Genomic DNA, 144,179 nt, shown 5'->3' with positions numbered 1-144,179 from the left:
CATTCTTAGTTATGACCAACCTAGATAGCATATTCAAAAGCAGAGACATTAATTTGCCAACAAAGGTTCGTCTAGTCAAGGCTATGGTTTTTCCTGTAGTCATGTATGGATGTGAGAGTTGGACTGTGAAGAAGGCTGAGTGCCGAAGAATTGATGCTTTTGAACTGTGGTGTTGGAGAAGACTCTTGAGAGTCCCTTGGACTGCAAGGAGATCCAACCAGTTCATTCTGAAGGAGATCAGCCCTGGGATTTCTTTGGAAGGAATGATGCTAAAGCTGAAACTCCAGTACTTTGGCCACCTCATGCGAAGAGTTGACGCACTGGAAAAGACTCTGATGGTGGGAGGGATTGGGGGCAGGAGGAGAAGGGGACGACAGAGGATGAGATGGCTGGATGGCATCACTGACTCAATGGACCTGAGTCTGAGTGAACTCCAGGAGTTGGTGATGGACAGGGAGGCCTGGCGTGCTGCGATTCATGGGGTCGCAAAGAGTCGGACATGACTGAGGACTGATCTGATCTGATCATTCCTTCCACATTGATCAGCTGCATTTTTACTATAGGGAAGACCTTTTCTTCTTTCTCATTTTTAAAAATTCTTTTCTTTATATCAGTGTGAACTCCCAGATTCCTATTTGATAATCCATTACTATTAATGTTTATTTTCATGCTCACGTTACCCCCATTCGACCAGTGGAAGCCACACCAAGTTAGTTCTCGTGTGTTATAGATTTTAATTGCACGCTATTTGGTGCATAAAAATGAACCACTATATCTTTTCAAAAAGTGAAAGAAAATAAAAAGTCACAAGGGCCTAAGAGAAGACAATGGCAAGTACAAAAGAAATTTAGAAATATATAGGGGGCAAAAATGTGATGATTAGGTATGGGAGGTAAGGGAAAAGTTTAGGATAGGTTCCTTTGCTGGATTTGTCTGAGTGACAGAAGAACCACCATTAATATTCAGTGAGAAGGGGAATACAGAACTTTGGGTTTCTTCTATCCATATGGGTATATAAAATATTATACTAGCTACTTCATTCAATACTTTCTGATCTTAATGCCACCTTAGAAAGATCTCTGACCACTGAATCTAAAGGAGCCCCTGTCACTCTCCATCTCTTACCCTGATCTACTTCTGTTAATAGCACTTACCACTATCTGACATTCTATTTAGTTTTGGTGATTTTTTTTTTTCACCCGTGGCTTGTGGGATCTTAGTTCCCCGACCAGGGATCAAATCCAAGTACTTAGCAGTGACAGAGCGGACTCAACCACTGGACCACCAGGGAATTCCCAATCTTTTGGTGTATGGCCTCTCCAATAAATCAAGTTCCATAAGGACTCAGATTTTGTCTGTTTTGACCAATGTTATATCTGTGCCACAAAGGAGACATTCAATGTCAATTCATAAATAAATAAACGTGTATGTGTGTGTGTATGGAGGGAGAGAGGGATGGGGGAATAGAAAGAGGGAGAGAGATGGGACCATAATTAACATTGTTTAGTGAGACATTATCTTTTTTTCTTAACAGTGTAACTGGATATCACTTCTGCTGCTGCTAAGTCGCTTCAGTCATGTCTGACTCTGTGCAACCCCATGGACGGCAGCCCACCAGGCTCCCCCGTCCCTGGGATTCTCCAGGCAAGAACACTGGAGTGGGTTGTCATTTCCTTCTCCAATGCATGCAAGTGAAAAGTGAAAGTGAAGTCGCTCAGTCGTGTCCAACCCTCAGCGACCCCATGGACTGCAGCCTTCCAGGCTCCTCCGTCCATGGGATTTTCCAGGCAATAAAGGGTACTGGAGTGGGGTGCCATTGCCTTCTCTGCACTTTATATTATTAGTACTTAATTCTTTTCAATGGTTACATAGGTGAGGAATGACATCCTAAGCTTAGAGACTTTAAGCTAAATTACAAAGAAAATTATGAGGATGGAATCAAAATAAATATAAGCTATGTAATAACACATTTCTGCTACAAATTTGAATCAAAAGGACTAGTAAACTTCATAAGAAATCAGTATGAAAACCTAACCAATAGATATGCAAAGTATGTCCCATTTATAGAAAAAAAAGGACTTAGCATTAAACATATATGAAGAGCTGTTAAATGGAAACAATGCAAACCATAAATTGGCAAATATTTTTAAATGAAACATCCAATTTTCGAAAAAAAGATACCTTCTACATTTTTGTCGCAAGTAAATATTAATTCATCCTTCTAAAAAAAGAAATTTAGCAAGACATACCAAAAGCTTTCAGATATCTATACTTTTTGGGCCAATAATTCTACTTCTGGGTATTTATTCCTCCTAAGACATGCACCAAGAAATTCACTGTGATATTATTTATTACCATTTAAAAACTGGAGGCATCGTAAATATCCGATAATAGTGAATGGTTAACTATGACACATATCCTTGACACATATCCATCAAAAGCTATAGATTTAAATATTTAAGAATATATTTTATGTTATATATTTATATTTGAGTATGAAATCAAACATGTTTATGAATCAATCTTAGGTTAAAAAATATAGTTGATACTTTGGTTGTTTTTGTTTTGTTTTGTTTTTTTAGGTAAGAAATGGATTTATTCCGATTCAGAGAGAAGCGCAGTCCACAGCCGGAGCGTGGGCCATTGCGGAGGGCAAGCACGGCCAGTTTTGGGTTTTTGTTTGTTTTTTTTTACTAAAAAAGGAAAAGAGATCCAATCACCATCAGCAGGTGAATTTTTTAGAAGAGTAAAATTATTAGAATTATATTAACTGATGCTGGTTTTTATTATAGACTCCAGCATAAAATACTTCACTGACATTATACTTTATAAAGTTTTTTCCTTTACACCCTCTCATTTCAGTCTTATTGGTCTTTGAAGATCAAACAATTCCATTACCACAATTTTGCTGATGAAGTGGGTGTTTAAGAGATGACTTTACAAGCATGTTTAAGGACCACACACTTATTCTATATAAGTAAGATAGGACCCAAAATTATGAAGACTAGGCATCAGAAGGGAATCAAGTCCAAATCCTTAAAGGATTCTCATTTTTCTTAGTGTCTTTACTCATCACAATTTTAACCTTTCAAGATTTACATAACATTTAACCTTTTGAGACATACATAACAAATGTCTTGGACCTGCTACCAATTCAGTTAGTAAGGAAGAATTAGACTGCCAGCAGTATAGTCTGGGCTCTGTAGCCAGGCTGCCTGGATTTGCATCCCAGCTTCATCTCATTGCTTGCTAAATGTATGACCTGAGTATATTTCCTCTATATGACCTTGGACAGGATGCTTAACTTTTCTGTGCTTCAGTGTTTCTCATCTGTAAAATGGGCCATAAATATCTACCTTATGGTCTTCCCTCGTGGCTCAGTGGTAAAGAATCCACCTGCCAATGCAGGAGACACAGGTTCAATCCCTGGGTCAGGAAGACCCCCTGGTGAAGGAAATGGCACCCCACTCCAGTATTTTTGCCTGAAAAATCCCATGGACATGGAAGCCTGGCAGGCTACAGTCCATGGGGTCACAAAAGAGTCAGACGTGACTTAGCGACTAAACAACAGCAATGGTATCGACCTTATTACAACATTATAAAGATTAGATCTGTTAATAAAAGCCAAACACTTATACCATGCCTGGCACATGGTAAATGCTCAATAAACATCAGCACTTCATGTCTGGCTCATGAAAAAGTAAATGCACCAATTGCTTTCAGCTGATTTCTTTTTCACTGCTCACTGCTTTGCTCTGAAGGAACAACTTAAGAGTTGTATATAGCATTTTATGGTTTTCAAAACACTTTCAAAACATTACCTCATTGCAGTTTCACAAGCAATTCACAAAGCAGGCAAGCTGCACAAGGCTAAAAGTGGCCAATTTAGAAAAAGACCCCAGAGTCCCCCATGGCTAATTTAGTGCCACTAAATGATAAACCCCCTTAGCCTTGGATCAAGCCTTCCTAATTGAAAACCGGTTTCTCAAGAATTTCAGGACTCTCTTGGTGCAGCCGGCTCCTTTACAAAGCTTTTTGATGCAAAGAGAAACCTACTTTGGTGAGTAGGATAAACCTCATTCCTTTTAAGGAAGAAGAGGGAAAAGACTATTATGGCCTGAAGAACAAAATGTTCATTTCTCCTGAAATCTTTCCATCCATTATCTTTGTGAGACTGGGACAGGCTAGGACTGAAGAGATGTTCTTCCTCTCCATTCAGGCATTGTATGTCAAAGTGTCACACATCCATAAAGTGCATAAAAAACTTGTGCAGCCTGCCCATTTGTTGTTCAGTATAAAATGTAAATAAATGACTGCTACAGATGGTGGATTTTCAGCCATGTAGCTGGTTTTGATCACTAAAGTCTTCAAGTAGAGGAGATTCTAAAAGCTACCAAGCTTGACAGAATAAAGGTTGCAAACCCTTGAGATAACTTCCTCAGAATTTAGAGGCAATAATCTCATCATAAATCAACACCTAAAGAAATAGGCTTGGGATTACAAAAGTAAGCCACCCTGAATAATGGTTTGTAAATTCTAATGAATTCTATCCAATGCTCAGAAAGTCATGATGACAGCTAAAATCGCCTCAGGCTAAGTGATCTAAGCGATACAATAATACTAACAACTAAAGATAATATAAATAAAAGAAGAGTCATCTGCCCTGAGTTGCCTGGAGTCCAGAAAATGATGACTTTGGAAAGAAGCTTCATCAGTGTTTATCTTGCACTGTTCAGGGTAGACTATATTTGGCAGACATTTAGCCATCTCAGGGCTACAGGCTGTGTTTAATTCTTCAGGACTTTGGCTCAGACAGTAAAGAATCTGCCTGCAATATAGGAGACCTGGGTTCGATCCCTGTGTTGCGAAGATCCCCTGAAGAAGGGAATGGCTTCCCACTCCAATATTCTTGCCTGGAGAATTCCATGGACAGAGGAGCCTGCTGCTGCTGCATCACTTTAGTCATGTCCGACTCTGTGCGACCCCATAGACGGCAGCCCACCAGGCTTCCCATCCCTGGGATTCTCCAGGCAAGAACACTGGAGTGGGTTGCCATTTCCTTCTCCAGTGCATGAAAGTGAAAAGTGAAAGTGATGTCGCTCAGTCATGTCCGACTCTAGTGACCCCATGGACTGCAGCCTACCAGGCTCCTCTGTCCATAGGATTTTCTAGGCAAAAGTACTGGAGTGGGGTGCCATTGCCTTCTCCCAGAGGAGCCTAGTGGGCTACAATCTGTGGGGTTGCAAAGTGTCAGACACAACTGAGCAACTAACACTACAGTCTGGATATGAGATGCCTTGAAGGTATCCAGGCTTTCCTTGTGGTTCAGCTGGTAAAGAATCTGCCTGCAATGCGGGAGACCTGGGTTCGATCCCTGGGTTGGGAAGATCCCCTGGTGAAGGGAAAGGCTACCCACTCCAGTATTCTGGCCTGGAGAATTCCATGGACTGTATAGTTCATGGGGTTGCAAAGAATTGAACACGACTGAGCAACTTTCACTTTCACTTTTTTCTTTTGAGGTTATCTACGCCTCACTAAGCACTCCGACCCAGAGGAGGGTCCCTGGTCAGTGGATATTCTGTTTACTGGAAAGGCATATCTGCTTCTTTGAAAAGGCATTCTGGGGTCATTAATCAGTCTTCAACGGTTTGAGTGTCAACTCCTATCCCTGAGCCAGATTTCCTCATGGAGGAATGAGGGGCAGAGAGAGGTTGTACCATGAGAAGCCAGAGCTGAGGACCAAATCCTCCCCTTAAATACAGAAGGATGAAACCCATGGGATCAAATCCCTTTTTCTTCACTGACTAGTTTTGTTGACACTGGTCAAGTTAGTTTATTTCTTTGACCTTTAGTTTCCTCATGGATACATAGCCAACTTTAGGGGACTTCCCTGGTGGTCCAGGGGTCAAGACTCCGTGCTTCCACTGCTGGAAGCATGGGTTCAATCCTGGTCAGGGAACTATGGTGCTGAATGTCACACAGCATGGCCAAAGAAAAGAGCCAACTTTAGGGTTGTTGGGAGGATTATTTATAGTGTTTAGCACAGTGTCTGGCATGGTAGGTATAAGAGTCTGATTCCTGTTATAAAACTGAGGCAGATCTTCAACAACAAGGGACCCCAACACAGCACTTCACAAAGTTAGAAACAGACACTAGCCCAGGACCACCCTCCCTCCTTCCAATCTTCATTCTCCTCTTGGGTCAAATACTTGGTTTGACAGAGCAAAGAAACCACGGTAAAAGACTTCGTCTTAAGTAGACAAATTCAGGAGGAGGAAACGGATACCATACCTTTGAAAGCAATTTATTCAACTAGTCTCTTTCAACAACCAGGCTACAGAATTATTCAGGGCAGTAAAAAGCCAACTGTATGCAAAATAAAATGCATTCATCAGCAGACAGAAAACTTAAAAAGTGGTAGAGCTGGTGTGAAACTTCTTCTCGTTGGAAAAAGGTCATCATAAAAAATCAGGTAGCTGATACACAGTGAAAGTATTTTGGCTTTCTTCTGCCTTAGCCAATTGAGCGCAAAATACAGCCAATTCCTCATGCAAAGTGTCAGCATCAGCCCTTAATTTCACCCACACATTTCCAGGTATGACCACTTCCTTGTGGGTTCTTGGCTCGCTGAACTCTTGGCTTCCGGCAGAAGAACATGCCTCTGAGCTTTACCTCAGCAGGAAGCATATAAGAGGTTTATGATTAAGGCAAGAATCTTCCTCACAATCAAAGATCTGTCCTACCGTTCTGGCCAGACCATCAGCCTGACTTATATATACAGATATATATCTACCCTCCTCCTTCCAGGTTGCAGCTCTGACATCTGACTTGTTAACTTGCACTCTCTGGGTGAGCCCTGGCCGTGGAAATACATTTCCAAGGTCCTGGCAGCTGGCTCAAAACTGACAGAAGCTCTCAGTGACATTCTCGTATATAGCTGGGCTTCAGAGATCCCAGGCCTGATCCCTAATTCCAGAGCCAGGACCCCAGATTACTCAAGTTCTGGTGATGACCTGAAAAGGGAATGGCAACTTAAAAGTTATTGACCAAAGGACTTCTATGCACACGAAAGCAGACCCAGATAAAGTGTGTTCATAAGAGCAATAATGTTGGAAACAGTTTTTCCCTAAGCCACCAAGAGTTGTAGAAAACCCAAGGAACTTTCAGCCTTTTAAATGTCAACAAAAAAGTAATAAGAGAGTTTGGAGGCTTCTCTATAAGCAGAGTTGGGAAAAAATAAAAAAGCACTAAGAAAGACTGTTTCAGATTAAGTAAATGTGACTTCCTTAAATGCTGCTCGTAAACCAGAAGTTTTTAATCTAAGTCTCAGCACATTTTGAGGGGTGGAGATAGAGGATGTTTAGGAAACCATGATTTTGTACATATGCGTGCATGCATCTTTTTTGCCCGGAAGGTCCACATTGCATTGCCTTCTAAAATATATCTAACCTAAAAGGTTAAGAACTAATGATCTAAACCACATTCTTCTTCAGTGTGTATCATGGTAATAATGAGTTGTTTATTTAAAAGAAGGCTTTACAATATAAAGAAGCTATTCTCATTCAAAAGCCATATTTAACTAAAAGTCTATGCTAATCAGTGACTTTAGTTTACCACATGAAGGGATGCTAAACTACTTCCTGGTTTTGATGTTGACTACAGTGATACAGGATGTCAAATTGGGGGAGATGGGGCGACGGTTGCACAGGACCTCCCCACATTAATCTATCCTTATTTTATTGCAAAATCAAACAGTTAAAAATTTTAAAACATAAGTTCTGGAATCTGGTGGAGTTTTGTTCTTAAACCCAGCTCTGCGTTTATAACTTGCATGATGCTGGAAAAGTTATTAAGTTATCTGAATCTGTAAAAAGGCACAATTGCAATTCCTATCTCATAGACCTGCTGGTACAGATATAAACTATTATGATTACTGTTAGGGCAAATGCTCATAGCCTGGATATCAGCCTTCACTGGGTGACAGGTACATGGTTTTCATATATGGTTGTTAAAGTGGAAATTGTTTCCTTTGGGGTAATCCTGGAAACAAAAATCCTTAAAGTGGCAGTAAACAGCATAAACAAAGAACTACTTTTCAGAAATCAGAAGAAAGAAAATCTAGTTTAACAAAGACCATAGTGAAAAGTGAAAGTATTAGTCACTCAGTCGTCGTGTCCAACTCTTGAGACCCTGCCAGGCTCCCCTGTCCATGGAATTCTCCAGGCAAGGATACTGTAGTGGGTAGCCATTCCCTTCTCTAGGGGATCTTCCCAACCCAAGGATTGAACCTGATTCTCCTGCACTGCAGACAGATTCTGTACCATCTGAGCCACCAGGGAAGCCTCAACAGTGACCATAAGGGGTTAGTAAAGGAAGGAACACACAAAAGCAGATGAGGCAATTTTTCACAATGTGTACACCAGTCCATATTTGCTCAGCATCATGGTGTGCTTAAGGACTTAGAATCTTCATCTAGATCATTTCTGTTTAATAGCAGACAAAATAATAATGATACTGTGCATTGCACAAAGGCACATGTTTTCCATTAAGGATTTAACTAAACCTAAAGCTTGGAAATTGGTCAATATTATGGTTTTTAAAAGAAAAATAAAAGGACAGTTATATAAGTCATCATTTTTATTAATAGTTTGCTTTCAAGGAGTGTCTATACTAAGGTTTAAGACGGAGGTTTGCTCAGGGTGTGGTGAGAACAAACAGAAGGGTCAATGACATCAACCTGAGGCTCAGAATTCCTGGAGATGACACCCGAGCTGAATCTTGACATAAGAATGAGCCATGCTTCCCAGGTAGCTCAGTGGTAAAGAATCAGCCTGCAACAGAGATGTGGGTTTGATCCCTGGGTCAGAAGACCCCCTGGAGAAGGAAATGGCTACCCAATCCAGTATTCTTGCCTGGGAAACACCACGGACAGAGGAGCCCGGAAGGCTACAGTCCATATGGTCACAAAGAGTCAGACAAAACTTAGCAACTAAACAACAACAACAAAAGAATGAGCCAGGGAAGAAAGTGCAATGGTTGACAACAGCTGTCCCAGGCAGAAGGAAGAGCAAGTACAAAGCTGGAGCAATGGTGACATGTATTGGCAAGAATAGGTAGTTTGGTGTTACTACAACATCAGCTTCAAGGCTGAACACAATATCTCAAAAAGGAGGGGGGCAGGGTAAATAGCATTTAAAGAAATTTTACCTTTAAGCTTTTCCACTGTATATAGATCCCAGAAAAAGTATTTGCACAAACACTTTCATCCCAGAACCTACTTCTATGACAGGCAAAGATGACAACACAGAGGTCTAAGAAAAGCTGGGCTTAATTTCCATGAAAAAACTCCGCATTTCTTCCCTATTTTTCTGCACAAACTGAGAAAATATAGAGATTTTAAATATTTAAAAGCAGTTCTGTTTCTTTCTCTTGGACTAGGAAGGGGTCTGATGACCTTTGCTATAAAATGTGGGGTCTTAAAAAGGAATCACAGAGGAAGCTAGAATGACATTTAGTCAAAGAAACCCATAGAAGTGACTGGTTTCTGCCAGTTGGCTTAGGGATACATATTTCATATCATTTTTGGAGATTTCTGGTCTGAGGGCTAAACATCATTGCTCATTTTATGGGTACCGGAAAGCATTATCTAGTGAAGGAAGCATATTCATTGGTTACCTGGGTGTTCTTTGGGAGGAATGATGCTAAAGCTGAAACTCCAGTACTTTGGCCACCTCATGCGAAGAGTTGACGCACTGGAAAAGACTCCGATGATGGGAGGGATTGGGGGCAGGAGGAGAAGGGGACGACAGAGGATGAGATGGCTGGATGGCATCACCGACTCGATGGACATGAGTTTGAGTGAACTCCGGGAGTTGGTGATGGACAGGGAGGCCTGGCGTGCTGCAATTCATGGGGTCGCAAAGAGTCGGACACGACTGAGCGACTGAACTGAACCGATGTCTGTTGCATGTATTTAAACGTTGCAGAGCCTTCATTTTTAATACTTCTGTTCTGGTTGGCCTCAAACCAAGACACTGACCTCACGCCCCAGTTGCTCTGTGATATCTTGGCAAACAGAGCACAGCCCAAGATGCACATCCCCCACCCCTGCTTTCAGAGCCTCCCTAAGAGAACTAAAGAGCCTCTGGATGAGGGTGAAAGAAAAGAGTGAAAATGCTGGCTTGAAACTCAACATTCAAAAAACTTAAGGGCTTCTCTGGTGGCTCAGGGGTAAAGTATCTGCCTGCCAATGCAGGAGGCACGGGTTCAGCCCCTAATCTAGAAAGATCCCACATGCCACGGAGGAACGAAGCCCGTGTGCCACAGTTATTGAGCCTGTGCTCTAGAGCCTGGGAACCACAACTACAGAAGCCTGCATGCGCTAGAGCCTGGACTCCACAGCAAGAGAAGCCACTGCAATGAGAAGCTGCTGCTGCTGCTGCTGCTACGTCACTTCAGTCGTGTCCAACTCTGTGTGACCCATAGATGGCAGCCCACCAGACTCCCCCGTCCCTGGAATTCTCCAGGCAAGAACACTGGAGTGGGGTGCCATTTCCTTCTCCAGCAATGAGAAGCTGGCGCACCACAACTGGAGAGTAGTCCCTACTTGCTGCAACTAGAGAAAAGCCTGCACAGCAATGAAGAACTGGCACAGCCAAAAAAAAACCAACTTAAGATCATGGCACCTGGTCCTATCACTTCACAGCAAATAGAAGCAGAAAAAGTGGAAGCAGTGACAGATTTTATTTTCTTGAGCTCCAAAATCACTGCGGACAGTGACTGCAACCATGAAATTTAAAGACACTTGCTCCTTGGAAGGAAAGTTATGACAAACCTAGACAGTGTAGATATCACTTTGCCAGCAAAGGTCCATATAGTCAAAGCTATGGTTTTTCCAGTTGTCATGTATGGATTTGAGAGTTGGACCATAAAGAAGGTTGAGCACCCAAGGACTGAGGCTTTCAAATTATGGTTCTGGAGAAGATTCTTGAGGAGTCCCTCAGACAGCAAAGAGATCAAACCAGTCAATCCTCAAGGAAATCAACCCTGAATATTCACTGGAAGGACTGATGCAGAAGCTCAAGCTCCAAGGAACAGAAAATCTAAACTCTCGCCCTGCATTTTATTAGCTGTATGCTATGAATAAGCTATCTGATTTCTCTAAACTGCAGTATGACTTTGAGACATACCTAGGACAGAATAGGTTAGTTGCCCTTCCTTTTATCTTTCCCTTCAAAAACTAGAGAATCCTGTTTTATTTTTAAAAGCTGTTGTCTTGGAACTATTATCAAGCTTCATTCCAATCTTCTGTGTCCTGTGTCTAGGACTTGCTCAGACTCCTTCGCCCAAGTCACTGAACCCCTTGTCCCCTGGCTCCCTGTTCCCTGGACATGTAGATTGGGAATGTGATCCCTGCCTTGGATGACCTCCCAGGATTTGCTGTCTAGACCACCTGTCAACCCACTGCTGATTCTGGATTTTCCTGTTTGCTGCTGAAAAGCCAACCATGCCACAAAGCAGACTTGGGAGTTTGACCTTCGAGATCAGGTAGGAGTTAGGATTTGGATCAATGGAGAGAATGGGGTTGGGCAGTCCAGCTAGTGAGACATGAAGAACAAAAGGAAGAGCCAGGAAAACACAAGGTATCAGGGAACGAGGAGGGGCTTGGAGGGGATTTCTGGAAAGTAAAAGGGCAAACTAGGAACCCACAGGCCAGATCCAGCTCACAGTTGTTCCGCTTAGTGTCACAGGGTTCAAAAGATTTTTAATTGGTTGCTAATTTTATTATTATTATTTTTTTTTTGGCTGCGTGGCATACAGGATCTTAGTTCCCTGACCAGGGATGGAACCTGTACCTCCTGCAGTGGAAGTGTGGGGGCCTAACTGAAACAGATGCCCAAATTCTCTTGAAAAAGATAACAATTTGACAACATTGAACCCACAGTCCACATGGAAACAATGGAGAGAGCAGTAGATGCTGTCTGTTCCCTTGGGATGGGGCTCCTCCCTCCAGTCTCTGTAACCCCCACTGCCACCGGCTTCGTGTCTTCATTTACTGACCTGCCTCTCTAGGTAATCGATAATTATTTAGTCAATTAGAATGGGAGGTAGAGAAGAAGAGAAGGAGGAAGAAGAAAGAGAACTCCCCTATTAATAATACTAAAGTGTTATATCAGTGGGATGGGGTGGGAGGTGGGGGAGAGGTTCAAGAGAGAGTGGACATATATTTACCTATGGCTGATTCGGGTTGATGTATCGCAGAAACCAACATAATACTGTAAAACAATTATCGTTTAAATAAAAAGCAAGAAATTAAAAAAAAATAATGCTAATGAGTTATATCAAATCCTCACACTGTACAAAACTACAAAATGTTGTATGTCAACCGTATCTCAATAAGATATCTCAATAAACTGTGTCTCAACGAAAAAAAAAAAAAAAAGAATGAAAAAAATACTAGAGTGTGTTCTTGGAAGACCTCCAATAGCACACCAGTAAGTGTGGACTGTGGCCTGGGGTGAGAGGTAACTACAGGCATTTTCCCACGTAGTAACATGATAAGATGAGTGCTTGAAAATATTTTAGGTACAACTTGAATAAATAAGCACATATATCAAGAGTGCTTCCTTAACTTTATGGGACACTGGCAAAGCCAGGCCCTCCAACCTTTCATATGCTGTGCAGTTGGGAATAAACAACAAAAAATAATGCTAAGAAAATTAGTAATTATAAAAAAAGAAAATCTATATTAAAGGTAAGTATATCTTCATACCTCACCAAGTTCCATGAAGAATTTAAGATGACACTAGAAGGTAGGATGAGCTGAAGTATGAAGTACCGCATCCAGAAATAACAGGGGGAGGGATTTTCAGAAAGTATGAGCATGAAGTAAGTGAAGCAATGGAGGCAGTTGGGATAGCAGGACACAAAAGAAGGCCAGACTTTGAGAAGGGCTAGCAGGCAAGACTTAGGAACAGCCAGAGTAGCCCTTTGGCTTAAGGCCCAGTGCCCGGGAGGCTCGGCCCATGAGGGGTGGGACATAGCACTCGTGCGGTTGGGAAAACACAAAACAAGATTTGATTGGGAAGGGACATGGTAACACTCATCAGCACTTTCAGTTCAGTTTCAGTTCAGTCGCTCAGTTGAGTCCAAGTCTTTGTGACCCCATGAAATGCAGCACGCCAGGCCTCCCTGTCCATCACCAACTCCCGGAGTTCACTCCGACTCACGTCCATTGAGTCGGTGATCTTATCCTCTGTCGTCCCCTTCTCCTCCTGCTCCCAATCCCTCCCAGTATCAGAGTCTTTTCCAATGAGTCAACTCTTCACATGAGATGGCCAAAGTACTGGAGTTTCAGCTTCAGCATCATTCCTTCCAAAGAAATCCCAGGGCTGATCTCCTTTAGGATGGACTGGTTGGATCTCTTTGCAGTCCAAGGGACTCTCAAGAGTCCTCTCCAACACCACAGCTCAAAATCATCAATTCTTCAGCACTCAGCTTTCTTCACAGTCCAACTTTCACATCCATACATGACCACTGGAAAAACCATAGCCTTGACTAGATGGACCTTTGTTGGCAAAGTAATATCTCTGCTTTTGAATATGCTATCTAGGTTGGTCATAACTTTCCTTCCAAGGAGTAAGCGTCTTTTAATTTCATGGCTGCAGTCATCATCTGCAGTGATTTGGAGCCCCAAAAAATTAAGTCTGACACTGTTTCCACTGTTTCCCCAACTATTTCCCATGAAGTGATGGGACCGGATGCCATGATCTTCGTTTTCTGAATGTTGAGCTTTAAGCCAACTTTTTCATTCTCCTCTTTCACTTTCATCAAGAGGCTTTTTAGTTCCTCTTCACTTTCTGCCATAAGGGTGGTGTCATCTGCATATCTGAGGTTATTGATATTTCTCCCAGGAATCTTGACTTCAGCTTGTGCTTCTTCCAGCCCAGCGTTTCTCATGATGTTCTGTGCATATAAGTTAAATTAGCAGGGTGACAATATACAGCCTTGATGTACTCTTTTTCCTATTTGGAACCAGTCTGTTGTTCCATGTCCAGTTCAAACTGTTGCTTCCTGACCTGCATATAGCACTTTCAAGGCCTCAGCAAAACAGGCTTCAGACCTAGAGGGAAAGTGAAATTCTTGGAAGAAAAGACAAGCAGTATTCTGGTGCCCAGGAGGAAAGGTGGTATAACTGTAGCCCTTACCAGGTACCACAGGCTCAATTCAGGCCTACCCAGGTTATAGCAGTAAGACTCAATTCTAAGATCTGTCAATTTGTGATCCTTCTCGGTTGCTACCATGATCATGTCCTAAACAAGTTGAGTCCAAGCCTGAAGGTGTTGGGTGCTAGTGTCCAAGGCCTCAAGTTTGTTTTTGGCTCTTTTTTTTGGCTGTGCCATACGACATGCAGGATCTTAGTTCCCCAACCAGGAATTGAACCTGGGCCCCCTGCAGCAGAAGTGAGGAGTCTTAAACCACTGAACCACCAGGGAAGTCCCCAGGTCCTTAAGTTGAAGGCAGGAGTTAAGCTAAGAAGTCCAAGGTGAGCCAAATCAACCTGGATATCCCCAGAAATTAGCCAGAAACATGGGTCAGGAGCTCAGGAAATAAGTTGAGCTTGAAAGAGAGATTTGGGAGCCAAAGAATTGAAGCTAAGGAGTGAGCTGTAAGACAGAAGCACAGGTAACTCTCACAGCCTAAAGTGGAGCTGCAATTAAGGCATGAAGGGAGAGGAAGCAGCTACCACAGTAGTCAAAGGCTCACATGAAACATGGGTAGAACAGAATCACTTAGCATCGCAGAGGATAAAAGGACAAGAAGTTCAAACAAAGGGCCTCTTACTAGTCACCTACCAAAGAAAGGACATACAGCAGAGACTGAAATGATGTCCAGAATCCAGCTGGTAACCTTCGAAAGAATTTTCACAAAACCAGATCTCAAGGAGTTAAGAGTAGGATGTTAGAGGCTGCCAAACAAATCGGTTGGTATTTATGGTAGTAAAGTTTGAGCTGTGTTTGTTTTGGCTGTGGAGTTGCTAGGCTATGACAAGCACGCACTGAACTCCTGCCCCACTACCCACCTTTTACGTCAGGAACTCTAAGATATCACCTGGATTACTCAGTCTTCAGTCCAGTTCAGTTCAGTCGCTCAGTCGTGTCCGACTCTTTGCGACCCCATGAACTGCAGCACGCCAGGCCTCCCTGTCCATCACCAACTCCTGGAGTTCACCCAAACTCATGTCCATATCTGGTCCTGATTAATAACTGTATTGGTTGCATTTCTTCTTTTTTGACGTGGAAGTTAATGGCTCTCTAATTCCAACTCTGGTTGCCAACAATCCATCATGGAATGGGCTGTGTTAAACAAAGGACCTTGGGGCTCATGCCTTTGAGAACAGAAAGAGGGTTGCCAAGCAGCAGACTGTGAAGAAAGGGATACGGTCTTCCCCTCCGTTTCGTATTTGTTTTTACTTACCAGTGCCCAGAGGCCTTGGCATAAAACACTGAAAAGTGTAAATAATGCAGGCATGGCCGCCAATTGCCAGCCTTCTAGCAGTTGTCCCCAGTCATCAGTGTCATCATGGAAAGAGGACTAAATCAGGAATGCGGACACCAATGGGCAGGCTGCTGATTTTATAATTGTAATCCTTTTACACAGTTCCCTCTTCACATGCATGCAAAGGGTAACATGAAGTTGAATTCACAGCATTTTCCACATGGCAGGTGCTCAAATAGATGTGTTTAAGTAGTCAGAAAATGGTCACTTCTAAAAAAACGTTAAGAAAAAAGAAACATGACTCCCTTAAAAGGTAAAAAACTTACATTCGGACTTTATTTTCATCCTCTTTAAAAAGACAAGTAGATTGGGCTTTTTCATAGGCAGCACCAAAACCAGAAACCTTAGTGAAAATAACTTAAGAAAATTAATATCATAAAGTTCATGTATTTTGCTGAAAGATTTATGGACAAAATGAAATGATATCTGGTATTGAATATAACAAATAACATAGGGGAAGTAGGTAAGAATACAAATAAAATAAGGTTAGCTTTGAATTGATCATTATTTAAGCTTGGTGATAAATATGTGGAGATTTAATATAATAACCTCTCTACTTTTATTTGTTTGACATTTTCCATAAGATAAACTTTGGAAAAGTAATACTTTTATAAGTAGGATAATATTTTGTAAACAAAGTTGAAAAGCAAGCAATGAACTAGGGGGAAATGATGCAAGATGCTGCACTGTCAGGGTTTATATCCTTAAGGGAGAAAGACTTCTTACAAATGAATGATAAAGACTAACAGCTAATAGAAAAAAAATGTCAGGAATGGGTAACTCACAAAAGAAGAAATACAAAAAGCTAATAATCATATGAAAACATATTCAATTTCACTAATGATGGGAGACAGAATAATGGCCCCCTGAAGGATGTCTGAGTCCTAATCCACAGACATGTGAATATGTTATTTTACATGGCAAAAAAGGGATTCACCAGATGTCACTGATTAAGCATTTGGGAATGGGGAGGCAGTCCAGAATTATCTGGGTGGGCCCAAAGTAATCCCAAGGGTCCCCTAGAGAGGGAAGCAAGAGGGCCTCTGTTAGAGAGGAAGGACAAAGGAAGCAGAGTCAGGACGGAACTTCAACAATGCTATGTGGCAGGTTTTGAAGATGGAGGAAGGGACCCATGAGCCAAGAAGAGCAAGTAGCTTCTAGAAACTGGCACAGGCAAAAAAATTGATTCTCCCCTGGAGCCTCTGGAAGGAAGCAGTCCTGCTGACACCTTGACATTAGCCCAGTTCCAGTGCTGGAGGAAAACACAACGCTGGCTGATCTCACTTTCAATTTCAGCCCACTGACTTCCAGCAGGCCCTTAGGGACCCTACCACCACAGGCACTGCAATCATGCAACATTTCCTATCAATTCACTCTCCTAAAAGACTATATCACAGCTTCTCTGTCATCCTCAAGGTGCCAGCTTCCCCCACTTCCCCCCCAACACATGCTCTTTGGTGGTGCTGTCTGCTAGAGAGACTTAATTCCACAACAGTCAAGAGTGACGAAGTCACTTGCACACTCTCCCAGCTGTCAGCATCTGCACCCACCCACTCTTCTGTCCCACCTGCTGCTTTGCCTACACTGCGCTCCCACCTAAGGCCAATAGGAGTACCCTTCTCAGGAACTCAAGAGCATCACTCCTGCAGTTCTCCAACATCACCAGTCTTTCTCTCCACTGAATCATTCCCATCAGCACATGCTGCTCTGCTCAGTTGATTCACTCGTGTCTGACTCTTTTCGACCCCATGGACCATAGCCCACCAGGCTCCTCTGTCTATGGGATTTTCCCAGCAAGAATTCTAGAGTGGGTTCCCATGTCCTCCTCCAAAAATCTTCCAAAAACCCAGGGATCACACCTGCGTTTCCTGCGTCTCCTGTATTGCAGGTGGATTCTTTACTGCTGAGCCACCAGGGAAGCCCCAATAAATGGACTTTAAAGCAATAACAAACTTTCCTACCACATTCCCCTCTAGCTACCATTCCATTTCTCTGCTTCTCCTTAGAGTAAAATTCCTCAAAAAAGAGTTTTCTATACTTGGCTGTCTCTAATTCCTCCTCTTCTCTTTTTGAGCCCATTCCCATTGGTGCCATTCTCAGCACAGAGCTGCGTGGTAGGAATCATTTCCATTTACAGAAGAGAGAACTTGTTCAAAACCACACATCAGTTCACAGCTGACTCTCAAGGCTGGGCTGTTCCTATCCACTGCTTCAGCTTGGCCCTCCCACTGTCCTTTCTTACTTTCTCCTACAAATTGGACCACTCGGCCAGCCTCCTGTAACACTAGGCCTATGTGCATGTCTTATAAAGTGTTTATAAGATTTGATTCTAATTAGTTTATGAGCCACAGCATACTATATTGATTTTGAAACTATTATATTTCAGATTTTATCTGCCTGTTCTCTTGTAGCTCTTGCTTTTAGGGAAGATCTCATGAATATTCCCCCATATCACCAATTCATTTATTCATTATTATCATTGTCAGTAATACATACTCAATGCAAAAATGTAGAAAATGGGAAACAAGACTACATCGGCCATAATTATGCCATTGAATACAAATAATGTTAGCACTTTTATTTCCTTCCATTTAAATATGTATGCTTTTTCTAGTTATAAGCATAGCAAATATGGAAAAGTAAACCTGTATTATCCATTAAGATATGCAAAGAAATCAACATAAACAAAAAGAGGAGTACTTAAGGACATGAATGGATGTTTTAAACATATGAATGTTTAATTCAGCATGAAAAAAATAAATATCCATCAATAAAAGGTTAACATAATTTATTTCCTCTTCTGTAAATTCAAAATACTAGTACTTTATGATATTGTTATAAGAACTAAATCAAAAAATGTTTAGAAAGCATATATTAAACACAACTGATCAGAAAGCATATTATTTGTATAACGGCTTATCTCCTCAACCCTATATTTTCTAATAAGCCCTTTCCAGCTCAGGTCGAACTTCTTTAACTTGGCATCACTATTCTAGAAAGCCTCATTACTCTTTGGATTTCTAGGTTCCAAAGAGATGAGGTCCCAACCGATAAAGGATATTTCTTCTTCTGTGTCCGTCCTACTTCCCAAAAAGATAAGGTCTGCTACATTATTTTGTAGGTATTGGATCTTTTCTCCAGCTTTAGCCATAATTTACCAATTCTAACCTTTCAAGAGTTGACTGCTCAGCCTGCGCTTTTCCCTTTCTCTTTTGGTGGCTCCTTCCTCAGTTTTTATTCACTTCTTCTCCCTTGGGGTAGCAAGCTCTGGTCTTTTTAATCCTGTATTTAGTTTCCATGTCCGTCTTTGGCATATCACAAAAATCAAGCTAAAATAAAACTCCCAGCAAGTAGGAGAATGCTTGCACAATAAATATTTCTTGAATGACCAAGATTATTTTTTACTATCATAAAAAGCAAAAAGGGTGCTGAAAATATACTATTAGAGTTTATTAGAAAGTGAAGTGAAATCGCTCAGTCCTGTCTGACTCTTTGTGACCCCATGGACTGTAGCCTATCAGGTTCCTCCGTCCATGAGATTTTCCAGGCAAGAGTGCTGGAGTGGATTGCCATTTCCTTCTCCAGGGGATCTTTCCGACCCAGGAATCGAACCCAGGTCTCCTGCATTGCAGGCAGACGCTTTACCGTCTGAGCCACCAGGGAAGTTTATTAATTCCACACTTAAAACCAGGGAAAGATTAACTAGAATTAGACTAATCATTTTAAACCATTTGGTTTGAATCAAATTGTTTTCTTACTCCTCTTAATTTGCTAAAAGGAATCTTGTTGAGTAAACAATATTTTACGCTTGGAACAACAGTGTCATCTGGATCCAGTAAATATCCTGGTCACTATATTTGTTTTTATTTGTTTTATATTCTAGTCACTTGTTTGAAGGTTTCTGGGCTCAAATACAAATACTGATATAATTTGGGAGAAGAATTTCATCCAATTATCTTCTACCCACTGGAATATTCAAGAGTAAAAAAGAAAGGTCCCGAATATGTCACTGTAGCATAACTCTTATTTTGAGCAGAAGGCATTTGAGTTCTTGAAATCTCTTATCTGTATAAGAGCAGAGCCTCCCCAAAGAACTCAAAGAAACCAACTGTCAGACGTCAACCAAAGAACATTCTTATCACCAGAGATCATGAGAAGTCACCACACCACACCTACACAGACATTGTCACAAAAACTACCATATCTCCCATGTTACCTGTCTCCTGCCAAACCTATATGCAGGTCAAAAAGCAACAGAACTGGACATGCAACAACTGACTGGTTCAAAATTGGGAAAGGAGTACAACAATGCTGTACATTGTCACCCTGTTTATTTCACTTCATTTGAAATGCTGGGCTGGATGAAGCACAAGCTGGAATCAAGATTGCCAGGATAAATATGAACAACTTCAAATAAGGAGATGATACCACTTTAATGGCAGAAAGTGAAGAGGAATTAAAGAGCCTTTTGATGAGGGTGGAGAGAAGAGTGGAAAAGCTGGCTTTAAATTCAACATTCAGAAAACTAAGATCATGGCATCCGATCTCATGACTTCCTGGCAAATAGAAGGGAAAATGGAGAAGGAAATGGCAACCCATTCCAGTATTCTTGCCTGGAGAATCCCAGAGACAGGGGAGCCTGGTGGGTTGCCCTCTATGGGGTTGCACAGAGTCGGACACGACGGAAGCGACTTAGCAGCAGCAGAAGCAGCAGCAGCAGCAGCAGAAGGGGAAAAAGTGGAAGCAGTAACAGATTTTATTTTCTTAAGCTCCAAAATCACTGCTGACAGTGACTGCAGCCATAAAATTCAAAGATGCTTCCTCCTTAGAAGGAAAGCTATGACAAACCTAGACAACATATTTAAAAACAGAGGCATCACTTTGCTGACAAAGGTCCGTATAGTCAAAGCTATGGTCTTTCCAATAGTCATGTATGGATGTAAGAGTTGGACCATTAAGAAGGCTGAGCGCCCAAGAATTGCTTGCTAACTGTGGTGTTGGAGAAGATTCTTGAGTGTCCCTTGGACTACAAGGAGATCACATCAGTCAATCCTAAAGGAAATCAGTCCTGAATATTCACTGGAAGGACTGATGCTGAAGCTCAAGCTGCATCCAATACTTTGGCCACCTGATGCAAAGAGCCCTCTCACTGGAAAAGACCTTGATGCTGGGTAACAGTGAAGGCAAAAAGAGAAGGGGGCGGCAGAGGATGAGATGGTTAGATGGGATCACTGACTCAATGGACATGAATGTGAGCAAACTCTGGGACATAGTGGAGGACAGAGGAGCCTGGAGTGCTACAGTCCATGGGGTCGCAGAGTCGGACACCACCACCAACTCCCGTGATACTTCTCAGGGCCCATTTACCTTTCCAAAAACTCGTCTCTTTTCCAATATAGGCCCTTTCTCCCTCTCCCTTCTCTTAACAAGTCTCTTGTTTTCCAGCAAATGCCCTTCTCCCCTTCCCTTTCCTCCATTAAGATGGTATATAATCCCCAAATCCTAACTTCCCCCAGAGTCACAGTCTCTGTGAACTCCTACACATACATTAATAAAAACGAATGATTGAATTGTGTTTTTTTCCTTAACTGTCCTTTGTCAGTTGAATTCAAAGGCACCCCAACAACTGAACCTAAGAGTATAGAGCAATTCTTTCTCCTTGACAACCTGATAATCCAATATTTTACTGCAAATACTCAGTTGTAAATCTCTAATAGGCCCTGCTATAAGTATAAGCATTATTTATCGTTGTATCAGCAGAAGTATGGGCTTCTCTGGTAGCTCAGATGGTAACGAATCCACCTGCGATGCGGGAGACCTGGGTTGGGAAGATCCCCTGGAGAGGGGTATGGCAACCCACTCCAGTATTTGTCCTTGGAGAATCCCATGGACGGAGGAACCTGGCAGGCTACAGTTCATAGGGTCGTAAAGAGTTGGACACAAATGAGTGACTAAGCACAGCACAGCACGGCAGAAGTATATTCGGAAGCTACAAGCAAGGTGATTACTGCCCTGGACATCCCTGCCCACCAGGCCCATGCTGGAGTTTGGAAATGAGATTGGCATGAGAAACAGCAGAGATGTGTCAATGGTCCAGAAGAGACTTCTAAGTGCTTCCATGAGGTAAATGTGGACCTAACTGGACTGAAGACCCTTCTCACTGACAGAGAAGGGCAGTTGGTCAACATTGAAAGGATAAAAGAAAGGCACCCAGGGCCCAGTCTGGGGGTGATTCCTGTAGCCCAGGGCTACCGCCACTCCACCCACTCCACTTCCACAACACAAAGAGCAGTCTCCTAACTTCCTCTGCTGAAGGACTGTCCTTAAAATCACTCAGAAGCTTCTGTTCCAACGGAGCAGGCACTTAACAAGTAAATGCTTACAGAAGGAAGGAAGGAAGGAAGAAGGCTCCCACAAGCAAGCTTCTGAGTGTAATCTGGCTTCCTTGTAACTTCCTGTGGGAAGAAAAAGTGCTGACAAGTAGTCTCTTCCTCCCAACAGTTACTACATCTTCTTACACATTAACAAATGAACAGACTTCAGGCTGGTGCAAGGTTCAGTTAGCAGAAGCCAGTTTCTCTGGGTTTCAAGCAATTTATGGACCAGTTGTGAGGACTAGACACTCAGAGATCTGACACAGTATGAGGGAGCAGTCCCTAGTCCACAAAACTCCACCTGTCCATCCCCCCATCCAGGACACTTGCCAATTAGGCAACTTCCACTGATAGCCTCTCCCCCTGGCCCTTTCATTCAACAGCTATTTACTAAGTGTCTACAAGAGTCTTCCCTGATAGCTCAGTTGGTAAAGAATCTTCCTGCAATGCAGGAGACCCCGGTTCGATTCCTGGGTCGGGAAGATCCGCTGGAGAAGAGACAGGCTACCCACTCCAGTATTCTGGCCCGGAGAGTTCCATGGGCTCACAAAGAGTCGGACACGACTAAGCAAGTTTCACACACGAGTCAAACACTAACCTGAATGAAGGCCTGTGAAACAGACAAAGCTGGGTTCATGGCCTTCTGTAGACCGAGGTCTGCTGAACTATACAACAGTGAAGTTTAACACAGCTGGATAAAATCTGTGCGAGAGGCAGATTCTGGGGGGTGGGGCACTGAAAAGGAAAGAGAATAGCCAACTTTGTGGATGGGAAGTGGCCTAGGCAGAGGGTAAGCAGGGGCGAATTCCTGAAAGTAAGAACAGTTAGGAACTGAAAGTTATTTACTGAAGCTGGAGTTTAGGAAGTCGGGGTCATGAGAGGGCAAATTTGAAGCCTCAAGGACTTTTATAAATCAAACATTTTAAATTTTATCTGAAGGCAATGGGGAAGTACTGACTTATGTTAGCCAAGAGAGAAACCAGAAATAGTTTCCTTCTTAAAAATATCACACAGGGTCCAGTAAGAACAAAGGAAGGAGCAGGAGAAAGACAGAAGGCAAGGTGTGCCTTTAATATCTTAGGCAGCTGGCCTAATATCTTACATTGCATTCATAATTCCTTCCCCACTTTCACTCTTCATTTGACTTATTAAATGTTTTCAAGGTCATTTCATTTTTTTTATTATGAGGTGGATTAGAAGATCTATTTTGACCTAAATATAATTTCATTTTATGGCAATATCTCTTGTCTAATCACAGAGGAAATGCTTCTCTTGATAAATATACTTTGGTTCTTAGGCTAAATGCCCTCTGTAATTTTTCTAAGAATTTTTATTTTTTATTTATTTATTTTTAATCTCTAGCCCTGCCCTGAGATTTCCTAAACTCAGTGCCCAATTTAGGGAGGATATGCCCAGAAGGGATAATCCCCATGGAGGGGAGGGTACATTTAACTCCCTGAGGTCCCCACCTGTAGTTCCTTAAAGATGCAAATTGCCCATCTGAGGAAACAGAACACCCACACCAGCCTGAGCTGCACCTTCAGGCTACCTAAGAGGTAAAAGCCCACCAAGAGAAAACAAGATCTGTTTTATTCTCAAAAGCAAAAGCACAGAGGCAGAACCTGAAGGAGGCTCTAGTTTACCATTTCAATGGAAGTCAAGATTATGGACTACAGCCAAATTAAGTCACTTTTGTAATTTCTTATAGATTTTCCTAGGCTTGTTTCCAGTCAGTTCCCTAGCAGGGATTAGCTGTAAAGCTTATTTAGAAAACAAAAGGCTTGTGCTGAGCAGGACTGCCTGAGAGCACTTCCACCCACACTGGGCCTGGGGAGAGGGGTCTCCCAAGAAAGAGTGAAAGTGGGGGCAGCCAGGCCAGGAATGAAGGCGGGGGGCGGGGGGGTGGGGAGGCACATGTGGAGCAGGTCCCAAGGGACGCTGGAAATGTTTTTCTACAGTCACCTATGACGGTTCAGATCTGAGCACTGCCAGTGTCCTTTAGAGCTGGTAGAGGGTGAATAAGGACCTGTAATATAGCAGAGAACAGTATTCGACAACTTGTAATAATCTATAATGACAAGAATCTGAAAAAGAATATATATATATAACTGAATCATTTTGCTGTACCTCTGAAACACAACATTGTAAATTAACTATACTTCAATAATAATAATAATAAAAACATAAAGAGCTTCCCTGGTGACTCAGTGGTTAAAGAATCTGCCTGCCAATGTAAGAGACACAGGTTCAATCCCTAGTCCAGGAAGATTTCATATGCCTTCAGTTCAGTTCAGTTGCTCAGTCATGTCCGACTCTTTGGGACCCCATGGTCTGTAGCATGCCAGGCTTCCCTGGCCATCACCAACTCCCGGAGCTTGCTCAAACTCATGTCCATTAAGTTGGTGATGCCATCCAACCATCTCACCTTGCCGTGCCCTTCTCCTTCTGCCTTCAATCTTTCCCAGCATCAGGGTCTTTTCCCATGAGTCAGTTCTCTTCATCAGGTGGCCAAAGAAGTGAAACTTCAGCTTCAGCATCAGTCCTTCTGATAAATATTCAGGACTGATTTCCTTTAGGATTGACTGGTTGGATCTCCTTGCAGTCCAAGGGACTCAAGAGTCTCCTCCAACACCATAGTTCAAAAGCATCAATTCTTCAGTGCTCAGCTTTCTTTATAGTCCAACTCTTACACGACTACTGGAAAAACCATAGCTTTGACTAGACAGACCTTCATTGGCAAAGTAATGTCTTTGCTTTTTAATATCCTATCTAGGTTGGTCATAGCTTTTCTTCCAAGGAGCAAGCATCTTTTAATTTCATGGCTGTAGTCACCACCTGCAGTGATTTTGGAGCCCCCCAAAATAGTTTCTCACTGTTTCCATAGTTTCCCCATCTATTTGCCATGAAGTGACCAGATGCCATGATCTTAGTTTTCTAAGATTATGCCTTGGAGCAACTAAATCCCTGAGCCACAACTACTGAGCCCATGTGCTGCAACTACTGGAGCCCGGGTGTCCCACAGCCCGCTCTGCAACAAGGGAAGCCACCGTAATAAGAAGCCAGTGCACGGCAACTGTGAGTAGCCCCCGCTTGCCACAACTAGAGAAAGCCCCCACAGCAGCGAAGATCCAGCACAGCCAAAACTAAATAAATAAAATAATTAAAAAGAAAACAAAGTGTTGGTAGAGGGTAAAGGTGCTGTGGGAAAGGGCTATGAAGGAGGAATGAGTGTAAGGGCTTCTCAGTACCTAGACCATTGGATATCAGAAAGCCTTACTAGCCTTGAAACCAGTAGATTATTGTAAGAACAGCTATAACTTATTGAGCACAGGAAGAGTGCTTAGCATAATGAGTGCTTGCTATATGCCGGGTCCTGTTTAAGATTCTTCACATGTGCACGTGTACATATTGATATATAACATAACACACACATCTTACTCATTTAATCCTCAAGTAGTCATATCAGGTTGGCTCTATTATTCTATTTTATAGTTGAGGAAATAGTCTCAACTATAAAAAACTATAAAAAAAAACTATAAAAAAAAAAAAGACGTAGCAAGATATCATTCACAGGTGAGTCCTTTGGAAACTCTACTAAGATTCTACTAACTCTTGGATTTCAGCTAGTCTAATACACCTGAATATTGAGGCAGTATTGAGTATTCTTGCATAGTGTCATAGACTCTGTAGCCCCAGTGGATTTGAATCCCAAGTTGTGCTTCTTTCTGGCTGTGTGACTTTGGCCAAACAACCACAAAGTGGCATGATAACAGTAGGTACGCTACTAACCATCTAAGAGTAGTTATGAGGATTGTTTTAGCTAATACCTGCAAACCCCACTCCAGTACTCTTGCCTGGAAAATCCCATGGACGGAGGAGCCTGGTAGGCTGCAGTCCATGGGGTCGCGACTGAGCGACTTAACTGTCACTTTTCACTTTCATGCATTGGAGAAGGAAATGGCAACCCACTCCAGTGTTCTTGCCTGGAGAATCCCAGGGACGGCGGAGCCTGGTGGGCTGCCATCTATGGGGTCGCACAGAGTCGGACGCGACTGAAGCGACTTAGCAGCAGCAGCAGCAAAGTCCTTAGAACAATGCCTGGAACACAGTACATGTTCAATAAAAGTTAGCCCCTACTAAGGGTCCACGTTAGATCACAAATAGCAAAGCAGAGTGCAAAGGACTATCCTGATAGCAGAGAGAAATGAAAGCTAACAACCTTAATAACAAAAGGAAAATGTAAAAGCATAAATAACCAACTATAAACATGGAAACGTGTTTGATGGGAGAAGAGCATAATAAAAAAATATGTGGGCATGACACATGGTCCTTCAGTCCTATACATTCATAACCAGGTGAGGGAGAAGGAATGAACTTGAAATAATATCTATAAAATTTCAAATAATCATCAAATTGATGAATACCATTCATATTTCTTCTATTGGTTAGCTTTATTAGAATCCTGAAGAAAAAGTAAAAGTGTCAGTTACTCAGTCATTTCCAGCTCTGCAACCCCATGGACCGTAGCCCACCAGGCTCCTCTGTCCACGGAATTCTTCAGGCAAGAACAGTGGAGTGTGTTGCTCTTCCCTTCTCCAGGCAACTTCCACACCCAGGGATCAAACTCAGCTCTTCTGCATTGCAGATAGATTCTTTACCTACCATTTGAGCCACCTATTGGATAGCTTTATTAGAATCCTAGAATTTAACACATCAATGCAGAAAAATGTTGATTGACCTCAGTCTTGCCAAATGTAAATTTTATAAAATTAAAATAAATTTGTATCATTCAAATTTTATAACATTTATTCAGAGCAGAATTGGATTTAATAAAAGTAGAATCTATTATTCAACCTGTGGCGGATACATTTCGATATATGGCAAAACCAATACAATATTGTAAAGTTAAAAAATAAAATTAAATTAAAAAAAAAAAGATTGAATCTTGAGAATAAAGATGTAAACATAATCCCATCCCAATGGAATGAATTAGCTAATTTGATTTTCTTAGTTGTTATTCTTAATATCTGCTTTTTGGCCAATTTATATAGATATTTATTTCATAGTAAATTCAAATGCATATGCAACAAACAGACCCTCTATGATAGACTATGTGGGGTGGGAATTTACAAAATGAGTTAAGACAATGCTGAGTGCTGGAGTGGTTACTCCCTGCTGGGGACAGGTGTTGTCTGAAAGGAAGCAGCCTCAATGCCAAACCAGGCACTGTGAGGGTGGTTCTAAGGAAGACTGGCAGGCCTCTCCCTTGCCATGTCTCTTACTCTGATAAGAGATCTTGCATTTTGTTCTGCCAGACCCCAAGCACCAAGTCTGGTAAATGATTCTTCAATGCTGGGAGTAAAAAGGCTCAATCTGCATCAATAGTTCAAGAGCTAGAAGACAGGATCAATACACTCTCCTCATAAACCAGATTATAAAGATTGGCATCACTCTCACTCTGAGAGTTTATTTTCCTGTGGTTAGCTCTTAGCAGATAGAACCCAGCTTGAGTCAGGCTCAGCTGTAGATCTGATTCATAGCCAGCGATGGGTCCACAGCCACGGAAGGGAAACGGTGCCTCCTAGAGGCCACCATGTTGGTGGCAGAAGTAATTTGTGAGAGACCTAAAGAGGTACTCTTGCCTGGAAAATCCCATGGATGGAGGAGCCTGGTAGGCTGCAGTCCATGGGGTCGCAAAGAGTTGGACACGACTGAGCAACTTCACTTTCACTTTTCACTTTCATGCATTGGAGAAGGAAATAGCAACCCACTCCATTGTTCTTGCCTGGAGAATCCCAAAGACGGGGGAGCCTGGTGGGCTGCCGTCTATGGGGTCTCACAGAGTCAAACACGACTGAAGCGACTTAGCAGCAGCAGCAAAGAGGTACATCGTGGGGACACAATGATGACATTATGGTCCTGCTGGCCTCTCTCCACTGGGATCTTCTTCAAGTATAAAATCTGAAAGTTTGCGGCTAATTTTTACTTCAAAAGTGTACTTTTCCCCCCCCCACAAAATCATCTATCAGAAACATTGGTAACCGGTTAATCATGATTCCTTTCCATTCCATCAACTCACCTTCAACTGCAACTTGGTGCTAAAGTCAGAATATTTGTGTCCCCCTAACAAATAGGGCCTTTGAGAAGTGATTAGATCATAGTGCCCTCAAGTTGGAGGCCTAAGAAACCTCCCTTGTCACTTCTGCCTTGTGAGGACACAGCAAAAAGACAAAAGTTTATGAACCAGGAAGTGGATCCTCACCAGACATGAAATATGCCAGTGCCTTGGTCTTGGGCTCCAGTCTTCAGAACTGGGAGAAATAAATTTCTCCAGTCTATGGTATTCTATTACAGTGGCTCAAATGGAGTAAGACCCTTGTAATAACAAACCAGCTCTAATGATGCTTGGCTTCAATTTTATTAGAGGATATAAGATAAAGTTGGCTACTTCAGTGTAATGTGGGAAAAAAGCTTACCTAACACACCACCACCAGAGAAGGCAATGGCACCCCACTCCAGTACTCTTGCCTGGAAAATCCCATGAACGGAGGAGCCTGGTAGGTGGCAGTCCATGGGGTCACACAGAGTCGGACACGACTGAGCGACTTCACTTTCACTTTTCACTTTCATGCATTGGAGACGGAAATGGCAACCCACTCCAGTGTTCTTGCCTGGAGAATCCCAGGGACAGGGAAGCCTGGTGGGCTGCTGTCTATAAGGTCGCACAGAGTCAGACATGACTGAAGTAACTTAGCAGTAGCAACATACCACCACATAGCAAGCAGGTACTAATAAGCACTAAACTATTATTGAACATTAACGATAATTTATAACTTATATAAAAGCCAAAGTGTAGGCTGTTTGGACTATTTCTTAAGTTGGTAGATGACTCAATATCAGAAACCAAGAGAGCAGCCTCTTCTTGCCTACATAAGGTCTGGCAAGATCACAGCTTTGTTTCAGACTGGAAACTGGGAAACACTGTTAGAGGGTGGTCCTCTGTAACCCACTGGTGAGAGTTCCCCTTCTCACAAAGCATCTAATTCTCCAAAGAGAGAAAGCTTACTTACGGGAAGTCGCCTGGTTAAGCTATGGCAGTGGTCAGGAGCAGTCAGTGACACGCCCAGGGAGAGATGTGGAAAACCAGCGAAGGGCACAACCTCTGCCTTCTGAAAAATCTCACGTCAAATCCCAGTAGTTGAGGTCTGTGACCACTGCAAGTTACTTAACCTCTCTCCTTCAACAGTTAGTTTCCTTTTGCATAAAGGAGATGAAAGTAAGGAGGTTGAGACCTTTAGGAGACAATATATGTAAATTGCTTAGCATAAGAACTTGCTGGTAGTAACTACTGGAACCACTGGAGTGTGGTAGCCTATCCCTTCTCCAGGGATCTTTCCGACCCAGAAATCGAACTGGGGTCTCCTGCATTGCAGGCAGATTCTTTACCAAATGAGCTATCAGGGAAGCCCAGTAACTGCTGTTGTTAGGAACTAATACCAACTCCCACTACACTCAGGTAAAACCTGACAGCCTAAAGGGTCTTCACAACAAGACGCAGCAAATCGTCTGTCTTCCCACCCCCTGCCCGCTCCCACTATGCTATAAGCCAGGATACAAGAGAACATAGGCAATGATAATGAGGGAGTTGAGTTGTGCGGTGACACTGAATATGGGCTGGGGTCCAGGCAGTCACCAAAGCCACTTGCAAGCTTGGCAGCCGACAGGCAGTGAGTCGGCAGAGAAAGCAGGAGAATGGAACAGACTCACTGAAAAAAAGCACAGGCGAGACTATGAGACTATAAAGCCTGACACAGATAGAAACACATACATCTCCACCACACACACACTACCTGCCTGTCGACTCTTCAGTTCTCATGAGGCCAGCCTGGACTTTCTAAAGATTTCTTTGAAGATTCCCCTCTATCCTTACAAGAGACCCTTCTTGAGCTGAGTTCCTTTGCAAGATTCAGAATGGACTCGACTCTCAGGGAACTTCTTCACAACCTTAAGTGATGCAATCTCAATATAACAGGAATAGAAGCACCATCATGGCTGAGGAGAAAAGTGAACCAGAGAGGGGATGGAGGATTTGGAGACAGAGATGTACGTATGAACCTCAGTATCTACAGGTTTTAAATTTTGTAATTTTCAGAGACCCAGAGGTCTCTGACAGTTAATGAACTGTCATTTAAAAATGTTGAGGCAAAAAGGAACGCATTTGAGTCAGTTCTAATGAGGTGGGTGAACCCAGAGTCTATTATACAGAGTGAAGTAAGTCAGAAAGAGAAAAATAAATATCGTATACTAACGCATATATATGGAACCTAGAAAGATGGTACCAATGAATCTATTTGCAGGGCAGCAATGGAGAAAGAGACATACAGAACAGATTTATGGACACGGGGGAGAGGGGAGGAGAGGGTGAGATATATGGAGAGAGTAACATGGAAACTTACCTCACCAGATGTAAAATAGATAGCCAGTGGGAATTTGCTGTATGACTCAGGGAACTCAAACAGGGGCTCTGTATCAACCTAGAGGGGTGAGATGGGGAGGGAGGTTCAAGAGGGAGGGGACATACGTATACCTATGGCTGATTCATGCTGATGTTTGACAGAAAATGACAATATTCTGTAAAGCAATTATCCTTCAGTTAAAAAATAAATAAATTTTTAAAAAATGTTGAGGAAGAGGCAAGCTACTGAATGAGTAGAGGACCTCCATTTCACCCCGGTGGGACTGTTACTGATTCTTACTCCTTCTCAGAAAAGGTATTCATTCATTCTTTTATTCATATCTTAACCATTTCATGAGAGAGATTACACATTCTAGGAGTATTTGACAATGTGAGGATTTAAGAAGGTCACAGGTATATACCTCAGAAATGTCCTGATCCTAAGACACTCTTTAATTGGCTAGGGAGGGAAGGAAGAAGGGCGAGCTATCTAAACCTGGGAAGACTTCCGCATCTTTCCCCAAGATAAACTCATGTATGTTAAGAATGAAATTTATTCCTGGAATTCTACTATTGTTCTCTAAGACCGTTCTCTTTTTATCCCCGCATTGTCCTTTTTTCCTCTGTCTTGCCCTTCTGAAATTGCCTCTTGATACAGGACCCTCCTCCTGCATACTCTGAAACCCACTTAGGTCTCCCCTTCTCAGATAGTACCTAATGGTCCTCTCTTCAATTAAAATGTTCATTCTTACAAAGCATGGCTTTCATTTAGCTCCTGAGGTATATGACAGAATTAATTCATACTAAGGTACGAAAGGCAGTTAAGCGTGATGATGACGTACTTTTTTCACCAATATTTGCATTTTAAAAGAAGATGTTTGTGGATCCATAGTCCTTCATGGTGTACTTTTATGCATTATAAACAATTGTTGGGAAGATTTTTTTTTTCATCCAAGGGTCTTTCCAGGACCTTTTAAATCACACTGTCTACCCCCACTAGAACATGTTTCACAAAGATGAACATTTTTATCTGTTTTAATCATTGCTGAACCTCTGACGCCTACAGCAGGACATGGCATACTCATTGCTCAATTAATGTTTGTGGAATGAATGCCAGGATTTAAATCTAAGTCTGTCTGACTTCGAACTGTAATGTTCTTTCTACTGTATGAAGCTCTCTTTCTTATAATTAATCTCTTCACCTGCATGCTAAGGCGCTTCAGTTGTGTCTGACTTGTTGTGACCCCATGGACCCCACTAGGCTCTTCTGTCCATGGGATCCTCCAAGCAAGAATACTGGAGTGGGCTGCCATTTCCTTCTTCAATCTCTTCACCTACCTTACAGTAAAAGAGAAAAGTAAAGAAAGAATAGAAGAGAGGGAGGAAAAGCGATGGTACCAAGATGGATAAAATGAAATTAGGCTCAGGCATCAGCTGTAAATTGCGACCCGTTGGGTCTTTCCTCCAAAGCAAACTAACAGTTTTGTCTGGGGCTCCTGATGTTTCCCTTCTGAAAATGTTTCTACTTAATATCTTTTCTAATCTTGCTATATATTTGTGATTATTTGGGGGGCGGGGAAGGCATATTTGTTTAAAGAAAAATGTATCCAGTAGAAATTGCAGAGCAGTTGAAAGAAAAACCCATGACCCATATCCTTCCACCAAAATACAGACAATCTGAATTCACATCCTACATTTCTTTTTAGGTTTCTTCCTATGCATACATTTTAAATATTTACTCAATTTTATTTGCTTATCTTTTTTTTTTTTTGGCCATGTCATACAGCTTGCAGGATCAGCTTGCTGAATCTTAATTCCCTGACCAGGGATTAAACCTGTGCCCCATGAAATGCAAGTGTAGAATCCTAACTACTGGGCCACAAGGGAATTCCCCATATATTTTAAACTTAGCTGTTAGTTTCCCTGGTAGCTCAGAGGGTAAAGAATCGGCCTGTAATGAGGGAGACCCAAGTTTGATCCCTGGGTTGGGAAGATCCCCTGGAGAAGGAAATGGCAACACACTCCAGTATTCTTGCATGGAAAATTCCATGGACAGAGGAGCCTGGTGGGCTAGAGTCCAAGCAGTCACAAAGAGTTGGACACAACTGAGCGACTAACACTCTCAGTTTTCATATACAATTTTGGGCATCCTGATTTATTTTTCTACCATCATACTTTATTTCTGTCATGTACTGATATTATTCTCCTCCATGATATTCAGTGTAAAATTCTGAGTTAAATGAAGTGAGGTTTTCTGCTGCCAGTTGGTATTAAAATTTCATGTTCTTTCATACTGATTCTGTGACAAGGGAATTTTAAAATTCCAATTCTTATTGTTGGCAGGAGACAAAAGAGTTTTACAATTCTCTCTTTCTGTTAAATATTTTAAAAACTACAAAGAATCAATAAAACATGTGGTTGTATTTATTTATAATGCTGAGCAAACACACTTATTCTCTAACCATTTTTCCCTCCCAAGTTTTTCCAGATTATGATTCCTGGAAGAATAAATAGCCATTGCCGCAAAAGAGAACAATTGCCTGGGACTACACAAAAAGGAACATGCCCAAATATAAAGAAATTAAGTCAGGTTTTTATTTACTTAACATACACATAATGTTATCTTCATCTAGTGAATAGAACCATTCCATAAGAGTTGTAGAGATTAATATAGAGTTTTGTATATTAAAATACTATAGAGGTAGTTTTAGTCATATAGCTGAGAAGATTTAAGAGACTACGGAGTGTTTAAAACCAGCAAAAGGAAACTATGGTGTAGGAACCAGACTAGGGTTTGTAGACCTGTTCTGTTATTTACTAGCTATGTGACCACAAGTGATCAAAACAACAAACAAATTTCTGTTTCCATAGGTTGGGGAGGAATATTTTAAAGTATCAACCATGTTACAGGTTCCTTGGTAGATGTTTTACAAAGACCATTTAATTGAATCCTTATGACTCTGTGCTTCCAATGCAGGGGGCTCTGGTTTGATCTCTGGCCAGGGAACTAAAAACTAAGATTCTACATGCCCCACAGTGCTGCCAAAATTTAAAAACAAAAAAGAAAAGTTAATTCTTATAAATGATGCTATTGGGTTGGCAAGTTGTAGTAAGCTTTTATTCTCCTCTCTTTACTAAGAGAACCCCAATTTTCCTGGGGAAACCAATATGCTTATACAAAAAAATAATAATAATAATATAATAATACATTTCCCAGGCTCTCTTGGGATCCAATTAAGGTTGGATGCAGTTCTTAAGGGGCTTCCCTGGTGGTGCTAGTGGTAAAGAACCCATCTGCCAATTCAGGAGAAGCAAAAGACATATGTTTGATCCCTGGCTTGGGAAGATCCCCTGGAGAAGGGCACGACAACCCACTCCAGTATTCTTGCCTGGGAAATCCAATGGACAGAGAGGCCTAGTGGGCTATAGTCTGCTGCTGCTGCTAAGTCACTTCAGTTGTATCTGGCTCTGTGCGACCCTATAGACAGCAGCCCACCAGGCTCCCCCGTCCCTGGGATTCTCTAGGCAAGAACACTGGAGTGGGCTGTCATTTCCTTCTCCAAAACATGAAAGTGAAAAGTGAAAGTGAAGTCGCTCAGTCGTATCGACTCTTAGTGACCCCATGGACTGCAGCCTACCAGGCTTCTAGGCAAGAGTACTGGAGTGGGGTGCCATTGCCTTTTCCGGGGCTACAGTCTATAGCGTCGCAAAGAGTTAGACAAGACTGAACCAACTTCGCATGCACAAGGACGCGGTTCTTAGCAAAATAGGTAGAGGCTGAAAGATGGAGCTTCCAGGAAAGGTTTTATGCAAACAGCAGACTGTGTGTGCTCAGTCGTCTGACTCATTTCCACCTCCAGGGGATCTTCCCAACCCAGGGATCAAACCCATATCTCCTGCATCTCCTGCATTGGCAGGAGGATTCTTTACCATTAGTGCCATCTGGGAAGCCCCTAAACAACAGACTGGCAACTACTATTGCTTCAGGTAACAATTATCAATGGATCCTAAAACCGAAGGGTGAAAGTTTGAGGAGAAATAGGATATTTAGCAATATTAAAGCACATTCCTCAAATGATACACATTACTATCAAATGGAAAAATAGTTAAATGTACAGTAGAGAAGCAGAAAACACCTTAAACAGAGGATCAAAATTAATACCACTAATAGTGGGGCAAGTATATGTTATGTATCTCCTGAGACGATGCACTGTGAGAAGAAGAGCATGTCTGGGATATTCCTAGCAAAGATGCCAAAGATGCACCATTTGAACTTAATCAGGAAGATCTGACAAACTCCAGTTGAGCAGCATGGTGCAAAGTAACTGATCTAACCTGTATTCTTCCAAATATCAAATCACAAAAGACAAAGACAGAGAACCATTCCAGATTAAAGGTGACTATAGACATATAGTCATGGTGGAGAGGTCTGACAGAATGTGGTCCACTGGAGAAGGGAAAGGCAAACCACTTCAGCATTCTTGCCTTGAGAACCCCATGAACGTATGAAAAGGCAAAATGATAGGATACTGAAAGAGGAACTCCCCAGGTCGGTAGGTGCCCAATATGCTACTGGAGATCAGTGGAGAAATAACTCCAGAAAGAATGAAGGGATGGAGTCAAAGCAAAAACAATACCCAGCTGTGGATGTGACTGGTGACAGAAGCAAGGTCCGATGCTGTAAAGAGCAATATTGCATAGGAACTTGGAATGTCAGGTCCGTGAATCAAGGCAAATTGGAAGTGGTCAAGCAAGACATGGCAAGAGTGAACATCGACATTCTAGGAATCAGTGAACTAAAATGGACGAGAATGGGTGAATTTAACTCCGATGACCATTATATCTACTACTGTGGGCAGGAATCCCTCAGAAGAAATGGAGTAGCCATCATGGTCAACAAAAGAGTTCGAAATGCAGTACTTGGTTGCAATCTCAAAAACGCAGAATGATCTCTGTTCGTTTCCAAGGCAAACCATTCAATATCACAGTAATCCAAGTCTATGCCCCAACCAGTAACACTGAAGAAGCTGAAGTTGAATGGTTCCATGAAGACCTACAAGACCTTTTAGAACCAACACCCAAAAAAGGTGTCCTTTTCATTATAGGGGACTGGAATGCAAAAGTAGGAAGTCAAGAAACACCTGGAGTAACAGGCAAATTTGGCCTTGGAATACGGAATGAAGCAGGGCAAAGACTAATAGAGTTTTGCCAAGAAAATGCACTGGTCATAGCAAACACCCTCTTCCAACAACACAAGAGAAGACTCTACACATGGACATCACCAGATGGTCAACAATGAAATCAGATTGATTATATTCTTTGTAGTCAAAGATGGAGAAGCTCTATACAGTCAGCAAAAACAAGACTGGGAGCTGACTGTGGCTCAGATCATGAACTCCTTATTGCCAAATTCAGACTGAAACTGAAGAAAGTAGGGAAAACCACTAGACCATTCAGGTATGACCTAAATCAAATCCCTTATGATTATACAGTGGAAGTGAGAAATAGATTTAAGGGACTAGAACTGATAGAGTGCCTGATGAACGATGGAATGAGGTTCGTGACATTGTACAGGACACAGGGATCAAGACCATCCCCGTGGAAAAGAAATGCAAAAAAGCAAAATGGCTGTCTGGGGAGGCCTTACAAATAGCCGTGAAAAGAAGAGAAGTGAAAAGCAAAGGAGAAGAGGAAAGATATGAGCATCTGAATGAAGAGTTCCAAAGAATATCAAGAAGAGATAAGAAAGCCTTCCTCAGCAATCAATGCAAAGAAATAGAGGAAAACAACAGAATGGGAAACATTAGAGATCTCTTCATGAAAATTAGAGATACCAAGGGAACATTTCATGCAAAGATGGGCTCGATAAAGGACAGAAAGGGTATGGACCTAACAGAAGCAGAAGATATTAAGAAGAGGTGGCAAGAATACACAGAAGAACTGTACAAAATAGATCTTCATGATCCAGATAGTCACAACGGTGTGATCACTCACCTAGAGCCAGATATCCTGGAATGTGAAGTCAAGTGGGCCTTAGAAAGCATCACTACGAACAAAGCTAGTGGAGGTGATGGAATTCCAGTGGAGCTATTTCAAATCCTGAAAGATGATGCTGTGAAAGTGCTGTACTCAATATGCCAGCAAATTTGGAAAACTCAGCAGTGGCCACAGGACTGGAAAAGGTCAGTTTTCATTCCAATCCCAAAGAAAGGCAATGCCAAAGAATGTTCAAACTACTGCACAACTGCACTCATCTCACACGCTAGTGAAGTAATGCTCAAAATTCTCCAAGCCAGGCTTCAGCAATACGTGAACCGTGAACTTCCAGGTGTTCAAGCTGGTTTTAGAAAAGGCACAGGAACCAGAGACCAAATTGCCAACATCCTCTGAATCATCGAAAAAGCAAGAGAGTTCCAGAAAAACATCTATTTCTGATTCTTTGACTATGCCAAAGCCTTTGACTGTGTGGATCACAATAAACTGTGGAAAATTCTGAAAGAGATGGGAATACCAGACCACCTGACCTGCCTCTTGAGAAATCTGTATGCAGGTCAGGAAGCAACAGTTAGAACTGGACATGGAACAACAGACTGGTTCCAAATAGGAAAGGGAGTACGTCAAGGCTGTATATTGTCACCCTGCTAATTTAACTTATATGTAGAGTACATCATGAGAAACGCTGGACTGGAAGAAGTACAAGCTGGAATCAAGATTGCCAGGAGAAATATCAATAATCTCAGATATGCAGATGACACCACCCTTATGGCAGAAAGTGAAGAGGAACTAAAAAGCCTCTTGATGAAGGTAAAAGAGGAGAGTGAAAAAGTTGGCTTAAAACTCAACATTCAGAAAACGAAGATCATGGCATCTGGTCCCATCACTTCATGGGAAACAGATGGGGAAACAGTGGAAACAGTGTCAGACTTTATTTTTCTGGGCTCCAAAATCACTGCAGATGGTGACTGCAGCCATGAAATTAAAAGACGCTTACTCCTTGGAAGAAAAGTTATGACCAACCTAGCTAGCACATTAAAAAGCAGAGACATTACTTTGCCAACAAAGGTCTGTCTAGTCAAGGCTATGGTTTTCCCAGTGGTCATGTATGGATGTGAGAGTTGGACTGTGAAGAAAGCTGAGCGCCAAAGAATTGATGCTTTTGATCTGTGGTGTTGGAGAAGACTTTTCAGAGTCCCTTGGACTGCAAGGAGATCCAACCAGTCCATTCTGAAGGAGATCAGCCCTGGGATTTCTTTGGAAGGAATGATGCTGAAGCTGAAACTCCAGTACTTTGGCCACCTCATGCGAAGAGTTGACTCATTGGAAAAGACTCTGATGCTGGGAGGGATTGGGGCCAGGAGGAGAAGGGGATGACAGAGGACGAGATGGCTGGATGGCATCACTGACTCGATGGACGTGAGTCTGAGTGAACTCCGGGAGTTGATGATGGACAGGGAGGCCTGGCGTGCTGCGATTCATGGGGTTGCAAAGAGTTGGACACAACTGAGCGACTGAACTGAACTGAACTGAACTGATAGACACATAACATCTGAATGCAATGTGTGATCCTGGTTTGGATATTGGGCCAGAAAGGAAAATAATTAGGACTCCTGGCAATATTTGAATAAGGTCTGTAGATTAGATAATTGCATTGATATCAGTGTTAATTTCCTGGATTTGATCACTGCACTGTGTTGTTTAAGAAAACATTTTTGTTGTTATGAATCGGGTACTAAAATAAAGGGACATCATGCTTAAAAATTCTTTCCCGATGGTTAAGGGGGAAATGCATAATTTAGACAGAAAAAAATGATAAAGTAATTGTGATAAAAATGTTAACATTCAAGGAATCTGGGTGAAAATATTTAGGAATTCTTTGTACAATTTTTGCAACCTTTCTCAATTCTAAAATTAATTCAGCATAAAAGTTACATGAGTAAAAAAGTAGAGGATGGATAGATAACTTGTCCATAGGTAACATTTGATCTTGACCTTTCTCCTTTTTTCTTCCCAGATAAGGTTACAACCACAATCAGCTTTTAACAAAAAAGACAATGCTTTGAGCCAAGCATGGCTTACCAGAAAAGTACCAGCTTAGATCCCAGACAATTCGTTTTAAGGCATTCTTTGGTTTTCTTTTGCAAGGCAGTAGGTAATCAAAACCAAGACAGGAAAGTTAAGTCTAATTTGCCTAAGACTACACAATTCCAAAGAGGTAGGACCTAATTCTGTTTAGGTTTGCAAACAAAACATTCCTTTTTACTCTATACCATGCTGAAGCCCAGGCTTCACTCTCTGTGAAAATACAAATAAGAATTTCAGCACTCCAGAAGGAACCTATAGTGGGAAAGAAGCTATTGCAGGGCCTGGCAGAGAGGACAGACACTCAAATGTTTGCTGAATCAGTAGCTCAGGAAACCAAGCACATCTGTTTTCAGTATTCTGCTATACTGAGCTATTTTTAAGTACTGAAGAAAAAAAAACACTGTATTTATGTGGGCGTAATACTCTAGCTGCAGATATTAGTCAGCAGTTTCATTCAGTTTCTTGGATCTCTTTCTGTACTGTCTCCCCTTTCTCGTCTGTGACTGTTCTCTGCTTCACAGAAGCCCCACTAACGTCCTCTGAGCCCCTTCCTTATCAATCAGCTCTTGCAATTCCATCTCCCACCTCACCCCTCCCTCAAAAAGGGAGGAGCTGAGTATGAATTAGAGGAGAAAAGTTCTACAAATAAAGAGGCTCATTCTGCCAGGGAGGTCAGGAGTTAACACGCAAGAAGGACCATCCTTCCTAAATTTGGCAAGGAAAAATAAAAAACAAGGAGCCCGAGTCTCTGGCCAGAGCCGAGTAGCCACCTACAGACCAAGATTCCAAAAGCCCCAAGCAGAAAAGTGAAAGGTATGGAAAGGTGCTGAATTCAGGCCTAACCAGCCCATCAGGTATGCAAGATACAGCAGAACTTAGAGTCACTCATTCTGTTAAAATGAAATGGGTTAAATTTGTAGTTTCATTGATATGTTTTCAATGGTTATGAATTTTGTTTTTTAAAAAACAAAGATCTTGGTATTTACTACACCATGAAATAAGTACCCAAATACAAGTATAGTCATTTTGCTTCCCAGGTGCCAGTAAAGAACCCACCTGCCAATGCAGGAGATATAAGAGACTGCAGTTCGATCCTTGAGTTGAGAAGATCCCCCCTGGAGGAGGGTAACCCACTCCAGTATTCTTGCCTGGAGAATCCCATGGACAGAGGAGCCTGGCAGGCTATAGTCCATAAGGTCACAAAGAGTTGGACACAGCTGAAGCTACCTAGCATGCACACACATAGAAACCTGAACCACATCTAGACAGCAGCACCTGCACAAGAAAACTGGTTGCTATTTAGGACTCATCATGCATATACCTGGGAGAGAGGGAGCAGTTTAAGGACTTGGGTCTAGGTCATCTTGGGTCTCACCAACTGTGGCCCTGCCCTGGAAAGGCCATGTGAGTAATGGGGTATTAGAGGTAGGGAGAGGGTTCATGCGTGCATGCATGCTAAGTCAACTATTTTCAACCCTATGAACTGTAGCCCGCCAGGCCCCTCTGCCCATGGGATTCTCCAAGAAGAATACTGGAGTGGGTTGCCATGCCCTCCTCCAGCAGATCTTCCCAACCCAGGGATTGAACCCGCATCTCTTACATCTCCTGCATTGGCACGTGGGTTCTTTACCACTAGCGCCTCCTGGAAAGCCCAAGGAGAAGGTAGTGGGAGAATAAGCTGGAGCTCTTCTATTTCTTTATATTACCCATGACTAGTGTGGTATTTGAGATCCTGGGCAAGGCAGCATCAGGAACAGTCGAGCCAGAGAGAAGGCTTCTGTCCTCAGCCTCTCTTTGCTCATAATCTTCTATCTTCTATTCCTCTGCCCATTGACTCTTGAGCTGCTGGCAGACAATTACGTCCACAGCCAACTCCCTCTTCTTTCCTCAAACTGTATGCCAGTTCTGGACCCTCCATCTAATATCTGCAACTTACTGCTGCTGCTGCTAAGTCACTTCAGTCGTGTCCGACTCTGTGTGACCCCATAGACGGCAGCCCACCAGGCTTCCCCATCCCTGGGATTCTCCAGGCAAGAACACTGGAGTGGGTTGCCATTTCCTTCTCCAATGCATGAAAGTGAAAAGTGAAAGTGAAGTCGCTCAGTTGTGTCCAACTCTTAGCGACCCCACGGATTGCAGCCTACCAGGCTCCTCCATCCATGGGATTTTCCAGGCAAGAGTACTGGAGTGGGGTGCCATTGCCTTCTCCGGCAACTTACTGAGCTTACCCCAAATTCATGTAGTGTGTTGGTTGCTTATAGTCAACATCATTAAAGAACTGGAACTGGGGAGAGAGGAGACCTTGGAGATCTGGGCTGGCTTTGAAATGCTCTGGTCCAAGTCAGTTACCACCCACCCTACTGGCCCTGGAGGCCCAATCTATACTGACAAGTCCCCCTGCTCTTGTACTGACCACAGACTTAGGCAGATGAGACAGTCAGGTGCAACTGCCTGGTCATGGATTGCTAATGAACATGGCAATGACTTCACGAGAAGTTACCTTAAACTTCCAGGAAGTCTTAGCATCACCCAGTAATTCGAACTTCAAAAGACTTAGTTTAGCTGTGGAATGGGGCAGTAAAATCTTCAACCCCATTCTGGCTATTCAGGACTTGCCTGTTTAGCTAGCTGCAGGGAGTAGGGGAACACAGTGGGTGTGAAGAGATGACAGTCAAATTCTCTACAGGAGATAAGAGTGCCTGGGCCTGGAGCTGATAAATTTATCCCTCAATAAACACTCTTATAGGACTTCCCCGGTGATCCGGCGGTTACAAATCCCCCTGCCAAGGCAAGGGACATGGGTTTGATCCCTGGTCCAGGAAGATCCCACATGCTGTGGAACAACAAGGCCTGCGTGACACAACTACCCAGCTCACATACTTAGAGCCCAAGAGCCACAAGTACTGAGCCTGCGTTCTAGAGCCTGTGCTCCAAAACAAGAGGAGCCACCGCAATGAGAAGCCCACACACCACAACTACAGGAGCTCTCCACTTGCAGCAGTGAAGACACAGCACAGCCAAAAATAAATTAACTTAAAAATTTCAGTCTTACAAAAAGTCCTTTGGAACTGAAAATGGGATTTCCTAATTTAAGTGCTTTATTAAGTAAGCACTTCTCTTATATTTTCCGAAGAATGGAAGCACACCTGGACTGTACTCTTGTAAAAAGTGGGTATAGATATAGCTTTGCTTGCAGTCATAAATACAAAGCAATGTAAAATTACTTTTATTAAGTAATGCAACATGATCTTTTGAACATTTTGTAGAGCAACAGTACTTATGCTAGCTAGTGCTAGTGACATGCAGGAAAAAATATTAAAAAAAAAAACTGGCAAGCAGTCAAGTCCATCAGGGATGTAGCAAGCATCTATTGTTTTTCCTATCCTGATAAACTTTCTGCTGGCCCAGTAGTCCAAAGAAAGTCCCTGTTTCCTTGTTCTTATGCCATATGCCCATTGCTTGTTTTAGAGATGGGCATGTAAACCAAGGCCAGTCAGAGCATCTCACACACTGGACTATAGCAATTCACCCAATACAAAGGTGCATGCCCCAGTAAGGTCCAGTGAGTAATAAGAGGGCTTTTGCTGGGATTCTAAGGAGAGAGGTAAGGAGTCTTCCTCTATAAACTTGGTCCTGGGAGGTTACAGGACTGCAGGAACTGACAGCTAACTTGCCCTTGCACAGAGTCAGAGAAAGAAACCAACAGAAAGAGCAGAGTCCAGATAAAATAATTAAAGTCCAGATCCTTGAGAGATTATCTGGATGTTCCCCAGAGCAAGTCATGTCTGAAGTAACGGACTTTTCTGTAACATGAGCCAACAGTTTGAAGTGAGTACTGTTATAGGGTAGTATCTTTAAATGTTCAGTTGTTAAGAAATTGATGATATGCACCAAAGATACCTAGGTCTCCACTCTGACCTTTACTGAGTATTTACTCTGTTTCATGCACTGAAGTACGAAGCACGTTAAAGCTATTATGTAATAAAATTCTAACAACAACCACATGAGGAGGATATTATTATCCTTCTCAAAACAGGTAGAGCAGGAATTTGCATCCTGGACTCTACAGCATGTGAAACTACTTGACTATTCAGGTCCTTGCCTCGGTCACGTTTCACATCTCTTAAGAGAGGTGGCTATCCAACATTTTAGCCTCTTTTTTTCCAAATGACACAGGAAGTATGAACAAATGAAATCCAAATGGAGCAGGATGGGGCCCCAGAACCCTCTGTCTTGCACCCCCCTCTTCCAAGGAATTCCTAGGGCTTCAAAAAATATTTTAAAAGCATTTCACAGAACACAGTAAGAAAGGATAAAGAATACTTCTTGTATGGAACAATTTCCAAGAATTATTAAATAGGAAAATGTAAGGTGCAGAACAGTTTATACAATGTGCTACATTGATTTGTGTTAACATATACATGTATGTGTATCTGGAAGGATAAATAAGAATTCTTTATATTTGCCTGGGTGGCCAAGGAATAGTAGGGAAACTTTTTGCTAAGTACACTTTTATCACTTATATTTTAACCACATGAATGTATTACCTGTCTTAAAGAAGGAGAAGGAGACAACCATGATGACAATAATTGCATTCGTGTAATGAATTTCAAGCCAGAGTGAGCTTGCCCCTGGGAGGTTGAAATGGTTCTCCCAACGGGCTGCTATCTGATCCCCAAAATTTAACTCCTTTCTTTGACATTTATCTTTACATATGACTAAGTGTTAATTACAAATTGATTGCTGAAAGCAAACAAAATATTCATAAACTAAATTTAATCAAATTTTCTGAGGAAAATTTTCTCAGACTCTGTTGAGGAAGTGCAGGCACCATGCAACATCGCAGCGCTGCAGAATTTCTGCTTCCATGCATACAAGCTGAAGCTGGGAACTTCCTCATTTGAGCTCATTCATCCCTTAAAGAGCTACCAAGTGCTGACCATGTGTCCTATAATGTGCTTAAGCACTGAACACAGAACCTGAAAGTGTTAGTCGCTCAGTCGTGTCTTGACTCTTTGTGACCCCATGGATGTACCCTGCCAGGTTCCTCTGTCCCTGGAATTCTCCAGGCAAGAATACTGGAGTGGGTTGTCATTCCCTTCTCCAGGGGATCTTCCCAACCCAAGGATCAAACCCGGGTCTCTTACACTGCAGACGGATTCCTTACCATCTGAGTCACCAGGGAGAGCTATAGAAGAGAGAACAATTTACAAAAGGGCACATTTAAAATCCCTACCTTTATGGGTTTACAGTCAAGTGATAGTGGAGAAATATACTATAAACAAAATAAAGATGTAAAATAAATACTATATTCCATTAATCCTATGATGAACATTTCTTCACATTTTATGAAACCTAAAATTGGGTTGCATTTTTTGATAGGTGGCATCTTACAGTCAAAGCTATGGTTTTTTTTTTCCAATAGTCAGGTATGGATGTGAGAGTTGGTCCATAAAGAAGGCTGAGCACCAAAGAACTGATGCTTTTGAACTGTGGTGCTGGAGAAGATATTCTCCTTGGACTGCAAGGAGATCAAAACAGTCAATCCTAAAGGAAATCAACCTTGAATATTCATTGGAAGGACTGTAGCTGAAGCTGAAGCTCCTGATGTGAAGAGCTGACTCATTGGAAAAGACCTTGATGCTGGGAAAGATTGAAGGCAAAGTAGAAGGACGTAGGATGAGATGGTTAGATAGCATCACTGACTCGATGGACATGAATTTGGGCAAACTCTGGGAGACAGTGGAGGACAGAGGAGCTTGGCATGCCACAGGCCATGAGGTCAAAAAGAATTGGATGTGACTTAGCAAATGAATAACAATAACAATCTTTTTTCTCTTTCTCTGAGGTACACTTGATGGCATCTTAGATCTGATGAAATACAGAAAAATTATATACATATATATAAGAATAAAGTAAGACGGATAAGGACTACAGAGGACCATAAGCAGTGCAGAGGAAGAAGGAGTATGGGGAGATGGCAACTTAAGAACAGTCAGGAGAGACCCAAGTAACATTTACATGTGCATCCATGCACAGTTGTGTCTGACTCTATGCGATCCCATAGACTTAGTCCGCCAGGCTCCTCTGTCCATGGAATTCTCCAGGCAAGAATAATGGAGGGGGTGCCGTTCCCTTCTCCAGGGGATCTTCCCTACCCAGGAATAGACCCCAGGTCTCCTGCATTACAGGTAGAGTCTTTACCGTCTGAGCCACCAGGGAAGCCCAAGTAACATCTGAGCAGACTTAAGTAAGGTGAAGGCAGTGAGGCATTTCTCTATGTGGGTAGAGGAGCAGGCATCCAAAACACAGCAAAGATAAGCACAAAGGCCATGAGGGGAGATCAAGTTTCAGAAACCTAAGGAAGCCAGTGTTGCTGGAGTGGAGGGACTAAAGCAGGAAGTGAGTGAGGTCAGGGAGACAACAGAGAGGCCAGATTACACAGGGACTTGTAGACCACCTCTCTATTTAGTGCATGATCATTGTCTTGAGTCTAGAGAGGTCAGACAGGGTAGTACATAAGAGCACAGGCTTTGGAGTCAGATTACCGATTTATGTTCCAGCTCTGCCACTTTCTACCTATATGACATCAAGCAAGTTACTCTCTGTCCCTGTTTTGTCACGGGAAAAATAGGGCTAATAACATTATTCAGTTCATAAGGTTGTTGGGAGAATTAAGCAATTTATTTCTTGTAAAGTCCTTTGAATAGTCTAGCAAAGAAAGAGCACAAGTGTATTTGATACTGTTGTTATTGATTGGTTCTGAATGTCAATTACTGCTTCATCATTATCAATTTATTTTGCTGTGTGTTATTTGGTTAATGAATAAAATTTAATGCAAAATTTTATCAACAATATTTTTGAACCCTGACTTTTCCAGTAACTAGTCTTTAAAAACCTGTATGTGACTGATACATTTTAAACACAAATTATCACCTCCACTCATCCTCCAAACCAGGTATGGACAAAACTCCACCGCATTACCACCACCCTCAACCAATCTTGTGTAATGATATTTCATTGTTATTGTTGAGTTTGCTATAGAAAATAAGAAAGGATGAGGAAAGTGGGCCACTGAAGACAGCCACTGAGCTAGGGGATTGGAAGCAAGCAAATCTAAAAATGAATTTCAAATCAATGAGTTTTGTTAATTGTTCTGTTCTCAGAAAAATCACTTTTATTTACCCAAGTTAACATTTTGAAAACTGAAAGTTACTCAGTTGCGTCTGACTCTGCAACCACACGGACTATACAGTCCATGGAATTCTCCATGCCAGAGCACTGGAGTGGGTAGCCTTTCCGTTCTCCAGGGAATCTTTCCAATCCAGGGATCAAACCCAGGTCTCCTCTGCATTGCAGGCAGATTCTTTACCAGTTGAGCCATGAATTATATGTATTTTAATGATTTGTGGCACTCTTCCATTGAATATTTAGATTTATAAAAGTGAGAAGTATAATGGCAAAAGTCGGGCAGTCACAATTTTTTCATGTTTTCTTTTCCTTTATTTAAGAAATGGTTCTTGAGCATCTGCTATACTCACTGAAATTTAAAACAAAGCAGGGCATTTTGGAAAGGTTGGTGCCTTAAAACGATTCTGCTAAAATGTGAAGGCACTGCTTTTTATTACCAAATAAAACATGTAATAGACATCCATGAGCCCCACTCCATCTCAGAGCTTTACCCCTAGAGTGAGGAGAGGCTCAGGGAGGGGCGAGACTTAAGGACTAGATGAGGTTCTTTGCAGATATTACTTGGTAATAAAAATGCTGAGCATTTATTGGTTACTTTTTTTAGGCTGCAAGGAAATGCCCTGGTGGAAAATGTCTAAAGCAAACTGTCAAGTATCCAGTTTTAAAACAGAGGACAATGCTTAGTGTACAATTTTTTTGGCAGTATGATCCCCACTGTTCTCCAACTCACAGAAGCTTAAAACCTTGGCACGAAACTGCACCATAGGCTTTGTGATATGTGTTATCTGCAAACCCACCTTACAAATGAAAAAAAGGACCTTCCTCCTCATCATTATATTCATATATCCTTTAATGCTTTCTTCATGTATCTATCAATATCACCTTTTATGGGACAATGCTAAGCCACAGAGATATAAAAATGAATAACACATTCTGCCATTAACAGTCTGGCTCAGGAGGCATTTACTGAGAGCTTCCCACATTATCAACAACTGCAAAGGAATAGCATATACACATGTATCTAGATTTCAGGGAGAGCTTTCTGAAGATACCAAAGTTAAATTTTAAGGAACTAGCAGGAGTTTCCTTGATGAAGTGGAGGGAGGGGAAGGACATATCCAGGCATATATCCAGAGTATGTGGGGGAGGCAGGAGCTGAAAAAACAGGCAAGAGCCAGAACATAACAGGCCTATACATCAAGCTAAGGAGTTTGGATTTTATTTTGGGGTGAATGGGCAACAACCAGAGGATTTTCAGACGAGGACTAACGTGGACAGATGTTTTGTCATTGTCAGGCTCACCCAAGAGTGGACTTGGGTGACTGGAAGAAACCCAAGGCTTAAATGCTGACAAACTAGTTAGGAAGCTATTGCCCGTAATCTTGGTGAAAAATGATAAGAACATAAACCATGTCAGGCAGAGAGCATGGAGAGCAGAGACCTACTTGAGAAACAGTCTATAAATAGGCATGACAGGATTTGACTACTGGACATGTGGGGGTGAAATCCAGAGTTTCAGATTCCTCCCAGCTTCCTCCTTCCAGCTCAGGCAATTATTTGGCTAGTGGTACTAATGAACGTGGCAGGGCACATGAAAGAAGCATACTGATTTTTTTTTTAAGGAAGGATGGGGAGTCTGAGACCTGTGGGGCATCCAAGGGGAGTGGTGTATGAATCAGTTATAACTAGACTCTGCGCTTTTACGTTCAAGACATTGACAAGACTACTCCATAAGCATGTGTATCTGGCACTCTCATTTCGAAAGAAACAAGGCATACCGATTTGAAAAACGAATATTTTTCTTGCTAACCGCCCCCCCACACACACACACACACGCTGAAAACGTAGGAGTTTAGCGTTAATAACAAAACATCATGTTCCCTGCTGCCAAACTGACACTGCAGATCAAAGTATTTTCTCTAGTAAGCCAAAAGCAGGGTTGGATTGGTTTCTTACTCACACCCCTAGAAAATAGCGGTGTACCTGGTGTTTAGATCCAGGAATTCCTTTTAGCAGGTTGGAAGAGCAAAAGCTGAGAAATGCGCCCTCCCGTGGCAATGGAATGAGGGGGCTCAAGTACCCTTTTTTTCACCAAACAAAGCCCTGTAAAGAAATGCAATTTGCGGGGATGAGAAGGCCACAAAGCTCGTACTGCTATACCGCAAAACCAAATGAACCCTCCCAGAGGCCGGGACCCCTTACCTGTCACGTCGGCCGAAGGAAAATTTCACTTTCGACTCAACAAAATACAACCCCAGACTTGACAGCTTGCAGTAAGTCCCGCCCGGCAACAATTAAACACCTTGCAAGCCAAAATGCGTACAAAATCCGTAAGGTCCCCTGCCGGCAGGGCCGGGCTCGGACCACGTGGGTGGTTGAGGCCAGCAGGAGGCACCAGCCGAAGGCGGGAGTGGGAGGTGTGTTCTTACGGGGGAGGGTGGAGCCTGCGCAGTGGGCGGGGCTTGGGAGGACCCGGGCTACCAGCCTCCTCTCGCCTACTTTCCCCCTTTGCCTTCGCCCTTCGAGCCGCCACGTAACGCCACGTCGCCGCGCATGCGCATCTCAACTGGTGGCGGACGCTGTTTCCGGGCTTAGGGGGCTAGAGCGGCCGCCGAGTAGGCTGTGGCGGTGGCGGCCGGGGAGTGCAAAGTGCAGGCTTGGGGGTCAGACCTTGCGGAGGACAGGGGAAGTTATCTCTTCTTTCCCGAAAAGGCCGGTAGAGCCCGCGGCTGAGCGGCAAGATGAATTTCCTCCGCGGGGTTATGGGGGGTCAGAGTGCCGGACCCCAGCACACAGAAGCCGAGACGGTGAGAGGAGCGGCGGGTCCGGGACTTGGGAAGGGTCCGGGCAGAAACCGGGACGGAGGACATAGGGGCCCGGAGGTCATCCCCTGCGCGTCACCGTGGGCCGGGAGTCTACATGCCGCCTCCCCTTTTGCCCCCGTGCCTCTCTTCCTCTCCTGAAACCCGCAAGTTATTCCCTCACACCCGCAGCGCAACCCGCAGCGCAACCCGCAGCGCGGCGGCTTGGCCCTGATGACAGCAACCGCGCCCGGGAGCTCCGCAGGCCGCTTAGTGGTGGTCCGCGGTGGTACCGCCGGGAAAGGCATCCGTCCTGGGCAGAAGTGGCCCGACCTGCCTCCCACGCCCTGGGGCCACGGGCCTGTCCCTCCCGTTTCGCCAGTGTCTTCACTGGCGGTGATTAACTAAAGTCCACCTCCCTCGCAGTCTGGAATGGGGCTTTGAGGAAGACTGCAGGAAGGTTTAAAACCCAGCAGTTGACCAAAGCAAGTGGCTAAGAAAAATACGATAGTTTGGGTCACAAAGCCACCTGCCCCCTGCCCCTTCAACTGGAGGCAGGTCGTTCTTCCAGGTATCATTAGTTCGGACCCCGTTTTTCAGCCTCACCTACTATTTGGGAAATACTCGCTTGGACGTTGTGGGGATCTTTCGCGCTGAAAATGCTTTGGGAACACGCGTCCCTTCCATTCTCCCCATTCAGAAGTCTGAACTCGTGGTAACAGGATTTGCAGCGTCACTTTAAAAAAATTGTTAGCTACTCAACACAGTTTTTGATAAGTTGGTTCGATTTTAGGTTTAGGATAAATCTCGAAGTTTGGTTAGTGTCTGTTAGGAATAAGTGTATGACCTTTTTTTTTTTTTTAACTATTGGTTTGAGGGTAATTTTAGGTCTACAAAAAAGTGACAAAGTATGACATTGTAAAAGTAAACTGTGGTTAGTATTCGTAGACACTACTGGATTGTCTATGAACGTTGATCCTATGTTCTGTGTTACTAGCATCCTGAAGGTTCAGTAATGGCTTTCATTTGTCAGGCTCTTACCTTATGCTGGGTACTGTGTTCTTTGTAGTTTACATTTTCATTCTCCTTAGATCCCCAACCACCTTGCAGGATAGGTGATAGTATCCTCACTTTACAAATGAAAACTTGAGGCTTAGAGAAGTGAAGTCACTTGACCTAAGTCACACTGCTAGTAATGGAGCTAGGATTCAACCAAAGCTTGCCTTACATCAAAGCCTAGACTTTATTGCTGATGTCTGCATTTTAATACATATCTGGGAATTTTGGAAATTTATGTAATTATTAAAATTCATGTCATCTGAGTTAGAGCTGTTTAAAGCAGAAGCTGAAAGCTGGTGAATCTGCTTTCCTTCATTTGAAAATCAGGAGATTTCACACACGGTCACGTGCACACACACATACGTGCACACATACACATGCTCTAATCAGATTACCATAGTCAGCCCACCTCTTCAGCTTTTGTTCAGGTATTTTATATTTTTGTTTGAGGCACCAGGTTTTAAAGTGTGGTTTATTAGAACTTGATTTTAATCCTTGCCTTCCACCTCTCATTAGATTGAACAGGCAAGAGATGACTAATACCCTATGAGTAAAATCAGAAAAATGCCTACTCTGATGGGTGTATTGAGGATTAAGTGAAATAAAAAATGGAAAGAAACTAGCACTTAGTATGTGTTCAATAAAAGCTAAGTTTTTATTACTTCTTTTTTTTTTTTTTTTCTTTTTTGGCTGTGCCATGCAACATGTGTGATCTTAGTACCCAGGCCAGAGACTAAACCTGTACCCCCTGCCTTGGGAGCTTGGGGTCTTAACCCCTGAACTGCCAGGGAGGTCCCTTATTACATGTTTTCAGGGAAAGAATACTTTCTTTCTTTTTTTTTTTTTTTTTGTTATAGTCAGTCTTGTCACAATGTCCTCTCCAGAAAAGATGGTGTACAACTAATTGAATATAGGATTTTAAAGCTGAAAGGCCCTTTGCACATCATCCAGGTGGAACCCCATCATTTTACAAGTTAGGAGACTGACGCACAAAGCACTGAAGCCACTTGCACAGTAATGCAGAGCTGAGACTAGAGCACTTTGATCTTGCCATAGTGAATGGAACAACATAGCTTTTATATCATGATTTCAAAGTGAAACTGGAATCACTTGTGTATCATGTATATATAAACTGAAAGGGAAGTGGGGGGCCCTTGTTCTTGCCTAACCTTGAACGTGTATATCAAAATTGGAAAACCAATGTCTTCTGATGAGAATTAATAGTTTACTCTGAGTTACTATTTTATTTCACCATCTCATTCCATCAGGAAGAGTAATTGGTATACAGGGTCATAAGTCACTAATTTAGGAGTATTTATAGAGCATTGGTAGACTGTTGGTATAATATTAGATCTTTTAATTGCTGATTTGATGTGACCTGGATATTCTAGTTGCCAGAGCTTAGAATTTCTAACTTCTGCTTTATCAGTATTTTGTAGTTTTGTCCATTTCTGCAAAATTATATTATTTCCATTGTGGTTTCCCTTCTTTCTTGCTTTTCTGATCTTTTCCAGTGGAAAGCCTCTTTTCATTGTCTTAAGTTCTACCTCTCCTTCAAAAATCCATCATGGATCCCTTCCCTAATTTGCACCCCTTATTTTTCCATCCACTAAACTGCAGATAATATTTCTCCTCTGATTAATCTTCAGATTAACTAGATTGTGCATTTCTTAGACTTTCTACCCTTTATATCTGCCCCATCTCTTCTAGACTCTTAAGCATCTTTGGTACAGTGTTCATATATATTTTAATCTGTTTTTCCATAGTAGTACTCAATATTTGTTAAATCATTTTTTACGGTATTATGAAAGAAATCACAGGTCTATAATCATAGCAACTGCAAATTACTAGGTGTTAAAACAATACTTTTTAAAGACTGTAGGAATCAAAGTTCTGAAATGATTGAAATTCATTATGTCAAACTTTTTACTTCAGGGATTTTTCAGATTTGCTGTGCTTTGACTGCTTTCCTGCTTTTCCTTAACTCATATTTCTTCTAAATGTTTGAGTTGTATCATTGATTGTATGGTACCTAGCTTTTCATACTCAGGTAACAGTAACTTTGGACTGGTATTAAGATGTTCTCTAGAAACAAAGTAGTAAATATTTATGTTTATATCATATGATAGTCAATAATTCTATAAAGTTTGAAATATTTTAAGTCTGGAGTTTCATTCACATTAAACCTTTCATATTTCATAGAGTCAAATAGTTTTTAATTTGATTTCTCTTTTTTACTTCAGTAGAGAAAGGCAGTAACTGATTTCTGATGATTAAAGCCTCCTTAGCCTTGGCATACTTTGCTAGGTCCAGATAAACACTGATTATAGTAAATATCCTACTCATTTGTTTGAGTGCTTGTGCTAAGTGCTGTGTCACCTCAGTCCTGTCCAACTCTTTGTGACCCAATGGACTGGTAACCCACCAGGCTTTTCTGTCCATGGGATTCTCCAGGCAAGAATACCAGAGTGGGTTGCAGTGCCCTCCTCCAGGGGATCTTCCTGACCCAGGAATTGAACCTTCATCTCTTAAGTCTCCTGCATTGGTAGACAGGTTCTTTACTACTAGTTCAAACTGGGAAGCCCTTTTGAGAGCTCAGACATGCTTAATTTTCCATCTACCTTCCAACTAATGTCTTCTTCTTTTTTTTTTTTTTGAAGATGAGTTTCTTGCAAATTCCAAGAAAAATGTTAACTATTTGTGATGATAAATCATAGGGGTGGGGTTCTCTTCTCAAATTGTGTCCCAAAACATGAAAGCTGCAAAAGTACAGAAAAGATATGTAGAATTACTGTACTGCTAAAGTATCTTTTTTTAGATCAGACTTTGGTCAGCTGACTTGAAAAGCAAAAGGGCTATATGGACACAGCTGTAGTTTCTTTTAATAAAAATTGTTATTAAGGAATGTGCACTTAAATTTAGACATAGTTTTGGTTTAGTCGAGCACATTATATACCACGTTACTATAAAATGTGTAGCCTGAAACTCCTATATCTGGATTCATGGTTCATATTCTGTATTAATAACCCAGTCAGTGTTGGAACTGGTATGTGTTTTCTCTCTTAGCTCTCTTACAATAACAGTATCAGAGAAAGCCATAATAATGATTTGTGTTTTGATCACTATACCCAACCAAAGATGTCTCATATTCTTTAAAAGTAGTGCCTACTGAAAACTATATGGCTTTCTTGAAGGTTAATTATGTAGAGTATTTGTATCGTTTAAAATTTACATATCAAAAGGTGTCCCAAAGAATGTGAGTAGCTGTAGTTGAAAGGATTTTGTTACTAAAGACATATCCTGTGTGATGGTCAAAAACAAACAAAAAACCTGATATTTGTACAAGGTTTATTAAATAGACAGTATGTTACACTTTCAAATATGTTCAAGATAGAGTTAGAAAGTAAGTTGTGTTTGCCAAATCTAATTGATCATATCCTTTTTCTCCCTCCAGGAAACCATGTAGGTCTAGTGTTTTGAGAACATATATTGGATAAAATGTTCCAGGATAAATTTTTTAAAGGAATGCTGCATTTAAAATAGAAGCCCTTCGTTATCATCAACTTTATAGAGTTCATGAACTCTTGCCCTTTGGGTAACCTAAAAGACTAAATAATTCTTGATGTTTTATGATTTATAATTGTAATCACTTGAATTATCTTTTAGAAGAGAATATAAGAATTTCTTATGTAAATTTGTCTTTTTGTACATGTTCCTCGTATTATTTATACTGCTTTGTCTGGATTTTCTGTTGTAGATATCCTAGAAAAGGCATGCTTATTTATATTTTTATACCTCAGGCAGAAATGCCATAAACTCTGTATAAAAAGTCACAAATTTTTATAATTTATAAAATTTATAATTAAAGTTTATAATTTTAGTTTATAATTTGGAAACTTATATACTGTTAGACTTTGAAATGCTAGCATTTGTGATAGGTTATTTGTTAGACAAGTTTCAGTATGATGCCTTGCTTAAAAGCGTGTGCTTTTGGAAAACAGGTAATTTCTTAGAGAAAGCATGGAGAATACATGAAGCAGTATATTATGTTGGCTAACTTATTAGTAATTGTAATGGAAATAGATTGTGTTAGGTTTATGGATTGATCTGAAAAGAGACTATTGTTTGACTTTGTAATCCCCCCCCACCCACTTTAAGATTGAAACAGTTCAGATCATCTGAAGATAAGTCTGGCTCTTGCTTTTTTTTTTTGTAAAATCTTCTCAGTGATAGAATTTGTTTTAAAACAAATTTCTGGCTCTTTCTGTAATCAAAACCAGTAACTTTTTATTTCATTAAAACAAATCGAATTGATGGTTGATTAGCATGAATTAAATTGAAGAAAGTAGGGAAAACCACTAGACCATTCAGGTATGACCTAAATCAAATCGCTTATGATTATACAGTGGAAGTGAGAAATAGATTTAAGGGCCTAGATCTTATAGATAGAGTGCCTGATAAGCTATGGAATGAGGTTTGTGACATTGTACAGGAGACAGGGATCAAGACCATCTCCATGGAAAAGAAATGCAAAAAAGCAAAATGTCTGTCTGGGGAGGCCTTACAAATAGCTGTGAAAAGAAGAGAAGCGAAAAGCAAAGGAGAAAAGGAAAGATATAAACATCTGAATGCAGAGTTCCAAAGAATAGCAAGAAGAGATAAGAAAGCCTTCTTCAGCGATCAATGCAAAGAAATAGAGGAAGACAACAGAATGGGAAAGACTAGAGATCTCTTCAAGAAAATCAGAGATACCAAAGGAACATTTCATGCAAAGATGGGCTCGATAAAGGACAGAAATGGTATGGACCTAACAGAAGCAGAAGATGTTAGGAAGAGATGGCAAGAATACACAGAAGAACTGTACAAAAAAGATCTTCATGACCCAGATAATCACGATGGTGTGATCACTGACCTAGAGCCAGACATCTTGGAATGTGAAGTCAGGTGTGCCTTAGAAAGCATCACTACGAACAAAGCTAGTGGAGGTCATAGAATCCCAGTTGAGCTATTCTAAATCCTGAAAGATGATGCTGTGAAAGTGCCGCACTCAATATACCAGCAAATTTGGAAAACTCAGCAGTGGCCACAGGACTGGAAAAGGTCCGTTTTCATTCCAATCCCAAAGAAAGGCAATGCCAAAGAATGCTCAAACTACCGCACAATTGCACTCATCTCACACGCTAGTAAAGTAATGCTTAAAATTCTCCAAGCCAGGCTTCAGCAATATGCGAACCGTGAACTTCCTAATGTTCAAGCTGGTTTTAGAAAAGGCAGAGGAACCAGAGATCAAATTGCCAACATCCGCTGGATCATGGAAAAAGCAAGAGAGTTCCAGAAGAACATCTGTTTCTGCTTTATTGACTATGCCAAAGCCTTTGACTGTGTGGATCACAATAAACTGTGGAAAATTCTTCAAGAAATGGGAATACCAGACCACCTGATCTGCCTCTTGAGAAATTTGTATGCAGGTCAGGAAGCAACAGTTAGAACTGGACATGGAACAACAGACTGGTTCCAAATAGGAAAAGGAGTTCGTCAAGGCTGTATATAGTCACCCTGCTTATTTAACTTACATGCAGAGTACATCATGAGAAATGCTGGACTGGAAGAAACACAAGCTGAAATCAAGATTGCCAGGAGAAATATCAATAACCTCAGATATGCAGATGACACCACCCTTATGGCAGAAAGTGAAGAGGATCTAAAAAGCCTCTTGATGAAGGTGAAAATGGAGAGTGAAAAAGTTGGCTTAAAGCTCAACATTCAGAAAACGAAGATCATGGCATCTGGTCCCATCACTTCATGGGAAACAGATGGGGAAACAGTGGAAACAGTGTCAGACTTTATTTTTCTGGGCTCCAAAATCACTACAGATGGTGACTGCAGCCATGAAATTAAAAGATGCTTACTCCTTGGAAGGAAAGTTATGACCAACCTAGATAGCATATTGAAAAGCAGAGACATTACTTTGCCAACAAAGGTCCATCTAGTCAAGGCTATGGTTTTTCCTGTGGTCATGTATGGATGTGAGAGTTGGACTGTGAAGAAGGCTGAGCGCTGAAGAATTGATGCTTTTGAACTGTGGTGTTGGAGAAGACTCTTGAGAGTCCCTTGGACTGCAAGGAGAGCCAACCAGTCCATTCTGAAGGAGATCAGCCCTGGCATTTCTTTGGAAGGAATGATGCTAAAGCTGAAACTCCAGTACTTTGGCCACCTCATGCAAAGAGTTGACTCATTGGAAAAGACTCTGATGCTGGGAGGGATTGGGGGCAAGAGGAGAAGGGGACAACAGAGGATGAGATGTCTGGATGGCATCACTGACTCAATGGACATGAGTCTGAGTGAACTTCGGGAGTTGGTGATGGACGGGGAGGCCTGGCATGCTGCGATTCATGGGGTCGCAAAGAGTCGGACATGACTGAGCGACTGATCTGATCTGATCTGATCTAGCATGAATTATTTTAGTCCTGTAGTTGTAGTTAGGGAAGTTCTCTCCAAAGAAGTTATAACTGTGTTTTAAACCTCATGAAGGCAAAGTTATATCAAATAAGTTGGGGGATTTCCCTGGCAGTCTCATAGTTAAGACTCTGTGCTTCCAGTGCAGGGGGTACAGGTTCCATCCCTGGTTGGGGAATTAAGATCCTATATGCATAGCAGCCAAAAAAATTTTTTTAAAAAGGAAGGAAAGAAAAGAAAAAAGTTGGTATTAGGTGCTTGATAAGTATCTGTTGAATAAATGATTGAATGGTTGAATTTTATTTTTTTGAATTGACATTACTGACTTTCATTTTCACGTGTCAGTTAAATAGTTACTGAATACTAGAAAATATGAATTTCTATTAGGAATTGTGAAAAAATATTGCAAACTGCTTTATGTCAGAGTCCTTTAAACGTACCTCAGCATCCTAGTTTTATGGTATCTTCTCTTTTTCCTGTCTTAATTCTCAGTGATTTCTTATTTTCATATTCCTCATCTCAAATTTTTTTTCCCTATTCATTCCTTTTCCTTTTGCTTCTTTTTTGGTCTCTTTTGTGTATCACTGAGTAAAAATAAACTATTAGTAAACAAATTTTCACTATTAGTAAACAACAAGCAAACAAATTCAGATTATGCTGTGCTTTCGTGCTGTGTCCAACTCTTACGATCCCATGGACTGTAGCCCACTAGGATCCTCTGTCCATGGAATTTTCCAGGCAAGAATATTGAAGTGGGTTGCTATTTGCTTCTCTAGGGTATTTTCCTGATCCAAGGATTGAACCCCCATCTCCTGCATTGGCAGGCAGATTCTTTACCACTGTGCCATAGGTTATGAGGTTGTAATTCTGTGACTATGCCCACTTTACCAGTTATTAATGGAATTTTTTGTCCTTTTCATATTTTTCTTGACAAATGAACTTGTGAATCTCACATGACAATCTCATCAGGCAAGAGTCCTGATACATAATCACCTCCATGAGCTACACGATGTTATACATATTATTTTACTAATTAGCCTTTTAATTTTATTATACAAAATGGCAAACAATACTAGTAAAGTTTAAGTCCTCTTTGACTACCATCTCCAATTTCAGTTCTGCTTCCTGAAATAACTACTATTCTTATTTTGGTATAAATCCTTCCACACGCTTATCATGCAGTATGGAATTATATATTTATATGAGCATGTTTATCTCTATTTCATAAATGATACACTGTTTATAGTGTTCTGGAGCTATCTTTTTCATTGGTATGTCTTGGAGATATAAAAACATGTTAAAACATAAAGCTACTTTATTATAAATTACTTAAGACACCGGATTTTTAGTTTTCTTAACTACGTACCCTCTTCTAAGAGACTATATCTTGATAACAAGAGTGAGTGGTCAATTGTTCAATTTTGTCTGACTCTTTTTCAATCCATGTCTAATTCATCACTGTAGTTATCTCTGAGAAAATCTAGTACCTAGTTAGCATAGTATGAATTCGTTGAAATACTGCTGTCTCTGAAGTTTTTCCTTCTTATTACTCCCTTCAATCCTTTTAAATAAAACTGTGGATTAAATTTTACTTATATGTATGTTTTCTTGTTAGAACTGGGTTTTTTGTTGTTGTTAATACATAGTACTCTGTTTAATGCAAGAATCACAATATCAAATCCCAACAGTGTCAGGTGGGCAATATCATTATTCAGTGAAGCAGGTCAGGTTAGAAAAGAGCAGAGAGGCCTGGGATGGAACTGAGCCTGCATATCCTGCCTTGAGAGTGTAACTAGTGTTCAGCTTCACCTAGTTGCTGCAGAGCTTAATGGTTTTAAATCCCATCTCCGTACTGTAAACACGTGTCTTTCTCACAACCTGTTTAGTGTCATGTGTTTTGCATTTTTGTGCTTTTTGTTGATTTCACAGTTAAAACTGGCCCCAAGTATAGTGCTGAGCTCTTACCTAGTGTTCCAAAGGATAAGGAAGTTGTGATGTGCTGAGAAAATATGTTTGTTAGATTAGCTTCCCTCAGGCATGAGTAATAGCACTTTTAGCTGTGAGTCCAGTGTTAATGAATCAAGATGTATATTGAGCAAGATGTCTTTAAACAGAAGCACACATTAAACAAGGTTATGTATTTGATCCAATGATGAAAATGTTACCAGAGGCTCATAAGATCCTAGGCCTGTATTTCCCTTAGGTACAGTGGTTCTGCTGTTGCTGCTGCTAAGTCACTTCAGTCGTGTCCAACTCTGTGTGACCCCATAGACGGCAGCCCACCAGGCTCCGCCGTCCCTGGGATTCTCCAGGCAGGAACACTGGAGTGGGTTGCCATTTCCTTCTCCAGTGCATGAAAATGAAAAGTGAAAGTGAAGTCGCTCAGTCGTGTCCGACTCTTTGCGACCCCATGGACTGCAGCATACCAGGCTCCTCTGTCCTTGGGATTTTCCAGGCAAGAGTACTGGAGTGGGGTGCCATTGCCTTCTCCGGTACAGTGGCTCAGTATCTGCCAGTTCAGTGTCCATGATAACTGTAGAGCATAACTATCAGGAATCACAAGCACCAGTTGTGTCAGAAAGTAGATGAACAGTGAGTCAGTCAGGTGATCTGTTAAAGCAGGTACTAGAATAAGAGCAAAGGCTGATATATTCTGGAAGTGTCTTTAAATGTTTCTGTTATTGAAGCACTAGTTGAAAACATGCTTATTAGAAATAATCCAAATCAATATATAGGCTCAAATGCCCCTTTCTTCTTCTCTCCACAATCTTATTTCCTGTTTCCAGGAGTAATCTCAGAGGAAGTTTTGTGTACATCCTTCCAGAGTGTTTGCTTTGCATTTACCAATGTTTATCACATAAATGAGTTTATTTATAAACTAAGATATTTATATTCACAGATATTTGATTTTTTTTTTTAATTTTAGCAGTAGGTGTTAGAATATTTCTATTTACTAATTAATGAACATAGTTGGGTCCCCACAGCAAGAGTTTGTTTTTTTTTTAATTAAAAGTTTCTTTGTTTCAAGTAAATAGGCTGAAATGTCTTTTTTGGTTGTTACCAGTATTCTGTGATATAACCTTACATGTATTGACTGTGCATTGACTTTTGAACAACACCAACCTTCTGCTCAGTGGAAAATCCTCCTGTAATTTATAGTTGTCTCTGTGTGTCCTTTGTTCCTCCATATCCTCAGATTTAATTGATTGAGAATCTATAGTATTTGCTGTTGAAAAAAATCCAAATATAAATGGACCTGCACAGCTCAGATCTGTTGTTCAAGGGTCAACCACATTTACATCTCTGTTGATTCAGGCAGTAAAATTCTGGGAAGGTCACTTGTTTCAAGTCCACAGAATGGTCATCTAAAATGTTGTGCCTTGGTAGTATGCTGTGATGAGTACTTTGCTAAAAGGCTTAGGGAAATATTTGACTTTTTACAAAAGTAGACCGGATTCATATTTTCTGTATTGTAACTCATTCTTTTGATCAATAATGGCAGCAAAATGTTACCTGAAAAGGAGCAAGGTAGCATTAAAATTTGTGGGATTTAAACTTGTAATTCCTTTGTAGGTAAGAGTATCAACTAGGATAACAGCCTTTGACTAGTAAATTCATGCATTTTTCTTTAAATTACTAAGTGGCCTCATTGGTCAGTTTCTGAGAGAGTGAGTGAGTTGCTGGCAACGAAGTCCCTCACCTCAGGATCCCATTTGGGACACTGAATAAACATATTCTTCAGTTCTAAAATACTGTCCTTTTTTCTTCTGATGGTAAGGGCCTCTTTCACTCTGCTTCCCTGCTTTTCTGCTTGTTGTATTCTTGTTACCCGTAACCCACACGTCCACCAAATCCAAATCACTGCTTAACTTGAGGCCTTCTGACCGGCTGTGCTATCCAAAGCAGTATTGTCCTTCCAGTCTCTGTCTCATTTCTGTATAATCATTTCCTTCATCATACTAACTTTTCTATATATTTCTTACTTGTTTTTAATTTAGTCTGTTGTCTCCTTGCTTTTATAGTCTCATTTGAGTAGGTACCTTCTAAAGTGATCCACTGCTGTTTTCCCAAAATAGAATTTTGCAGGCCCCAGCAAAATATTAAGCAATTTAGCAGTATTTCTCAAACTGACTGTGGTGAAGGACCAGTGGATTGGTTTCCCCATGCCCCCTGATTTCCAATTCATCACAGACCAATACTTTTGTAAAACATAGTAAAAATGGATTGCTAGGAAAAATGAAATGACAACACAAACGCTCATACTCATGAACATATAATATACAAGCCTAGTTTTTTAAAATTAAACAACCATAAATGTAACCTGTTGTTACAGAAGTTGCTAATTTATAGTCTTAGTTTCTTTCTTTTTTATTGAAGTATACTTGATTTATAATATGTTTCAGGTGTACGATGTAGTGGTTTGATATTTTTGTACATTACAAAATGTCTAGTTACCATCTGTCACTATACAAAGCTACTGCAATATTATTGACTATATTCCCTCTGCTGTACATTATATCTCTGTGACTTATTTTATAACTGCACCTCATCTCCCTCACTGTTTTACTCATCCGTCATGCCTTCGCTTAGTCCAGTTTCTGAATTTACCTTGTCACAAACACAACTCTGTGGTTGCACTGACCATGGCTCCCATGAGGGTAGCAGCACTCTACAACAGTTTTTGAATGAATAAATGAATCACCAACTTCAAAATTATGGCACCGAGTTCTTCAGACTCTGTCATTCCCAATCCTTTAACCTTACCGAAGCTAGAATATTCTGAGATATTGAAGAGTGATTGCTGATTCATGTCAAACTTCAGCTAGCTTATTCACTGATGTTTTTTGATTCTCTGAATCTTTTCTTTTTCCTAATAAGAGAGACATTTGAATACATACTTGTTGAAGGAAAAGCTGTAGACGTATGTAAAGTGAAAAATGAAAGTCCTCCAGGAATGGGCATTGAAGGTACTTCTGTCTTGTTCCTTTTCTATTACGGTGCTGGAGTGGTTGTTCTCGTAATTATGAATGCACATGTGCATGTATTGCCCAAGGACGAAATGCTAGAAGTTGAATTCTAAACAGTAGCTGTTTCAGACATTTTATTCTTTCTTCTCAAGCCTCTTGGCCTCTTAAATTCAGTTTTTTCAAGTATCCTTTTGCCTTATCTATCTCTACAGCTCTTTGCCCATTGTCTGCACCCAAATGTCTTTTTTTAAAAAACTTTACTTCATGTTTGTTATAATGAACTGACATATTTTCTGTAACCTCCTTCTGTTCCAGTTCATCTTTATTATCTCAGCCAGATTCTTTAAAAGTGAGTGTATTAATTTCTGAAGTACTTATATATGGTGCTGCCTTTTTCTTAAATACCTTACAGCTTCTGATTATAGCTTTTCCAACATAAAGCTTCAACTCCCTTGGAACAAGGGGCTATTCCATCTGTATGCTGGCTGGGCAGTTAAGGCCAAGGCTAATCAGGGTTGTTGGTGGGGTGTAGTGCTAGTGGAAGCATTTCACAGAAACTGCATTACCATGTTACCCTGTTCCAAGGAAGAAATCTTGCAATGCCTGTAGTTTGCAGCAGGTGCTCAGGCTCACATTTCCCTGCACAGTGTAAGATAAGTGTAAGGCAGTGTAAGAATAGTAGAAACAGCATGGGCTTTGGAGTGAGACCTCTATGGCTCAGTTAGAATCTGGACCATACCACCGAACTAGCAGTGTACTTTAGGGTGCATTTCTTCATCCCTGAACCTTAGTTTCCACTCCTGTAAAATGTCTTACAAGTTTAGGTATTGGATCAGCTACTATAAGAGAGGTCTAACCAGGACAAGAGTTTGTGTCTTTCTCCAATAAAAGTCCCATTAGAAGGTGATCCCTTAAGTAGGTTAGTTATGCTCCTCAGGGTGGTCCAGGGGCCCAGCTGCTGCTTTTTATCTTGTTCTGCCATCCCCTACGATAGTGTCTTGTTGAAGATGCTTCACTAGCATCAGGTTCAAGTCCCAGGCTGAGGGAAGGAGAAAGAGAAATGAGCATATAGCTTCCTTTTAGGGACATGACTTGGAAGGTGCAGCTCACTGACCAGAAGGTCACTTTCTATGCTTTGGTGTAAGGAGAGCTTGGAAGGTCGTCTAGGTGGGCAGCCTTTGTGCCCAGCTAAAACACAGAGGGTTCTAATAACTCAAAGAAAAAAAGAATATAATGAACACAATTATACTGCATTTAGTTGGTGTTTCAAGTCAGGAATAAATAGAATAATGGCCTTTGAAATATTAAATGGTCTTTGAAGTATTTGAAATACTCTGAATAGGAGTTAAGTATATTTGTGCTACAGATTTTTTTCTTGGTAAATGCCAAAGCCTTTGACTGTGTGGATCACAATAAACTGTGGAAAATTCTGAAAGAGATAGGAATACCAGACCACCTGACCTGCCTCTTGAGAAACCCGTATGCAGGTCAGAAAGCAGCAGTTAGAACTGGACATGGAACAACAGACTGGTTCCAAATAGGAAAAGAAATACATCAAGGCTGTATATTGTCACCCTGCTTATTTAACTTCTATGCAGAGTACATCATGAGAAACGCTGGGCTGGAAGAAGCACAAGCTGGATTCAAGATTGCCGGGAGGAATATCAATAACCTCAGATATGCAGATGACACCACCCTTACGGCAGAAAGTAAAAAAGAATTAAAGAGCCATTGATGAAAGTGAAAGAGGAGACTGAAAAAGTTGGCTTAAAACTCAACATTCAGAAAACTGAGATCATGGCATCCAGTCCCATCACTTCATGGCAAATAGATGGGGAAACAGTGGCTGACTTTACTTTTGAGGGCTCCAAAAATCACTGCAGATGGTGATTGCAGCCATGAAATTAAAAGACACTTACTCCTTGGAAGGAAAGTTATGACCAACTTAGCATATTAAAAAGCAGAGACATTACTTTGTCAACAAAGGTTCATCTAGTCAAGGCTATGGTTTTTCCAGTGGTCGTGTATGGATGTGAGAGTTGGACTATAAAGAAAGCTGAGCGCTGAAGAATTGATGCTTTTGAACTGTGGTGTTGGAGAAGACTCTTGAGAGTCCCTTGGACTGCAAGGAGATCCAACCAGTCCATCGTAAAGGAAGAAGATCAGTCCTGGGTGTTCATTGGAAGGACTGATGTTGAAGCTGAAACTCCAATACTTTGGCCACCTGATGCGAAGAGCTGACTCATTGGAAAAGACCCTGATGCTGGGAAAGATTGAGGGCAGGAGGAGAAGGGGATGATAGAGGATAAGATGGTTGGATGGCACCACTGACTCGATGCATATGGGTTTGGGTGAACTCTGGGAGTTGGTGATGGACAGGGAGGCCTGGCGTGCTGCAGTTCATGGGGTCACAAAGAGTCGGACATGACTGAGTGACTGAACTGAAATGTCACCTAAAAAAAACAGACCTGTGTTTGACCTAAAATATGGCTAAGTCTTTGTAAGGTTTGAAACATATATAATAATTTCCTTTCATTTGGTTTCCACTATCTGTGAAAACTAGGAGCATAACACTTCATCTTGGAGAGATCACTTACTCAGAAACTTCAACTCTGTAAAATATTATTACAAGGTAATAAGGCTTTCTCACAGCAAAAGTAGAAGTTGCAAAGTCCATGTACTCAGTCTTGAGTTGAAGCCTGAATAATTTGGAGTTATAGAAATATTACTATCTAGCTTAATTATCAGATTTCTCACTGAAAATCTGCAAAATTTGAATGATCTGTTAGAAACATACATGATGTCAATGATGGTCAAAAGCCTAATAGGATAGAAAAAAAATACAAAGGAATCATAGAAGTTTAGTAATAATGAAGTTTGTTAACATTTATTGAGCATTTATAGTGCCAGGTACTGTTGAAAGATTTTTATATTAATTTCTTCATTTACCACGTAAAACATCCCTGTATCTGATATTGGAAAGGACTTAGGTTTAAATGCCAAGAAAGCTTACAATTATGTTCTTTAAGAAGCCAGAGAAGGTTGTAATTAGTTTTAGATTGCTATCAGAAATCAATAAAATGAAAAGGCCGTTTTGGTCGCTGACAGAAAGTATCTGAAATAGCTTAAGTATGGCTCTGGATAAATAAGTTGTTCTTACATTCATTTTTGACTTATTGATTTTGCAGTGTGGTGATTTAATTGTCTTAAGGCACTAGAGAGAAAGTTCAGATTAAAATCACCAGTTGAGAAGAATATGTGCTTGCCACTAAAACCCAAGTTTAATAGATAAAAGGCATGTTTATAGTCTTTTTTTTCTTTTCCTTTTGTTTGGCTGCATCACGTGGCTTGCAAAATCTCAGTTCTCCAACCAAGGATTGAACTTGTCTATAGCAGTGAAAGCCTGGAGTCTCAACCACTAGACCATCAGGGAACTCCCAGCATGTTTGTTGTCTTAAAAATAGTCTTGAGACATATTTACCCAAACTCAGGAATTTTTATATATACATAGTACACTTTAAAATAGTGATTAGTTTTTAAGTTACATTTCACAACTTTCTGAAAAAACTACTGATTTTATGTATTAATCAAAGTTAATTGAAGATATATAATTTGAACTCATTAGAAAAGAAATCTATCTTTAGCTAACAGTTTTATCTTACAGTTATACACAGGAAAACTCTTTAGCTTTAGGAATTCTTTAAGCTGAGAATAGTGAGATTTGTGTTTTCAGAAGATAATTGTTTAGTTTTTCTCCTGGTTAAAAAAAAAATTGAGAAAAACTGTCAACCAGTTACTTAATAAAGAGAAAGTTTTATTCCATTTTTGAAAGTCAATATAATTACTAAGAAATACAATTTAAGGTAGGAATAATTTCTAAATGTGAGCAGGAAAACAATGGGAAAGAATGGGAAAGACTAGAGATCTCTTCAAGAAAATTAGAGATACCAAGGGGACATTTCATGCAAAGACGGGCTCAATAAAGCACAGAAATGTTATGGAACTAACAGAAGCAGAAGATATTAAGATGAGGTGGCAAGAATACACAGAAGAGCTGTACAAAAAAGATCTTCACAACCCAGATTATCACGATGGTGTGATCACTGACCTAGAGCCAGACATCCTGGAATGTGAAGTCAAATGGGCCTTAGGAAGCATCACTACGAACAAAGCTAATGGAGGTGATGGAATTCCAGTTGATCTATTTCAAATCCTAAAAGATGATGCTGTGAAAGTGCTGCCCACAATATGTCAACAAATTTGGAAAACACAGCAGTGGCCACAGGACTGGAAGAGGTCAGTTTTCATTCCAATCCCAAAGAAAGGCAGTGCCAAAGAAAGCTCCAACTACTGCATAATTGCACTCATCTCACACGCTAGTAATGTAATGCTGAAAATTCTCCAAGCCAGGCTTCAGCAATACATGAACCGTGAACTTCCAGATGTTCAAGCTGGTTTTAGAAAAGGCAGAGGAACCAGAGATCAAATTGCCAACATCCTCTGAATCATCGAAAAAGCAAGAGAGTTCCAGAAAAACATCTGTTTCTGCTTTCTTGACTATGCCAAAGCCTTTGACTGTGTGGATCACAATAAACTGTGGAAAATTCTTCAAGAAATGGGAATACCAGACCATCTGACCTGCCTCTTGAGAAACCTGTATGGAGGTCAGGAAGCAACAGTTAGAACTGGACATGGAACAACAGATTGGTTCCAAATAGGAAAAGTAGTACATCAAAGCTGTATATTGTCATGCTGCTTATTTAACTTCTATGCAGAGTACATCATGAGAAATGATGAGCTGGAGGAAGCACAAGCTGGAATCAAGATTGCCAGGAGAAATACCAATAATCTCAGATATGCAGATGACACCACCCTTATGGCAGAAAGTGAAGAAGAACTAAAGAGCCTCTTGATGCAAGTGAAAGAGGAGAGTGAAAAAGTTGGCTTAAAGTTCAACATTCAGAAAATTAAGATCATGGCATCTGGTCCCATCACTTCATGGCAAATAGATGGGGAAACAGTGGCTGACTTTATTTTGGGGGGCTTCAAAATCACTGCAGATGGTGATTGCAGCCATGAAATTAAAAGACACTTACTCCTTGGAAGGAAAGTTATGACCAACCTAGACAGCATATTAAAAAGCAGAGACATTACTTTGTCCACAAAGGCTATGGTTCTTCCAGTAGTCATGTATGGATGTGAGAATTGGACTATAAAGAAAACTGAGCACCAAAGAATTGATGCTTTTGAACTGTGGTGTTGGAGAAGACTCTTGAGAGTCCCTTGGATTGCAAGGAGATCCAACCAGTCCATCGTAAAGGAAGGAGATCAGTCCTGGGTGTTCATTGGAAGGACTGATATTGAAGCTGAAACTCCCATACTTTGGCCACCTGATGTGAAGAGCTGACTCATTGGAAAAGACCCTGATGCTGGGAAAGATTGAGGGCAGGAGAAGGGGATGACAGAGGATGAGATGGTTGGATGACATCACTGACTCAATGGACATGAGTTTGAGTAGACTCCGAGAGTTGGTGATGGACAGGGAGGTCTGGCATGCTGTGGTTCACGGGGTTGCAAAGAGTCTGACTCGACTGAGCTGAACTGAACTAAGAATGAATAAATTCAAAAAGTCAAGCTAGGCTTGGTTAACATACTGCATCTGTAGTGTGAAGAAATGCAAATCAATATAGTAAAGACTTAGAAATTCTGCATTGCAGAAACCTAATTTTGTATATAGCCTTATGTTTCCCATTGGTTGTGATCTTAGGAAGTCTGTTAATATCTTCTGGGACACTGGAAGTCTACAGAACATAATTTGGAAAACACTATATGTATTTAAACACCATTAATTTTGATACTTCAGATGCAAAATTTGTGACATGCCAAAATCATTTATAGAATCCGAGTAAAAACTGTTATTAAAGAATGAACAATAGCATAATAAGATAGGAAAAAACTGTTGGAGCTATAAAGGACCTGAGTGTAATGGTTTTAAAAACTCCTTTATCACATGTTTTCCATGTTTTTTCATCCTTTCTATGGCTTATCTTTTCATTCTCTTAACAGTGTCTTTTGAAGAACAGGAGTGATGAAGTCCAAATTATTATGTTCTTCTTTTATGGATTGTACTGTTAGTATACGTGTCTGAGAAACTCTTGCCTAATTTTAAGGCCACAAGCATTTTCTCCAGTGCTTTCTTCTAGAAGTTTTATAGTTGCTTTAAGTTTCCAAATTCTTCTTCAGTGCAGTTTCACATACATACACAGTTTACATCGTTTTACAACTTGCTCTTTTTTTTTTCACTATTTATTAAATCATAGTATTTTTATGTCAGTACAGTTAATATCTTTTGAGTAGTTTAATAGTATTTGACTGGCAAATATACCATAATTTATTTAGTTTTTCTTCTCTTGATGGACAGTTGTTTCTAATTTTTTTCTATTCTAAACAATGCTCCAAGGTTTGTTTTAAAATTCAGTTCAGATTTTAATTCCTGAAAATTTATTAGAGACTTAGAACATTTCACCCTTCTAGATTTTTGAGGCACACTTAAAACTAAATTTTTAATAAACAATTTCTGACTGTTCTCATTCAGATATGTAGTGGAAACATTACAGTGAAGTTATGATATAAACAATCATCACTTAAAAAATTTTTGTGTATTAACTTTATTAACACATCATATACCATAGCCCTAATGGATTCTTCTTAGTTCAAAGAGCTGTGATAGTTATGTTTGCAAAGCTCTAATTCTACTAATTTCTTTTTAATTTTTCAGTTCATATGACTTAACCTTATTTGACTTCTCTTCTACCACTTCCATTTTTCAAGTCTCTGTGAAAAATCTATTTGATATCTGTAACAAGATTATACTACTACCTAAATAGTGACATCCTTTTTTTTTCCCCTCAAATTAAATGGTATAAACTTTGAAGGAAACTTTATGTATCTTTTTTTTTCTTTCTTTTTATTCTATTTATGTTATTTCATTTTTCCATGACAGATTCAAAAGCTTTGTGACAGAGTAGCTTCATCTACTTTACTGGATGACCGAAGAAATGCTGTGCGAGCTCTCAAATCATTATCTAAGGTCTGTAACACTTTATCAGTTATTAAGGTTATTAAGTTGGATATTCCTTTCTTAAATAACATTTTTCTTTTGTGCAGAAATATCGCTTGGAAGTGGGTATTCAAGCTATGGAACATCTTATCCATGTTTTACAAACAGATCGGTATGTCTCTAATGATTTTTCTCCCTAATTTTTCTTAAAATTTTAATTAATTTGTTTTAAAGTCACTGTTCAGAAAAGATTAAGGCTACTAAGTTTTTACTTTCAGTTGTCATTTCGATAAACAGTTATTGGGCACTAGATCCAAACCATTGTGCTAAGCATTTAGGACAGACATAAACTAAACCTTCAGGGATTGAGAGCTTACCATTATATAAAAATGGAATGAAGTAACTTGTCCATTAAAGGTTTAAAATTTGGAGTTTGAATTGAACAAATTAATGTATTGATTTTCACTTAAGTATACTATAGCATACTATTCTATAATATACATATTATATATCAGTTATCTAGACTTTGTCTTTCTGAGGGGAGAGAAGTAAACTCATACTAATAGAGTGAAGTCTTAAGAGAAGAGTCACTCAGCCTAGTTTTTGCTTTTTCAGTTTCTCTTTAAGAGAGCATCTGCATCTTTGTTTTTAATTAACAACTGTACACGAATAACTTTAGATCTTATCTCTAGTTAAATATATCTTACAATCTTTAGCTGCTCAGTTTACATTTCCACCATATCAAGATCTCTTCACAGGTGTCTTAAATTCAAAATGTTCAAAAGTTAATATGTCTCTGGTTGTCCTGCTAATACTCCACCACATCCCCTCACCCGCCTGATCCACTTCAGCTGCCTTTGACCCAAGTTCATCCCAGTTAGCACCTTTCCATTAAAATAAGAAACGGGAGGTTTTGTGCTGAACTCATCCCTCTGCTTAACCCATTATGCCCATCTAGACCAAAAAAAAAAAAAAAAAAATAGCTGGAATCCATGAATTCTCTTGATTTCAATTGTCAGTCCTAGTTTTGGCTCTCAGTATCAATCACTTAAGTCCTTTTCACAGCCACTGTATTAGTTATCTATTGCTGTGTAATAAATTACCTCACAGCTTCCTGGCTCAAAATAACAAATATTTATTATGTCACAGTTCCTGTGGATCAGGAATTCAGAAGTGGCTTAGCTAGGTGGTTCTGGCTCAAGCTCTTTTACGAGGTTGTGCACAAGATGTCAGCCAGGACTGGAGTCATCTGAAGGCTTGACTGGGGCTGGAGTATCTGATTCTAAGATGGCGCACTTACCTGAGGCAAGAGGCCTCAATATCTCACCTTGTTGCTTTCTCTGAAGGACTGCTTGAGCATCCTTATGATATGAGAAACTGGCTTCTCCCAGAGCAAGTGATCTTAGAAGGAGAATAGAGAGAAAGCCACAATGCCTTTTAGGACTTGGTCTCAGAAGTCACCTATTGTCAATCCCATTACATTCTACTTTATTAGAAGCAAGTTAATAAATACAGCCTATACTTAAGAAGAGGAGACTTAGGGTGCACCTTTTGAAGTGAGCTGTAATAGAGAGGTTTTGGTTTTTGTTTTTGTTTTTTACATAATTTAAAATCACCCACCACCTCCAGACTCTATTCTTTTGCCTCTGACCTCTTTGTCTTTCCATTCATTTCAAGAATATCTGTCTTAAATGTAAATCTTCTATTACTTACCTGTTTAATGCATTTAACCAACTCAGTGCAGTATGAAGTCCAAGTTCCTCAAACAAAGCAAAGCATACAAGCATTTTAAAATATATATATATTTCTGTATTTATTTGGCTGCATCAGGACCTAGTTGCAGCACACAGGCTCCAGAGCTTGTGGGCTCAGTAGTTCCAGCATGTGGTTCTAAGCATGTGGGGGAGCTTATTTCCCCCACCAGGGATTGAACCCATGTCCCCTGCATCAGATGGCAAGTTCTTAACCACTGAACCACTAAAGAAATCCTGCATGTAAGCTTTTTAAAGACTTGGACGCTGCCTGTCTGTCAAAACTCATAACCTCTTTTAAAATGGTATTTCAGCAATGCCCAGCTGTTTGTTCATACTGAATAGAATCTTTGCTATCCTCCTCAGTGTAACTCACGTTGGCCACCTTTGAAAGCCAACTAATTCTTGTTTTTGTTATGTATTCATTTGGCTGTGCTGTGTCTTAACAGCCCATGGGGTCTTTGCTCTTTGTTGCAGCATGTGGACTCTTAGTTGCATTTAGAATCTACTTCCCTGACCAGGGATCGGACCTGGGCCACCTGCATTGGGATTGCAGAGTCTTAACCATTGGACCACCAGGAAAGCCCCCCAAAGCCAATTAATTCTAATGTTTTGATTAAATCCATTGGATGTTATTCCAGAACTGTCTGTTATTAACACTGGAGTGGGCAGCTGCAGGACTGTCTGTTATTTTAACACCAGGTGGGCAACTGCAGTAGGAAGAATAATGGTCCCCCAAAGATGTTTATATTCTCTCAGCACGACCTACAAATGTTACCTTAGATGGCAGAAGGGACTTTGGAGATATGATTAAGTTATGGATTTTTAGGTAGAGAAATTATGTTGGATTATCCAGGTGGACCCAGGGTAATCCTAAGGCTTCTCAAAAGTTGAAGAGGAATCCAAAAGAGGAGGTCAGAATGAGGTAAAATGAAAAGACCTCCATCTGCCTTTGCTGGTTTTAGAAGTGAAAGGGGACCTCTAGACCTGGAAAAGGCAAGGAAATGGATTCTCCCTGAAAGGCATCAGAAAAGAAGGCACCCCAGATGAGACCCTGACTTTAGTCCACTGAGACCCATTTCAGCTCTCTGACTTCCGGAACAGTAAGATAATATATTTGTGTTGTATAAACAACTGAATTTGTAGTAATTTGCTACAGCGTCAATAGAAAACTAATAAAGTAACCCAATTTTGCTGTCTGCTTTAAACAGTACTCTTAAGTTACGAGAAAACAAATGTTAGGTCAAAAAAATTAGTGTGATTATTACATACATGTAATTTTTTTCATGTATCTTTATGCATGCATTTCTCATTGAGTCTTACAAAATTGGTTATGAAACAACTATCTTGATACAGAAAACAGAATGCTTCCCCTCATATAAAGTGGCCCTCATGCATTGGAGAAGGAAATGGCAACCCACTCCAGTGTTCTTGCCTGGAGAATCCCAGGGACGGCGGAGCCTGGTGGGCTGCCGTCTGCGGGGTCGCACAGAGTCGGATAAGACTGAAGCAACTTAGCAGCAGCAGCAGCAGAAAATAATAGTCTTGATACAAAGGTTAAGAAATACATTTTTTAAAACATTTATTGAACATTTACTCTGTGCCAGGCATCATAAGGTGTACCATGTAGAAATAAGGTGTACCATGTAGCCTTGTGAATATATGAACTAATAATTGATCATGTTAGAGGCTGATGGGTATTTTATTATGCCTCTTAGACAACAAAGCCAAACGTCTGTGAACCTTCTTGTGTTTTATTCCTTTTCTTGTGCCAAATTCCATTTCCTTTGTCTTCTATATTTATCTGTTATCTTCTGTTCTCAAAACATGCTACAAGTGCTTTCTTAACTTCATTGATTGCAAAGGTATATATTCTGCAGCCATCTCTTTCCACTTCTCATCTTCATTACTCTTTTATGCTTATGCTCTTGGGCCATCTAATACTCTAAGAATCCTTCAGCTGAATCCCCTTCATCCTTATCCCCTTCATCCTTGGCTGCATCACAGAGAGCTGTGTTCCCTTTCTTGGCATGTCTTGAAACTCCATCTGTCCATGGGTCCATTCCTCTTAAAACTTGAGGAGCAACTGCTTATTCTCCCAAGTCTCACATTCAGGGCCTGAAAGTTCTCTGATGGAAACTAGTGTTTCCAAACCATGTCACCTCAATAGTTGTTTTTTTTTTTTTTTTAAGTGTACATTTCAGTGGTTTTAGTATATTCACAAAGTTGTATAACTATCACCACTATCTAATTCCAAAACATTTTCATCACTTCAAAAACAGTCCAGTATCCATTAGTTGTTATTGCCTAGTGCCTACCACCCCCGTTCCAAGTGCCTGGCAACAACTAATCTACTTTTTGTCTGTATAAATTTGACTGTTTTGAACATTTCATATAAATGGAATCATAAAATGTGGGACTTTTGTGTCTGGCTTCTTTCACTTAGCATAATATTTCAAAGTCCATCCATGTTGTAACATGCGTTAGTATATTTCATCCCTTTTGATGGCTGAATAATATTCCAGGAAAGATCCCCTAGAGAAGGAAATGGCAACCCACTCTAGTATTCTTGCCTGGGAAATTGCTTGGACATGGAGCTGTCACAAAGAGTAGGACACAACTGAGCGACTAACACACACACACACACACGGATATAGCCTATTTATCCATTCACCTGTTGTCAGACATTTGGGGGTATTTCCATTTTTTGTCTGTTAGGCATAATGCTGTTAGGAACATTTGTGTACTGGTTTTTGTGTGAACATATATTTTATATTAAAGAATGCAGTTGTTGGGTCATGTAGTTTAACTTTTTGAGAAACTGCCAAACTCTTAACATGGGGGGCTGTGCCGTTTTACATCTTAATCTTGAGGTGTAAAGGTCCAGTTTCTCTTCACCAACATTTTTTTATTGCCCTTTTTTAAAAATGGCCATCCTAGTGAGTGTATTTTGTAGTTTTCCTTTGCACATACCTAATGACTTAGCTTTGCATATTCCTCATTATTGTTGAGTGTCTTTCCATGTGCTTATTTACCATTCATGTGTCTTTATTAGAGAAATGACTGAGCCTTTTGCCTAATTTTAATTTGTTTACTTGTCTTTTTTTTTAAGTTCTCTTTTTATTGTCCAGTTGTATAATATTCTGAATACAAATCCCTTAATAGACATATGATTTGCAAATATTTTTTCCCATATTTTGGGTTTTCTTTTCACTTTTTTAATAGTGTCATTTGAAGGACAGATGTTTTTACTTTTGACAAAATCCAGTTTATCTGTTTTATCTTTTCTTGCTTATGCTTTTAGTATCATATCTAAGAAACCATTGCCTAATCCAGGGTTTTGAATATTTGTACCTGTGCTTTCATCTAAGAGTTTTATAGTTTTAACTCTTATATTTAAATCTTGTATCCCATTTTGAGTTAATTTTTATATAAGGTGTGAAATTGGAGTCCAACTTTTTGCATGTGGCTGTTAATTGTCCATCACACCATTTGTTGAAGATACTGTTCTTTCCTCATTGAATGGTCTTTGCACCCTTGCCAAAAATAAACTGAAATAAATGTTTGACTTTATCTATTTTATTAATCTGTGTCTGTCCTTATGCCAGTATTGTCTTGATTACTATAATTTTATAGGAAGTTTTGAAATCAGAAAATGTGAGTCCTTCAACTTCATTCTTCTTTTTGAAGATTATTTTGGCTATTCTGGATACGTTGCATTCCCAGCATTCCCATACAGGTTTATAATCAGCTGGTAGCTGGGATTTTTATAGGGATTGTGTGATTCTGCAAGTCAAGTCGGGGTATATTACCATGTTTACAACATTACATCTTCCTATTCATGAACACAGAATATCTTTTCATTTATTTGAGTTCTAGATAATTTCTTTCAACAATGTTTTGTAGTTTTCAGTGTACAAGTCTTGGACTTTAGTAAAATTTTATTTCAAAGTATTTAAAACTTTTCTGTGTTATTTAAATGGAATTTTAAATTTTTTATTGTCTGATTGTTCATTGCTAGTATAGAGAAGTACAGTTGATTTTTTTTTTTTTTATAGTAAGCATGTGTCCTTCAACCTTGCTGAATTTATTTACTAGTTCTAATAGGTTTTTAGTGGTTTCCTTAGAATTTTCTATGTACAAGGTCATGTCATCAGTGAATGGGATAGTTTTAGTTCTTCCTTTCTAATCTGTATGTTTTTTATTTCCTTTTCTTGCCAAATGCTCTAGCTAGAACCTCTAGTCAGTGTTGGGTTGAAGTGGCTAGGGGAGACATCATTATCTTGTTACTGATCTTTAGGGGTGAAGCATTTAGTCTTTCACCATTACATATGATGTTAGTTGTCAGATTTTCATTTTGAGGAAGTTTCCTTCTATTCCTGCTTTCTCAAAGGTCTCTTAAGAGATGTCCCTCTTAAGTTTCTCAAAAGCAGGTAATAATAATTTTAAAGATCTATTTTATTTGATATTTACATCCTCTGGTTGTGACCCTCTGACCCTCATTTTTGCTTTCACTCCTCATCACTTCTTTAGATTTATTGAATCTTTCTGACCTGTGTCTCATTCTTGCTTTTCACTCTGAATGCCATCATCTTCCATCGTGCTTTCAAATTATATCTGTTTATCAACAACAAAAATATACTTCCTTGGACTTCCTTGGCAGTCCAGTGGTTAAAAGACTCTGCACTTCTAATGCAGAGAGTATAGTTTCAATCCCTGGTCAGGGAACTAAGATCCTACATGCTACAAGACAAAAAAAAAAATTATACTTGCTGAACAAAAGAGAAAAAGGTAAAAAAAACTTATACTTCCTGAAACAAATGAGTAAAAGGAAAAACTTTTCTACTTCCTGATGTTATAAATGCCGTAAATGTTTACTCTAATTTTTTTTTTTTTTAAGAAAATAAAATACAGATCAAGGAAACAAATTCTAGACATCCAACTAGAGATAACACTTTATAACATATTTATGTTATAAAACATATACGTTAACATACACACAGACTTAAAAAATTACCTGGCTTGTGCTGATTTTGCTTGTTTTAAAGTTGGATTTCTTTTCCAAATTGATTTATAAGGTTTCCTTAAAATATATACATACACACATGAATATATATATGGTTTTTCATAGATGGGATCATTCTTCACATTGATTTTTGTATTCCGTTTTTTTCCTACTGGCATTAAATCAGGGGTGTTTTAATTACCATGTCATTAAACATTCTTTAAAAATACATTTTTTAATTGTTGCTATATATGGATTTACCACACTTTTAAAAAATATTATTGGACATTTAGGTTGCTTCTAATTTTTCAGTATTATTACAAAAAATAGACCTTTATAAGTCTTCACAGTTTGCACTCTGATATTTTCTTAGGGTAGGTCTTCAGAAGTGAGATTAGTGTTTTATACAATCTTGTTAAAGAAAAGTCTAAAATAGTCATAACAGCTTATACTCTTAACTGACAGTGTATAAGTGTAATAATTTCTTTCTTCCAGTTCGGATTCTGAAATAATAGGTTATGCTTTGGACACACTGTATAATATAATATCTAATGATGAAGAGGAAGAAGTAGGTAAGTTTCTTTTATTGTGTTTTCTGTACATAAAATTAACTGGATTGTGCCATTTTTGCTGTTTTAGGGTTGATTTTATTTTATAAATTTATTTTTTAAGATTTTTTTTCTTCTTTTTTGTTCTAATCAATAAAGGGAAAACATTAGAAAATATCTTTAAGATGACTGCTTTGTATGTGATTTGGAGGTGGAATTAGATTCTTCTTTTTAAAATATATTTTTCTCTCTTTATTGATTTTAGTTAAGCAGAATGAATATTAGTAATCTCTCAGTTAAATAATCATTTTTGGCTATTGATTAAAAATCAAACTTTTATTTATATGTTACATGGTGAGCAGTATGAAGTTAGAGGAATTGTTCCTGATATGTACTTGAATTTCTAACATAGATCTTATGTTAACTTTTTTATATTTGGAAGGTTTTTTGTTTTTGTGTGTTTACTTTTTGGCCACACCATGCAGTTTGCAGGATCTCAGTTCCCCAACCGGGGATTGAACCCAGGCCATGGCAATGAAAGCCTGGAATCCTAACCTCTTCGCCACCAGGGAAATCCCAGCATGTGAAATACTTGACTGGAAGTCTGTACATTTTATTCCGTGTATTGTAAAAACAGACACTGAGTGACATTTTTCAATGCTATTGAAGAGTGCTTTCTTTATTTCACATTGACTGTTGCAATAGGACATAGTGGGTTTTTCATTTTTCTAGACAATCTAAAGGGTCATATTCATGCATGTTATAAGGCTAATTTAGACTGAAATTATAGGGTCCTCCAAAATCTGAGTAGGTAACATAAAGAAATGTATAGATAATATTGTTTACACATATTTTATTAAAGTAAAAGTGTAAAAAAAAAAAAGTAAAAGTGTAACAGAAATATATATAGATATTAATTTCACAAAATACCAGTAATAACATTTGAAACTGGGTTGTGTTGTATAATCACAATTTCTTAGAGTTGAATATCCTTTCTCTTAAATTTTTATTTCTCTGTGATGTCTACCTCACGACTTTATTAATTTCTCAGGGGTAAAAAAATCTTTAGTAAACATAATTTGGTTCTCATTGAAAAAGAGGCTGTCAGTTACATAAAAATATTTAAATACAGTACCACCATTTTGATGAAAAAGATACTTATTTCCACTACTCATTTCTCAGAAAATTAGATGCAGTTACACTTATTAGAAAACATAAAATTTTTTCTTAGTTGTTTCAGATTGAAAATTTAGCTCTTTTTTTTTTTAATAATTTTTGTGTTTTTAAAAAACTGTTTAGCATCAATTAGGTGATATTCCTTTGTTATAAATTTATAATTTGCTGCTGCTGCTGCTGCTAAGTCACTTCAGTCGTGTCCGACTCTGTGTGACCCCATAGACGGAAGCCCACCAGGCTCCCCTGTCCCTGGGATTCTCCAGGCAAGAACACTGGAGTGGGTTGCCATTTCCTTCTCCAATGCATGAAAGTGAAAAGTTAAAGTGAAGTCGCTCAGTCGTGTCTGACCCTCAGCGACCCCATGGACTACAGCCTTCCAGGCTCCTCCATCCATGGGATTTTCTAGGCAGGAGTACTGGAGTGGGGTGCCATTGCCTTCTCTGAAATTCATAATCTAGTAATGTTTAAGTCCATTTTTTTGCTTCTGTTAATGTATTTGGGCTCCTTATTTTTAATTTACCATCCAAAAAGTGATTCTTTGGATGAAACAGGGTAAACAATTGTAGAAACTACAATAGTGGAGTCATTTTTCTAGGAAAGATTAAAATATGAACTTAGGCTAATAGCCGCTGAGTCAATTTTTAGAAATCTAGATACTGAGAAATAGGGTCTTCAATTTTATTATTGATACTTTCTCTTTACTGCTTCATTAAAAGATATTTCTTAGCTGACATAATGAACTTCATTTTAAAATGAATTCAACTTCATTGGAGTTATTTTAATAACCCCTCAATTTATTGGTAAATATGTCTCATAACTCTGCATATATAGCACATGCTATATCTATTAGAATATCTAAAATATTTGAGTAAAATGAGTATGAAGCTCTTCCTTTAAGAAATTATATTGCTTATTTGATGTTTTTAAGGTCTTATTTATTTTATTGTGAATACTACTACATAAAAAAGTTTTCTTTATCACCCACTTTTATTTATTTTGTCTACCTTTTCAGATGATGTTGAAGGTAAAAGATTGCATTTAATATGCATGATGCTTTTAGGCATAATTTCTGATAATATAAAAGGACACTGTCAAGTGAGTTTCTTCTGGCTGGTAAAAAAAAATCTTGAGATTTATTTTAATATATAAGAATTCCTTCATTAAAAAGCAATATTTTATAATCTTATATTATTATTTATCATTTCTATGACTACTAAATTATTTATTGTCCAGGACACAGAAAATATTCTAGTACATATTTTAATGAAATTAAAGTTTTTTCTCTGGTAGGACAATTTATTTGAATTACTTCTTATGTGTTTCCAGGGTGGAATTTTTGAGCCAGTTTATTTAAAAATAATATTTGAATATGTATACATATATATACATGTATACATATAAATTTTACCTATATTCAAGAAGAATTGGAAGGTATTCCAGTTCAGAGAATACTTATATGTTGATATTGTCCCTTTAAAATTATGCATGCACAAGGCCTGGTTACTGACATTTTTTAATATTAATTTATAAAACTCACCAATATTGCCTTTTTTCTAGTGGTCCGATTCAATTTCCATTTACTTTTTAACATTAATTCTTCTTTTCCTCGTAGTTAATTTAAAGTAACCACTTTTTTTTTGTTTTACTATTTTTCCTGAAATCCTTAACTTTTTAAAATGAAGAAAAATCCTCATCTAAAATAGGTTTAAAATGGTACATGACAAAATTTCCTATACCTAACAAAAAGCTAACAAAGAAACTAACTTTTAAGCTATATAACATTACCTTTTGTGAAATTTGAACCCCTTGTTTCAAAGTAGATAATATTGACCACCTAATTAATTAATATGCCTTGACTCTTGCGAAAATGCTGTGTCCTTGTTGAGTAGTACTATTATTGTTTCGTCATATTTATAGAGTTTAAACTTTACAGTGCTTTTATGTCCATTATCTTATTTGATCCTGTTAGCAAACTGTGGGGTAAGTAATATTTTTCTCTTTACTAAAGAGAAACCCCAGAGATACATAACTTACATAATATTGTCTACTAAGTAGGGTAACAAAATTCTTTATACCTTTTTTTGTATTCCATAGTTTTCTGATTTAATAATCAGAAAAGCAGACAGATGTTTAAAAGTATAGGTCTGCTTGTTTAACTAATTGACCACAGTGTAAAAGAGTACTTGGTATTCCCTCACTCTGAGTTATAACTACTTTTATCAGAATATCTCTTTTGTCCTCCATAATACGGATTATGTACTTAATGTGGAGTTTCAACGAGAAGGTCCAGAATGTTTTTTAATATTGTTTATATAACTGGAAAAAACACAACTGTAAACACATTTGAAGAGTAAATGTATATATACATATTTAGTTAAAAGCCACATAAATAGGTGTGAAATGTTTCCAGAGGTTTACATGGACTTTCTAAAAAGCAGTCTTTAATTTGATATGCCTGTCTTAGGTTTATTTTCACTATAATTTCAAAAGGTCATTTTGTTCTTAATTTTTCATTTGGGATTCCCTGGTGGCAAAGAATCTGCCTGCCAAAGCATGAGACTAGGGTTCAATCCCTGGGTGGAGAACATCCCCTTTAGAAGGAAATGGCAACCCACTCTAGTATTCTTGCCTGGGGAATCCCATGGACAGAGGAGCCGGGTGGGCTACAGTCCATGGGGTCGCAACAGAGTCAGACATGACTTAGTAACTAAACAACAACAAAGGGATATTTACTTTTACAAGTTATAATAAGTATACCGAATGGTACATAAGCTATAGGATGTTAAAAAATAGACTTAACTCTGGAATTTTTAAAATAATTATATTGGATGAAAAGGGATTGTTTACATGTTTCATACTTTTGTCTACTTATAAAAACATAGTATTTCATGAGTCTAGTTTTGTTTTACAATCTTTAGATATAATAAGTGTTATAATTTTAGCTTGACTAACTTCTACATCAAAATAGCTTTGTATGTTACTTTAATCACTTAGCAAATTTTTGTGGGACTCTTCATTAAAATTTAGAAGTGCTGTCTTATGACTGTAACTTGAAGGAAGTGGAGTACATCTCACTAACACTTTTTTAGTTAATATTAAATCAGAAGGAACCATAGATCCTTGGAACAGGCTCATACTTCACTAGTTCAATTCAAAACATAGATCTTAATTATATACTGCTAAGCTATAGTATTTTATAGAGTATAGCTACAGAATGAATTGCATGTGTAGTATTAAATCTACTTCTTGCTAAGTTATTAGCTTGTGCTCAATGCCTACACTAAATTAAACTTTTTCTTCTGTTAAACTTGTGTTCCTTATAGTATAGCACAAAAGTTCTAGAGTTCTCTGTATTAAAAGGTATCTGTAGTTAAGCATAACATACTGTATCTCCCTCTGAAATGTCACAAAATTTACATTAGTGTAGGAGAAGGCAATGGCACCCCACTCTAGTACTCTTGCCTGGAAAATCCCATGGATGGAGGAGCCTGCTGGGCTGCAGTCCATTGGGTCGTGAAGAGTCAGACACGACTGAGCGCCTTCACTTTCACTTTTACTTTCATGCATTGAAGAAGGAAATGGCAACCCACTCCAGTGTTCTTGCCTGGAGAATCCCAGGGACGGGGGAGCCTGGTGGGCTGCCGTCTATGGGGTCGCACAGGGTCGGACATGACTGAAGCGACGCAGCAGCAGTAAATATTGAGAATTTTGCAAAAAGGAGCCTATTCAGTTTTGTTTAATCCAGATATATTTGTGTACCTGTGCTTGCTTTCCTGAGATACCTGTTAACACATGCCACACAATCCTGGATTTTGAGAAATACTAACCAAGACTGAAACCACAGCTTGGTTATTTGCATTTTTCCACATAAAAATATTTCATAGGAAGAATCCATCAAATCTGTATATGGTTTTCCTCCCTTCCTTTTAAGATTAACTTATAAATTTGAATATTCTCCCAGATGTCAATCTTTTTTTTTTTTTTTTTTTTTTGGCTGCACTGTGTGGCATGTGGGATCTTGGTTCCCTGGCCAGATATCAAACCCATGCACCCTGCAGTGGAAGCATGGACTCCTAACTACTGGAGCGCCAGGGACGCCCCCAGATTCCATTGACTTTTATTTTGAACCCTTCTCTAGAGGTCACAGTCTTTGGGCCCAAAGGCATTGTCTGTCTTACATGAAAGGTTGTTTGACCACTTAGTATTTTCAGTAATAAATAAGTCACTAACATTAAAAATGGTGCCGAGGTCCAGCCCCGGCTGATCCAGGGTATTCGAAGGAGAGACGGCTAGGCGACCTATTCACATGTTAATTAGAGATAATAAAGAGTAATAGAATGAGGATAGCTCAGTAGGAAAATTCAGTGGAGAAAAGAAGCTGAGTGGCTTGGTTTACGCGGAAAATCAATACAACCCGTGACACCAGGTTAGCTCTGACCACGGAGGCCGCAGGCGCCCTCTCGAATAGCGGAAGGTGCCCCACCTTAGACACCTTCTCGAGTGGGTCTTAGAAGCCCAGGCAAATAAATGGTCGCAGAGGATATCCGCGCTCCAGATGGACACTCAGCTGGAAGTTAAAGGGAAGAATGACATGGGGAGACCAAGCGTTGGTGAGCAAGGCCCATAGCTTTATTTTCAACAGGGGCTTTTATACCCTAAGTTACACATAGAGGATAATAGGGGATGCAAAGTCAGCAGTCTTTGATGCTTATCAAAAACCAGGGTTTCTTTCCTGCAAATTTATCGTATACAAATGGTTTAGGTGATTTACATCATCTTCTGGCCAGAGGCCTATTAACATTTTATGACTCTTGACAAGGACTTATCAACAAAGACTTATTTTCTCTAAGAGTAATTATTTTAAGGTTTGGCACCATCTTCCGAAGATAAGATTACGTTCCTATAGGGTGGATGTGTAATGGGCTTACAAAGGAAAGAATTTATTACCTTAAGGGTCTAAAGTTACTAACACTAAGGCCACTACTTATTTTTTCTACATACCAACTATATTAATTAATACACATTCAAGGATACAATTCAGGGGATGTGAAAACTTGGCAACAAACATTGGCTCATCAATGAAATCTTTTACTAGTTTTATTCTGACAGTTTCTAATTCTCTGAGAGGCTCTAAGCTATTTGAGTATCTTAAGCTTCCCGTGCCTCTCCAGGCTGGGAGACTGTAAACAATCGTATGCATAGCTGTAGGTGTCTGGGTAAACTTGTCAGGCGAGTTAGAGAGCCATCTGAGGGGTTTGGATTTAAACACTCCTAATTGCCCAGGAACTTTATTAATTGGAGCTGTAAGTTAACTCTTTGACAGAGAGAGCGAGATGGTGGTGGGGGACAGCCCCCAGTAAAGTCAGAGGTGAGAGCACAAAGCAATAAAGTAGGCAGACTCTGGTTTTTGGGGGTAGATGCTCGAGAATATCCGGGGGCACTCCCGAGGCTCGATCCCGCCTTTGCGTATGCCGAGCCTCCTTCCTCATGACCTTTGTCACGAGTGGAATGTCTCTCGCCGGCTCCCGGCAAAATGGGGTACTTTGATATCACTTTTTAGATTTTGAATTGCTAAAAAAATCTGAAGACTGATGACACCTGGGCCTGCACTGTCCCATGGCAGCAGTCAGTTGGGGCTGAGGAACTGCTGCCTTCCGTAGACGAGCACATAGTCTCCATCCTCCTTGTGGTCTTACACCTGGCCTGCTTCATTCATGTACATTACTGTCTTGTCCCTGTAGTTGAGTTTATATTCTCTACTATATTCACAACACTCATAAAAACCATTTTAAAATAAATTATATTTCAAAAGCATCATTTTGTTACTTATATACCCAAGTGTGCTCTCATGTAATAAATATGAAAATATGCAAATATGCAAATGTAAAATAACCCTACAAAGCATCACAATTAGGTCATTGCATTGCTGCAATTGTATTAATACTCTCTTAGAAGGAAACAGTTCTAAGGGGGAGACAGTTAAGCTACTTGCCTATTCAGCATTTCTCATATATGTGGAGAGTTTTTCTCTTGACATGTGTGGGCCACTTTTTGCACAAATTTTCTTTGCTTTTTTATCTATAGATTTTGGCTAAGTATTTGTTCTTGGTACCATCCCCCACATAGCCATGGTTTGTTAGGGTTCCAGGGTAGCTAAAAACAAGATAGGCTCATTAGCCCAGCAAACCTTGTGAAATTTTATGGGATAAAGGGCATTTACCATACCATGGGAATCAGGGCTATTTTTCATAGCTGATTTTAAAGAGGGAGATTTTCAAAAGGTTTTATTAGCTTCCAAATTCTCGTATCTTTCCCAGTTTCTTTGTTATCTCCCTTCCCATCATCACATCACCTTGCAAATAAAATGGAAAGGGAGTGCAGTTCCTGCTACTTACCTAGTCTTGAGTTTTTTTCCAACTCCATAGGTAAACTCAGCTTTGAGTATTGAAAACCACAATGTACCATGTAGAATTTTACTTTCAGAGATGTGTGAATAATCAGGGCACAGGATTTTATCTGCTCCCAAAGGAACAGCAGGAAATCTTTTAAGCAGATCAGTGATAGATATTGTCCCTTGAGTCCATGCTAGTTATGTTTGAGTATTAGACTTCCCTTTGATTTTATTAGGCCTTTGTTACATCAAGCCTTTGCCCCTTTAATTTAATGCCCTTGACATAATAATTATGCAGTAACATGATGATAGCTTTCAAATGTAGTTTTTTTAATCCCTTCATGTCGTCCTCTACCTGTTTTCCCTGAAATAATGGAAATATTGCAATGGAAATAATGACCGCTTCCCTAGGCAATTCTTCTGAAACCACCATTAATCTAAAAAATTGAACTAAAAGGGGAAAAAATTGTTTACTGATGTTAAAAATGAAGCAAGTTTATTTGGCATCCAATCAATCATGAACTCAAGTAACTACTTATTTTAGTAGATTGGATACAACTTTTATGAGAAAGATAAAAGGTAAAATGTCAGTGACAGGATTTTTTTACAGATAAGCATGTTTCTGGGAATATCATAGGTCATACTTTTTCTTAGACATCTTTTGCATCTTGGTGTAATACTCATTAATAGTAACCTTATAAGAATTTGAAAATTTTTTTGAATCATTAAAAGAAGACTGTTATGTTCTGTATAATTTGAAACTTGAGGGAATTTCCTTGTGGTCCAGTGATTAGGACTCCACACTTTCACTGCCAAGGGCCCAGATTGGATCCCTGGTCAAGGAACTGACCAAAAAAAGAAAACTAGATAATATCACTGCATGTAGATACATAGTGTGTTATAAATCTTAGGACTGTGATTCTTAAGGGCAGTTCAGCCCCTCCTGCCACCTGAAGCATATTTGTCAACGTCTGGAGACATGTCCGGTTGTCCCAACTTGAGTAACTGTAATGAATTGCAGTTGATTTCTTGTGGGTAAAGGCCGGGGGTGCTGCTAAACATCTTGCAATGCTTGGGGAGCCTCTCACAACAATATCATTGTCAGTAGTGCCAAGGTTGAGAAATCCTGTGTTAGGGATGATGATGATCATGTCGCCGTTACTGTTATTGAGCACTTACTATTCACCAAACACTGTGCTAGATGTTTTAGTTACTTCAAATCCTTAAGGGAAACCCTGTGTAAAAGAAAACTGTTCCCATTTTACAAGTAAGGAATCTGAAGCTTGATACAGTTGGGCTCTTTGCCCAAAGTAATGTGACTAAATGGATGAATATGGGTATAATCAGTTTGACTTAAAACCTTTGTGAGCTTTCTTTCCACTTGACTCCCTTTCAGAAAAGTCTCTGACTACACCACACACCCTAGCCATTCTGTTCATAAACAAATTCTGCCTGTGTTAGCAGTGCTACTTTATTTCTCAACCATGTTAAGTTCAGAGATAGTATTTGACAGGTAATTGCTCCTTTCTCCTTGAAACACTTCATTCATTTCTGTCTCCCTGATTTTCTTCCTGTCTCACTGGGCTACTCTTTCTTTGTCTCATTTGTTGTTTTCTTTCTTTTCTCGCCAGTCTTTTTAACATTGGAATGTCCCAGGGCATGGGTTTCTTTCCTTCTCTATTTTTTCCTTCAGTGGTCTCATCTAGGCTTGTGACTTCAAGTACAGTCGGTATGCCTGCCTCTCAAATATCTATGTCCAACCCAGACCTCGCCACTGATATCCATATATGTATATTGAAATACTTAACTTGATGTCTCCAATTAGATTTTTTCCTTCCACACACAACTTTATTGAATTATAATTAAAATATAATAAATGTGTAAATATACAGTTTGATGAATTTTGACATATGTATAAACCCATGAAACTATCACTACCACCAAAATAATGAACATATCCAAGTTTCTTTGTGCTTGCTTGTAATCAGTTCCTCCTCCTTCTATCCGCATTTAATCATAGATCTGTGATTACTGTAGATTATTTGCATGTTTCTGGAATTTTTATGTAAATAAGATCATACAATATATACTCTCTTTTTGGTTTATTTTGGTCTGGCTTCTTTCACTCAGCATAATTATTCTGAGTTTCATTCATAGTGCATATCAAGAGTTTAATTCTTTTTGATTGCTGTTGTATGAATATATAACAATATGTTAATCCCTTCCCTTGTTGGTGAGCATTTGGATTGTTTGTCCAAGTTTTTAGCTGTTACCCTTGAAGCTTCTATGTACAAATCTTTTTGTGGACATATATTTTCATTTCTGTTGAGTAAATACCTAAGAATAGATTAGCTAAGTGATAGAGTAGGTGTATGTTTACCTTTACAAGAAATAACCAAACTGTTTTTCAAAGTAGCTATACCATTTAACATTCCCACTGGCAGTGTATAAGAATTCTATTTCCTCTGCATCCTGTCCAATACTTTCTATCTTTTTAAATTTTAGCTGTTCTGATGGACGTGAAATAGTATCTCATGGTAGTTTTAATTTATATTTTCACAATAAATAATTTTATTCACAGTTTTTCATGTGATAATTTGCCACCCATATACTTTCTGTGAAGTTAAGTGAAAGTCGCTCAGTCGTGTCCAGCTGTTTGCGACCCCATGGACTATACAGTTCGTGGAATTTTCCAGGCCAGAATACTGGAGTGGGTAGCCTTTCCCTTCTCCAGGGGATCTTCCCAACCCAGGGATCGAACCCTGGGTTCGATCCACATTGTTGGCGGATTCTTTACCAGCTGAGCCACAAGGGAAGCCCAAGAATACTGGAGTGGGTAGCCTATCCCTTCTCCAGAAGATCTTCCCAATTCTTCAGGAATTGAACCAGGGTCTCCTGCATTGCAGGTGGATTCTTTACCAACTGAGCTATCAGGGAAGCCCTTTTACTTTCTTTGGTGACATGTTTATTCAGATCCTTTGTTCTTTTTTTTTTATACTCGATTGTCTTCTTATACTTCAGTTTGTAAGAGTTCTGTATATATTCTAGATAAAAGTCCTTGTGATATATGTTTCACAAATACTTTCAGTCTTTGACTTGCCTTTTTATTTTCCTAACATTGTATTTTGAAGATCAAAATTTTTAATTTTCATTAATTCCAGTCTATTGATTATTTTTCTTATATAATTTGGGCCTTTTGTTTCCTATTTATGAAATCTTTACCAAACCTAAAATCACTAAAATGTTCTGCTGTAGTTTCTTTTAAAAGTTTTATAGTTTTAACTCTTGTGATTAGGTCTGCGCACCAATGGGTCTGTTTCTAGACTTACTGTTCTGTTGGTCTCTATGTCTTTCATGTTGCCTGCACGACAGGGTATTGGTTACTGTGCATGTGAATATGCTCAGTCGTGTCCAAATCTTTGCAGCCCCCTGGACTGTAGCCCACCAGGCTCCTCTGTCCATGGAATGTTCCAGGCAAAAATACTGGAGTTGGCTGCCATTTCCTACTCCAGGGGATCTTCCTGACCCAGGGATCTAACTTGCATCTCTGTGTTTTCTGTATTGGCAGGTGAATTCTTTACCCCTGTGCCACCTGGGAAGCCCCTGTTGGTTACTCTTATCTTTATAGTAAATCTTTACCAGTGTAAGTCTTCCAACTTTGTTCCTTCTCAAAACTATTTTGGCTCTTTTTGGTCCTTCACACTCCCATATCAATTTTAGAATCAGTTTGTCAATTTCTACCTAAAAAAAAATTGATGTTTTGATTGGGATTCCATTAAATCTGCAGATTGATATGAGAGTAAACTGATATTTTAACAATTTTGAGCCTTATAATACAAAAACTCTTCCCTGGTGGCTTATTGATAAAGAATCCACCTGCAAATGTAGGAGGTGCTGGATTGGGAAGATCCCCTGTAGAAGGAAATGGCAACCCATTCCAGTGTTCTTGCCTAGGAAATCCCATGGACAGAGGAGTCTGGTGGGCTACAGTCCATAGGGTCGCAATCTTAATTTCTCTCATCACCATTTTGGAGTGTTCAAAGTATATAGATTTTATACATCTTTTATCAGAGTTACCCCTAAGTCTTTAATACTTTCTGGCACTCTTAATTGGTGCTCTTTTTAAAATTTGAATTTCTAATTTTTTATCATCGGTATATAGAAATGCCATTAATTTTGTATATTGGTGTTTTATTCAGAAACTTTGCTAAACTCACTCTCTAATAGGTTTTTTGTAATTCCATAGGATTTTCTACATAGACAAGCATAAATACAATTCACTTCTTTCTTTTCAGCCCATATGCCTTTTATTCTTTTTCTGCCCTGTGACACTAAGAACTCCCGTATGATGTTGATTAGAATTGGTGAAATGGATATTCTTGCGTTTTTCCTCATCTTAAGTGAAAATCACTCAGTCTTTTACCATTAAGTTTTGATGTTAGCTATGTTTTTTGTAGATGCCCTTTATCATCCAGTCTTACGACTATAAAGATCATTTTTATGTTTACCATTCTAATATATATGTCCAACCCAAACCCATCCACTGACAGTTATGCTTTCCTTTATCCAGTTGATTGATAACCCCACTCAAGTTTTTATGTGCCTCAAACTGAACACATTCAAAACTAAACCTCTGGTTCTCTATATATTCTCAGCTTACTTCTTCCAGTGTTTGCAATCTTCAGTAAGTGGCAGTGCTGTCCTTCCCCTTCTTCAGGCTGAAACCTTAGAATCACTCTACCTTTTATTTTTCTCCCCTTCTCACAACTCCTCTAAGGAATATGCCAACAAATCCTGTTCCTTCTATTTTCATAAGAATTATAACCACTCTCTAAGCCACCTTCACTGCTTACCTTGATTATTGCCTCCTAAATGAACTGCCTATTATTTCCCTCTTTCCCTTGGCATCTTCTTAGCATAGCCAGACTAGTCCTTTTAAAAGTAAAGTATATTTTAAGTAATATAGTTTTAAGGTTCAGAAACAGTGAATTGTTCTACTGATAAAAAAGGATGATAAAAGAAATATTTCTTAGGATTTCTGAAGGATGAACCCAGAATATTAATCAATATGCTAGAAAATTAGGTTATATTAATAACTTAGAATATGAAAACTTCTGTTTTCTACTTTGGTCTCTTTCTTTTCTCATCAAATAATTAAATGAGATTATCACTATCAGTGTTGGATTGTCTTGCTTTTTTGGTCTGCTGTGTTTTTTCTATTTCTAAAGTATATTAATATTAAAATCTAACATTTGAAAAAAGAACAATTTGAGGGATAATAAATATGTTTGATCTTGACTGCCAACTCCATTGTTTATAGTCACTGCCTGGAGCAATATGTGCAAAAGGAATAGCTGTGTCTGGAATAGGTGAGGGGATGGGAGTAGTGTATTTGCCATCTCTATATTGCATTTATAGTGTAGGCAGATTTTAAATGCTAATTTGCTTTGGCAATTGTTGCTTCAGTTTTTAGTGACCCTGTATATTTTTTTTGACAAAGTACATTGAAAAAACAGATAAAGAATTAAATCTTAAAGACAAATATAAAATCTTTTAAAAAATGAATGAAAAATTACATGCAAATTCTGGTTTTACTGCCAAATAACTTTATAGGATGTATATGTTAATTTTTTTGAAAAAGATACTGAAGAATCTTTAGATGATTGGTTGAACTTTAAAATTAAATTATTTAACTCAGTAACACTAAGAGACTAAGAGTCAGCAAGGACTATGTGTTAAGTAATCTTTTGCGGGGAGGGGATTTGGGGGTATGATTTACGTCCATTAAAATTTATTCTTAGGGGTTGTATAGTCCTGTGTGTTTGGGCAAATTATATAGTAGCATAACCAGTATCCAGTATCACATTTGAGATAGAATATTTCCATCACCCCAGTAAGTTCCCTTGTACTCTAACTAGAAGTTTAACCTAAAAATGACCTTGAGAAAATGTGGAGATCTAAATATATTTTCTTTGAATATCATAAACACTTAAAGAATAAAAATTTCTTTAAATGACACTGAAAGTAATTTTAAGGATATGTCCTTCCAGCATAATCATGATACCATTTCCAGCCACACTGTTCAAGAAAATTACCGTTTCTGCTTAGCTTTTTCAGCAAAACAGACACTTTAAAATAATAAAGCATCATGTTCAAGTACTTTATCTTTGAATATTACAGAAGAAAACTCCACAAGACAGAGTGAGGATTTGGGAAGCCAGTTTACAGAAATTTTCATTAAGCAGCAAGAAAATGTCACTCTTCTCTTATCTTTGTTGGAGGTAAGTAAAGAACTTTGTTGTTTTTGTCATCTTAATAAGCTTCTTTTGTTGCCCTTTTGGGTGTTACTGAGGAAGCAATACATATGTTCCTTTTTAAGATAGTGAAATTTGTTGTATCGTTGCAAGAGATTCACGTTTGTTTTAAGACCTATATAATCTCTTCAAATACTGTCTGCTTGTTTCCATTTTACAAAGTACAGTTACATCTAGTCAGTAACAGTTTAATCATTTTGATCATTTATAATTTTTCTTTTTATTTCTTAAATTACTTTTTTAAAGTTTGCTAAACTTTTTTTGTTTGCTTATAGTTTTTGGTACCATACTACTAATTGAAAAAAAAAGTTTTTCTTGAAAATATGAATTACAAATGTTAAATATTTTGAATTCTTGTATTGTAGGAGTTTGATTTCCATGTCCGCTGGCCTGGCGTGAAGCTTCTTACTTCTCTTTTAAAACAACTAGGGCCTCAGGTTCAGCAAATTATTTTAGTCAGTCCCATGGGTAAGTGACTCATCTTCCTTATATTATTTTGATACAAAAGTGAGGATCACGGACTTCTCTGGCAGTCTGGTGGTTAAGACTCTGCACTTTGAATGCAAGGGGTGTGGGTTCTATCTCTGGGGATCTAAGATCCCAAATGCTTCATGACAAGGCAAAAAAAAATTTTTAAGTGAGGATCATAAAAAAACAAACAAAAAAAATAAAACAACAACAAAATAACAAGAAAATAAAAATAAGGATCACTTTTATAACTGAAATGATGTGTTAATAAATTGTTTATAATTTGAATCACTGTTGGTATTTTTGATCTGCCAGTGTTTTACACATGGTTATATGTCCTAGGTGTTTCAAGATTGATGGACTTATTAGCAGATTCCAGGGAAGTTATACGTAATGATGTAAGTTACATTTTTTTTAAAAGCCTAAGAATATGCAGCTTTTATTCTCTGTTTGCAAATGAAATCTTTGATGACTCTTTTTCAGAGTTATAAGAAATTAGATTTGGAAAATTGGGTTAATGGTTTAGACCTTTTAAAGTTATATACAAGGCCCCATTATTTCTTTGTTTTCTGCCTATTCAGTATTTTGGTTAGACAAATAATTTTGCTATTCAAATTTATGCCTTCTACAAGTTTAGGATTTCTTCCATCTTTTTCTGAAAGGTTGTTCTGATCCCAAACTGTGCCTCCAGAGAGGGTACAGGAAACATCCCTAGACATTGAACTGCATAAACTTAACAAAGTGCTGCATTTGAACTCTCCACCCTTAATTGATTGAATATATTTCAAAGGATTTTCCTTGTAATCTCTATTTAACTCACATGATTTGTTCTGGAGTTAATTCTTCATTCTGATTTAATATTTGCATATACATTTGAGTATTTTATATTGACCAGTACTGTTTTGTTTTGATGCAGTACTGTTTTGCTGCTTGACCATTTTTTTTTTGTTATCTACAACTTGACCAAAACCACAATAGTTTAGATGGCAATTGGAAAAATCTTTCAAATTAAACTTTAGAGCTAGGAGATCCTATCAGACTAATTTAGTCTCCATATTTACACTGAGAAGCCCGGGATGTACAGAAAGCAAGTGGCTTGTTCTTTGTTGGGGATGTCTTATACATCTTTGTATTTGTGGCACCGGCCTTGCTCCTTCCTCATCTTAAGTGCTAGTAAATATCATTTGGATTGTTCTTGGTCTTACAACTGGTTCATGGCAAAACAAAGACAAAACTGAAATGCGCTTGACTTCTTATCCACATAGACAGTATTTTTAGTTTTGTATTTAAAACTTTGTAGTATGTATGTGAATGCAGTATTATAAGTGAAGAAATAATATAGTAATGAAACTCATAAGGACTTTTTAATTTTTTTAAATTTATTTTTTAATTGGAGGAAAATTGCTCTAAAATGTATTGGTTTCTGAGGACATTTTTTTATTCCTTAATAATATTGTTTTAAGAATTGTGTACCTATTAGGAATTTTGAGTGTCTTTTCTTGACTAAAATACTACTATGTGTCTTAAACCCGAATTTGTTGTTCTACTCCTCTCTTGGCCCTTAGTTCAAATAAGATACATACCAATTAATAAAGAATTATTACATACATACATACAAACCAATTAATAAAGAAATTCTCTCTTCCTGTATTGTTATTAGTATTATTATCATTTATTTTCATTTTCAGATATAATTTGTGTGTGTATATAACTGCATTATCTTGGTTTTTAAATATAGCACTTCTTTTAACTATCTAGTGTTTTTCTTTTTTCCTACTCCTAACCTTTTTTCCTGTTTTTGAGACGGATAAAATGATTCTCTATTTATGTTGGTTTTCATTAATTTTACAATTAGGGATTAAGTTATATTTTTGCTATAATGTTTATTAGATTTTGGAGTTTTACAGCCATCTTTCCTTTGGTTTAACAAATTCATTTGAATTTTTTGTGCATACTTATTATTGAGCGTTATGTAATAAACAGCATATTATAGCGTATAGCAATCAGAAGAAACTAACCAGCACCCTGGCGGTCACTAGTGGCACTCTGTGACTGCCTAGAATAGTATACTGCTTCCCCTCGCTCTTTTGTATTGTTTTCTTTCTTCATCCTTCTTTTAAAAACTTTGATTTCCTTCTTTTCTTTCTTTTTAATGTTTCTCATTGCATTCAGTGATAGTTATCAACATGATTAAATTGCTCAGGGTGCCAATTGGTAAAGATTTTTAGTCTCAGTTTGTTCTATATTTGAAAAATTGATTTTGATCTGGATTTAGAGAATTAGTCATTTTTCATAGGTGCACTGAAATACCATATTTATTCAAGTTAGTGCTTAAAAATTAGTGAGAAAGGTTGAGAAAACTCTAGGTACCAGCTCACATCTAAGTGATAGTCTGTAATTGCATTCTTTAGTTTATTATTATGAGAAATGTAAGCACACACAAAAGAGAAAACACAGACAAACCCATCCCCTAAACCCCTTAATTTTCAAGATTTTATTATACTTGTTTCATCTACCCCTCCCCTCACCATTCTCCTGTATTTTTTTTAATTTATGTCTTCTCCCTTATTTTTAACTGGAATATTTAAAAGGAATCAACCTATCTGATTTCACTATTTCTGTATAATTTCACTACTGCATACTTCAGTATACATGTAATGTGTATCCTTATATAGCTACAATGCAATTATCAGATTTAATGAGATAACAAGTTTGTCTTAGCCCTCAGTTTAAATAAGATAACTATTCTGTACTCAAGTTTCCTACTTGTCTCATAAATGTCTTCCATAGTTGGTTCCCAAATCAGGATCCAGACAAGGTTCTCACATTACATTTGATTGTCTTACTTTTCTAAAGGCCTTGATTAGGTAGGTTTTGGTTCACCTCTTTGCTTTTCCCTGGGTGATGCAATTTGCAACACATGAGGAAATGAAATACCTGGCTGTCTCATTTGTATGATCAGTGGATTTGATTCAGGTGATGACATTCAGATCCCTTCATAGATCCTTTCGTCCATTATAGCCTATCATTCATTAATGAATATTGCCGGAATCAGTTATTTTGTTAAGAGTTTCAAAATGATGATTTCTAGAACTTGCCATTCTTTTACATTTATTCAGCAGTAATCTTCCTCAAAGAGGAAGTTTACTTCATGGAACAGTTTATTACCCTGAATTACAATTCATATGTGAAAGGAAGGATAAATTGATAAATCCCTTTAATTGCCAGTTTTTAAAGTCAGGAATTGGTGCCCACTTACATTCAGTAACCAATGAGTGTATACTTTATTTTCAATAACATTTTAGTAGATATGTTTGAATAGAGGAATACATTTCATAATAGGTAAAAGAAACTGAAATGCATTGAAACCTTGGGCTCTGTGGGGGCTGTTTTATTTCCTTTAGTCCTCATAAAAACCCTCTGACAAAGATACCATCTTCATTTTATACATGGGTGTACTGAGACTTACATTATATAAATTACACACAGAATTTAAGTAATTTGCTTCAAGTTGCACAAGCAGTTAACCAGAACTTTTAAAAACCCGCTGTATCTAATTCATAGCCTTAGTGTTCTTCCACTGTATTTCTTCCTCCTTTGTTAGCAGTTAAACTCATTAAGTAGGAGAATTTGACGTAACCACTTTCGCTTTCTCTCTCATATTAATGTTGAGAGTGGACAGTCAGAAAGATGAGTAGGACAAGTGCAATAAGGCTGTGGGCATTTTTTGTCTTGTATGAATACTGACCTGCCCAGTATGGACAACCAAAAGCTAATTGGCCTCTTAGGCACTTTTGAATTACCTAGTTGCTATTCCTCTTCCTTTAAGTAATATCTGCTTTTTTCATTAAATATTTTCTATCTCTTTGACCATTAGGATATTGTTAGACTCCCTGTGAGCTCGTAAAATTCTTGTTTGATAGTGAAATAAGCAGAAATGGTTAACAGTGAGTTTTTCTTGAATGATAAGTAGTTGCAGATACATAAACTAAATCTGGCTCAATAGGAACTGAGTAAAACTAAAAATCATAATCAAAGACTACAGAGAATTGTTCTGTACTAGACATGCTATTCATGAGACATGAATTCTTATCCTTCCTTTTTTTTTTTTTCCAACCTGTCAACTTTTAGAATTAAATCTGGAGAATTTGAAGGCTGAATAACTACAAGAATAGTTGAACTTTCCCTGCTAGAATGTGGTGGTGTTTATTGACTTATATTATTGATTTCGCAATTTCTTACTGTTACTATTGTGAAGTACATACAGAGGCATTACTGAGATAGATAACAATCATGTTCAGCTCTCTTAGACCACAGTGAAAGCTATGTAATGATTGATGAATGAGCAAGAATTGTTGTATATTTGTATTGAATGGTGAAAAAAAGAACTGAATTAGGAATTGCTAAACATGGATTCTAGTCAGGGTGGTCTGTCTTTTGAAATCTGTATAGTTTAGGGAGGCAAATTGCTCACCTTCTGTATCCTTTTTTTCCCTATCTATAAAGCAAAGGAGTTGGACTTGTAAAATTCCTGCCACTTCTAAATCTCTGTGATTTTTAAAGTAATCTTTAAATGTCTTTAAAAAGTTATATTCCACTCAACATTATCTTTCTTCTCCATAAGGGCGTCTTACTACTGCAGGCACTAACAAGAAGCAATGGAGCAATCCAGAAAATTGTTGCTTTTGAAAATGCTTTTGAGAGACTACTGGACATTATTACAGAGGAGGGAAACAGTGATGGAGGTATAGTATGAAGAGATTGATTTGAGAAGGTTCCTTTTGCTCTCATTGAATTGTTAACTTCTGAGGAATCCAACTGAAGGGAGAAAGGAGGGCGTATGCCTTTTTTTGTTGTTTTGTTAGATGTTGAAAGAGGCTTTCCTGAGGGAGGATGGAGGCTTTACAGTCTTTCTTTCTTCCTCTGTGGTTTGTTGAGTATGGATTTCTTTTAACTTATGCTGCTTAATATTTCTTAGACTTTCAGAATCTGTTGGTGTCTTTCCTCATTTCTGGAAATCTCAGCTATATCTCTTCCAATACTGCTTTGTCACATTTTTTGAAATCTTCCTAAACTCAGAGTCAGTTCTCTGTCATCTGACTAGATTCTCCCCTTATCATCGTACTTTCTCGTCTGTGTTTTCTGTCTTTTTATCTTTCCAGATTTTCTTCTGGATTATTTCTTCTGATTATTTCCTGTTTCACCAATTCTCTCTTCACCTGTATTTGATCAGCTTTTGCATGTATCATCGAGTTTTAAATTTTTCTTTTCTATAAGTTCTGTCTCGTACTTTGGCAAATTTGCTAGGTAATTTTTTACAACTTCCTTTTTTCTGTATGTATTTTCAGTTTATCTTTTCATTTCTTGAAATGTAAGAAACAATTATTTTATGGTCTCTGATAATCCTAGTATTTTAAGTCTTGGTGGTACTTTGCTCTACTGGGTTTTACACATAGTACAATGTTTTTTGTGTACATGGCTTTCTTTTACTGTGTTTTGTGTATACTTAGAATTAGTTACAGGAATTTGAATCCTAGGATGAAGGTAATTTCTTGCATAGAAAATGTGTTTGTCTTTGGCAAGCCCTGGGGCTATAGTTTATCTGGGATCACCTTATTCCAGATTGAAGCCTTGACATTTCCTGGACCATTCAGGCAATGCAAACCCAGGCCAATCTATGAGTGCTGCTGCTGCTAAGTCGCTTCAGTCGGGTCCGACTCTGTGCGACCCCAGGGACGGCAGCCCACCAGGCTCCCCCGTCCCTGGGATTCTCCAGGCAAGAACACTGGAGTGGGTTGCCATTTCCTTCTCCAATGCATGAAAGTGAAAAGTGAAAGTGAAGTCGCTCAGTCGTGTCCAACTCTTTGCGACCCCATGGACTGCAGCCCACCAGGCTCCTCCGTCCATGGGATTTTCCAAGCAAGAGTACTGGAGTGGGGTGCCATTGCCTTCTCCAAATCTATGAGTACTGGTTAACTTTTCACTGTTTGCCCCCTGGGGATATGTCCTTTTGAGGTTCTGGTTTATTAGGTGAAGAGTTTTCTGTTAGATTCCTTGCCTACCTTGTGTATACCCTTGGCTTTGATTTATTTTCCTTCTGTCCCATGAGACTGTCAAAATGAAAAGTTTAGATTTATCAAAATTGAGAAATGTACCGCCAGCCAAAAGGTACTTTTATACTTAGCTGGGTAGATACCCATTTTCTTGTCAGTTTTAGCCTGCTGTACAGTCACTTCATTGCTCTTAGACTTTTTTTTTTAGTTCAGCATTTTTAGATACTTTTAGTGAGAAATTGATCGAAAAAACCTAGCACCAGAGTCAGAGGAGAAAAATGAGTATATTTGCATTCACTGAACTGGAGTTAGTAAGTATCATAGTATGATTGAGAGTAGGCTTACTAATCTGGAGGGCAGGGCCACGCTGGTGATAAAGATTTGGGTCATTAGAATATAGATGAAACAATAGATAAGCAGAAAAGATTGGATGAGTTACTTAGGGGTTCCCCAATGGTTCAGCGAGTAAAGAATCCACCTGTAATGCAGGAGACACAGGTTCAATCTCTGGGTAAGGAAGATTCCCTGGAGAAGGAAGTGACAACCCACTCCAGTATTCTCTCCAACAGATAGAGGACCCTGGCGGGCTATAGTCCACAGGGTTGCAAAGAGTCAGACACGGACTGAGCACACATGCAAAGAAAGAGAGTTATCTTACTGAGATTTTATTTCATTACTTAAATTAATAATGAGATTAAGCATATTTTCATGGGTGGTTGTTCAGTCACTGTCATGTCTGACTCTGCGACCCCATGGACTGCAGCATGCCAGGCTTCCTGTCTTTCACTGTCCCCCAGAGTTTGCTCAAACTCATGTTTGTTGAGTTGCTACATCCAACCATCTCATCCTCTGGCACCCCTTCTCCTGCCCTCAGTCTTTCCCAGCATCAGGGTCTTTTCCTATGAGTCAGCTCTTTACATCAGGTGGCCAAAGTATTGGAGCTTTAGCTTTAGCTTTAGTTCTTCCAATGAATATTCAGGATTGATTTCCTTTAGAATTGACTAGTGTGATCACCTTTTAGTCCATGGGACTTCCAAGAATCTTTTCCAGCACCACAGTTTGAAAGCATCAATTCTTTGGCGCGCAGCCTTTTTTAATGGTCCAACTCTCACATCCGTACATGATTACTGGAAAAACCATAGCTTTGACTATATGCTTTGTCAGGAAAGTGATGTCTCTGCTTTTTAATATGCTGTCTAGGTTTGTCAGAGCTTTTCTTCCAAGGAGCAAGCATCTTAATTTCGTGGCTGCAGTCACCATCTGCAGTGATTTGGGAGCCCAAGAAAATAAAGTCCATCACTGTTTCCACTTTCTCCCCATCTGTACGCCATGAAGTGATGGAACTGATTGCCATGATCTGAGTATCAGTTCAGTTCAGTTGCTCAGTCGTGTCTGACTCTTTGCGAGCCCATGAACCTCAGCACGCCAGGCCTCCCTGTCCATCGCCGACTCCCAGAATTTACTCAAACTCATGTCCATCGAGTCGGTAATGCCATCCAGCCATCTCATCCTCTGTCGTCCCCTTCTCCTCCTGCCCCCAATCCTTCCCAGCATCAGAGTCTTTTCCAATGAGTCAACTCTTCGCATGAGGTGGCCAAAGTATTAGTTTCAGCTTTAGCATCAGTCCTTCCAATGAACACCCAGGACTGATCTCCTTTAGGATGTACTGGTTGGATCTCCTTACAGTCCAAGGGACTCTCAAGAGTCTTCTCCAACACCACAGTTCAAAAGCATCAATTCTTCGGCACTCAGCTTTCTTCACAGTCCAACTCTCGCATCCATACATGACTACTGGAAAAACCATAGCCTTGACTAGATGGACCTTTGTTGGCAAAGTAATGTCTCTGCTTTTGAATATGCTATCTAGGTTGGTCATAACTTTCCTTCCAAGGAGTAAGCGTCTTTTAATTTCATGGCTGCAATCACCATCTGCAGTATAGTCACTGTCTATTTTTGTGTATCCTTGAACCCTCTGAATTACCTTCTTGCCCATTTTTATGTAAGATCATTTTTCCATTTCCAGTTGATTATTTGGATGCTCTTACATATTCTGGACACTAATCATTTGTTGATTATACATGTTTTAGTTATCTTCTCTTAGTCGGTTTATAGTGTTTCTATTAAAGTTTAAAATTTTAATATAATCACGTGTTAGATTTTTTTTATAGTTTATGCTTTTGGGTTTTATTTAAGAAATCTATCTCTATCTCATTGTCATAAAGAGAGTTTCCATCACTTTCTTGTACTAAAGGCTTTAAAAATTTGTCTTTTGCAAATAATTAATAGGGATTTTCTTTTGAATGATGGTATAAGATTTGTGATCAAATTTCATATATGTGAAGGTCTGTTTCTGAGTTTTGTGTTCTATTCCATTAGTGTTTGTCTAGTTCTACACTAAAACCATACTTTCTTAATTACTAAGGCTTCATAATAATCTTCTATTAGAATATTGAAAGAATTTTCTATCTTGGCCCTCTTCATAATTTGTCTTAGTGTCTGTTTTCTTTATTCTTCATTTAAGTGAAACTTATTAGCTAGTCAAGTTATCTGAAAATCCCAGTTGGGATATTTATTGAAAATATACAGAGTTTAAAGATTAAAGAGAATCATCATTGACTTTTTCTCCCATGAATCCAGGTATATCTTTTAATCTATTCAAGTCTTCTTTTTATCTCTTTCAGTAATGTTTATAATTTTAAACACAAGAGTTGTATACCTTTTTTATTAGATTCATTCCCAGACATCTTATACTTTTTGTTACATATGAATGAAATCTTTCTTTTTAATTACATTTTCAAGTGGTTACTATTTGATTTTTTATATATTGATTTTGTATCCAATTATCTTATTAAATCATTAGTTCTCATTGGACTTTCTATATAGATATGATATCTTCCACAAATAGTGTAATCCTTTTTTCTTTCTTTCATTTCTTATACCAGTTTTCTTGTCCTCTTTGTCTCATCACACAGACTAGGATATTTGGTGGTGGTTTAGTCGCTAAGTGATGTCCAACTCTTGCGACCCCATTGACTGTAGCCAGGTTCCTCTGTTCTTGGGATTCTCTAGGCAAGAATACTGGAGTGGGTTGCTGTCTTATTCTCCAGAGGATCTTCCTGACCCAGGGATCGAACCCGGGTCTCCTGCATTGCAGGCAGATTCTTTACCATCTGAGCCACCAGGGAACCCCATTAGAATCTTTAATACAGTGTTAGAAATAATTGCTGACTTTAATGAGAATGTTGATGTTTCACCTTTAACTCTGATTTTTGCTAAGAGTTTTTATCATAAGTGAGTATTGAAGCAAAGAAAGAGGAATGCATAGGTGGATCATAGGATTTTTAGAGCAGTGAATCTATTCTATATAACTGTAATGGTGGGTACATAAAATTAATACATATGTTGAAACCTATAGAACTTACAAAGAATGAGCCGTAATGTAAACTATGACCATGAGTTAATAATGTATCAGTATTCATTCTTCAGTCTGACACATGTACCTCACGCTAATGCTAAATAGTAAGAGCAGTGGACACTGGCAAGGAGAGAGTATGTGGGAGTTCCCTATATTTGTTTCTCAGATTTTCTTTAAACCTGAAGGTGCTTTGAAAAAATAGTCTTAATTTTTAAAAAGCAATTAATTCTTATAATCATACAGCTCAAGTAGTAGGCACAAAAGTGTGGGTATATACACAGAGGAACCTACTCACTGTGAGCATCCAGCCTTCGTCATAGGCTTTGCAGAGGAAACAGAGCTCTTTGCCTAGGAAGCCTGAGGAGTGACCAGACATCTGTAGGGAAAACCAGGGAGGGAGTCATTAGTGTTTTAGAAACCAAGAGAAGAGGAAGTTTCAAGGAAGAGGCATTGAGACAACAATGTCAGGTGCTTCTTAGAGATTACAATGATTGATTCATTTAACAAATATTTAGTAGGGCTGAATATTGGAAGACTTCCCTGGTGGCTCAGATGGTAAAGCATCTGTCTACAATGTGGGAGACCTGGGTTCGATCCCTGGGTCGGGAAGATCCCCTGGAGAAGGAAATGGCAATCCACTCCAATACTATTGCCTGGAAAATCCCATGGACAGAGGAGCCTGGTATAGGTTACAGTCCATGGGGTCACAAAGAGTTGGACACGACTGAGCGACTTCACATGCATACATGCATACCTTGTATATGGGGCTTCCCTTGTGGCTCATCTGGTGAAGAATCCACCTGCAATGTGGGAGACCTGGGTTCGATCCCTGGGTTGGGAAGATCCCCTGGAGAAGGGAAAGGCTACCCACTCCAGTATTCTGGCCTGGAGAATTCCATGGACTATGTAGTTCATGGGGTCACAAAGAGTCAGACCCAACTGAGCAACTTTCACTTTCACTTTACCTTGTATATGTCTGATGTCTTATCTCTATATCTGCTGAGGATACAGAGGTGAGTAGGACATTCACAAATTCCTGTCTTCATGAATTATAATCTAGTGGAGAAGACAGATGCTACATAATAATAAAAGGAGCAGGCTACTGTGAGAGCATATAGCTGGTGATCCTAACCTAGTCATTGGATCTCACTAATCATTCTTGAAGAAATGATGTGTAAGCTGAATGTGAAGAAACAGTGTGAGTTACTGAGATGAGTGGCTAGTCAAAAAGAGAAGTCAAGAGATCCCTGGGGGACCTGAGGAAGAACAGGCTCACTGCCATGCATGCTGAGGAGATGCTGTGCATGGAGATTTTGTTTTTAAAATGTTTGGGGATTGAATTTTCCTTCAGGTTCTATCAGCCTTCACATCCCTGTTTTTTACATTCTTTCTCCAGGTATAGTAGTGGAAGATTGTCTGATTCTCCTCCAAAACTTGTTAAAAAACAACAATTCCAATCAAAATTTTTTTAAAGAAGGCTCATATATTCAGCGTATGAAACCTTGGTTTGAAGTTGGAGATGAAAATTCTGGCTGGTCCGCACAGAAAGTGACTAATCTACACCTAATGTTACAGGTACACTGTCCTCAGACATATATTTGATAATTTTGACAACAATCCTTTCAAAGAAAAAAAAATGGCTTGCCTTTGGTCAATACAGGATGTTGAATTGGTTTCAGGTGGGCTTTAAAAAAAAGTAAGAACGTTCTGATATGGAGATTTGCAGTTATATTCAGAGATCGAGATTCCCTTCCTCCCACACATACGCTTTGTTTCAGTAACTGTTAACATCTGACAATACTGTTTCATCTTTTATTCCCCTCTCTTGCCTTGTTGGGTTATTTTAAAGCACATCCAAACATATAGTTTCCTGATAGGTTTTGCACTAGAAGATAATAAGTTAGCTTGTTGAGTTGAATTTTTTAAATCTACTTTCTTTATTTAAGGTTCTAATATCATAAATTTTAGTATTCAGAATATTAAGTTCAGCATAGAAATTCATTCAGTAAACATTTACTGAGAGCCAGACACTGGGTGCTTGGAAGTGGATGATGATGTCCCTACCCTCAAAGATTAATAGTCTTGAGTTTTATGTTTAATACAAATAAAGTTAACAAGTCACATGTAATTTCATTTAAGCTCTGTGGTGAAAGCTTGGTGGTGATGGATAATAAAAGTGAAGACAGTAGGATCCCAAATGAATTCTGTATCAGAAAATTATGACATTTTTTAAGTATTTTACTTATTTATGCCTTTATTGAATCCCCCTTGTCCAGACCCTTAAGTTTATACCAGTTTCCTAACTTACTCTCTAGTGATTCTTGTGGGTCTTTGAATGTCCCTGTGTTCGTAAAGTTGTGTTCCTCAAAACTAGGTGGTTAATCAGACTGATAATTAGAATCTGCATATTGTTGCCTTCTCTGGGAGTTTCCCACATAGGGTTGATTGATAATTAGGGTGACCATATGCCCCAGTTTACCAGGTCAGTATTCCTTTTGTAATTACTAATTGTGTCCTCTTTCACTTCAAAAGTGTCCCAGTTTGGATAATAAACTATAGTTAGCCTATTTAGAATATGCCTTAAAAACTGTTAGGGAATTATTTTACAGGAGAACATGGGCAGAATCTGTTGATATTCCCAATTTCATTGTTTCTATTTTTACATGTCAGTATCACACATTTCAAGGCTATTAGTTTTTAATGTTTCAGAAATAGTGTCCCAGTGGTAAAGTTGATATCTTTGCTCAACACTGCCTTCTTAACAAAGGAAATTTTCTTAACAAAGGAAATTCCTCTAGAAAAATGATTTTCAAAATGTGATTAGAGAAAATGAAGGGTTCTCATGATGTACCAGTTACATATATATTTCCTTCCAGAGTGAGAATCTAAACTGCTTGAGGAGCTTACTCATATTTTATAGCTTTGGGTACTTCCTAAAGAATTAACTTTTGCAAAAAGTAATTGTTAACAAGAAAGTCACTTATTAAAAAGTAAAGCACTATTTTACCAAAAAAAATTTAGAATAGAATGCTGCATATAAACAGAAAAACAGTATTCTAGTTATATATGGAGAAGGCAATGGCAGCCCACTCCAGTATTCTTGCCTGGAAAATTCCATGGACGGAGGAGCCTGGTAGGCTGCAGTCCATGAGATCACTAAGAGTCGGGCACAACTGAGCGACTTCACTTTCACTTTTCACTTTCATGCATTGGAGAAGGAAATGGCAACCCACTCCAGTATTCTTGCCTGGAGAATCCCAGGGACAGCGGAACCTGGTGGGCTGGCCATCTATGGGGTCGCACAGAGTCTGACATGACTGAAGCGGCTTAGCAGCAGCAGCAGTTATATATAGAAGTAAGTTAGTTCTTTAAGTATTCTTCTAGAAAGTGAATAAACTAGATAGTAGTTATTGAAGAACATAAACTTCAAAATAAAGAAACTGAGTTTAATTCACTGTAATGTATTCTCCATTCAAAGACGAAGTAGTTGATGTATTTCATAGCTTCACAGGCCACAGGTTATCTACTGCTTTTCAAACTATTAGAAGGCTTTCTTGATAGCATTATTGCTTATATTTAGGGTTGCTTATATTTCAAGTTCTTGGTTATATAACAAATGAAAATGCATTGTAAATGGTGATCAACAATCCTTTTTGGATATATATGTCCTAACTGGAATTATTCATCATCCCAGTTATAATTATGATAGACTTCTAAGCCACTAAAAATTGAAATTGATCCACTTGAGGATCATTCATTTAAATTTCGAAATTAAATGTGAAGAATGCATCTTTTTGAAATTTTTTTAATTGTGAAACATTTAAATTTTTTCCTGGAATGATAATTTCATGACTATTTCTACCTGTAGAAATCCCTTCTATTCCATTTTTTGGACCGATACTGCCACTGACTCTCAGAAAACTCATTACCTAATGAGAGACTCCTTTTTGTTGTTGGATAGTTCTAATTATAAAAAGCTTAATCTATATAATGAGTCAAAATCTGCCTGGATATAACATCTACAAACTTTCCCTGGTTTTTCTCTCTGGGAAAATATAAATCAATTTATTGTGATATTTTGCATATTTGTAATATATTTGAATATAACTATTAGTTCTTCACTTATTTTCTTATCGTTATAAGTATTACCTCTTTCTTCAACCATCCCTCCTACTTCTTTGTTATCTAGAAATGTGATTATTTATAGCATCAGTTAAGATACCCAACTGCTATTAGATGACATTAAGGAATTATTAGGTTTCCTTCATAGCTCAGTCAGTAAAGAATCTACCTGCAGTGTAGGATACCCGTGTTCGATCCCTGGGTTGGGAAGATCCCCTAGAGAAGGAAATGGCAACCCACTCCAGTATCCTTGCCTGGAAAATCTCATGGACAGAGGAGCCTGGTGGGCTGCAGTCCATGAGGTTGCAAAAAGTCAGGCACGACTGAGTGACTAACACTTACTTAAGGAATTATTGTTGATTTTGTTAGGTATAATAATGGCATGATGATTATATTTTTAAAATCTTTTTATCGGAGGCATATAGAAATATTTACGGGAAAGATGACACATAATTTGGTGTTTGCTTTAAATACAGGTATACCTCAGTTTATTGTGCTTTGTAGATAATTTCACTCTTTACAAATTGAAGGTTTATGGCAACCCTGTGTCAAGCCAGTCTGTCAGCTTTTGTTCACCAGCACTTGCTCACTTCATGTCTCTGTGCCACATTTTGGTAATTCTCACAGTATTTCAGACCTTTTCATTATTATTTGTTATGGTGATCTGTGATCAGTGGTCTTTGTAATTGTTCTGTGGCACCATGAATCACTCCCTTGTAAAATGGACAACTTAATTGATAAATGTGTGTGTTTGACGGCTCCTCGAACTGACCATTCCCTTGTCTCCCTCTCCTCGGGTCTCCCTATCTGCTATGATGTAAGTGTTGAAATTAGACCAGTTAATAACCTTACAGTGGCCTGTAAGTGGCCTCTAAGTGTTCAAGTAAAGGAAGAGTCGGATGTCTCTCACTCTGAATCAAAAGCTAGAAATGAATAAGCTGAGTAAGGAAGGCATATTGAAAATGAAGATAGGCTGAAACCTAGGCCTGTTGTACCAGTTAGCCAAATTGTAAATCCAGAGGAAGAGTTATTGAAGGAAAGAATAAGTGAATACATGAGAGATGAGAAACTGAAGCAGCCTTATTGCTAATGTGGAGAAAGCTTTAGTGGCCTGGATAGATGATCAAACCCGTGATAACATTCCCTTAAGCCAGAGCCTACTGTAGAACAAAGCCCTAACTCTCTTCAATTCCATGAAGGTTGAGAAAGGTAAGAAAGCTGCAGAAGAGAAGTTTGAATCTAGCAGAAGTTGGTTCATGAGGTTTAAGGAAAGAAGTCGTCTTCTTCATAACATAGAAGTATTAACACAGGTGAAACAAGAGCTGATGTAGAAGCTGCAGCAAGTCAATGAAGGTGGCCACACGAAGCAACAGATTTTCAATGCAGATAAAACAGCTTTCTCTTGGAAAAAGATGCCATCTAGGACTTTGCTGGGGCTTCCCAGGTGACGCAGTGGTAAAGAATCTGCTTGCCAGTGCAAGAGATGCAGGAGATGTGGGTTCAGTCCCTGAGTTGGGAAGATCCCCTTGAGGAAATGACAGCACGGGGTATTAAAAAACTTAGTTGATTAAGCAGTGACAGGGTTTGAGAGGAGATGGCTCAAACAGTAAAGAATCTGACTGCAGTGTGGGGACCTAGGTTTGATCCCTGAATCAGGAAGATTCCCTGGAGAAGGGAATAGCAACCCACTCTAATATTCTTGCCTGGAGAATTTCATGGATATAGGAGCCTGATAGGCTGCAGTCCATGGGGTGGCAAAGAGTCGGACATGACTAAGTGACTAACACTTTCACACCAATTTTGAAAGAAGTGTGTGTAAAATGCTGTCAAAGCATTGCATGCTATAGATCTGGCTGAGCAGTTTGGGGAATCCATTACACAGGTTTTCTATTCATATAGATCAAATTTGTCTCAAGACTTTTCAAATCTCTAAAAGACAGATTTTGTGTTCTCTTTCTTCTGCAGCTTGTTCGTGTACTAGTATCTCCCAACAACCCTCCTGGTGCTACCAGTAGCTGCCAAAAAGCTATGTTCCAGTGTGGCTTACTGCAGCAGCTTTGTACTATCCTAATGGCCACTGGAGTTCCTGCTGATATCCTGACTGAGGTAAAGCACGTGATGGCAGAAGCACGCTGTGGAAGCTGAAATCAGGAAGCCTAGGAAGAATTAGATATCAGCTGAATGAAGAACAGCAATTGTTAACCATTCTTGTCTATTAAATTCCTTACTGACTCTATAAAGTATAATTAGCAGCAATTCCAAAAGGTGTATTCATTCCGCAAGTTTAATAGCACGTAAATAATGTTAACACTTAGAACATTTCATGTTAATTTTATTGTATTCAACAGGAGTGCACAGTAATAATTTATATTTTTAATTTTGAGAACAGTATGACTTAGTCAAGTCAGACGTGAGTCTTATTCATAGAATAATAAATTCTTTTTCCTTGACATATCGCATTTTCTTTTTCCTGCCTATTAAGAAAAAGAAGTTAGTTTGAAGGAAAAAAAGGTTTATTTAAATTTCTTTTCTCAAATTAACACGTTAATTTTTAAACATTAAAAATACAGACAGTAGTGAAAGTTTTATAAGAAAAACTATCTTTGGACTCCCTCCTTCCTATCTAAGCCTCACTTCCCGCTATATAACCGTCCCACTTTGCTTCCTCCTGTCACCCCAGTGATGTATTTTTAAATTGATAATCATAATTTATAGTTTTGTCACTATTCCAATACTGTTGTCTTGCTAAGCCAAACAGAGCCCCATACTTTTTTTTTTAAATAACCTTTCTTTCTTTCCAGAGTTATAATAATATTCTTTTTCATTTTACTGATTTTCTATCAATGCATATTAACACTGTCATGTGCTTAACAGTATGTTCCCCACTTCAGACCTTCTGGCAGTTCCCTATCCTTCTGCTCCCGTATGGGCTGCTTATTCTCTTCTTCTGTCACACAGCTCTTATCCTGGAACTTATCTTTTATTTATTTATTTGCATCTTCGTTGTGTGTGGCATGTGGAATCTTATTCTCTGACTAGGGATTCAACCTGGGCCCCCTACATTAGGAACACTAAGTCTTAGCTCCTGGACCACCAGGAAAGTCCCTATCCTGGGACTTTGATTTAGTCTCTCTAATGATCCTTTTGCCATGCTTAGTCGCTCAGTCAAGTCTGACTCTGCAACTCCATGGACTGTAGCCCACCAGGCTCCTTTGTCCATTGGGAATCTCCAGGCATGAATACTGGGAATGGGTTGCCGTGCCCTCCTCCAGGGGATCTTCCCAATCCAGGGATCAAACCCAGGTCTCCCTCATTGCAGGTGGATTCTTTACCATCTGAGCCCCCAGGGGATTCCTTGGTTATCTAGATTCTGTGTCATTTTCTACCACCCCTTGGTTCATTATTTTATTTTACTTAACTCCTTGAAAGGGGGTGAATGGCAAGATAATTTGGTTTTAGCTTTTTCATGTCATTCCTCCACCTTCAGAATTAATCTAGTGTTTGGTTAGGTATGGAATTCAGAATTGGAAATCATGAACACTCAACTTTCAGAACATTATTCCAGTGTTGCTACTAAGAAGTCTGAAGCCATTTTGAGTCTTTTTGTATAACCCACTTTCTTTCTCTAGAATCTTTCTGGTTTGTTTCTGAAATTTACTGATGATGTGCTGTATTACAGACTCTACCTCTCAACCCCACTAAATTTTAGTACTCATTGGGCCCTTTCAAACTAGAGACATAAGTACTTCAGTTCTGAGGAAGTTTTATGTGTTCTTTGACAATTTCCTCTTTTCTGTGTCTTGAACTCTATTAATAGATTATTAGACTTTCTGGACCCACTGTCTTTTTATTCTTTTTACTTGGAGGTTTTTTTCAGCCTCATCCTTATATTGAATTTGTAATTTGTTACATTTTAAATATGTTCTCTGATTTTATTTTTAAGCATTCTTTTTCTTGCTTTGTAGAAATAGAGTCTCTCTCTGAGAGGATATTATTAATTTTAGTTTTTTTTAAGATTTTAAATGCATGTGGTCAAGTTTATTTTTAGTTGGAGGCGCTTAGTGTTTTAAAATATAATCTCACAAAAGTGTTACAAGATTATAATGCTGTAACTGACATTTTTGTTATCTAAGTTTTGTTGTTTAAAAGCAAAAAGCAAAAGAATGTAACATTTTCTTCTTTTAAAAACAGGGTTTTTCCTTCAACTCACTTTCTCTAAATTTTCTTCTCCACTCATGTTCATTACAGACCATTAATACTGTATCAGAAGTTATTCGAGGCTGCCAAGTAAACCAAGACTACTTTGCTTCTGTAAATGCACCTTCAAACCCACCAAGGTAGGAAAAGAGAAATGCTGAGATCCCGCAGACGAATTAGTATATCTTGTCTACACGTCTTATTCTTTTAAGGAGTTCAGTCCTGTGTTTTGAAACAAGAAATTATCTGAAAAGATAAATATGTTGGTATTTTAAGAGTTTCCAGTCTTCAGAACCTGTATATTTGTACTCGGGTATCCAACCAGTCCATTCTGAAGGAGATCAGCCCTGGGATTTCTTTGGAAGGAATGATGCTAAAGCTGAAACTCCAGTACTTTGGCCACCTCATGCGAAGAGTTGACTCATTGGAAAAGACTCTGATGCTGGGAGGGATTGGGGGCAGGAGGAGAAGGGGACGACAGAGGATGAGATGGCTGGATGGCATCACTGACTCAATGGACGTGAGTCTCAGTGAACTCCAGGAGTTAATGATGGACAGGGAGGCCTGGCGTGCTGCGATTCATGGGTTCGCAAAGAGTCGGACACGACTGAGCAACTGATCTAATCTAATCTGATCACTTCCTAGCTGTGTGCCTTAGCAAGCAGATCACTTCATTTCTCTCAGCTGCAGATATCTATTCTGTGAAATGGAGATGAAAATAGTTAACTTGCTGGTATTCTGGCTGTGGCTTTTCAGTCAACAAAAATGACTAGCTATTGATTTATGTACGTAGACTGCAACATTTCGTTTTGTTCTTTTCTTTTTAAATGCAACAGACCAGCCATCGTAGTACTTCTCATGTCCATGGTTAATGAAAGGCAGCCATTTGTATTACGCTGTGCTGTTCTCTACTGTTTCCAGTGTTTCTTATATAAAAATCAGAAAGGACAAGGAGAAATTGTGTCAACACTTCTGCCTTCCACTATTGATGGTAAATAATTTAATTCTAACTTTTAAAATAAATAATTATCTTTTAATAGTAAAAAAAAAACGTGTAATAGATATTTAAAATGTAGAATATTAGTGTGTAATGTAATGTTTAAAATACAACATTTCCTCTCAATTTGTTTTAGAAGTGTAGTTTTTAATTAAGGTCATAATTTCTGGAATATACCATCATCAGTTTGATGCCTGAAGTGTTCTAATATTTCTTTGTTTTGCTACTTTCCTTTCAAGATACTTCTTTGTCATCTTTTAAATTTAATTTTGTAAAAACAGACTTTTGAAAGTGTTACTTAATACTGCTAATTAACAGATTTTTAAGTATTATTTCATACTATTTTTGTGTGTTTGGAAACAGCATAATTCATTTTCACCTTATTGTTATCTGCCTGCCACCTTTGTAGCAACAGGCAATACGGTCTCAGCTGGTCAGTTGTTATGCGGAGGTTTATTTTCTACTGATTCACTTTCAAACTGGTGTGCTGCCGTGGCCCTTGCCCATGCTTTGCAAGAAAACGCTACCCAGAAAGAACAGCTGCTCAGGGTTCAACTCGCTACAAGTATCGGCAATCCTCCAGTTTCCTTGCTGCAGCAGTGCACCAACATTCTTTCACAGGTAAAGAGACCAAGATTCCTCTAGGGAGGGGGCGGGAAGTTTCATTTAGATGTCAGTGACACAAGGGTTTAAGGATGTCCTTAGTAGATGCAGATGGAAAGGGAACAAGGCAAGACTGCTCATTAGCTCACTGTTACAAGAAATGGTTTTGTGGAGAGAAAGCAGGAAATAATACTCCTATCAGAATGGTTTTGCCAAATAATGAATACGGTCTGCATCAGGATGGAAACACGTGTTCTGTACAGAAAGGTGGTGGGTTTTTTTTTGAGGGGGGGAATTTGTTTTCTTTTTATATCATCCATATAATAATTTCTCTTACTGCTCAATAGCTGAATTCGGATCAGTGTATGAGAGGAAATAGAATAGAGTGGTTCATAGCTGTGTACCTTGCTCTTTCTCTTCCCAGGGCAATTGATCTTCCTTTCAGAAAACAAAATACCAATCCATTGCTTATATAGTTAAACAGTATACATACCCCTTGATGTTTGTGAGCTCTCAAATCCTCCGAACCCCAAGGCGTATAGTTTACCTAGTGAGATGTAAATAAACGTAAGATGTTTGCATTCCTTTAGACTCCTAATAAAAGTATCGAAGCTTCATTGAAATGTGAATGCCAAAGGATTGATATTTAGGAATATCCCTTACTATATTTAGATGATTTGCCCACATGTGCCAGCCTTGCTGTTTAATGATTCAGGTTGATGCTTAAGCAAAACTTTAAAGTCATAGACATTCAGAATCATTCAAGGAGAGTGAAAATGTCCATAAGTCTAAAATTGCTCTATCCACTGGTATTATCTTCTTCCTTCCCCATGATATGTGGAGTGCTTCTCAGTTTTTAATTTTGCCACACTTGTTGAATTGTTTTATTGTGAGCTTTTAAAGAAACATCAGTACCATCCATAGGGAGTTATAAATGAAGGCTTAAAAATTAGCTAGTGAAAAGAGAGTTGAACTCTTCCTTTGTTATTTAGAATCAGTGTACTTTGATTGAAAGCCTGCTTTATCTTTATTATTTATCTTAGTGATTTTTTAGAAGTACTCCAAAATATTCATAGTCTTATTTATTTAATACTTGTTTTTGTCTTGTTGCTGTGTATGGAAAACGGCTTTTCTTTTTTTAATTTTGTATTAGAGTATGTTTTATTTACAATGTTATGTTAGTTTCAGGTATACAGCAAAGTAAATCAGTTATACGTATATCCATTCTTTTTTTAGATTCTTTCCCATGAAGATTTTTACAGAATATTGAGTAAAGTTCCCTGTAGAGTTCCCAATAGGTCCTTATTAGTCACTTATTTTAAATATAGTGGTGTTTAACAGCTTTTCTTAAGCCAAATAGTAATTAACTGTCTAACCATCATCACCACATACTTAGCTCTAACATTGCAATTCTAACTAATGCATAATGAGAAATCCTCAAGATAGTGGTGTCTTCCCACTTTTAAGTAATCACAGTGCTGTAAAATTAGCCTTTCTCCTCTAAAATGTACATACGTTGGTATAATAAAAGATTAGATCTATCCAGTTCCAAACTGTTGGCTTGGGTTGCTAGAGAGACTGTATTTGAGGGATTTTTCTGGGTATACATTTTTCTCAAGCAGTAATATTTTCAAATAATCTTTAATGTATAATTTGCAGGGCGATAAGATCAACCGACGGGTATGTATCACTTGTTTGGGCTTAGGCATTTCCTTCTACAGCCAGCCTTTTTCTTTGTCTTGGGTTTTGTTAATTGTTTTTTTTTAACTGCTTGTTTGAAGTTATATCCTACTCACACTTGTATGTGTCAGCAAGTTAATCTCTACCGTGACTCTCGGGTTTCTCTCTGGGTACTGTAGTGGTGTTACTAAGGACTGTGGGAGTGAGCATCTGAAGCTCTCCTGTGCTTCCTCTGGGGATGCTTGCACTTTCTGGAATTCCTTGGTTTGGGGTTTTTGGTGTGATTTTTCACCCAAGCTTGCTGCTTTATTTCCAATGAAACCATTTCAGAGGTAGTAAAATTTAAGAGTTAAAAATTTTGTCTTTAATCAGCGTATGAAAGAATATGATACTTTTATATAAGTTATTGAAAATATACAATAGTAAGTATAAATTTGTGATTTGAAAGAGTTTAAACATCTTGAGTTATTCTGGGTGTTATGTATGTGCTACACTACCATTTCGGATTCGTTTTTGATGTGTGCTAGGGGAGAGTGTGATTTGTGTTTGATTTTGATCTGTTTTCTGGGACATTTGGCCAAAAAAGGTGTGTACTTTTAATTCCATATTTGGGCATGTGCAGCATGGATACTAATAACTGAGGTTCTATTGGGAGTTGTATCTTGTGTATGAGCATGATTTAACGCGTGTTAATACCTCACGCACAGACAGATTTGGCAGCTTTAGCTGTCAGAATTTTCAATACTAAGTAAAGAATTTTATAAGTGTGCATGTCATTCATTTAAAAGGGAAATTTTGGAAAGTATAATTTATATACAGTAAAATGCACAGACCTTAAGTGTTCAGTCTGATGATTTTCATGGTTGAATATATTTCTGTAACCACCACGCAAGACAAAATATGCAGCATAGTGTTCATAATCCCACAAGTTCCATCTAGTCCCTTTCCTCTTATTCTCTGTCTTCAGAGGCCACCACTAGGAAGTAAATCTGATCATAATACTCTTGAACCTCATTTTAATACTTAAACACCAGTTGTTTAAAATGTTAACTTTACATATTTTTATTATTAATGTATTTTTAGGAATAATACTTTATTTCTTCTGAAATGTTCGAGGTTCTCTGCAACAAGATTTGAAATAATTCTCAGCCTTTTTTTTTTTTTTTTTTCAGTAAATGTGTAATTCAAATGCATCATGCAATTTGTGAATGGTAGGCAAAAGTATCTGCAGACAGACAAAAGTTCCAACAGTATTTTGAAACATTTTTAGTTTAGATAGAGCTTACCCCCCACCCCCTAAAAAAAGAGAGCATTTTTCACTAGTTAACAAACTAAGATTTTTGGTCAGTTTTAGCCTCTCCCACTTTTTTAAGGCTCCCTTTAATGATACTTTTATTTATTTATTTTTTCAAGCTGGAAAGAATTCCAGTAGTAGAATGAGTATATCCATGTTGTCAACATGTAAAAATATTTGACTGTGGTTGTTTCTTACAGTGGGGGATAACTGATAACAGTGAGAGAGTTTTTTTTCTATTTTTGGCTGTGCTGGATCTCAGTTGAGGCACACAGACTTCTCGATCTTCATTGTGGCAGGCAGTATCTTTAGCTGTGGCATATGAACCCTTAGTTGCAGCATGTGGGATCTAGTTCCCTGACCAGGGATTGAACATGGGCCCCCTGCATTGGTAGTCGGAGTCTTTGCCACTGGACCACCAGGGAAGTCCAGGAGAGAGAGATTTTAATAGCAGTTAGCTTCACTATAATTAAATGACATCATGATAGAGCGGTGAATTATTTTTTCTAAATCATATATTAAAAAATTAACATTTTGTTATTATTCTTATGATCCTATTGATGAGAACATCTTTAGAACTTTCATTTCTAAATAAAAAGAGCCCTCCATGACTACTCTGGTTGAATTTCTTTCATGTTTTTTGTTTTTTTTTTTTAATTTGTTAAATTGGAGGATCATTGTTTTACAATTCTGCTGTACAACAGCATGAATCAGCCATATGTATTCATATACCCCTCCTTCTCTGAGCATCCCTCTCACTTCCCCCGTCCCACCACCCCCTGCACCCAGGTCATCTCAGCATTGAGCTGAGCTGAGCTCCCTGTGCTATACAGCAGCTTCCAACTAGCTATCTATTTCACACATAGCAGTGTACATATACAGTTTTGATTAGGCTCATTCCTAATCAAAATTGTTGCTGTAATAAACAAGGTGTTCCATTCTGTCTTCTACCTGGTTCTAACCAGTTGTGTTTGACTTTGCTCTTTTTAACCTTCAGCTAGACCCCAAAGGACATACTTTTCAAAATTGAACCTAATTCCATTTTTGTTTACTCAGACATCAGTCAGTGATTTGATAGAATGCCCTTGTTTATACAATGTCAGTATGTTTGGTGCCTGTGAATGGTATTCCCATAATAAATTTTATCTTCAGTTTACCTGGGTAACATGAAGATATACTGTGGACACAATAATGACATAAAGGCAAGGAAAAAGTAAAACTAATGCTTTATGTAAAAACTAAATCATGCTAATTAATGCTTACTTGGCATTTGAAGAGGTCTGATTTGAATTTAATTAAATATTCTTGAAAAAAGATTATAGAAAGGCCAAGATATTGCCATTAAGGTTCATGAAATTAGAATAGTCTGGATGAGTGATAGAAATTTTTCAAAACATAGTAATAGTTACTTTTGAATCCATACCTTGTCTTGATTTTTAAACAGTTGTATTTTGGAAATTTTCTGAAATTACTCCCAAAGCAATGCATTATTGTGCTAATTTCCATTATCTTCTTTGAAGCAAGTTTTGTTTTGCTTAAACAGAAATGCAGGTTATGTAATATAATTTGGGCAAGGTCAATATTATGGCCACCTGATGCGAAGAGCCGACTAATTTGAAAAGACCCTGATGCTGGGAAAGATTGAGGGCGGGAGGAGAAGGGGACAACAGAGGATGAGATGGTTGGATGGCATCACCAACTCAATGGAATGAATTTGGGTAGACTCCGGGAGTTGGTGATGGACAGGGAGGCCTGACGTGCTGCATTTCATGGGGTCGCAAAGAGTCGGACACGACTGAGCGACTGAACTGAACTGAACTGAATATTAGGAACTAAGAAAATACCTCATATAAGGGATATAAATGTGTTGTATGAAAATTTAGGAAAGTGTAATGTTGATGGACATGCTAGTTTCCAATATTGTTTAACATATTAGCAGCAGTATAGTTAGTTAGGGGTTTGAGGCACTTAGCTAATTTAAATAAATCTTTTTCTTCTCCATTATGCTTGTGATTTCTCATTATTTGGCATTTCTCAGGAGTTTGTAACATGGTTTATTTATTTTCCTGTTAGAGAAAGATATTCTTTAATGGAATTTAACTAAACAGTTCAGGAGATTATGTCTTTGGTTTGGGGGTTTTTTTGGTTTTTTTTATATTTTTTTGAAGGAGGTAGAATTTGTATTTTTATTAGAAACTAGTTTTTTTTTTTTAATTCCTATTGAAGCATATTAAATTTGCCAGCAAATTTATGCTAAAGTGTTTTAAGATTGATAAATTATAAGTATCCACATCATATATTTCTTCCTGAGCATATCAGGTTTTCCTCTGGCAATATTTTAGATAACCTGGTATATGCTTATAAACATGGATCAAGTCTAATTTCTGCTCTCTGTTTCAGAAGTACAGTCCAAAGAGGACACAAGAGTGCATTTTCTTGTTCAATTTTTAAAATCCAGATTCCTGACACATCTTTTATAAGATGTTAAATGTCTTTATATGTAGATGGGGAGGGATCTTAGGGCAACTTCAAGTTTGAAAAGCATAAAAAGATTTCTGCTAACTTGTTTATTGCAGGGAAGCAAAATACAGACAAGAGTTGGATTACTAATGTTGCTTTGTACCTGGCTTAGCAACTGCCCCATTGCAGTGACACACTTTCTTCACAATTCAGCCAATGTTCCATTTGTATCCTTTATGTTTTAGTAAGATACATATAAGTATTTATCTTTTCTATCTTTTCTATTTCTTCTTCTCAATTAGAGGTAGCTCCATGCCTCAAATGTTTGCATTCTCTTTATGTTGAAGACTTTTAAATGGTTAAGGTGATAATGATGCTTGCTTAAGCTGTGTGTGTGTGGGGGGGTGTGTGTGTACATGTATACCACTGTTTTATGTTTTATTGGATTGTGTATAGAATTTCTTGTTGAAACTTACATGAAATACATGCCAGATTCAAATTGTAAAATGAAGTATTCTTGATACTATGAACCATTAGTTTTCTTAACAAAGATTTCAGCTTACAGGACAAATTGCAGAAAATCTTGGAGAAGAGGAACAGTTGGTCCAAGGCTTATGTGCTCTCTTGTTGGGCATTTCGATTTACTTCAATGATAACTCTCTTGAGACCTATATGAAGTAAGTAAGAGGAAAATGATTTGCTGATGTCATCAATAGATAATGATAAATTTTTTTCTGCCAAAGCATAATGTAGACCAGGCTTTTCTGTTTTGTTATGACTTTTTAAGCATCTCAATATACTTATCTCTGTAGAGAGAAACTAAAACAACTGATAGAGAAGAGGATTGGCAAAGAGAATTTCATAGAGAAACTAGGATTTATTAGCAAACATGAGCTGTATTCCAGAGCGTCTCAGAAACCCCAGCCAAACTTCCCCAGTCCAGAATACATGATATTTGATCATGAGTTTACAAAACTGGTAAAAGAACTTGAAGGTAAGACGACAAGGGTTCCTCTTGACATTCATTAGAAAGTACCTTTGATTTTATTTTATATGTATATTCTGGATGCGTGCAGATTGATTGTATGATAAGCCTAAAAGTATCTTTTTTTAGCTCTTGCTCTGTAGCCCACTGAAGGACTGTTGGCACTCCGTGAGATTGGAAAGAGGACTTCTGATCTCTTATGCAGTTGTTGTTTAGTTGCAAAGTCATGTCCGACTCTTTTTCGACCCCATGGACTGTAGCCTGTCCATGGGATTTCCCAGAAAAGAATACTGGAGTAAGTTGCCATTTCCTTCTCCAGGCAATCTTCCCAACCAAGGGACTGAACCCACGTCTTTTGGATTGGCAGGCAGGTTCTTTACTGCTGAGCCACCAGGAAGCCCAAAGCCTCATGCCGTTAGGCCATGTGTTTTTACTGATAAGTCTTGATAATAAAACAGTATTTTTAAATGTCTTCTTTTATAGGTGTGATAACTAAGGCTATTTATAAGTCCAGTGAAGAAGATAAAAAAGAAGAAGAGGTGAAGAAAACATTAGAGCAGCATGACAGTATTGTGACTCACTACAAAAATATGATTCGAGAGCAAGTATGTACTGATAAATTGTATACAGTCTCTGTTATACTAGAAATTTAGATACTTTTCTGAGGCTTCCCTGATGACTCCGATGGTAAAGAATCCACCTGGAACGCAGGAGACCCAAGTTCAGTCATTGGGTTGGGAAGAGCCCCTGGAGAATGGAATGGCTACCCGCTCCAATATTCTTGCCTGGGGAATCCCATGGACAGAAGAGTCTAAGCGGGCTACAGTCCATGGAGTCGCAAAGAGTTGGACATGACTAAGCACTTATACTTTTCTGCTTTAGGGAAGAATTTCTCTTGGCAAGAGGATATGCAAAGTAAAACTCATCATTTACCTAAATAATTCAAAAGCATCTGAGTATTCAGCAAACTGAGAGCTTAATATGTGTTTAGCAAGTCTAGTAGTAAAGATAATCAAAGGTGTATGGCAGCTCCTACCTAATTTATCTAGGTAGTAGGAGCTTGGGGAAAACAGAGAAGCTGAGTCCCACTGAAAGAATAACTATGAGTAAGCTTAGCAAAAGGAGAAAGAAGGAAGACACATGTTGCTGATGTGTACACAGAATCTTTGTTGGCTATATAAAGGGAAATTTGAGAGGCAGGGCTGGAGGGAAGGAAGGATATGGTGGTGATGGGTGGAAATTAGGGAGCTGACAATGATGATAATGACTGCTGGTTTTTGTTTCCTGTGTTGTGGGTGCTTACTTAAGCACATTTAAATACTGTCACATTTAATTTTCACAGCATTCTCACAGTATCCCTACAAAGTACAGGAAGCTATTAGAGTGGATAATGATAAGTTGAAACTATAGTTTGAAAATCATCAACTGACATTTTCTCTGCAGGATACCAGTCAAGCCCACACTTGCGTAGTATTCAGCACCTTAGCTTCTTTACATTCCTTCAAGCTATGTTTCTTGGTTTTCTTCTCTCATTTAATTCCTCACTGTGGCATATGTACCTTTATTGGAATAGAATCCTAGAAAGTGCTGCAGTATTATCTGTAAAATGAGATTACTGGTTGCCGGGGACCAGCCCCGGCTGATCCAGGGTATTCGAAGGAGAGACGGCTAGGCGAGGGTCAGGGAATAACTGCTTAATTACACTTTAATTAAGGATACAAAGAGTAATAGAATAAGGATAGCTCAGTAGGAAAATTCAGTGGAGAAAAGAAGCTGAGTGGCTTGGTTTACGCGGAAAATCAATATAACCCGTGACACCAGGTTAGCTCTGACCACGGAGGCCGCAGGCGCCCTCTCGAATAGCGGAAGGTGCCCCACCTTAGACACCTTCTCGAGTGGGTCTTAGAAGCCCAGGCAAATAAATGGTCGCAGAGGACATCCACGCTCCAGATGGACGCTCAGCCGGAAGTTAAAGGGAAGAATGACATGGGGAGACCAAGTTTCAGTGAACAAGGCCCGCACTTTATTTTCCAAAGTAGTTTTTATACCTTAAGGTATGCATAGAGGATAATGGGGGAAGGGGTAGAGTCATGCAGCAAGCCAGGCTTTCTTCCTGCAAACTTATCATATGCAAAAGTTCAGGTGATAGACATCATCTTCTGGCCCGGAGGCCTGTTAACATTTTAAGAAACTTATCTTTCTCTAAAGGTGATTATTCCAAAGTCAGGCGCCAGCCTTCCAAAAAGCATTGAACAAAGCTGCATTTTACATTTCTATACACCCATTATATCAATCAATACACTGCCAAGGACACAGTAGGAGTATGGAGACTTAGCAGCAAACATTGGCCCAACAAGTGAAAAACCCTTCACCAATACATTTTCTAATCAATCTTTTAACTACTCAAAGGAATCTGTGTTTAGGCAGTTTAGAACATCTCCTGCCTCTCACAGTTGGGAGGCTCTGAACAATCACATGTGGCCGGAAAAACCCATTCAGGCAGGCTAGAGGATTTCCAAAGGAGTTTGTAGGTTAAACACTGTCACACCCAGGAATTATTAACTGGAGCTGTGAGCTAACTCTTTTTTCAGAGAGAGGTAGTGGGGGACAGCCCCCCGTAAAGTCAGAGGTGTAGGTGAAAGCACAAAGCAGAAAGTAGGCAGACTCTGGTTTTGGGGGTAGATGCTCGAGAATTTCCAGGGGGACTCCTGAGGCTCGATCCCGCCTTTGCGTATGCCGAGCCTCCTTCCTCATGACCTTTGTCATGGGCGGAGTGCCTCACGCTGGCTCCCGGAAGTGATAGAATTCCAGTTGAGCTATTCCAGATCCTCACTCAATATGCAATGTGCCGGCTCCCAGCAACTGGTGTTAAAGTTTGAGGGTCATGAAGACAGTTTCACGTGAGGCAGGTCCACCATCCCTTTCCTGCACTGCCCTCCACCCTCTGCTGACTACACAGCTGAGGCAGGTGTGGCAAGGAAGAGCTTTAGGGTAGAGCCCTGTGAAGGAGAGCTACCTCCACTTTCTTTTCCCCACAATGTATACTGCTGGGAATGAAACTCTAAAAAAGAATAAAAATATACTGGAGATATATTGAGCATTCAGTCTGAGCTTTTCAGTTTATAAGCAAATTAGTAAATTAGAATCATCTTTGAATGATCCAAATTTGAATCATTACTCGGCTCATGGTTATTAGAATTTTTCATCTATCTTAGTACAAAATCACAGTCATTTCCAGATGGTAAAATGTAATCTTTACAACAGTGGGAAATAAGAACTTGGAAGGCAGTATTATAGCCTATACTTGGAGCTGATAAATATGGTTGATTTGGAAGAAGAAAAGAGTGATTTGACACAATTACTATAATGACTCTTCTTTAGAAATGTTAATTTTAAATATTCTCACCAATTAGAACACCATTTGGCAATTAGGCAACAAGCCTCAAGAGCTATAAAATATTTATATAAACTTTGAATTATATTTGGAACTCAATCCTAAGGAAATTCTCCAAAATTCAGAAAAACAGTTATATTGACTAAGATGTTTATTGTAATGAAACTATCATTTAGAAAAATGGAGAGCGGCCTTCATGTTGTTTTTTAATATAAATTATATTGTATCTCCTGATTAATATTAGGAAATTATGATTGAATAGTAGGCAAATTAAAAGTTAAAAAATGATGTATGGACTGATTATGATAAGTTTAAAAAACTTGGATTGGAAAAAAATTAGAAGAAAATAAAGATACAGATCACATTCTAACCAATTAAAGTAGGAGGTGGTAAGAAGTGAAAGCTTTTTTTTAAAATCTAAATGTTCTATGATTGTCTTTTTTTTTTTTTTAAATTTTAATGTGGACTATTGTTAAAGTCTTTACTGAATTTGTTACAGTATTGCTTATTGTTTTATGTTTTCGTTTTTCTGGCCAAGAGGCATGTGGGGTCTTGGCTCCCTGACAAAGGCTGGAACCCACACCCCCTGCATTGAAAGAAGTCCTAACAGCGGACCAGCAGCAAAGTTCCCTGCTTGTCTTTTAGTGTTAAAAGTAATAAAGATGCATACATATGCTAAGCTTAAATAATTTGGTATACATTTTTTAGTTTGATGGACCATAAAATGGAGTTTTTAAAATTGACACCACCACCCCCCTCCCACCACTGCCCCCAAACCAAAACTCACAGTGAGATTGCAGGTTGTGTCATGTAGTGGGGCCTTGAAATCTTACAGTTCTGCTACACGTTAACGGCCTTAGTACATATATTGTGTTATTGCTTAATTATTGAATGAGTTTGAAAATGTTGAGTAGTTTAACATCCTCATCCTCAAAGTAATCTCTAATTTTTAAGTTGTTCTTAATGCTCATTAGTCTGAATTTAAAACACTTGAATTGTTTTGTTTCACAGGATCTGCAACTGGAGGAATTAAAGCAGCAGATTTCTACATTAAAATGTCAAAATGAACAACTCCAGACAGCAGTCACACAACAAGTATCTCAGATTCAGCAACACAAGGATCAATATAATCTTCTTAAAGTACAGCTAGGTAAGTGTAGCAGCTGCCGCTGCTGCTGCTGCCACTAAGTCACTTCAGTCGTGTCCGACTCTGTGCGACCCCATAGACGGCAGCCCACCAGGCTCCCCCGTCCCTGGGATTCTCCAGGCAAGAACACTGCAGTGGGTTGCCATTTCCTTCTCCAATGCAGGAAAATGAAAAGTGAAAGTGAAGTCGCTCAGTCATGTCCGACTCCTAGCGACCCCATGGACTGCAGCATACCAGGCTCCTCTGTCCATGGGATTTTCCAGGCAAGAGTCCTGGAGTGGGGTGCCATTGCCTTCTCCAAAGTGTAGCTAGCCATTCCTATTGTAGTGTCCCCAAGAGATTATTCTTGTGGGCTCATCTTTCTTTAACCTTAATCGCTGTGACAGAAGTGTAAGTCAGAATTTGAAGTCAAATCTCTGCTATCCATTGATTCTCAACCTTAGCTACCTACACATTGAGATCCCTTGAGTTTTTTTTTAATACTGATACTGAGACGCCCACTGAAGTTTCTAATTAAATTAGTTAGGGACTGGGTCCAGGCACCAGTGATTATTACAAGCTCCCCAGGTGATTCTAATGTATAGCCAGTTTTGAATGACTGGTCTAGCCTTTCCTTTTTTTTTTTTTTTTTTAAATCTGCAAAGTGGAGCTGAGATTTAAATGAAGTAATATATATAAAATTCTAGTTTGGTGTCTGGCACATGCTAAGGGCTCAAATGCTTGTAAATAGTCTCATTCTATACTGCTTATGATTGGAATGCTAGCTGCTTAGAAACATAGTTTATTTATATGAAGGTGACCAAAATTTTTAGAAGAAAATAACTTTTACTTCCTCTATTTATGACAATAATTCGTCAGTTCTTTTAGGCCGTATAGAAAGCTATTCTTTTGTGAAGATTTCTAAAAAGATTTTATTTTCTCTTATATTAAGTGATAGAATTGGAATTGAAGCTACTGTCATTCTTAATTTTAGATCACTGAGCCAGTTTAGTCTTAAGACTGTGCTGTTTTCCTCCCAGAAACCCTGAAAACATCAGTTTGTTATTTTTGTCAGTACACTGTTTTGCAAAGATGAAATGTGCATACAAAAGTGCCTCCAAAGTAATTATTCAGGAAATTATGTATTTTTTTACACTTGAATTGTCAGCTCAAAAAATGAAAAGTTTCATGTTGACTTCTCAAATTTTATGCCTAATAGGAAAAGACAGTCAGCATCAAGGGCCTTACACTGATGGGGCTCAGGTGAATGGCGTTCAGCCAGAAGAAATTAGTAGGCTGCGAGAAGAGATAGAAGAACTAAAAAGTACTCGGGAACTTTTACAAAGTCAGCTGGCTGAAAAAGACTCTTTGATTGAAAATTTGGTACGTGAATGTTATAAAATTTTTAAACAAGGTCAAAAATAATTCTCATTATCCTGCTTGTTTCTATTTCTGGATCCCTTAAGCTAAAGTTATCATTTTAAGGTTTTAGAACCTGAGCTCTAGAGTCAGACTATCTAAAGCATCAGTGCATCCTAGCTAACTGAATTTGAGCAATTTAGTTAACCTCTTTAAACTTGTGTCCTGAGCTGTAAGATGGTGGTGGTGGTATCTGTCCCATTGCTATGAGATTTAAATGAGGTACTCCATATGAAACTCTTTTAATACATGGAAATCACTCAGTAAATACCTGCTTTTATGCTCTTTTCTTTATATTAGCTCAGTTAAGTGCTTAGATTTAATAAATGACTTGGTATGAGTTGATTAGCTATGGAAAATTTGTTGACAAGATGTGCTATGTTGAAATGTTATTTTGGGCATAAAATTTAAATGTCAGTGTGGAATTTTTTGGTGTACGTGTAGCAGGCATAGCTTATGTGTGTACAGTTTTGTTTTGTTTTTTCCTAACTATTTAAACTGAATTTATTTCACAGTTTATCTCTCTGCTTTTTGTAGAAATCTTCCCAACCATCACCTGGCACAAATGAACAGTCTTCAGCAACAGCAGGAGATTCTGAACAAATTGCAGAGTTAAAACAGGTCACTTTTCAGCTTGATTCAGGCTCTGTTTTGTCTTGTTTTAATTATAATAGCGTAACAGCCCTGCATTAATCTAGAACTGCTTTGTCAGGTGTCTTCACTTCTCTATCAAGTGAAAACAGCCATTTGAAAATATAGAAGCCGTTTTAATTGTACAGTAATGGTATTTTGCTTTTTATGGTGTATTTATTTTTCAATGGTGTTCTTTTTAATAGATCTCAGCATCTTACCCAGATTGTTTGTAGATTGTCAGTAAGCAATTAAGGAAACTTTAAATATATTTATAAGCTGCAAATATGAAGATACAAAATCTTGTGCTTAATTTTCTTGGTAATTGCTTGGTTAAATGTATTGGGCATTTAAATCGTTCTATCCAGAAGAATGTTGGTTATTAGAATTGGAAAAGGGAAAAACAGAAAGTAAACTTGTATATATTTCAGTTAGATGACTCTAGCTAAAAATAAAGCAAAACAACTTTTTCTGCTGTAGTAATTTATGTTGTCTAGAAAAGCAAATGTGCCTTTTCTTCCTTCTATCCCCCTCTCCTTCCTTCATTTTCTATAAAAGGAATATGTTTCTTTTTTTAAGAAAAAAAAGTAATACTAAAAAAAGAAATTAATAGCTTGGCCAACCTAGGACTGACTTCCTTCTCCAGTAGTCTGCTGGTCCTCACCCTCTGACGTGCCTGATCAGATGGGAATGCCTGGACAGAGAGTAGCAAAATGTCTTATTTTGGTAATGTCTCTGTACCCTAGAGTGGATTCTACAATGAAACATTTTAAAAAATAATAATAATTTGTCAATAATGATTTATAACTCTCCAATAATGTGGCCATAATGTTTTGTTCTTATGAGGAAGAGTTAATATGCTGTTTTGATTTTATGAAATCTAAAACTATATTAAAATGAAATTAAGTTATTAGTATATACTCTTAGTCTATAAATCCCAAGTAAAAATTTACTTTTCATATTTCCCAAAGATATATTTTAAATAACAGTTTTGGGTTTTTTTATAATATATAGTAAAATAGAGTATAGAAAGAAGACCAAATGGTCTGTAATTTTTACATAACTTACTTTGATAACCGAAGAAACAAAGCAGTCAGAGAAAAGACATGTATGTTCATGATAGAAAATATTAAGAGAATAAAAAACTTTTTACATGACAGCATCCTCGTATCTCCAGACACTGCCCGATACCGTGGGGGAAGATTGCCCTTGGTGGAGAGCCCCTGTTAGTATTGCTTCATTTTCCTGGACTTGTTTTGAGGGGAGTGAGCAAGAAGTTTGGAAAGGTCAACCTTAGTACATAAGCTTTCAGTTAATGCCACCACTTTCACTACAGTACTACTGCTTTCATCAGTGTTTGGTGGCCCCCGAGTCTAAAACCATCTTATTTTGCCCATTCCAAATAATATACCTCTAGTCTTCACACAAAGAAAAGGAGACGTTACCTGAGGCATGAGTTAGGACAGGGATTCAGTGCTGTATTTCTAAGCAGACTTTCAGCCAACCCTGCTGGGTTTTTGTTATTGTCGTTGTTTTTAATGATTTGGCTGAATCGGGTCTTAGGTGAGGCGTGTGGACTTCGTTGCTCTGTGGAATGTTGGATCTTAGTTCCTGGGCCAGGGATCAAACCCATGTCCCCTGCATTGCAAGACAGATTCTTAACCACTCTACCACCAGGGAAGTTCCAACCCTACTGTTTTTGACCCCAGTTTTACTCACAGTTCCAAAACATCTGGTGGTACCAGTTCCCAGGCCTTTTGGTAGTTCTGCATTATGTATCAGGCAGCAGCGTGGCTTTCTAAAAGGTCATCTTCTGTTTCAGCTTGCTCAGGTGTGCCGGTTGGTTACCACTGTCATTTGCTTCCAGAAATTCCACAGTTTAGTGCTATTTTCTCTTCTCTTATTCTCTGTCCCTGTGGGTTTCTCCCTCCTGCCTGTCCTCTCTCAGTCCCTCTCTCCCTCCTTCTTCCTCACCTTCCTCCCTCCCTTCTTCCCACCTTTTCTTCCTTTCCTCCTTCTGTCTTCCCTTTGTGATTTTTTACACTGGATCTTGCAAGGAAGCAGAGGTGAACATGTTTAGTGTACACATTTAATTCTCCATCTTGAACCCAAAGTTCAAGAGTACTTCTTTCCCTTAAATTTTAAAATTTGGAAGTGATGATTTTAGAAGAGCCAAGGAAGAAAATAATTTCTTCCTGTAAATAGACATTTCCTTAATGAAATTAATACTGTTTAATGTCACAACCCAACTATTTTTGTCCCTTAGGAACTGGCAACTTTAAAGTCCCAGTTAAACTCACAGTCTGTGGAGATTACCAAACTACAGACCGAAAAACAGGAGCTGTTACAGAAAACTGAAGCATTTGTAAGTTATTGTTTTTTTGTTTGTTTGTTCTGAAAGGTAGTATATACAAGGTCAGGAGGTTATTTCTCAGCCACTATGGAAAAGAAGCAAATTCGTCAGCACCTTCCATTCAGGTTATTCATTAGCCAGAGTTTCAGATACATAGGCTTCTTGGCCATGCAAACAGTGTATCATAGTCAGACTTGCCAGGTCAGTTTTATCAGTTAGTTATGGTTCATTTTGTTGGCATTTTATTTGTTTATTTGGCTGCCCTAGGTCTTAGTTGCAGTGTGTGGGCGCTAGTTCTCTGACCAGGCATTGAACCCCATTGAACCCCCGCAATGGGAGGGCAGACGCTTAGCCACTGGATCACCAGGGAAGTCCCTGTTGGTCTTGTATATTTCACCCCATCTTTCAGTCTAAGCTGGCAGGTTTTCTGCTGGTATAAAATTATCAAAAACCTTATTGGTGACCCATGCAATTCCCAGGGTTCCAAGCCAACAAGGAGGAAGGTTCTCCTGGATCCCTCCTGGGGAACCACATCTCTATTCCAGCTTCTGCAGAGATGGTTGATTGGGTCCGTGTGCTACATGAGTAATCTCTTCACAAATGGTTGTGCAGCCACACACTTGGTGTTTCACTGGGACATGCTTTGTCGTTGACTGCAGTAGGGATAGGCTGGGAATTTTCTAAATCATCAAGTTCTGACTCCCTTTTGCTTAACAGTTCCTTTTTCAATCCATCTTTATCTTCTCACATTTTACTGTAAGCAGCAAGGAGAAACCAGGTCACACCTTTAATGCTTTGCTTAGAAATTTCCTCAGCTAGAATAGTTCATCACTCACAAGTTCTGCTTTCCACAACACTAGAACATAAGTCAGCCAAGTTCTTTGCCACATTATAACAAGGATCACCTTTTCTCCACTTTCCAATAACATGTTCCTCGTCTCTATTTCTGTGCACGCGTGCTCAGTCACTTGAGTTGTGTCCAGCTCTACGCGACCCCATGGACTACAGCCTGCCACGTGACCCTGTCCATGAGATTTTCCAGGCAAGAATACTGGAGTGGGTTGCCATTTCCTCCTCCAGGGGATCTTCCCAACCCAAGGATCTAACCTGGGTCTCCTGTATTGGCAGGTGGATTATTTACCACTGAGCCATCTGGGAAGCCTCCTCGTCTATCTGAGACCTCACCAAAACTTTTAACATCCATACTTCTACCAGCATTCTGTTTATGATGCCATGTGTTTTCTCTGAGACCATAGAACCTTTCTCTACAGCCTGCATCTTTCTTTATGAGCCCTTACTGGTATTGCCTTTAATGTTCATATTTCTACCAACAGTGTCTTCAAGGCAGTTGAGACTTTGTCTAACATGAACCTCAAAATTCTTTTGCCTCTTCCAGTTCCAAAGCCCTTTCCTCATTTTAAGGTATTTGGTATTTGTGAGATCAGCACCCCCACTTCCCAGTATTTTGGAAGAAAAAAGATAAGGGAAGGACTGAAAATTTTTGATTTAGGATTACTTCTTTTTTTTTTTTTTTTTTTTTTTGGATTACTTCTTAAGAAAATACTTGCATTTTCCCAGTTAATGGCATTCAACTCAATTTCCGCATCTGTCTCTCTGAAATGATAGTATAGTCTTAACTTATAGGAATTTTATGAGGAAAAGACTGAAAAGTGTTCTCTACGTATTAAATGCTATGCCGTAGCTACATTAGAGCTGCGTCATTAATAACTTGCTTGACCTGGCCTTGAGGCTGTTTAAACCAACCTTCCTTATACTCTGATGAGTGCTTATACCACATCCCTCCTGACCCAGCCTCCTGCTCCACTGTAAGGGCAACTCATCTGTTTAGGGAGAGTAAATACTGAGAGAATTAGATTTTTCTGTTACTGGAAATAAAATTTCAAAATAGCAAGAAAAATCATCATTACAATTTCATATTGATTATAACTTTAAAGAAACTTTTTTTTTTTTTTCCAATTTTTACTTTCAGGCAAAATCAGCTCCTGTACCAGGAGAGAGTGAAACTGCAATAGCTACAAAAACTACTGATGTAGAAGGAAGACTGTCAGCATTATTACAAGAAACTAAAGAGTTAAAGGTTGGTTTGGTGAAACTTTTTATTCATTGTATACTATGTGAAATGAACCCCAGGGAATTTGATTTTATTTCATTTAATTTCTCAAATTCTTGGATTTATGAAGAAAGTTAATGGGACATAATCTTACCTCACAATAAGTCCATTCCTATTTTGATGACTAAAGGTGGCACAAATGAATATTTTTAAATGCTGTTTCAAATAATGGTATCAAATATGTAAAATAAGATTGTATATGAGCGTACTTGAAAGTAAAAGCACATGTTTAGTCAAAGTAAAAAAGAGTTAAGTTTTCTTATCAATCTCTAATCACAGTAAGAAACAAGGAGTATAGCTTTGGCTAATACACAAGCCATAAGCTAAAGAACACAGATACCTTAAATCCTGCCAGCCTATTGTGTGACAGAAAAATCAAAACAGATAGGATGAAGTAAAGAATGAGGTAACAGTAATAAAAATAGAAAGGTAGGAATTAAAACATGGCAAGAGGAAGATAATAAGTGATTCTGCCTTTTGGATTGTGGTCAAATTATTTTATATTTAAGCTATGGATTTTACTTGAAGCTATCTTTCTTTCCCATTTAATTGTATGTGTGAAGTTGGGATAAAATTTTTTTTTTTTTAATTTGAGTCCTAATTCTGGTGCTAACCAGGTTTCTGTAAGATGTTAATGTCTTTACTTATTCCTCTGATTATCTGAAATAGTAGGATTTTTTGAGGAGTAGGGTAATTAAAACTATTTTTTTGTTGTCGAACTCTGATTTTCACAGCAATCATCTTTGATGTATAGCCTAACATAAATTCTCATGTTACTAGATGACTTTGTGTGTGTGTATATTTTAAAATCTCCTGTCCCCCCAACACCTAACCCCCAAACTTTTCAGATTGCATGAGTACAGAGATCTGTCATAGAAAGAATATATTTGTTAAAACCGTAAGAGAGTGAATGCTAATTTTTTATTGATTTTCACCTTTCTTTTCTTAGAATGAAATTAAAGCTCTGTCTGAGGAAAGAACTGCTATTAAAGAGCAGCTGGATTCATCTAACAGTACCATTGCCATCTTACAAAATGAGAAAAACAAGCTCGAGGTGGACATTACAGATTCTAAAAAAGAACAAGATGATCTCTTGGTGCTGTTGGCCGATCAAGACCAGAAAATATTTTCATTAAAGAATAAACTCAAGGAACTTGGTCATCCAGTAAGATTGCGATGTTTCCAAAAATGGTTTATATGTGTTTCTTTATGATGTGTTTTTAAACATTGTCCTGTGTCATGGGAATGTTGGTATGCTTGTATATCAGCACTACCGGCATAGATTTGTAGGTATGTGAATTGACTTAAGACACAGATTAGATGCAGTTTCCAGCTTTTGTTAACTCTTCTCTTTCGGAATCTGAGCCTGGAGGTGACTTGATTTATTTGTTCCTGTGGTAACAGAGACACTCACCATCTGAATGTACCATCCCCATTTGGCTGTGTTGGTTCAGGTTTATGTGTAGAGTTGTAGCCATCTGGCAGCAAGTGAACCTGTGTATCTTGTCTCATATTAAAAATAACAGGAAACCTTGAATATTAAATCAAGGAAATCAGATGGCCATAATCTACTATAATTACTAGAGTAAAGAATTTATCCTTGTAGTAGATACCATTTTGTGTTGAATGTGATGTGACCAGATCTTCATAATGTTAAATGAGTATTTTCCCTTTAGGTTGAAGAAGAGGATGAACTTGAATCCGGAGACCAAGATGATGAGGATGAGGAAGATGAAGATGATGGCAAGGAGCAGGGTCATATCTAGCTTTAAAATCTCTAGGAATGATAAAGACTATATTGTAACTTTGAAGATGGAGTCTTAAGACAGTGCTTTGGTTTGCCTCCACAGAAAATAAAGATTTAGAAACCAAGTGGAAAACATTCACTAATACGACTATTGATGTATTTTTTAAATGATGCCACCCATTTGATAATCCTGTTATTCTAACTTTATGTAGAATATACATCTTTTATTGAACCGAACTGTCCCAAAATATAATTTGCAAAGAACTACAGACACCAAAAATACACCGTTTTTTTCAGGCATGCGGTGGCAGTTCTGTTTGCCTTGTTCATGGTTGTTTATGGAGTTCTGTATTTGTCTGCTATTTTTACTTTTCAGAATTGGTGACTTTTAAGTACTAACACATTTGATTTAATGTATGTTGGAATCACTGTTTCTAAATTAAGTATTGGAGTTCCTAGCTAATGATTTCCTTTTGAAGAAATGGATTTACTTAAAGGCAAGATAGCATGGTCTGGGGGGTAATACATCATCAGCCCTTCACCCAGTATGACTCCTAATGTGAGCAGGACAAGACAGTTGAGCGTGAGTGCCTTGACACTTGACACGGCGGTGTTCTGTACCTCAGTGAAGAAGGCTGCAGACACGCAGTGAAGAGGAGGAGGTTTCTGAGAAACTTTTCCAACAGTGTATTAGCATGTGTTTGGTTTTGATTTTATTTTTAGCTAAACATTAAAACACATTACAAATTAACAGCTCATACAACTCAGATTTAGTATTATTATTTGATTATTATAAAACGTATTATGTCCCTAGTTTTAAAAAAGACTCAAACTATGGTTTATATAATTTATTGGCATTTTTGCTGAATAGGTTTAAGTCAGATCATAGATTTTTAAAAAAGCAATGAAGCAATGTGTCAAAATTTAATGTTTTCGTAATAAAAATAGATATTATGTTCACTTAAACCCTGGTCTTGGTTCCCTTTTTGAGATTTTGAGAGTAGTATTTTGTTCTTTGTAAAGGATGAGGCAGGGAGAAGCGGTGAGAAGCGTCCTTCTCTTACTAAGAGGACTTTGCTATAACTGGGTGATAACAGCAGTCTTATCATTTAAATCTAACATTTGGGATTCCATAAGACTGGAGGGGACTTAATTGGAACAAAAATAGATGAAGTAGGGTTTGGATGTTTGTAAACTGAGCAATGGAGTTCTTTCTTCACAATGATTTTTACTTAAACTCTCCAATACGTTGACCACCTGAGGTGAACAGCCAGCTTATTGGAAAAGACCCTGATGCTGGGAAAGATTGAAGGCAAAAGGAGAAGAGGATGGTTGGATGGCATCACCATTTCAAGGGACGTGAACTTGGGTGAACTCTGGGAGATGGTGAGGGACAGGGCAGCCTGGTGTGCTGCACTCCATGGGGCCACAAAGAATCAGACACAGCTTAGTGACTGAACAATGACCACAGGCTTATTTAAAGGCAAGACAGCAAGAGAGTTGGGGCATAATATATTTCATCTACCTCCCGGTTTCAGTAATAATTTGAGGAATCCACTAAGGGTCACAGACGTTTAAGGGAAGTATTGAAAAGGGAGATGGTTGTGTGTTACAGAGCGCCTATGAATACACACCACATCCCGCCCCCTCCCACACTGCCACGCCTCTGGAGATGGCATCAGCCATCAGAGGACCATGTGATTATTACCAGACCAGCTCACACTGTGACGTTTTAAAGTTGACACCATGTGCTGACCTCTTCAGGCCAATATTATAAGAATAAAGAAAAGTGGGTCAGGAGAAGGAAGAAGACTTCCAAGAATAACAATACCAAAGGTCTTGAGAAAGAAATAGCTGCAAAATCAGTGATAGTTTGCCAGAATTCAGTCACTCAGGCTAGCTTGGAGTAGAGAAGATGCAAGAAGCCCTCGAAGCTGCACAGTCCAGCCTGGAGCCCAAAGGACACCTTCCTAACATAGCCATAGTTTGGGGGTCTTGTTTGTTTTTACCTGAACTGCTTCTGAAGCCTCCTAACTCAGTCTCCATCTGCAATTGGTCGTTGCCTCTCCGGGCCATCCTCAGTATTCACCACAGTAGGCCATCTAGTCAAGGCTGTGGTTTTTCCAGTGGTCATGTATGGATGTGAGAGTTGGACTATAAAGAAAGCTGAGTGCCGAAGATTTGATGCTTTTGAACTGTGGTGTTGGAGAAGACTCTTGAGAGTCCCTTGGACTGCAAGGAGATCCAACCAGTCCATCTTAAAGGAGATCAGCCCTGGGTGTTCATTGGAAGGACTGATGTTGAAGCTGAGACTCCAATACTTTGGCCACCTGATTCGAAGAGCTGACTCATTTGAAAAGACTCTGATGCTGGCAAAGATTAAGGGCAGGAGGAGAAGCGGACGACAGGATGAGATGGTTGGATGGCATCACCGACTCAATGGACGTGGGTTTGGGTGAACTCCAGGAGTTGGTGATGGACAGGGAGGCCTGGTGTGCTGCAATTCATGGGGTCTCAAAGAGTTGGACACAACTGAGCGACTGAACTGAACTGAAGCTTCTTGAAATGAAAACAGGAGCCAAAGAGACTACAGTTGCCTACTGTTTGGAGTCCTTAGCCAGGAGGATAAGACCCTCAGTGCTCTACCACTCTCTAATTTCGCTTCCTTCGAGAATATTTTAGAACTGTACCAATATATTAGCTATCATGGCACATAACCTTTTTCATCCTTCACTTTGCTTTTGAACATGTTCTTTCCTCTGTCAGCCTTCACATTAAAGGCTATTTCTGGACTTCCCTGGAGGTTCAGTGGTTAAGACTCCACACTGCAAATGCAGGGGGTGCAGGTTCAATCCCTGGTCAGGGAACTAAGATCCCACATGCTGTGTGGCACAGCCAAAAAAGAAAGATAAAGATGGGGGTGGAGGGTGGCTATTCCCATGTATTGGAAACTACAACAGTGGAGCAGTCTTAAAGCACAAAACATACTTTTCCTTATTTTAAGTTTTATTCAAGTACAGTTGCATGTCTCTGGCATGTCAGAAAAGAATAATCATCCAAGATTACTACCGGAGGTTCAGTAACAGCTCACTTTTTTTTTTTTTTTAACTTTACAATATTGTATTGGTTTTGCCATATATCAAAATAACAGCTCACATTTTAAACGTGTAAGTTCAGTTCAGTTGCTCAGTCATGTCTGACTCTTTGCGACCCCAGCGAAGAGTGCTGGACTACAGCACGCCAGGCCTCCCTATCTATCACCAACTTAGTTACTTTGAACTTACGCTGATGAAAAATCAAACCTGTTCTTGAAAGTTTTGTTGCAGTGAGGTAGAGGCCTCATAATGCTGATCAGAACAAAAACCTTTACTGTTAGAGCAAAATGCATTCATTCAATGAATATTTACTGAGTTTATAAATGAGACAAAGTCCCTTCCCTGTTTAACTTCCCCATATATCTAGCAGCGTAAACAACAGTAAACACATACTAAGTATCAAATGCTTTGTAGCTTCTAGAAAGGAGTTTGTATTTTACTCTGATGGGAAGCTAGAGAAGTGATTAGATCTGGTTTGTATTCATAAATTACTTTCTCCACTATGTCAAGAATTGTCTTTGGGGAAGAGGTTAAGAGAGAAAGCCAGGGGACTAGGTGGGAGGCTATTGGCCTCATCTAAGCAAAAACAGATACAGTTCAGACTACACTGTAGGGGTGGTAGGGTCTAAAATGGTGGAATTTGGGATACATTTTGCAGGTAGACCCAAGAAGACTGGTTGGTGAATTGCACATGTCTGGGGAGTAGAGGAGCAAGACAAGAATAACTCGTGGGGGAAGGTGGGAGGAGCAGGTTTGGTGTGGGATCTAAAGTTGTGTGTTAGGCTTGCTAAATCTGAAACCCAAATAGATATATTTCTGCAAATAGATGTTTGGTAGGCTGTTTGGAGCTAATTAGGGCTGGAAAAAAATAGTATATAGATGGAATTTAAGCCCACCCATTAAGAGTAAGTTCTTAGAGTGAGTATAGAGAGAAGACAGCCAAGAACTAAACCTTTGGATGGCTCAGCCTTGAGTCCTGGGGAAGGATCTTAAGATATATTAAATGAACAATGAAATCATCTTATCCAGAGCAAATTTGAGCCTTGGACTTAAGGGGAAAACAGCAAGCTATGACCTTCAAACTGGTTTCTTACTGCAATTCTGAAAAATGAAAAAAGCCTTTTCCAACAGCTTTAATGAAAGACATCATCAATATAGACTAGTTCTTTACTAGTGAACCTAATCAAATGGTTTTCTTTGTTAAGAATCTGCCCTTCTAACCAAATAGAAGATATATATCTAAAGAAAATAATATCCTTTGAAAAGTTTCATTTTAATGCAGGTTACTTTATCAAATTGTCCCTTTTGTGGATTAGTGACTTTCCCTTCCAGAAACTCTAAAATTATTCTTGCAGTTCTTCTATGTCTACAACTCAGAAGCTTTAGGGTTTTCTATAACCTTTCAGAATGAAAATAACTGCAGAGGGGAAAACATTGAGGTATGACACATACGTATCTTAAATGTGGTTTCCCTTCCTTTGGATTAACTCATTTTTTTGTCTTGACGTAAGTTTTTCCACATTCACTCTAAACAGTTGTGACTAGTCTTAGTTTGAAAAAGTTTTACACAGCAACCTTGCTACAATTATATATTACCTTTGATTTTGCTTATTACAAAAACATGAGACCACTTCGTAATTACATTATCCTACCTATGAGAATGTAAACAGGAGTTCCATTAATTGCTCTGCTAGTCTTTTTTTAGCTCTGGCTTTTAATTCTAGGTTTATTTAAATGTATTGAATCTAGTGAGGTATCAATAGAGGTAAAGCTCACCATTTTGTGACTCTTAACAAGCTCTCTCACCTCTCTATGTTTTCATGTTGCTAATACCCTGAAATAATAATAAATGTCAGGGAAAAGGTGAGATGTAAATTAGTTGCTGCAGTGGACATGATGTGGGCTTTCTGATCCTTTTTTCACCCTTGTGTTCTAGATCCAAAATGAGATTGCATAAATAAAGCCTGTGAAACAAAAAGCAGGCAAGTGTTACGCAACAAAAATGGTTAGCATGTTTAAAAGTAGTTTGAGCTGAATAAAAGCCTAAATATTACCTCGTTTCTATCCTGCATTACACATTACCACAAATTTAGTGACTTAACACTATCTCCACAGTCACTGGGTCACCAGTCAGGGCACAGCTTAACTAGATCCTCTGCTTTTGTCCCAAAGCTGCAGTCAAGGTGGCAGCAAGGCTGTATTCTCATCTGCAGGCTCAACTAGAGGAGAATCGGTTTCCAAAGTTCATTCAGTTGTTGGTAGAATTCATGTCCTTACAGTCGTAGAACTAGGGCTTCGGTTTCTTGCCCGCAGTTGACTGAAGCCTGTTCTCAGTAACTAGTGGTCACCCATAGTTTCTTGCCTCATGGGCTCCCTCAGCATGCTTGCTGACTTCATCAAGACAACAATGGGAAGGTCTAGCCACAGCAGACTGAGTCTTATATAAAATATATCACAGGAGTGGCATCCACCACCTTGCCATAGTCTATTGGCTAGAAGCAAGTCAGATCCTGCCCACTCTTGAGAAGGAATTATACAGAGGCATGAATACCAGGATGTGGAGATCATGGGATGCTGCATGCTTTTATTTTATTGAAACTTAATTCTTCAAAACAAGGTGTTGAGGGTGGGGGACATGATGAGTGCAGTTGGAAGGAGGTAATAAATTTAATAGCAAGTATCTCTTTAACTTCTGAATGTTGAATTTTAAGCCTACTTTTTCCACTCTCCTCTCCCTTTCATCAAGAGGGTCGTCTTTAGTTCTTTGCTTTCTGCCGTAAGGGTGGTGTCATCTGCATATATGAGGTTACTGATATTTCTCCCAGAAATCTTGATTCCAGCTTGTGCTTCCTCCAGTCCGGCATTTTGCATGATGTACTCTGCATATAAGTTAAATAAGCAGGTGACAGTATACAGCCTTGACGTGCTCCTTTCCCGATTTGGAACCAGTCTGTTGTTCCATGTTCTGTTCTAACTGTTGCTTCTTGACCTGCATACAGATTTCTCAGGAGCCAGGTCAGATGGTCTGGTATTCCCTTCTCTTTAAGAATTTTCCACAGTTTGTTGTGATCTACATAGTCAAAGGCTTTGGTGTAGTCAATAAAGCATATGTAGATGTTTTTTCTGGAACTCTTGCTTTTTCAATGATCCAATGGATATTGGCAATTTGATCTCTAGTTCCTCTGCCTTTTCTAAATCCAGCTTGAACATATGGAAGTTCACGGTTCATGTACTGTTGAAGCCTGGCTTGGAGAATTTTGAGCATCACTTTGCTAGCATGTGGAAGTAAAAGTCGCTCAGTGGTGTCCAACTCTTTGTGACCCCCTGGACTTTACAGTCCATGAAATTTTCCAGGCCAGAATATTGGAGTGGGTAGCCTTTCCCTTCTCCAGGGGATCTTCCCAACCCAGGGATCGAACCCAGGTCTCCCGCATTGCTGGCGAATTCTTTACCAGCTGAGCCACATGGGGTGAGATGAGTACAACTGTGCGATAGTTTGAACATTCTTTGGCATTGCCTTTCTTTGGGATTGGAATGAAAACTGACCTCTTCCAGTCCTGTGGCCTTAAAACTTAACATTCATGGAGCCTATTATACAGAGTGAAGTAAGCCAGAAAGAAAAACACCAATACAGTATACTAACGCATATATATGGAATTTAGAAAGATGGTAACAATAACCCTGTGTACAAGACAGCAAAAGAGACACTGATGTAGAGAACAGTCTTATGGACTATGTGGGAGAGGGAGAGGGTGGGAAGATTTGGGAGAATGGCATTGAAACATGTAAAATATCATGTATGAAATGAGTTGCCAGTCCAGGTTCGATGCACGATACTGGATGCTTGGGTCTAGTGCACTGGGACGACCCAGAGGGATGGTATGGGGAGGGAGGAGGGAGGAGGGTTCAGGATGGGGAACACATGTATACCTGTGGTGGATTCATTATGATATTTGGCATAACTAGTACAATTTTGTAAAGTTTAAAAATAAAATTAAAAGAAAAAAAAAACTTAACATTCAGAAAATTAATATCACAGTATCCGGTCCCATCACTTCATGGCAAATAGATGGGGAAACAATGGAAACAGTGAAAAACTATTTTCTTGGGCTCTAAAATCACTGCAGATGGTGAAATTAAAAGACACTTGCTCCTTGGAATAAAAGCTATGACCAACCTAGACAGCATGTTAAAAAGCAGAGGCTTTGCTGACAAAGATCCATCTAGTCAAAGCTATGGTTTTTCCAGTGGTCATGTATGAATGTGAGAGTTGGACTATAAAGAAAGCTGAGCACTGAAGAATTGATGCTTTTGAACTGTGATGTTGTAGAAGACTCTTGAGAGTCCCTTGGACCGCAAGGAGATCCAGCCAGTCCATCCTAGGAAATCAGTCCTGAATATTCATTGTTAGGACATGCTGAAGCTGGAACTCCAATACTTTGGCCACCTGATGCGAACAACTGACTCACTGGAAAAGATCCTGATGCTGGGAGAGATTGAAGGCAGGAGAAGGGGACGACAGAGGATGAAATGGTTGGATGGCATTACCGACTCGATGGACATAAGTTTGAGCAAGCTTCGGGAGTTGGTGATGGACAGGGAAGCCTGGCATGCTGCAGTTCATGTGGTTGCAAAGAGTTGGACACGACTGAGCAACTGAACTAACTGATCTCTTAACCTCCCCTTATTCCAGGCTGGGATCCCTGCAAATGGATGATTAAACAAGTCAGAGTAACTGTAACAGTGGTCGGTAATAAGTATAACAGTGTAAAGCTATCAACCATCATCCAGACATATTGTCACAAATTTTTATCTTCAGGCCAATTCTGTTCTCAGAGCTAATGTCCACTTAATTGTCTCCAAGTGGTATCACAAAGCCATCTCAGATACAACATGTTAAAAACCAAATTTATGTTCCTTCCCTCCCTAAGCCTGATCCTCTTGTATGCTCATTTCAGGTGGACTGGTGCCATCCTTTTTTCCTATTGCACAAACAAGAAATTTCAGTTATCCTTAATATCTACCTCTAACTTTGGTTTCAGTCACTAGAAAGTTCTTGTTTCTGTCTATTTTCTTCCATTTTGAGGGTACCCTGTGTGTGTGTGTGCTGTGCTAAGTCACTTCAGTTGTGTCTGACTCTTTGCTACCCTGTGGACCAGAGCCCGCCAGGCTCCTCCATCCAGGGATTCTCCAGGCAAGAATACTGGAGTGGGTTGCCATGCCCCTCTCCAGGACATCTTCCCGATCCAGGGATCGTATCCACGTCTCTTATGTCTCCTGTGTTGGCAGGCAGGTTCTTTATCACTAGCACCACCTGAGAAGTCTTTTCCCAAGTATTTGCTCTGATGAAGAAGGCACCCCTCGCAAGAAACTGAGGGCAGCCTCCAACCAACAGCCCAGAAAGAACTTGGTCCTGCCCAACAAACACAAAGTGAACTTGGAAGCAATTCTTGCCCCTGCTGAATCTTGAGATGACCCCATCTCTGGCTGCCACCTGATTGCAGCCTTCTGACAGACCCTGTAGGAAAAGGCTCAGCAAAGTCATGGCCCAAAGCCTGACCTGCAGACCATAGGCGATAAGTGTGTGCTGTTTTAAGACACTGAGTTTTGAGATAATTTATGATGCAGCAATAAAGAGCTCATCCATGTTGTATGGTACATAGTACTGGATCCCTTTCCTTTCTCAAGTCTCCTTTCTAATTTTGGTGCCTTTTACCATTCCAAATTTCTGCCGTATGTATTGAGATGAAATCTGTTTTCCGGTGGCCCTGTTCATTGATCATAGCTTGAGTCTTTAGGGTCATGCAGACTTAAACAGCAACCATGTATTGCTGAGGCTGCACTCCAAGAAATCTTCTCCGCTCCTTCAGGTGCCCTTTAGTGGTTCCTGGGAGAAGCTGTGTCTATGTATGTAGCGCCCAAATTGAGTGGAACAAACAATCACCTCCATGTTCTGAGTACTCTTTGTGGGACAGCTGCTTATTCCTTGTAAAGCAAGGCCAGTACAATGCTCAGCTAATGTAGGCCAAGCACAAAACATTCTGTTTTCAACTCAATCTAAGATTTTGGTGGAGTTTTGAAATACAACCGCAGACAAAATGTAACTGCAGGCTCATTGCCCTGCCTGTTTTCCATCAGTGCTGTGGTTCAGCTGTTCTGTACTTGTGTAGTTGTTCTTTGGACTCCAAAAGATAAGATCTTTTATACCTGCTTAAATTTAGATTTGTGTGTGGTTCCCCTGCATTTCTGCAGCCTTTTTGGATATTTATCATATCCTGGTTTTTATCATAAGCACTTTATTTTAGCCATCTCTTTAAAAAAAATGGGAAGAATTGTTTTGCTCTACTGACTTCACTTTCTCCAGGGGATCTTTCCAATCCAAGGATCAAACCCGGATCTCCTGCACTGCAGGTGAATTCTTTTCTTCTGAACCACCAGAGAGGGAATGGCTACCCACTCCAGTATTCTTGCCTGGAGATTTCCAAGGACAGAGGAGCCTGGTGGGCTATAGGCCATGGGGTTGCAAAGAGTCAGACATAACTGAGCGACTAACACTGTCATTGACTTCACCAGGTTATTGCCACAATTCAATATACTCTCACAAGGGAAAACATGAAATTTCAAGTTTGTTTTTTATTTAAGAAAAATTATAAGACTTCCCTGGAAGTCCAGTAATCAAGACTCTATGCTTCCAAATGCAGGGGGCATCAGTCCTATCCCTGGTCAGGGAACTAAGATCTCACACGCTATGCAGCACGGCCAAATAATCTTTAAAGAAATACTATAAACATATGACCTAACTGATATCACTCATGGATTAAAGCAGCTGATAAGATATCTCATCCTGCTGCTAAGTCTCTTCAGTCGTGTCCAACTCTGTGTGACCCCATAGACGGCAGCCCACCAGGCTCCTCCGTCCCTGGGATTCTCCAGGAAAGAACACTGGAGTGGGTTGCCATTCCCTTCTCCAATGCATGAAAGTGAAAAGTGAAAGTGAAGTCGCTCAGTCGTGTCCGACTCTTAGCGACCCCATGGACTGCAGCCTACCAGGGTCCTCTGTCCATGGGATTTTCCAGGCAAGAGTACTGGAGTGGGTTGCCATTGCCTTCTCCCAAAGATATCTCATAAAGATATTTAATAAATACATGATAAAGATAATAGAATTTTGAAGCTCATTTTAAAGTACCTCAGCTAATACATGGGCTTCCCTGATTGCTCAGCGAGTAAAGAATCTGCAGTGCAAGAGAGACAGGAGCCACAGCTTCAATCCCTCAGTCAGGAAGATCCCCTGGAGGAGTACATGGCAACCCATCCCAGTGTTCTTGCCTGGAGAATCCCATGGACAGAGAAATCTGGTGGACTATAGTCTAAAGGATCACAAAGAGTTGGACATGACTGAAGCAACTAAGAATGCACACAGAGTTCATATATGACATGTCAAATAACTTAAATTTTCTAATCTTGTATAATTAACATTTTTCTTATTGATAAATGATTAAAAAGCATCTTGTGCTCAAAAAAATGACAAAGCATATAATTGGGTTGCTAAGATAATACTATACTTTGCTGTCAATCATAATCTCTCAAATACTTCCATATTAGGCCAAGGCAGTAAATCAGTTATGAAAAAATATGTGGATATAAGATTCAAAGGCTTCCCTGGTGGCTCAGACAGTAACGAATCAGCCTGTAATGCAGGAGACCCGAGTTCAACCCCTGGGTCAGGAAGATGCCCTGAAGAAGGGAATGGCAACCCTCTCCAGTATTCTTGCCTGACGAATTTCCTGGACAGAGGAACGTGGCAGCTACAGCCCATGGGGTCGCAAAGAGTTGGACATGACTGTGCGATTCAAAGAAGTAACTTCCTTGTTCAAGTTTGGATATGAGCATTTCTTTAATTTGTTTGGTCCTATTCTAAAATTAATCCAATACACTACTATTCATTGATCTATTTGGCATACTGAAGCACTCTTTCTCACAACTTAATAATCTTGAGTCATAGTAACTACAGTATTTAATGAAAAAAATTATTGAGTTCAGGCAATAATATTTAAGGCAACTTGAGTTACAAATAATTATGAAAAATAACACTAGAAGAATTGGAGATAACAGACATAGAGATGTTTTGCTCTAATGGGGAGTAGAGATATAGTCCACAGTTGGACTAGGAGTGGGGTCCAGTGTAAAAGATTTTCCAGATAGGAAATACTAACAACTGTATGCAGATGGGAATAACCAAGTAGAGAAGAGAAAGGTTTACAGTTGCTAAAGTCTTTGAAGAGATGAGTGGGGTCAGGAGCTAAAGCACAAGTGGAGGGTGGCCTTAGAGTGAAGGAAGACACTATATTCTCAGTAACAAGAGGGGAGGTGGAGGATATGGAGACCTTTTGGTATGTGGCGGTGGTGGGCGTGTGTGGAAGTTCTCCTCTAACTGCTTTTATTTTCTCCATTAAGTAGGAAAGCAATATATCAGTTAGAAGTAAGAACTGGGAAAAGAGGTTTGAAGAAAGTGGAGAAGTTGTGAAAATGGATATCTTAGAGTGGAGCTGGGAAATTCAATGAACCAGGAAAATGTAGTTCTAGGCATCAATTTCAGACACAAAAACGTGAGGAGGAATAAGACGATCTTCTTCTTTGTCCCTTCTTAAGAGCCTGGAAGCATTTCCTTGAAGCTCCCAGCCAATTGCCTATGAGTACGAATTAACATCAGGCCTGGAGCTTCACAGAGATTTAGACCTACCTGGGATCTTCCTTCTTACAACGCTGTTTCCTTGGCAACTGTCATGTTAAGCTAGAGAGGAAAGCTTTGTGCTGGAAGCTATCTGCCTGTTTTCTGTGAAATCCCCGGTCTGTGGAATTGCGCCTGCAGAGGGAGAGCTCTAAGCTGGCATCCAGAGAGAAACTGGTGAGAAGCCAATCAAATGAATCCATGCACCTGGAACTTCCTATATGTGACCCGGGTAGGTTACAGGGGCCAAGAGGCTGTGTGTGTTGGTAGCCCCTCAACTTGTGGATGGCATGAAGGTGCTGTGCACTCAATACTCCTCTCTTCATCTCTCTGTAAAGTTAAAAAAAAAATGAAGTAGTAGAATAAAGTCTACTGTATGAGTTTGATTGACGGTCAAAACCCAAGCTACTGCTGATATGGGAAAGCATGGCATCTGAACAGGATTGGCATTTGAATCCTTAGCTCGATTTGTGTCTTCCTGTGCCATGGCCAGAATTGGCTCACAGACCCATTTACTGGCAAACTGATTAACAGCAAAGCAAATGAGACCACAGTGATTGCATGGACTAATTGCAACTCACCCTGGGGTGTGTGGCTAAGTGGGGAACGCTTCTCTGAGAGCCCACAGCTTTGTATGCGTGGGACATACTGAACAAAACAAAGGTTATGTTAAGAAGGAAAGACAGGTACCAAGGGCTGGCAGCGAAAGGAGATTGGGTAGCAACCCGTTGCCTCTGTTGTGTGCATTTAAGACATACACACTATCAGGGTAAAACTGAATTTTCTCTCAGGTCTCTGTAGCTGTTTGCTGAGATGGGAATTAGTGTCAAAAATCCTACTGAAAAGTTGGCTATTTCATGTTAGGCATGAATTATATCACAGACCAGATATGTAACTCAAGCACCAAACCCACTCTTCCCATTGTTTCATATAATGGTCACACTTATATGAAATTCACATCTTATGGCTTTAAAAATATTCGGACTGCTAAGCCCTATCAAATGATCTCTATTTAATGTATTTTTTTGTGATTGTCATGCATAAAGTGCTGCAAAGTTACCAGTGTCTGAAGATTAGTTGAAAAATGCATTACAGTACTTCAGTTATCTTCCTAAATTTACTTTTTACTCATTGGTTTTGATGGGGCCCAGGATAGGTCACCAACATGGGCCTCAGTGGCTATTGCTTATTTTGAATTAAAGTTATTTAAGAAATGGTCAACATAAGGAGGGTACTATGGGAGACATTCTCTGCCTCCCTGAAACAGGAATTAAATCTCTCCTGTGAAAGGTTCCCCCTGACCCTCACCCCACATCTGGAAGTAGAAGGACACCCCTAATAGTCAGAGACAGGGAGTGAGGGCTGAGAGGCCTGTATTACAAATACATTACTTCTTCAGTTTTCTACCTTAAGTCCAAACTCTGTTTAGATCCTTTGCTAACTGAGCATCCCAAGCCTCAATTTCTTTGTCCTGTCAATTCCTCACAAATTTATAGGTTTTGTCTAAAAAGTATAAAAGCTGCCCACTTTGGCCACTTCCTTTCGTCCCATTTCTATGAGACCTCTTTCTGCACAAATTAAAAAAAATTTTTTCTCCTCTTAATCTGGCCTGTGTCCATTTTATTACCAGTCTAGCAGCAAGAACAAAAGTGGGGTATGGGGTGGGGGAGATTCCCCCCTTCATGACAGTTCTTTCTTAGCAAGCAATAACTCACCTGCAGAATGAGTTCATGAGAAACATCATGTTCCACAGCTGGTGGGCGCTAGTGTCAACTTGTTTTCCCGTTTATCCTACACGTGTAATGGAGGTGAGCAAACAGATTCGATACTTAAAGGGGTATAAAGAATAGGCAGACTTAAGTACAAACCCTTGCATCTGTACTGTCAAATGTCTGCGTGTCTTCATCAGCTCAGGTTACCAAAACAAAATACCACAGACTAGCTGATGTAAGCAACCGAATTTTATTTTTTCACTTCTGGAAGCCAAGAAATCTAAGATCAATGTGCCATAAAGGTAGGTTTCCCTCTGAGTCTCTTTCTCTTAGCTTGTAGGCAGCTGCCACCATCCTGACCTGGTCTACACATGAAGAGAAGGAGAGGAAAAGAAAGAGGGAAGGAGAAAAAGAAAGAGAGAGGGAGAGAGAGAGAAAGCCTCTCTGGTGTCTCTTCTTATAAGGGCACTAATCCCATCATGGGGCCACACCCTCACAGTCAGCACTAGACCACCCGATTGTGTCTGACTCTTGGCAACCACAAGGACTGTAGTCTGCCTGGAGGAGGGCAGGCTGGAAGACCCCCTGCAGGAGGGCATGGCAACCCCCTCCAGTATTCTCGCTTGGAGAATTCCACGGACAGAGGAGCCTGGCAGGCTAGAGTCCAGAGGGTCGCACAGAGTTGGATACGACTGAAGTGACTAAGCAGCAGCAGCAGGCATATAATTGCTTGGCTCTATGCATAACTTACATGGAACATTCATTATCTTTCCTTCAAAAGGCCTTTTTCTTCCAAAATGTTCAAAGGAATGCCCTTTTAAGTAACTAATTAACCTGTGCATTTTGTGAAATTAATAGTAATTTTTCTTATATTATCCACTAGTGCTTATTCATGATAAATCTATTTAGATTATAATGAGTATTTTCCTCTGATTAGGTATTTAATATTTGTTAATACAGAGATATTGATAAATAATTTCCCATCTTAGTTAAGGCATAATGTGGACCTTTATGGTTCATTTGTGTTTGCTGTCCACTAACTTTACCTTCTTGAATCAAAAAGTTCTCTATGGGCTAAAATGCCATTTAATAAATTTAAGCACTCCTTGATTTTTTAAAACATGTGTTCTCAGAGTTTCCTTCTTTTTGAGTTTTTAACTTTTCTCTTGTGTATGTGTGTGTGTGTGATGTGTTGGAGAAAAATAAACCATTTGGGAGGAAACAATAAACTCACTTTCAAATGATTCTAAAAACAATAAAGATTTCAAGGGGTCATAAGAAACAGACATAAATCATCTAATCTACCACCTCAGAAAGTAAACAGCTGCTTAAAGTCAAACTTATGGCTTCAGGGACTTCAAAGCCAAAAGCTCCTGCTACACTAATTGCAAAATTTTCATCGAATACCCAAGGAATTGGAAAAGATCCTAATGGCTATTTTATCTCCATTAAAGGCAACTGGATACACAGGCCATTAATAGTAGGCTCAGTTCCTATGATTGTGCCCAAGCACAGCTAAGCTTTTAGACAAACTTTGAAAGACCCTGAGTTACCATTAATGTGTAGAGTAGGAAAACTTTTTGTTACCCTGTTAGGTTTGTTTAGTGAATGGGGTCTGTGAATTTAACTGACAAAAGACAGGGTAATAGGAGAGGAAAAAGATATAAATGTATTCATTTTGAGGAGTTTTTGGCCCTGCTGCATGGCATGTAGGCTCTTCATTCCCTGACCAGAGATGAAACCCATGCTCCCTGAGTTGGGAGTATACAGTCTTAACCACTGGACCACTAGGGAAGTCCCTAAATTTACTGGGTTTTTTATGTGCACAGGAAAAAAGAGTTAAAGTGGCTAGACTTGGGGACTTATATACCATTTTTAACAAAGGAAAGGGGAGTTCAAAGGAAGATAAATTATGGAGAAGTGACTAGGAACTTTATAGAAGAACTAATGGAAGATGCTGGAAAAGACTGAAGGCAAAAAGAGCAGCAGCAGAGGATAAGATGGTTAGAGAGCATCATTGACTCAATGGACATGAACTTGAGCGAACTCCAGGAAATAGTGGAGGACAGGGAACCCTGACTTGCTGCAGTCCATGGAATCGCAAAGAGTTGGACACAACTTAGCGACTGACCACTACCAACAACAAATGGAAGACAGGGTTATTTTAGTAAAGCCTGTTTACGTAAACTCATCACAGTGCTGACTCCCAGTCTCTGATGATAAGAAAGCTCTTCTCTTCCCAGTAGACTGGGGGCACACAATCCTAAAGGGCAATGTATAGCTTGCTTTCAGGCAGGTAAGGGGAGGGCAGAGAACTTCCTTGTAGCTGTTGATTCTCAATAGCCTTCAGCTCAAAATAATCCTTGTGCCAAAGTGGCATCC

General features: G+C 39.1%; 1 protein-coding gene and 1 long non-coding RNA gene across 6 annotated transcripts; one reads left to right on the top strand and one right to left on the bottom strand.

Moving 5' to 3' along the window:
- Positions 1-28,580: 28,580 nt before the first annotated feature.
- Positions 28,581-48,186, bottom strand: LOC112586165. 2 transcript variants are annotated; one of them, XR_006552189.2, is made up of 5 exons: positions 47,863-48,186; positions 47,644-47,763; positions 30,389-30,466; positions 29,783-29,984; positions 28,587-29,186 (listed from the first exon to the last, which is right to left on the bottom strand). It is a non-coding gene; the product is annotated as an uncharacterized LOC112586165 (long non-coding RNA). The 2 variants fall into 2 exon arrangements; XR_006552188.2 differs by having other exon boundaries at positions 28,581-29,984.
- A 67-nt stretch (positions 48,187-48,253) lies between these two features.
- Positions 48,254-129,228, top strand: USO1 (USO1 vesicle transport factor). 4 transcript variants are annotated; one of them, XM_006042315.4, is made up of 26 exons: positions 48,254-48,467; positions 67,947-68,033; positions 68,111-68,175; positions 75,255-75,331; positions 77,496-77,507; positions 89,055-89,155; positions 89,554-89,656; positions 89,999-90,054; positions 94,281-94,401; positions 100,521-100,699; positions 105,212-105,352; positions 107,495-107,583; positions 108,280-108,434; positions 108,850-109,061; positions 110,703-110,723; positions 114,594-114,704; positions 115,036-115,154; positions 115,290-115,471; positions 115,946-116,067; positions 119,868-120,006; positions 121,202-121,365; positions 121,939-122,022; positions 124,298-124,396; positions 126,375-126,482; positions 127,465-127,680; positions 128,192-129,228. In XM_006042315.4, exons 1-26 carry the CDS (start codon positions 48,402-48,404, stop codon positions 128,279-128,281), a joined length of 2,919 nt encoding a protein of 972 aa, XP_006042377.1. In that variant the 5' UTR covers positions 48,254-48,401; the 3' UTR covers positions 128,282-129,228. The 4 variants fall into 4 exon arrangements, with proteins under 4 accessions (XP_006042377.1, XP_006042378.1, XP_006042379.1 ...); XM_006042316.4 differs by lacking the exon at positions 77,496-77,507 and having other exon boundaries at positions 48,255-48,467; XM_006042317.4 differs by lacking the exon at positions 110,703-110,723 and having other exon boundaries at positions 48,255-48,467.
- Positions 129,229-144,179: the final 14,951 nt, after the last annotated feature.

This window comes from Bubalus bubalis, chromosome 7, assembly GCF_019923935.1.
Source record: "Bubalus bubalis isolate 160015118507 breed Murrah chromosome 7, NDDB_SH_1, whole genome shotgun sequence".
NCBI classification, from domain to species: domain Eukaryota; kingdom Metazoa; phylum Chordata; class Mammalia; order Artiodactyla; family Bovidae; genus Bubalus; species Bubalus bubalis.
Note: the sequence above shows the minus strand (reverse complement) of the source record. Positions and strands in the feature narration are given on the sequence as shown.

Coding starts and splice junctions, on each gene's coding strand:
- USO1 (XM_006042315.4), top strand. CDS start 48,402: ATGAATTTCCTCCGCGGGGTTATGGGGGGTCAGAGTGCCGGACCCCAG. Junction 68,034..68,110: donor CTCTCAAATCATTATCTAAG/GTCTGTAACACT, acceptor TCTTTTGTGCAG/AAATATCGCTTGGAAGTGGG. Junction 115,472..115,945: donor ACTGGTAAAAGAACTTGAAG/GTAAGACGACAA, acceptor CTTCTTTTATAG/GTGTGATAACTAAGGCTATT.